Source organism: Aulonocara sp. 'chitande type north' Nkhata Bay, linkage group LG14 (assembly GCF_057382095.1).
Source record: "Aulonocara sp. 'chitande type north' Nkhata Bay isolate Kocher_YH1m ecotype deep benthic linkage group LG14, A_spYH_male_GT1.1, whole genome shotgun sequence".
Classification (NCBI taxonomy): Eukaryota; Metazoa; Chordata; class Actinopteri; order Cichliformes; family Cichlidae; genus Aulonocara; species Aulonocara sp. 'chitande type north' Nkhata Bay.
Window position 1 is genome coordinate 10,882,285 of NC_141357.1, and position 144,179 is coordinate 11,026,463.

General features: G+C 38.9%; 2 pseudogenes; both read left to right on the forward strand.

Annotated features, from left to right (window-relative positions):
• The first annotated feature begins 95,927 nt into the window (after positions 1 to 95,927).
• On the forward strand, positions 95,928 to 96,985 carry LOC147314166 (uncharacterized; annotated as a pseudogene).
• A 151-nt stretch (positions 96,986 to 97,136) lies between these two features.
• LOC147314167 (uncharacterized) lies at positions 97,137 to 98,203 on the forward strand (annotated as a pseudogene).
• Positions 98,204 to 144,179: the final 45,976 nt, after the last annotated feature.

A 144,179-nucleotide genomic window follows, 5' to 3' on the forward strand; every position in this document is an offset into this window, starting at 1 on the left:
GGTCCACTTCAGCTTTCGAGTCTTCAGCTGTATAGACTCGAAAGCCTACTACCAATTAAGCATATTAGGTGATGTGCATCTCTGTAATGAGAAGGGGTGTGGTCTAATAACATCAACACCCTATATCAGGTGTTCATAATTATTAGGCAACGTCCTTTCCTTTGGCAAAATGGGTCAAAAGAAGGACTTGACAGGCTCAGAAAAGTAAAAAAAAATAGTGAGATATCTTGCAGAGGGATGCAGCAGTCTCAAAATCGCAAAGCTTCTGAAGCGTGATCATCGAACAATCAAGCGTTTCATTCAAAATAGTCAACAGGGTCGCAAGAAGCGTGTGGAAAAACCAAGGCGCAAAATAACTGCCCATGAACTGAGAAAAGTCAAGCGTGCAACTGCCAAGATGCCACTTGCCACCAGTTTGGCCATATTTCAGAGCTGCAACATCACTGGAGTGCCCAAAAGCACAAGGTGTGCAATACTCAGAGACATGGCCAAGGTAAGAAAGGCTGAAAGACGACCACCACTGAACAAGACACACAAGCTGAAACGTCAAGACTGGGCCAAGAAATATCTCAAGACTGATTTTTCTAAGGTTTTATGGACTGATGAAATGAGAGTGAGTCTTGATGGGCCAGATGGATGGGCCCGTGGCTGGATTGGTAAAGGGCAGAGAGCTCCAGTCCGACTCAGACGCCAGCAAGGTGGAGGTGGAGTACTGGTTTGGGCTGGTATCATCAAAGATGAGCTTGTGGGGCCTTTTCGGGTTGAGGATGGAGTCAAGCTCAACTCCCAGTCCTACTGCCAGTTTCTGGAAGACACCTTCTTCAAGCAGTGGTACAGGAAGAAGTCTGCATCCTTCAAGAAAAACATGATTTTCATGCAGGACAATGCTCCATCACACGCGTCCAAGTACTCCACAGCGTGGCTGGCAAGAAAGGGTATAAAAGAAGAAAAACTAATGACATGGCCTCCTTGTTCACCTGATCTGAACCCCATTGAGAACCTGTGGTCCATCATCAAATGTGAGATTTACAAGGAGGGAAAACAGTACACCTCTCTGAACAGTGTCTGGGAGGCTGTGGTTGCTGCTGCACGCAATGTTGATGGTGAACAGATCAAAACACTGGCAGAATCCATGGATGGCAGGCTTTTGAGTGTCCTTGCAAAGAAAGATGGCTATATTGGTCGCTGATTTGTTTTTGTTTTGTTTTTGAATGTCAGAAATGTATATTTGTGAATGTGGAGATGTTATATTGGTTTCACTGGTGAAAATAAATAATTGAAATGGGTATATATTTGTTTTTTGTTAAGTTGCCTAATAATTATGCACAGTAATAGTCACCTGCACACACAGATATCCCCCTAAAATAGCTAAAACTAAAAACAAACTAAAAACTACTTCCAAAAACATTCAGCTTTGATATTAATGAGTTTTTTGGGTTCATTGAGAACATGGTTGTTGTTCAATAATAAAATTATTCCTCAAAAATACAACTTGCCTAATAATTCTGCACTCCCTGTATTTTTATAGATTAATATTCCATCCATCCGCTTCCGCTTATCCTTTCAGGGTCGCGGGGGGCGCTGGAGCCTATCCCAGCTGTCATAGGGCGAAAGGCGGGGTACACCCTGGACAGGTCGCCAGTCTGTCGCAGGGCTAACACATAGGGACAGACAACCATTCACACTCACATTCACACCTAGTGACAATTTGGATTAATCAATTAACCTATCCCCACAAGCTGCATGTCTTTGGACGGTGGGAGGAAGCCGGAGTACCCGGAGAGAACCCACGCAAACACAGGGAGAACATGCAAACTCCACACAGAAAGACCCCGGCCTGATGGTGGAATTGAACTCAGGACCTTCTTGCTGTGCAGCAACAGTGCTAACCACCGTGCCACCGTGCTGCCTTAGATTAATATTAATAGATTAAATATAAGATTATAAGCTTATAAGAAATTACACACTATTCTTTGTATATTTATAATTATCCACATCTGGCAAACTGTTACCATTGGTCTGTCCTTATTTACACTTATTTCTAATGATATGAAAGGGCATTTAAGTACTTTCAGGACACAGTGGTGTGTGTGCTTCTGCCATGTCATCAAAGGACGTAGGCAAGGCAGGCAGCAAGATAATCTTTATAAACCCCCGATGAGTGAGGACAGAATGATGGAAAATAAGATGCAGTTCAGCCAAATTAACATCATCACATCTCTTCACCTCATCATGTCAAATTACGCACTGTTATTAACAACCTCTGTGGGTCGGCAAAACTAATTTCTGTGGTGCATCAACAGCATTTATTTATTTATTTATTTTAATTTATGCAGGAAGCGCATTCTGGCAGCATTATAAAACAAATGACGAATCCCCTTGGAAACAAATCTCATTTGGTGTTGATTAAAAGTCTAGCCTTTCCTCAGCAATTCCAATGTTGTCATATCCAGGTGTCATAGCTGTCTGCACTCTTCAGCTATTTACATCCCCTCTCATTTTGCTGTATCTTCTTGGAAGCTCACAATTTTTATGACCCTCAAGCTTTATTTTACAGTGCTTTAAAGGGATGCATGCCTACATCATTGTTTTCACTAATTTTATCCAGATTGCCTACTTGTGCATGAATCACAGTCTGTGTCTTCACAACCCCAAGTTCAAAGAGGAGAGATCATTAAAATGACCTGAATGTGATTTATTGATATGCAGAATTCAATTAAGCTATTTGGATGGAATCGCAGCTGTGATACTGATTTGGGAAGGACCCCCTTGAGTCTAGATGTTGGTGATGGAGATAAAAATGGAGGATTGGGGGACTTCCGGGTAGGCTATGACAGGATGAAGACGTGTGTGTCAGTGGCTCCTGCACCTGACTTGTTGAAACTGCGATAATCATCAAAGTAACACATCTTTTTCTTAAAAAGCAATACAGTGGTTGTCAAGAGCGCACTCTTTTCAAAAATGCCACCAAAAAAGACAAACCCGAAGCAAGTGGCGATTGAAGCGACCGACCTTGGTGACCCAGAGTTTTATAGAAAGGTTTTTAGTTTGATACTAGATATACCTAATGGTAATTTAATAATTGGAGGTGATTTTAATTTAGTGTTAGACTCATACTTAGATAAATCCCTCTCTAAAAAAAATCCACTTTGTGTAAATCTAGCAGCTTTATAAAAACGTATATAAACAATATGAATATTTGTGATGTGTGGAGAACTTTAAATCCATCAGGCAGAGAGTATTCTTTCCACTCCCCTGCACATAACGTTTATTCAAGGATTGACTATTTTCTGGTAGATGGAAAAATGCTCCCCCTTGTTCATAATGTAACCTATCACAATATTATTATTTTTGATCATTGTCCTGTTACCTGTTCTTTTGCACTTGGCAATTTCACTAAAGTACATAGGAACTGGAGATTTGACCCACAAATATTGAATGACTCAAAACTTCAACAGTATATAAACTCTCAGACCTCTTTATTTTTTGATATAAACGATAATGCTGAAATTTCACCTGATATATTATGGGAAACATTTAAAGCCTATATTAGAGGGTGCATAATATCATATCAGGCCTCACGGAATAAAAATAATAAACTAGAACAGTTAAAATTAGAAAAAATGATACATGATTTGGTTGCCAACAATGCAAGGGCTCCCTCTTTAGATAAATACAACACTATTTGCGCATTAAAATATAAATTAAATCAAATGTTATCAAGCAACATTAATAGAGCGTTTACCTTTGTAAGACAGAAGTAGTTTGAATTTGGGGACAAGCCACCTAAGTTGTTAGCTAGACAGCTAAAGAAGTTAGAAAATGACAGAATGATTCACAAAATTAGATCACGCCATGGAAACCTGGTCACCTCACATAAAGACATTAATGATAACTTTAGACAGTTTTATGAATCTCTCTATACTTCTCATTCTACTGCAGGGCCTAAAGGTATGCAGGACTTTTTAGACAAATGTGACCTCCCTGTGTTGGATCAAATGGATCGCAAGATCCTGAATGCCGAGATTACAACTAAAGAAATTACTAAATCTATCGGTGTATTAAAAAATGGCCAGAGTCCAGGCCCAGATGGGTTAGGGAATGAATTTTACAGTTTAAGATCAAATTTGCTCCATATCCATTTAAACTGTACAACCTTGCATACAATGTGGGCACCTTACCACCAACATTGAATGAAGCAGTTATTACTGTACTCCCAAAAAAGGTAAAGTCTTGGAGGAAGTGGGATCATATATATAGACCTATCTCTTTATTAAATTCGGATCAAAAAATCCTGGCTAAAATACTAGCGAGTAGACTCAGTATGGTAATAGATAAACTGGTACATTCAGATCAAACAGATAGGAGCTCCTTTAACAATCTAAGGCGTCTATTTAATATAATTTACTCCTCTAAGGTGCAACAGGACCTACTTATACTTTGCTTAGTTGCCGAAAAGGCATTTGATCATATTGAGTGGCCCTATCTCTTTGCTGTCTTAGAGAAATTTCAATTGGGACAAGATTTTATTTCCTGGAAAAAATTACTCTATAAGAATCCCACAGCCAGAATCCTTACAAACCAAACATTATGCACTCAGTTTAAGCTCAGCAAAGGGACACGTCAGGGATGTGTTCTCAGTCCATTACTGTTCACTCTTACTTTGGAACCCCTGGCACAGACAATTCGTACTCACCCTGATATACATGGTTATGACACAGCATATATCTCTAATACTAAATCACTCTATGCTGATGACATTTTACTATACATAACAAAACACCAAACTTCCATCCCAGCAATTCTCTCCATTATTGATAAATTTGACACCTTTGCCGATTACAGGATCAACTGGGAAAAAAGTGAAGTATTGCCCATCAAATTTAAAAGTAGTGAGTGACTTGTATCTCTACCATTTAAAATAACTTGTGAATATATTACATATCAGGGCATCACAATAATGAGAAAATATAGTTCCCTAGTGAAAGAAAACTTTCTCCCTCTATTGGAGAAGCTAAAAAACAACATTCAGTTTTGGAGGACACTACCTATTTCATTGATAGGAAGAGTGAACTCAATAAGGATGTTCTTTCTCCCACAATATCTGTACTTGGTCCAAAATATCCCAATATTTTTGCCCAAATCTTTCTTCAAAAAGTTGGATGCCATTATTATGCCATTTATATGGAACTACAAAACACATATAATAAAGAAAGAACATCTTTGTAAACGCGGATCCCCTGAAGGACTTGCACTACCTAACTTTATGCATTATTACTGGGCTTCAAATTTAAGAATAATTTCCCCCTTACTTGATGATACAGCGTTACTCCCCCATGGCTTGCAGATGGAACGGGAGGACTGCCTACCTTACTGTGTTGGTGGAATATTACTTTCTCCTACTCCCTTGAGAAGTGCACACTATAACTATAACCCAGTGATCCATACCACTTTGCAAATCTGGAAACAAATAATTAAGCACTTTAAACTGAAACCACTATCAATGTGTATCCCTGTTACATCTAACCCTTCTTTCCTTCCATCATGTGCAGACGGAGCTTTCAACGTGTGGCAGGAACTGGGAATTCGTAAATTAAAAGACTTGTATTTAAACAATGCTTTCATGTCATTTCAACAATTTAAAGATAGATTTGGACTACCGCGCAGCCACTTTCTTAGATATCTTCAACTACGAAATTATATCCGCACACATCTGCCACAGTTTGAAAGCATGCCGGATAGCCGGGGGTCCGAACAGAGAATCTCATTATTCTATCACTCACTACAGGAGATGAGTACACCTTCTACTCATTCAATTAAAGAGGAGTGGGAAAAGGAACTTGGGATCTCCCTATCGGAAGATTTTTGGCAGGAGGTCTTACGCAACATAAATACGCTTTTTATTAATTCCAGTCATTGCCTAACTCAGCATAAAATTGTACACAGGTTACATTACTCAAGGGAAAGAATTCACAAAATTCATCCAGACTGCTCTCCCTTCTGTGAAAAATGTATGACACATTATGGAAATCTGTTACATAGTTTTGCACTTTGTCCAAGGCTTCAGGGTTTTTGGTGTGACATCTTCACCTGTCTATCTAATATTCTCAAAATCAAGATTGATCCTAATCCAACAGTAATTATCTTTGGGATTTCCAAAGAAACACAAAGCTTACAATATGCTCAAAAAAGTCTTATGTCATATGCACTGATCATTGCAAAGAAACTGATCCTGCAGCTCTGGAAAGGCAAAGAGGTTCCTGTATTAAAGATGTGGCTCGCGGAGCTTACAAATACACTTCACCTTGAAAAAATACGATATACCATGAATGGCATTGTGAAAGATTTTGAACTAACTTGGCGTCCTTTACTTGTATATCTTGGGAAAAAGGGGGCATAAGTCCTATTAACCTGTAACAACTGTGATACTTGCTTCTAATAAAAGATATATGAAACGAAAAATGGAGGCTTGGATGGAGCCTAAGTAACATGGGAGAGGCTGCAAGAGGTGTCTGTAAGGTGAATGACAGATGAGCAGTGAGACTTAAAGTATGCGGAGTGAAGCCTGGGATTGAACTTGCGCATAAGCTTCATCTCTGTACAAAGACACAGTGAAGACTTTAAAACTCGGGAAAATTAATCATGAATAGTTGATGCAATCTATGCAACTCTAAATCTAAATGTCTGTGACAGGTAGCTACTTTCAGAAAAGTTGAAAAGGTGTTCACTGAATCAAATAAGTGTTCCCAACTATTCAAACTGGTCTCACAGTGGAGGACAAGCATTTATGAACCATCTATGCTGTTGAAGATCTCTTCAATTTACTCAGTCAGGTGTCATCAGTATTTCCTCACATCTTTTCCAAATTTTGGACAACAAAATATTCAGAACCTTAAATACCATACTCTGTCCTTTGTTCTAGGACAGGGGTCGACAACCTGCGGCTCCGGAGCCGCATGCGGCTCTTTAGTCCTTTTAGGGCGGCTCCGCGTGGTTTGGGAAAATAAATTATTATTATAAGTAATTAGCTGAAGTGTATTTTATTTATGTTAGTTCTTTTTTAACTTGTAGTTCTAAATTGGAAGATTATTGTAATATTGAAAATATTACAATACTTTGTAATATTTATATTTATATTAAAATATAAATATAAAATTATATTCTATATTCCCGCCGAAACGCCGTGCATTTATCGAGACTTTCAGCCCCAGGTAGGCTAATTATGGATCTTCGGATCCACATTATGTCAGCAGCTATTCTCCACCGTGAACTATGTTAAAAACAAACACCGCTCGCGCCTCACAGATGACAGCTTACAGTCCTCCGTAAAGATGAAAGTGACTTCGTACAGCCCCGATTTGCAGACGCTGTGCGCAGAGGTTCAGGAGCAGAAGTCCCATTGTAAACATATCACGGCAGACCAGCTGCTTTTCAGCATCTCTTTATTGACCACTTTTCACGCACGGTTGCTGTACGTATACAGCCGGTGTTAAAGCTCACAGCCCGACACACACCAACACAACAGCATAGATGGCACAGACTTTAAGGCGGAGAGGCGTGATTGCGGGTGCCGCTCAGTTGCGTCCGCCTCCCCTGCAGCGGTGCTGCAGGCCACGCCCCGCCACACACATTGACCGGGTAAAATACATATTTAGGCAGAATTTTGCAAATATCTATTTTTCATTTTCAGCAGCATAGTGCTTTTTTTCCAGTTATTTTTTTTAAAAGTCAGGTCAAGGCTCCAAAAGCCCAAAGGCGATATAAGGGGGGCGGCTCACAACAGTTTTTGTTTGCTACATGGATCATTTTAGTTCAGCTGGGTGTCTTTCCTTTTGTTATATTTCTTTAAGAGTTCAAAATGTGTTAATTACATAAATAAAATGTAACTTTCTCTGTAGCACTTCATGGATTTCATAAGCAACACACCTTAGTTGTTTACACAAAGCATATTGGTAAAAAAAACAATATATACAGTGTTATCTTCATTTTAGATGTCAAAAAGTATTTGCAGCTCCCAGTGATTTAATTTGAGTGGAAATCGCGTCCAAATGGCTCTATGGGTGCTAAAGGTTGCTGACCCCTGTTCTAGGGTCACTGTGTAATAGTGAAGGGTACAAACATAAATGGTACAGGGAGAAAAAATTGTATAACAGTTATTGGGGCTGCAACATTGGATGACTGATTAAAATGGCTGTGACATAAGGTTTGGTATTAATAGTTCAGATAATACACAAATAAAACCACTGACGTTGCTTTTCATGCTGTTCAACACTTCAATATAGTTGCATATAAATAAACTGATGCAAAAATATCTTCAGAGAAGAACTGAATGTATTAATGTTTCCTCTTTAAGACTCGTGGCATTAAAGCTCTAACTTTGGCCCCACTGTTGTCCTGCAGATCCAGACTTAGCTACTGTAAAATCTCTTTCTGTGGGCCCAGTACGACTGGCACTGCACATCACACAAAATGCAATCTGGGATTTCTGGAAAAGCAAAGCATCTGAATCACAACTGAAACTAATCAGTGCATTTGGCTTTGATCACAACAGCTTCTACAATGCAGTGTCCAGCAGAATTTGCAGCAATTTTCACACAGGCTTGTTCACAAATGTGACCAGTTTATGTCCAGCTCTTAGTTCTGAGCTTCATAATCTGCTGTTAGGCATCATTAAAACTTCATGTTATTATTGTGCTAAATTTCAGCCTTTCACCAGAATTTGTTTTTTATTAAGAAAAGTCTTTTAGCGTCAGCATCCAGAGAAATCATCCAGCAAATTCAGTGAGCTTTGATAGCGTTAGCTCGATTTACATCTTACAGTGTTATCATTAACCTGTTCAAAGACGTTTATCTGTTTGAAATAATAGTGATCATGATCAAACAGGCATTTTGATGGCTGACTTTAATTGATTTTTAAATAGTGACAGAAACAAAGCACAAAAAAGTCTACTATCAAAGAAAGGTGCACTGTCAGCACTTTGCTATGCTGACAGAAATTACTCAGTAGCATCACACTACCGACAATTTTTCTTCTGTTCTATCTAGCAATATAGATTTAAACACATATTTCTCTGTTTGCTTTTAAGGTTCTTCGCTGTACTGGTTTCAAATAATGAATTAAGACAATAAATATAACTGCAACCTGTTCATGTTCAACATTGACAGATTCACTCTGGGTTTTTTGACATTATTGAGGCAATAGCTTTTGTAATGTGCGTGTTTGTTTTTCAGTTGCTAAATTTTGTGTTGAAAATAAATGCGAAGCCAAACAGAGCAGTGATGATAAATTAGAATTCACACTTTAGCAGCTGCCCTTGTTAAAGGGAGAGAGAATAGGCGGAACAAAAACTTACCTTTGTAATTAAAATGGATGCTTAGCAGAAGATAAATACGTGTTAACTAAACAAAGCAGCTGAGCTGATTACACGTTTAAATGAGAGGGTAAACCTGCACATTTAAGCTATTGTTTCCCCCACACACACAGTAATATATATATATATATATATATATATATATATATATATATATATATATATGTATATATATATATATATATATATATATATTACTGGCTATTTCATAAAGTCAGTTTATCTGGTTGTCTGGTTCATTGGCTGCACTTTGAAAAGCCTGCAGCAAACAGTGTCAACATCCAAATCAATTGAAGTCACAGCAGATGACAGTTTTAAAGTAGCTTTGCAGAGAGATGGGCATCATTGCTCCCCTCAGAGGAAACAATGGCTCAGCCTGCTGTCAACGATTTTACTGTCTGTCATGAGCATGCAGAATTGGTAAAATAATTGCAAGACAGAAATATACAAAGAAAATGATGGCTTAAATCACAAGAGTTATGAAGTAAGAGGTAATAGAGGTCAAAGATGAAGAAAAAATACATACTGAGGAACAAGCCAGCATTCTCTAGCAGACTGATAGCTGACCAGTCAGCCTCATATAGTTATGAGGTGGTCCTTTTCATTTACGCAGACGGCACACATACAGTGGCACAGTCTCAACCACACACTGTGAGCAGGCACATGTCGATAGCATTTGGCCGTGCCCATTAGCAAGTTCTTCACTGTTAGTGAGGACGCTCCATGAATTAAACCACAAAGATTTTTGGAACAGCAAACCTTATCAGACACTTAAGTCACATTCACCCATGTAGGGATTGCAGTGACAAAGGCAAAGTGGCTCAAGGTAAAGGTATCCACACCTGTAAGTCAGCCACAAGCCAGCAGCTGTGGTATGAGCAAAAAAGCAAAGCAGTTACAGGGAAAATTTAGGAGATGAGTGAACAATAGAAAAGAATCGATATCCTACAATCTGGTGACATTGTCAGCATATTGGAAAATTATGTAACTACCTGTTCATTAATGTAAAATTGTTAGATAACAGTGCGTCAGATACAGGAACTCCTTTTCACTTAATGATCTATACCTGCTTCCAGTAACAGAGTGCTTCTTTTTCAGTTGCTTGATTGAAGGAAGATCCTGTAAACGTAACTGCAAAGTTTAATCGTTTACTTAAATTAATCATTTATTACTAAAATTATATTTTGCACTGAAGAAACGTTGATTTGTGTTTGTATATGCTGCCAAGTCAGAATCATCAAATATCGGTATAGGCAGGTCACCTGACACATCTCTACATTAATCAGAATTTCTTAAATAAATTGCCATAAAGTTTGTCTGTTAGGATATTGTTGAGGTAGACCTGTATGCGATGGAGGTCTTGGTTCTCTCATTGGTGCTCATCTTCGTCCCTTGTATGTGCCCTGGTTGAAACAGAAACGCTTCCACTGCTTTGCTCACTGAACAGCAGCTTTTCTCATCTAAACTGAATTCCTCTCAAACTAGGCATCCACTGCCACCGCTCTATTTCCAAACATTCACAATTCCTTTAAAGTCGATCTGCTCTCAGTCTGGAGAGCATCATTACTTACAACTGGCACTTAATTACTAAAGTAGACCGAAAGAAGATGTGAAAATTAATTCCTCCTCTCTGTTCTGCCATAATATCTTCTGTTCATCTGTTTCCTAACACATAATGCTTTGTTTTGTGGGGGTGGGGGGGTGGGGGGGGTGTTGTTGTTTTTTTCCTTTCTCGACAGTCCACATGGATCGCATATCCACAGTTATGGACTTATTGCCATCACAAGCGCAGTGCCAAAAAGACTGCAAAGGGTCACAAACGAATGATCCAAACTGATATACAGTTGCGTCACTACAAAAGTGGGAAGAGATGAGTTTTAAGATGTTAAGATCTTACAGTATCAGCAGGCTTAGAAGTAAAAATAAGACAGGGCACTAACCCAATTACTTTACACGTTCTTCACCGACATGCATTTATACATACAGCCAACATCCCTAAATAGCTACAACTGTTGACAGTCCAGCACCCTCCACGTTTCTGCAATGCTCTACTCCCCTGCTGAGGAGACTCAAGTGAAGCTGTCAGGGGTATCAGCCTCCAGTGCTGCTCTTTTCTGTGTCACAGGGCGCTACTGCGCGCTCACTGCTGTCAGCTCAGCTCCGAGACACTCACCACTAACTTTATTTAGACCAAAGCTTCACCGCGAGGACTCCACACCTTTCTTTCACTCCTGTCAGGTGTTTCACAGGAAGGGAAGTCTCTTCACATACCTTCACAACTCGAGTCAGCACCGGACGGACAGACGCACATTAAATATCCACTGACGTAATTTTCCTCTTAACTCCAGTGATTCCTAGCGGGAAACCAAATGAAAAGAATAAAACGGTCCCTTGCCTTGAAATCCAAAGAGGAAAGCGACGCCGGCGATCCACGCGGTGTGTATCCAGAAGTAAGCCATGGTGTCCTTCACTCAGGTGCAAAAGCTCCGCGCTCCTCCAGATGAGGCTCCGTCTCCAGCGGTAAGTTTCCCGACGAGAAAGCGCTGCAGATGAAGCGGAGCGCAGGAAGAAATCCCAGCCTGAGCGGAGCTGATGAGCAGGAGAGCCTGAGACTGCTTATACGTGTGCTTCCCGGACATTAGCGACCCCTACCTCCAATGACAGAGAGTGCGTATGTGGGTCTGTCGCCAGTCTGAGTGTACCTTAGTCTTTCTCTTTTCTTTATATACTGTAAAAGCTAACCCTTCAGTTATATTTTTTATCAATTCCCAATTAAAGAGGGCAACAATTTAGATAAATATGGAACAATTAAGCTATTTATAACATTTTCTTAACCTATGGATGAGAATTGTGTCTTCTCCTGGGATCAGAGTGGAGAGCTTTCATTTTTTGAGCAAATGGGAAAAGCAGGGCCACCACATTAATGTATAGTTATTATCAGTTATCAACATACTATTATCAATATGTTCACGGTTATTATTAATACTTAAACACCTGCTTATACTTTAGTGTGTTTGGGTTTCCCTTCAGTTCCCTTCAGTTGTGAAGTTTTCACTGATGAAACCTGATGCTACGTGCTTAGAGAATTTATTTGCATCAAGCTTACTTGTATTTTACACACTTTTCATTATAACATGCCAGCAGCAAGATGAGAAAAGCAACAGTTAGAACGGTCTCACCAAAAAAAATACAGACAAGTGAAGAAGCTGTGTTTCATGTTGGAATCAAATTGTGAAAAAAAATCATCAGCCAGGTGGATGAAAAGTATACCATGCCAAGCTGCCGTGCATTATTCATGTCACGTCCACATGAAAAAAGATCTCTCTGTGCACCTTGGGGATCGTAAATTTCTTCACATTTAGTGTTTCTCAAAGCCTATAAATACAGTCATAATGCTAATCTTTGGTATAAACCACACCCATTATCAAACTGTATAGATCATCTCTCAGCTTCCTGTTTAAAGTACTTAAATAGAAACTAGAATTATTAGAATTTTAACTATTATTGTTCAGAACAAACAAACATAGTAATAATAAGGCTTTCCACAAAGTATCTCATGATTATAATTATGTTGCAGATGGTACAAACTGATTTCACATTAGTTAGTCTTCACCATCTTTGTAAAAGTATTGCCAACTTACCAGCTGACATCAACACTGCATGAATCAAGAAATGAGGCAAACATATCAATTTGGTTCAAACCATAACTTTAGACATTTTCACGAACTTTTACTGACGTCTCGTCAGTTAAAAAAAATCTTCTTCACCACCTTCCATTAAGAAATAATTCATATTTGTTTAACAGGGACTTCAGTCTACTGATGTCTAACACTGAGCACCAAGGTCAAAGCTCCTGACTGCCAAGTGTCTTGATCCATAATTAATTTCCAGCCCACAGTCTTTCTATCCTCAGGCAAACCTTTGGATGTCAATGTGAAATCTTCAAGCTAATGTTGGTGAATTTTAATCCTCTACTGACTCTGTGGAGAAGATATAGGACCCTTCCATGACATGTCTCCTAGTCTGGAGGCATATCACAATGATGGACCCTATGTATAGGATGCAAATGGAACTGTTGTCAAGGTTAACACTTCTGTTAATTAGCCAACACACATCAGAGTTTAGGCAAAAACGGCATAAGAGTAGAAAGATTAATAAAATAATCAAAAAGGTAGAGAAAGGTTAATCAAAAGCTGATAATTTATTCATTATCTGGTTGCATCTGTTATGGGTACAGACATCCAGACTTGTGTGACATCACAGTTTCACAAAGGCTGTAAAATATTCCCCTGATGTGCAAATAGCAGCTAAAAGTAAATTTACTGCTTAGTAATTGGGTGCAATTTGTGTTGCTTTCTGCACCAAAACATACGGTGCTGTGAAAAAGTTTTTTTCCCTCTTTCTGATTGACTATTTTTTCTCTGTTTGTCACACGTAAAGGTTTCAGATCATCAGGCACATTTAAATATTAGACAAAGATGACATAAGCAAAAACAAAATGCAGTTTTTAAATGAAGGTGTTTATTATTAAGGGGAAAAATAATACAAACCTACATGGCAATGAGTCTTTCACAGCGCTGTGGAGGAATATTGGTCCACTCATCTTTGCAGAATCAGTCACTTTTTCACACAGAACACATGAACAATGGGCTGTGTGGTCAGTTCCTTGATCATTAATATGCAAATGGTCATGAACACTGATCAACAACCAGTGTTTGTTTAGTGGGCTAGTTTCGGTCATTGTGCAAATGTACTGTTTATACAGCTGGGGAAACTTGCAGTCAGCTGAGGCTGAAGAAGTCACTTGGATGAGTGAAAAGAAACATTTCTCCCACTGAAAACGCTACATCCAGATGAACAGAATGAACCTCGTGGGATTCCTGTAAAGACCTCTGGTGAAATTTCAAAGGGACCAAAGTCTCATCACATCTAGCAATGCGCTTTCCCAACGTGTAAACATGATTTTTCAATCAAGTATCAGGATACTAAAAAAGATATGTATTGATTTAACCTCTAAAATGATACCACATTACACAGCACTCTCTCCACACTGTGCTGTGACCTCCAGAAGTGGATCATTTACAGTAAAGTCACAGATGTCTGCAGGATTTATACTCAGATGCTAATGACTCTTGGAGCTCTACTTTCTAGTTGCCTCCACTGTTGGTCTCTGTCCTGAATAAAGAGCTCAGTTGTCTATTTCTAGTGACTCCACCCCAGTGTTTCCCACCACACCAGACCCCAGCTGATTACCCAAGACTGTTTCTGAACATTTGATTTATGACTGTTTTGTTCTTATTATACTCGGGCCCTCTGCTGAATGAAAAACTTCCCTCAAGGCAGTTTCATAACACTTTGCTTTAATAGAGAGCCAAATGTTGGCAGAACCAAGCAATATTTTGTAGCCAAGATACAGTTAAAATCTGTTAGACTCTGTAACTTTGCCTTTATTCTTCATAGAAATTTGGATCTGATTACTAACAGGAAGAGTTCTGTAGCATAAACAGCTACAGAACACAAACAATCAAATAATTTGAGTACATAGAGAAGCAGTGATCAAGAACATTCACGTTCCACTTTCCTTCCTCTCTGTTATTGGTGTCTTTGCTGTGATCAGTCACCTGGGGTAGCATCATCAATGAGTTTAGTGTAGTGTAATAGTAACCTTTGCATTTGTTTAAAAAAAAAACTGACTACAACTCACTGAGGTGGTTACTGAATCTCTGGGAAGGCCACTTTGTGACTGATCATGTTTCACTGGGTGTTTTCTTCCATTCGGGAATGCTTGTAGTGTGTTTGGGATTGTTTTCACTCTGAAAGATTAAGTAGCTGCCCATCAAAAGGAAAAAATATTTACATATTATGGAAGAAAAAAAAGATTATTTATTATTCCTCCATATTTGTAAATGAATGATACCACACACATTTCATGCTCCTGGCCATTAATTTGCAAACAGCATTGTATTTAAAAACTAATTATTCAACACTCAACATATCAGAGTAACATTACTTTTTAATCCTTAGGTAATTCATCAAACAAGCAGCTGTAGATTAGGACTAAATCAGTTCACTGGATTTAGTCAATCCAATGCAAGATGGAACCCTCTCTTCCCACCTGTTTGCCCTCTTCTGTACCCTCAGCACTGCAGTCGTAGATTTTGTAGAGACCATCTAACATCTTGTTTCTAATGCCACTCATTTAAAGCAGATGGTTCTGTAATGAACTCTCACAAACTCATCTCAAAGCAAAATGCTTATCTCAAATAGTGTCACTTTGTCAGAAACTGCTGGCATTACATCAGTAATGACCTTTCTTCAGAGAGCAACAAAGTCTGATTGAGGACTTATCGGTCAATTTTGACATAAGTCAAAATGAAAACAGCCTACAGTTCCTTCAGTTTTTTTGGTAAGTTTATGAGCTCAGTCTCTCTTTTTGAGGTTATTCATCTCTTACTTATCCAAAGTCGAGTGGTATTGGCAGAGTAAGTAGGGCACTCTAGACAGCCTCCCCATGAACATGTTGCAGTTCCTCCTTGGGAATCTCGTTATGACGCCAGCTGAGATCTGTGATGTTTCCAGTAGGTTCTGGATCGACACCGGGGCGTCCCCGAGTTCAGTGTGCCCAGAAAACCTCTAAACAAAGGTGCCTCCTGATTAGATGCCCCAACTACCTCAAGGGGCTTTTTTTGACATGGCGCAGCAGCTCCTCAACAAATCTTCAAGTGCGGACCTGGGCACTCTATGTAGGAAACTCATTTCAACTACTTCTGTTTGTAACCTTACTCTTTAAGGCATGATCCTTATCTCACGTCCATAGGTTAAGGTTGGAATGTGGATTGAGTGGTAAATTGAAAGCTTTACCTTCTGACTCCATTCTCTTTTTACCACAGCAGTCTGATACAGCACTCACTTTGGTTAAACGAGGACCTGATCACTCGTAAACATAGGTCCCCTTGTGCAGTACTCACCTCAGGAGTCCCTGTGATTCCCAGTATTAGCCCTTCTTCGAGTCCATAAAAAAGATTGTTGTGGTCTAACAGGATCAGACAGGTGGGAAGATATGCTGAATAAAAGCAGTTCTGCTCCAGTAAGAGCAGTTGAACCGGAAACTTGATATAGATACCTTCTGTCTGGATGTTATGAAGACTAACAGAGAAGCACATGGACATGTTCATAGCTGAAAGTGTCTCTTTGTTCTTATCAGGCTTGGCTCAAAGTTTTTCCTCTTTCATCTGTCTCCAAGCAGACCCACTGCTTGTCTACTAATGAGCAGTTTCCTTCACTGTCATTCTGTCCACCTCCTTCCTATCAGCCTCTACTTTCCCTTCCTGGGAGTACAGAAAATCTACATGCTTACAATTTAAATGCAAATGAAGCACTGATCAGTTGATCATGTTCATATGTATATGTGTGGTTTTTTTCATGTGACTTTAAATCAAACATTCATATTCACATTCATCTGCTTTTCTCACACTCTTTACACAGTGTCAGTGTGGAGGCAAACATCACGCTGACAGATTTCTCCTCTCTGCTTGATTCCACTCAGCTGCCTGTCACTGACTCTTCATAAGAAAGTTTTGGAGATCTATTTTTTGAAGCTGGGGCACTTAACAGTCCATATTTTGAAAGAGTGAAATTTTATACAAGATTGTGAAGAGTGTTGATTATCTAGATCTTTATGATTCTTCAAACCTCTCAGGATTAAACATCGACAGGCTGAGCAATAAAACTAGTTTGCACTTGAATCTGTGTCCTTCTAAGAGTTCCATTTGAAATGAATAAGCAAAAAATCAATCTGGTTTCAAGCTCAAACCAGCTGATGTCAGTGTTAGTGCTTTATTTTTGAATTAGCCACTTTGCACCTATATAATAATAGTGAATACACAGACACAGACATGCACTAAAACAAAGCTAGTCGTTATATATTGATTATCTAAATCATGAAATCATCTGCTGTAAACACCACAGTGATAAAGTCACAGGAAATGGAAAAAAGATTTTTTTTAATGTGTGTGGGACTTCAATCTTTAGTTTGAAGACACTGATGAGATGATTCGTCACTCCCACCACTTCTTTCCTTAAGCATACTGTATCTGAACACCACATGAAGCCACTTCAAAGAATCGTCATGAGGGAACAAAAATTATTTAATTTTGTCATTTTTATTTATTTGTTATTTGCATAGTCCATCCTTTAGCACCCCGAAGGCATCAGACAAAGGAACAAGGAAGTACATAGCAACCTTATTGGAGAATTTAAAGCTGTTTCAATACCCCAAAAGGAGCTGATGGACTTTGTCCGTTTAAGCAGAAATCAGTTCGTGCTCAACAACACTATCTGTTGTTACTAAAGTAACAAAAAATAATTTCCCCCAGGGATCAATAAAGTATTCTGATTCTGATATCTGGTTCCTTATATGGAGCCTAGTGCTACTGCTCCAGAATGTACAGCACTGTCACATCAGCAAATACTTTCAAACCTCCAGTTGTTAATATAAGCTTCTGATTCAGTTCACGGTAACAGCGACATAGTGTAGACACAACCACACTTGTAGAAGCTGAATAAGGACAACAGGTGTCTTGTTTCAGCATTGCCCATCATAGTCTCAGAGTTGTCTTGCTTTGATAACTATGTACAGCAACAACACAGACCACAGAATAAGTAGCACTAATGAACACACCCCAGAAAAAAATCACACATTAAGAAATGGCAGAGGCTTCTCCAATGTTTTCACAGCTGCTTGCCAAGTAATTAACCATGTTTGTTTGTACATAGAACATGTCACTTGTCAACCTGTAAGCATATAGCAGATTGTAATAAAGACACTGATTCATATCTCCATCTCGCACACAGAAGAGAAGTGATTCGATTGAGGTGTCACTCTTGACTCTATGCAGGAAAAATTCCTCCAAGGTTCAAACAGCTTGTCACGGGTAAGCATTAGCATGCAAATTGCTGTGACCTGAGATGAGATGAGCAGCTAAGCCAATAAAGTCTTGGCAATTTCACTGTGTGAGTAGAGATGGAATTTTGTCACCATAATGCATACATCTTCATAGGGTTAAAAGTCATTGGGAGCAGCATAAACATTAATTTTAACAGCTAAAGACAAAGCCATTCAGTCATTTAATCTCCACTTGCATTCATAAATGTGAGTGAGCTAAGGACAGATTAGACATCAGTGCTAAATATTACATTATCTTAAATCCTGTTTGAAATATCACTAAGGTCTTTGTGCAATATGAAAGAAAAACCTCATCGTGTCCACTGTTTTCACCAAAAGCTTTGCAGTGTGTGGTTCAGTTGGATTCTTGTCAATGGTGGCCTGAAGTCCTTGACCCTATTATCCAGTGACTGATGGTCCAAATGACATGAAGATGACTCAATCACCAAGATTTATGAACACCATGAACACACAATGGATCATGGGATAATGAGGAATGCTAATGGAATGCTAATGTGTTCTTCCAGTTCAGTTTCAGAAATGTATTTACAACATTCAAAATGAAAAGAACAGATGTATCTAATACTGTGGGGTTATGGTTACCTAAATTGAGGACATTTATCAATATTAAATGATAAAGGAAATGGACATTATGTTTGCCAAGAAATTGTTGAAGATGGTCGATGCCTGGTGGAGAGAGAGAAGGAAAGAAGCTCGGAAAGCCGTATTGAACTGCATTAGCTAATGACTCTCTGCGTCAGCCAATTTGCAACTCTTACATAAATAAAGAATTTTTTTTCTCAAAATAAATTCCTGTTCTCTGTGCTCATTTGTATCTGTTCTCACTGCACTCATATGCATTGAGAGGTTTCCTGCAGGTCTGTTCTCTTGCATGCTGTTTCACACAATGTTGTGGAAGTGGCTCTTAACCTCCCAGAGCTCCCAGCAGTATAGGATGACAGATGTTTTTTTGTTTTTTTAATTTTTTTTTACAGAGGCCATTATAAGTTGTTCCTACAGGAAAAGATCACGTTTCATTTATAATGTTGAAAATGATTTCACTTCATTTATTTCAGCTGTTTTGAGTATTGTGCATGCAGCTTTATTGTCCTTCACATGGTTGCAGAGAAGCGCTAACAAACCTGATAGGGGCCGTACTGTGTAGCATACAAAGCCCAGTTCAAACAACAAATCTAATTGGCTACGGTCTACAAGTTGGAGTACTCCCAACTTACAAATATTCACGAGCTCAGCATGGCCACTGATTAGAACTGCTATTTCATTACTGGCAGAATGACACGTAGTTTACAGACAGCAGCATCTTCTTCTTTTTTGTTTTCTTTTTTATTTGCAATAATTGCACAGCACTCAGGGAAATGAGAACAATCCAGCTGATGTCTATCTGTCTGGATTCTAACCAAATTTAAATAATATGATAAGATTTCTTTCACTGCCACATCCCATCACCATGCAGGGCAGCTACCTGCACATCACAGACACTGGTTATATTATTAAGAATGCTGCAGCCAATCTGCATAAACATCTTTGGAGGGTCGGATTTCACATCTTCAGCTTAACAGAAGGTTTTTACCAAGGCATTTGTTTTTTATGGTTTACTTAGTAAAAGTCTTTCATCTGTAAAATGTCACCATACACACAACTTACAAAGTAACTATATACCATCTACAGTTTCATTGATGGTTATAACTGTATTGTATTAAGGTGAGATCCATTGTCCACCCTGGGTAATTTTTTATCTATATGGCATATTTTTCCTGATAAAACAGCTGGTAAGAGCTTGAATTATCATAATTTAATCTACAGGTTTAAGTATTGTTTTATGCTATTATGTTACATTATTATCTCCACCTACTGACTTCTGCTGGGAGATGGACAACTTATAATTAAAAGAAATGTAGGTTTATGAGAGCAAACAAAATGTATAATTGGATCCTAAGATACAAAGTGTTTCATAAACTGCAGCTCAAATAAGGTTGGAAAATAACAGCTTGTTTACATATACACGACCAAATGTTTAAATATAGATGAAGACTGTTTAGTTGGATGTGGCACAACCTTTTGTTTGTAAAAGAAGGCAATCATAGTAGTGTGGTGGTGAGGCAAGATATCTGCAAACCAGTGAATAAAGACATAAAGGAAAGAAATAATTATGACCTTAAAGGGCAAAAATATAAATTGTGTATTGTCAGTGTGTCTGCTGTTTTCATGGACTACAGCTTCTATAAACTCTCTTTACATAAGTGAACAAATGAAATCGGCAACTCAAACAAAGGTAAAAAATTCACTCCTGACCTGAATGACTTTTCACAATAGTGAGTCCATCAAGATGTTGAAGAGTTGTTCTTGTTTTATGAATTATTTTTTGTTTTCTTGTTTTTTCAGGCAACATTTATTTTTTAAATTACAGGATGAATTGTCGCAGCATCACATAAATGTCTGTTCCCTGCATGGCACAGCAGTCTGTCTCTACAACTGCCTTCCTTTGTTCTCTCTGTTATTTTGTTTTACCTCTTTTCACTGACACTTTCATCTTATTTAATCCTTTTCCCCCTTAAATTAAATACGTTCTGAGGACATTGAAGCTTTTTGAACTTTTGCTTTGGAATAGGGTTGGTCCCAGCCAGCCAGTAGTGGATTTATTAGGAGACTGAAAGAGCTGAGCAACCACACAGCTTCAAATTTGTTTTATTAAATGATGGAGTATGTGGATTTTTATCTTTTTAACATAGTCACAGGCAACTTTAAGCCAGTGTACTCCTAGTGCTGGTCCCAAGCCTGGATGAATGCGAAGGACTGTGTCTGGAAGGGCATCCGATGTAGGTGACTAACTGAAGCACCTAAAAGAAAAACAATGTGATTTCTGTCTTTTGTCATTTACATTTACACTGATGTATCAACAGTGTTAATGGCAGAGCTTTTTAAAGCTATAAGTTAAAAGAAATACAATTTAAACTGTTAATGCCAGTTACCACTCCAGCTTTAATAAAGCTGGGAATTATTGAGAATTATAAAAATATATACCTTCATACACATAAACATTAAAAGCTATTTTTAATTGACTCCTTTAAATTCTTTTTTCTAATAGTAACTGTCTGCTAGCCGTTTACTAGCCTTATTATTATTATTGTATGTAACAGTAAATTTCTGTGACAGCCAAAGGTTTTCCTTGAATTACACGGTCACCCACAGCTTTAAATGTCTGCACTGAATTTAAAATATTCCCACAGATATTGTTCTATAAGCTGATATTACAAGACAGCGGCGAGATATCCCCCTTTTTTGTTTTGTTAATGTGACAAATCACCGCAAATGACATCTTCTTTCTGTCTGACTCTTCTCTCTGAGTCTGAGTTGTAGCCCGGAGTTTCAGGTAAAACTTCACTTGCCTTTGCAAGTGACATATGCAACCTTAAGGACAGATCATGACTCTGCGTTTCACCAACGCTCCCATCCAAACCTCTCCTGCTGAGACAAGCTGCACCTTGTGCTCGAATATGGCTGGAGGCTAGTTACAGCAGCCAATTGGCTAAGGGAAGGAAATGTTTACACCAGACAGCCGAATAACCTCTGGCAATGTGAATGTGTGTTGTGTGTTTGTGTGTCAAAATGTGTTTATCTGTATAGGTATGTGAATTTGGCAGTGGCTCAAAGATCCTTCCATGGACTAAATACCAGAGAATTCTTATTTTCTTATCAGACAAAGAAACAAAGCTCATATACAGCAAAAATAAACTACTTTCATTTGGACATTAAATTCAAATGTCAGAGCAACCAAAAACAAACAAAGAAACAAACAAGCAAACAAATCAATCAATCAATCAATTACCTCTTATAAATGCAAACTCTCTTCTTTGTATGTGCTGTTGAGCACAGATGAGAACATAAGATTCAGATGGATTAATGACTTCTGTGCCAAAAGACCAAATCTAACAAGTGTTGATTCCTCAGTAACCTACATCGCTGCGCTTTAAAAACTAGAAGTCAAGGTCACTTGCTGTTATGCACATACCTAGAGGACATACAATAACCCACAAAAGCAGCTGCAAATACTTTCTCTCTATATGGCAGGTGGCAGAGCAGGTCAGCCACTAATCAGAAGGTCGGTGGTTCGATCCCAGGCTGCCTCCTGGCTGCATGCCAGATATCCTTGGGCAAGATACTAACCCCATGTTTGCCTACTGGTGGTGGTCAGAGGGCCCGGTGGCGCCAGTGTCCGGCAGCCTCGCCTCTGTCAGTGCGCCCCAGGGCAGCTGTGGCTACAATGTAGCTTGCCTTCGCCAGTGTGTGAATGTGTGTGTGAATGGGTGAATGACTGAATGTAGTGTGAAGCGCTTTGGGGTCCTTAGGGACTAGAAAGGCGCTATACAAATGCAGGCCATTTACCATATATAGCACGCACTATCCCATCATATCATGATCCAGGCCAGACGGTTTAAACAGTGAATTACAAGCCAGTGCAAAGCATATGCATTAATATGAAACTCAGGCCAAACATAAGCACTCTGTCAGGAGGTGATGATGCTTTGCTTCTCTCTTTTGGCTTCCGTTTAACCTCTTTATTCATCACATTCATTCCTGGAGCCTCTCATGACACTCTGGGCAAACCTACAACACAGCCTGTGTGACCTTTATCATCACAGCAGCAGACCCTGCCTCCATCTGTGGCACAACACCCAGCATATAATGTTAGACAGCGAGGAAGAGGACGAGAGGATTTTATTTTCCAACATAAAGTTTCATTCATTGTAGAATATAACCGTATGCTTAAGTCCTGAACATCAAGCACTCTATGCAAATTCTCAGACAACAGAGAGGAAATAAAAGCATGCAAAACTGCTATTATTACCACTACTACTACCATTAATAATAATATGAGCAGAATGTCATTCTACTAGTAGCACACTCTACTCTTCAGTTAGGGTGACCCTCCAGTTTTCTTAAACACCAGGAGATTGATTAACTTCTCCGCTAAGCTGTAGAGGGAGATTGAACCAACGGTCAAGCTTCAGATCATAGCCATGGAGCTGTAACAGTCTGAAGATTCCCACAGCTCAGAGGAAATGAAGTAAAAGATGACTGCTGACATTTTTTTTTTTTTACCACCACTAGCAGTTTATAATGAGATCAAATGTTATTCTGGAGGGCAGTGTCCTTTTAATATGATGAAATCATTACAGCGCTGGAGAAAGACGCTCACTGAGAAAGCACAACTTTTTTGTTGATAGGAACAAAACAGAGAAATCAGGAGTTCATTTTTACTCAAAGAGTGATTTGGAAGTCAAGTAGTGGTACTGGCAATAGTAGAGGCAGTGGTAGCAATACTTGTAGTGTGCATTAAATTAATTGCATCCCATTTTTAGATTATAATGTCATATATTCCCACAAAAATGGAGAAAGGGAGGGAGACGCTTCAAACATTTCATTGCTTCATTTATGCTTCCTCTGTTTTTGATACAAAATTGTGACGCTCAAATTTCATCCCTCAGAGATTTTGGCCCACTCACTAAGTGAGTGAGACATACTGATCAGATAGCACTGTGCAGATTTGTCGGCTTCACCTCCACAATGCAAATCTTCCACCCCACCACATCTCAAACGTGGACTAATTGAATGGCATCTGGTTAGTTTGGAGGTCAAGTGACGCCATGCTTTCTTGAAATGATTTGAGATAATCTCAGCTTTGTGATAAATTTCACCATTTATCAGAAAGTGTGGAAACTGTAGTCAGAAAGAGATTGACATGGTTATACCATGTAAGACTGTGGCATTTAAACATTGCTCACTTGGTATTAATGGGCCCAGAATGTGCCAACAAAATATCCTCCACACAATTCAATCCACCAGCAGCAGCATGTCTTGAAATAAGGCAGGATGAATGCATGTTTTCATGTTCTTTCATTGTTTTCATAACAACTGTCACAGCAGAAATGATGATTCATCAGACAACCTTTATTGTTCAGTTTCAGGGAGCCGACACAAAGTTTCCTGATATTAGCTGACAGGAGTTGCACAGATGGACTGGTGCTGAGGCTGCAGTCATGACGACGGTGAACCGGTCCATCGCGTTGAAAGAAGGCTGAGCGTAAAAGTGAAGTTCTCAATTTACTGGAATATATTAGGTATCCCATATGTATCATATGAGGATACATATGTGATCTTTTTTTTTTTATTTACATTTGAACACAAAGCCAATAACACAAAGCAAAGTTTAACAGCAGCCCAAAGACACTTTAAAGCAATCAGCACAGTGATTCTACTTTAAGAACATGAACTCAGGTTTAAAGCCCGACTACTCATCACTGACTTTGTTACTAGTTGAAGATCAGTGTCCGGCTGCTGGGCTGGGGTCATTCAGTCATAACTCTGGGTTTTAAAGGTGGCTTTGCCTTAACATGCTATCTGTGCAGATGCTTGAAAAGAGTTCTGTTATCAGGATAATGCAGCTGTTCCTCTCATGGATGCAGTTTGCACTTTACCATTATGCTCTATTTTCTTTGTCCGATAAATCACAAGTGATGTCCATATCTCCACTCCTCAAAGCTTTATAGGTTTATACAAGTGTGAAGAAAGAAAAAAAAAAGGGGGGGGGGGGGGTTCTTTCTTCCTATTCACTCAGTGGGCTGATAAATGAAGAACCTTTGTAACAAAGTAACGTAGATGACATGTTACTTGAAGTCTTACATTAAATCCCGCATTCCAGGAATGACCCTCAAAGTAGGTGGTTCAAGTATGGCCATCTTACCTGTGAAACAATAACAGAGAAAAGAAGAAAAAGTCTTATTTTAATTATTTTTAAACACCCGAAGTTTAAATTACAAAGTAAAAATTATTGAAGGATGCTCTCCATTTCCTTTTTATACTGTATATACAAGAAAAATAAGTAAATGCCTGTTTAACAAATTGAGTATATCTGTGACTTTCTGTATCACAGGTATAACAAAATGCGAAATGCATTTTTTTTTTCAAATCATGTGTAAGACTGTGTTTGAACAGATTAGTGTGCAGAAATAATTCCCCTTGAAGGAACATGATTTGCATCCATCTGGACAGAGACGCATCCTGACATGGAAAATTTGTATTCCCAATAATATTATAGAGGACTAATAGGCATTGTAGTGTTTATAAGAGAAACTCTTTTTAGAAAGTTCAACAGTAAGAATGACAAAGGCTGGTAAACTCTAGGACAACACCAAGTATAAAGTGTCTGCAGTTCTTTAAGGAAACATAAAAAACACATCGTGTCAGTCTTCTACTAATTGTTCCTCATTTAATAAGTTACATTCAAAGACACATAAGATGGCAACACAATACCCAGTGCCTCATATTTAATCTTCACAGGACTATATACCTATTTAAATGCAAATTTCCTGGGCCCAAGTTAAGTATTTGTCAAAGAAATTCTCTTTTTAAATAAGGAAAAAATTCAAGATCTGAAGTTCTGTTCCTATATTGCTGTGCTCTTACCCTTTTTTTTAAATCCATACTTGATTGTTCGTATTTCTCATTAAATGTGGAAGTAAATGACATCGAGACAGACCTCTTGGTGGTCACAGGGAAATAACATCTATATGGAGAAAACCAATTTTCCAGAGTGCAGCAGATAACCAAGTCCACAAAAAACGTTTGTCCTTTTCTTGTTCACTGAGCCTTAAAGCACCCACTGACCATTTCCATTTAACTTAACGCATCAATTTACTAGAAAGCTAGATGTTTTAAGGGGGAACTCTCCAAACACCTACACAAAGAAAAAAGTAAAGCACCAATATTCTTGAAAACCTGCTACATTTCCCTCTTACCGCAACAATACGGTGACTGTGCAGCATTGCAGTAACAACTACAACTAATACAAAGAGCTCTTAACTTGAAAAATCCCAAAAAAACGTAAGCTGAAAAAAAAATAAAAATAATAACAGCTCATTTGGTACCCTAGTGACTGGTTGAGGGTGAGGGGAGGAAGTAACATGTTTCTGTGACCCAGGCTGCTGGAATCGGAGAGTGAATGTCTCTGTCTGTCTGTGTCAATCTGAAAACCTGTCCATTGTGTCTCACCCTATGACAGCAGGGACAGGCTCCAGCAGGGCTGGACTGGTAATCTGGCATACTGGGCATTTTCCTGGTGGGCTGACCCACTTTTAGATCACTGCTAATGGGCCATGCAAGCACTGACAGGCGCCCATTTGTTCATTTTCATTACTGACACTGGATTGACCAATCAGATGTCTTACATGACCAGACCTTCCACCACCTTTGCTCTGTGCTAATGCATCTTGTAGAAAAATTTTAGAGAGAGAAAACAATGAAAAGAAGCTAAAAACAGATGCAGCAAAATGTGTCAAATGAATTGAGATGTTATGAACAGTAGTATCAGCAACAACTAGTAACAGCTAAACAGCTAGCAACCAGGCCTCGCAGTACAACACAAGGCTGTTGCTTAGCACCAGATGTGGAGAAGTGAGGTAGAGACAGAGGAAAATGAAATTACCATCATGAGTTTTTGCTAATAGGTAAAGTGTAGCTGTTAATTATTTTCACATGCTGCACTGCAACTAAGATCTAACTCAACAAATAACTGCACCAACCTGATTAAAATCTGCCTTAAAACCATGTTGTTATGTTGTTAGTTGTGTGTATATACGCTAATCTGGATTAACAGAACAGAGACAGGAATGAATTAAAAAAATAACCAGATTGCAAGGTTCAGCAGATCCTGATGTGTTTTGTGAAGTTCATTTAAAATAGCTGTTACATATGCAGTGACCTGAAGTCAGAGCACAGTCTATGACTGTCCAGTCAGTTCTATATTTGGAGTCTCACTATGACACAGAGCCTGACAGCAAGGGACGCTGACAACTTCAGGAAATAATTACCTTGCTGTTCTGCCTCGGAGGATGGCAGATGTGTGGTCAAGGCAGAATTCACACATAAAGTAGGCTGATTCAAAATGAAATACATGAATGAATACATTTACAGTCACTGAATATCAAGTAACAGCAAGTACCAAGTAACTCAGTTTCAGTAAGACACCTTAAATTAAAGCACAGAGGAAAACTCAAACTTTACAAACACAAGAGAAACATAATAGAGTTTGGAATGATAGAAACTGTGACAGAAGTTATTTAGAAAAGTGTTTTGGATTTGCCTTATCATTTCTTGACTTGTCAGGGGTTTTGCTAGATAATGACAGAGTAAGTACAACAGTGGGCATCTTCATGTCTGAGTGATTATAATGATATTTTACTCATGATGAACAGACAACACTAGGTGAACATAAAAGAGAGTTAAGCTGAGCTCAGACTTGATGACAAAGACAGGTCTGAATTTACAGAAATGCTAACTCTGCTTTGCTATCACACACACACGCACACACACACGCACACGCACACACACACACACACACACACACACACACACACACACACACACACACACACACACACACTTGTATTCACATTTCAGTGATGACATTGATTTGACATAATGCTTAGCCCCTTACACTAACCCTAAAACCACGTTTTGAGCATCAAGAATGCCTTCGAATTCATGAGGAGCAACATTTGGTTCCCAAATGACTGTTAGCCCTCACAAGTATAGTGGCATGCCAGTGTTTGGTCCTCACAAAGATGTTTAAACAATACACATACACACTCCAATGCTGGTGAATTTATTTGACCTTTAAGTAACTTGGTAGCACTGAGTTAAGTGCTTTCTTTGTTAGATATATTAACAGCAGTGGAGGACTTGTCAGAACCTTGTCAGAACTCATGGTTCACTAAACAATCTAAGTACCTGCCAAAATGAACAGTACTATGAAATACATAAATTGAACTTTTTTCTAGTCCTATGAATTTATACTAAAAGCCACATCACCCACTCACACACGACTAATTTCTCAAAATATTACTAAATAAAGTGAATTTATGTTTATGCTCTTCAAGCTTCCTTCTTCAAGGTCATTATACTTAGTAGAAGTATATATGCACATGTATAGTATTGCAATCAAATAACAATATTCTTAATATTTTAGCTAAGAATGTTGCAATTTGCCTGGGTCAGTGAAACTATGAACATGGACATTTCTGTGGTTATAGTTAGTGGTGGTGTATTGCTTGACTGTATTTTCATAACAGATATTTTTAACTTATCAAGGTTGTAATCATTATGGCTTTTGACATACTGGTCCATAGTTTGTTCAATTATTATTATTATTATTATATAAATAATACATTTTTTAAAATTTACTTTTAAGTTATTACAATCGAAACGGACAGGACCAGGAGATGAAAAAGACAAAGTAAAGAGAAGTTGGGAAGAGACTCAGCAGAAGGGGAGGGAAAGCACTGTTTGATCAACTGCTGGAAAAAAAAGAAAACAATGCAGTAGAGAAACCACAGCAACAACCAACATAAGCATTAAGTAACAGTAAATAATAAATGCTGAATGTTACTGAGCAGCACACAACACCAACAACGCACAACATGTTTAGAGGCAGCAGCCAACCAAGATAGTATGTATGTCTGTGAGTACCTGTTTGTACGCAGGTGTGTACAAACAGGTACACAATGAGCTGTGAGCCTGCAGGCTCCGCTGCCAGCTGGCTACGCCAGAGCAGACCAAGCCCCGAGCACAGAGATCTGAGATCCGAGGACCCTACACACCCCGGGGCCCTGGCAACCAGCCGCCTGGAGTAAGCCAGTACATACCCAAGCACCCAGCCCCGGACACTGAGAACCACCAATACACCGACAGGTGGGGGCATCAGCCACCCCCGGGGAGTGTGGTTTAATTCAATAGATAAAGCTACACATGTTACTCTTTAAATGAAAATCATTCTTTGCATGCAGTTTTCCATCCAAACCTAGTTAGTGCTCCACTAATGTTGCCAACCCCAGTGCAAACTTTCTCAAATCAACGTTAAGGTGTGTACTCATCGGTCAAACATGAGAGATGGAACAAACTGATATTCACACAGATACCATCCTCTACATGAAGCTCTCGTCATCCATCTGGCATTCAGCAAGAATAACTAAATAAAAGAATGACATAATAAACTTTCATGTCAGTATGCACAACACAAACAGGTCCTCGATCATCATATAAGAGGTAAAGCTGTAAGATTTTCTTTGCTGTTCCCTCAAATTGCATTGCATTCAGGAGTATAAAGAAATGTCAGATTTTGTAAGCACATTTGTGAACATCAGTACTGTTCTTTTTAGCCCCCACAATTACCAAGTTACTCGATTTGGTTCACCTGTTAGAAAAAAAAATGAAATGGCTAAAGAGACGCTTCAATTCCTCTAGTTAACGAGCTGGTTGCTTCTGACCAGACCTGACTGTTCACTTGCACTGAAGGCTACTGTACAGTCTCTCTCTATTTATGTCCAACTGATCTTCTCTTCAGTGCTCCTCTCTATTACCAGGACAGATTTTATGTTTTTGCCACAACATTGGAAATCACTAGAGTCTCACTGATGATGACATTCAATTAGAAGTAGACAGAAGAGAAGGAATCAACAGTTCGACAGAACTGATATTTCCAAGTCTATTACTTTCCCCTTGTTTGTTGAAGGCTCAAACACATAATAAAAATAAATCACTGTCTTCCCTATTTACCTTTTCCAGTTCAAGACAGAAATGAAAACATCTCATTAGTTATTCGAGACTGCGGGATTCATTAAGGACAGACAAACATGTAACAACAAGTTTTCCTCTTGCCATCTCACTGCATCTGTGTCTTTCACTGTTAACTAAGGACCAGGCAAATCACTCATTAAAATTACAAAGTTTAATTTGTTCTAATTACCTGTGTGAATCATTTGGAAAAGCTCTTCCATGTTGCCCGCTGAAAAGTAAAATAGCATGTTACAAGTGCGATACAGCTTAAACACATGTAATGCAGCATACAGATCTTGCAGCGAGATTGCAGATTTTAGACAAACAAAAAAAACAAATAAATTCTACTGTTGCAGAATTCAGAGAATTTACGGGTGAAATAAAGCAAACAACTGCTGAAAATGCCAATTCTACCGCTGTCGAATTTATGGGTGAAATAAAGCAGACAACTGCTGCAAATTTTAGGGGGGCCTGTAAAAAATACAAGATACCAGAGAGAAATGGGAACAGGTGCAGAGTAAATAAGTGGAACGTTAGCAGGTAGTTAAAAGCTTTTTCTGTGCTCTGAGACAAAATATGGGAATGAACCCTGATTCCATTTTTCATGTGCTCTCTGTGTAGCAAAGGTACAACTGTGTTTAATCAGACAAAAATTAAACAACCCCAATTCCAAAAAACCTGTGGCACAGTGTCAAATTAAAATAAATAAATAAATAAAACCAAAACCATTCTTTCATTTTCAATTGAACATAGAAAACACACCAAATGTTTAACCAGCACATCTCAAAAAGTTATTTCCAACTGCGTAGCAACTCCTTTTCTTTAACAATAGTTCATAAACATCTGGAAACTGAGAAGATCAGCTTCTGGGCTTTTGAGAGAGGGATGTTGTCCCATTTTTGTTTGATATAGAATTCTAGCTGCTCAGCCTCTGCTCTTCTTTGTCCTGTTTTTATGCTAATATGTATCAAAATATCTTCTGCTATCCTTATCAGAGCTGTGGGGGTGCTGGAGCCAATCCCAGCTACCATGGGCAGAGAGGGGGGTACACCCTGGACAGGTCACCGATTGGATGCAGGAACAGACATGAAACATTACATGATTATTTGCAAGTATTCCTGGCAAAATGTAAATGAAATGATGTGAATGAAACACTGAAGACAAATGTGCTATATGCTGCTGGGACAACACAACTAATTTACACAAACAGGTGAGAAACTGTGAGAAGGAGAACTCAGAGTGAATACCCGCACATGGTGACAGGGCCAATAGCAGAGTGCCTGCAGAGGCAAAGACTATCCAGGTACCTTGGGCTTTATAGAAAGTAAAGTTTATTGTCATAACTCAAACTCTTAGTATAGTTGTTAGAATAGCTGCTGACCCAAACGGCTTTAGAGGCAAGCTCATTTACATTGTAAGACTCAAATAACCCAGTTGAATATGAACAACTGTGAAAAGTGTGTTTTTTTGTGAGTGAAAAGCAAAAATCAACTTCATTTAGTGGTCATTTTAGCATATTGATTTAGCATATTCAGATTCAGCATTACAATCTACATTCAGATTTAGCATACTGATGATGCATTCACCTCATGAATCAATACCCCCTTACATAGGCTGCCTTTATAAGTCAAAGGTACCACCTGGTAATATTTTTATTTGATTTTCAATCAATAGCAATTTTCCACAAATTCTGGAGGATTTCCTCTGCAACATTTTGAGTACAGCAAAGATATTGGAAAAGTAACTGCATTAGGTTATAAAATATCTTTTGTTCAGTAAGTTGGTCTTTTCCTGAATGCCTTGTTTACTATGCTTATGGGACACCGCAGACTGTTTATAGCTACAGGGGAATTACAACAATAGTAACAATGAAGGTGACGATTTGTAGAACCACCAATCATTTTCTGTATGACCCTTTCACCTACAAGATGCTTCAGTTCATTGAGATTTACAAGACTGAAGTTTGGGTTGGGTTGAAACTCCATGACATGCTGGACCATGTTCAGCATGTCATTTCTCCTTCCCTATAATTGCTGTTCTTGACTTAAAATCAGGATTACCTGTGCTTCCTTCCAATTATTACAAAAATTTGTACTACTGATGGAAAGGTTAAGTTAAGAATGGTCAGTGAGACGAATAAGATATTCCTCCAAAAATAACTGTGTATGTCAAACCTTTAAGACCTACCATGGAACCAAGTCCGCCACAGCTTATAGTATATTTTTACATGCTGTGGAGCCATTTTTTGGAGCATTTCAAGTTGCTATACATCAATACAACCATTATAGCCCAAATTTTAATGATATGTCTGCATTAAGTGCATAGTAATTACATAAATTGCAAAAAAGTGCAATAAACTACAAAAAAATTGAAAATCATTTTTGATTTTTTTAACATATATTTCTAGTTAGAGAAATTTAAGAGGCTTATCCCTCAAAACTGTAAATACAAAAAAGTTGCACAAACTAGTTTCCCACCAAAGGAAATTTATTTTAAGTGTCTTCATAGTTTTATTTTTGAGATACACCAATTTTCATATACTGCAGGAAAAACGAAAAAATATATTATAGTGCAAATTTGCAAAATAACAGCATATGCATCAAAATAAAATATTTCCAGCAGTGCAATATGAGTCCTCAGCATCCCAGAAACGACACAGAAAGTCATAAAGTCAAACATAACTTTTAAAAACACAAGTTTTTAAAAGTTATGTTTTATGTTTGGGGCGATCATGGCTCAAGAGTTGGGAGTTCGCCTTGTAATCGGAAGGTTGCCGGTTCGAGCCCCGGCTTGGACAGTCTCAGTCGTGTGTCCTTGGGCAAGACACTTCACCCGTTGCCTACTGGTGGTGGTCAGAGGGCCCGGTGGCGCCAGTGTCCGGCAGCCTCGCCTCTGTCAGTGCACCCAGGGTGGCTGTGGCTACAACGTAGCTTGCCATCACGTGTGTGTGTGAATGGGTGGATGACTGGATATGTAAAGCGCTTTGGGGTCCTTAGGGACTAGAAAAGCGCTATATAAATACAGGCCATTTACCATTTACAAGTAGGCTTATAAGGCCACGATGGTAAAAAACTACATTTCTGCAAAATGACGTCACTTCTGGTCATGTAGGAAGTGTTACAAACAGCTGATCGGATCGGCAAAGCGTGTTTCTGGAATATTATGTTTTTGTTGCTGCAAGTGCTTTTTATGCAGTTTTTGCAAAGCTGTATGTGGAAGGAAACTGTGACCTAGGACAAGCTGATGGCATCAGATGTAAGTACAACTCCTCCGGTTTCATATGCAAAAAAAAATATTGCGCTAGCTTACGTGGTTGCAGTGCTACCGGGATTTAAAAATAGTTACACAAAACGGAGCGTGCCCGCTCCGACCGGCTTTAAAGGGTTAAGAAAAACATATCAAAAAGAAGACAAAAGCAAAGAAAAAACTGAGCAGTGCAAGTGGCAACTCAGTTGAGCGAGTATTCTGTGGGAATAAAGAAAAACTTTACATCACATATTGATATACATGAAAAAAAAAAGAGGTAAGTAAACATAAACTGTGAACATAAAACACAAACATAAAAGTGAACATAAACTATTTCTATTTCTATTAGTCCATTAAATATTCATTTTTTTCCATTATGAACAATTATCACATTACCATCTACCTGGATTAAAATGGTGACCTTGGGGGAGTACCTAGGTTGGCTAACCGTTTGACCCTGACATTTATTGTTAGTGCAGAATATCAAAGTTGACATTTTGCTTGTGATATTGAAAACATATTGAGTAATATATCATATGAAAGTGCATGGAGGTTTTTATTTTTCACAATCACACAATCACAATGGCATAATAAAGTTCACACTTTCGATGAAAATATCTTAAAATCCCAAATTTTTACAACGTAAAGATGATGAAACACACAATTTTAGTAGTTTTAGGGTGGAAACGAAAGACTAAATGTATAAAGGCTAATTTAAACCATTGAGCTCTGTTCTTAAAAGCTGACAAAGATAAAACATTACCTTGTAGTTGGATTTAAGAATTAAGTTCTTAAAGTTTTAAAAACATGTTTAGCGCCATCTTCTGTCAGTATGGAACATTACAGACAGAAGACATAGTTTATGTTATGTAACTAGTTACAGAACCAAAAACTCAGTGGAACATAAGGAGACTAACACTAAAAATCAGTTTAAGGGGATTGCTTTTGTACTACCCTTGTAACATTACATTTTCAGAGGGATGATGAACATGCAGATTTAAAATAAAATGTTAATAAGTTTTTATTTAAATAAAAATTGACTGAGTTTTTTTCCCCCACTGATACCCAGAACTATGCTCAGTTGGACATGAGTTGGAATTTGGAGATTGGAACATATAAGGTCCCATAATTGATGATGCATCAGCGCACAAACAAGCTATAAAGTCCAAGGAACTGTCTGTAGACATCTGAGACAGGATTATTTTTATTTCTTTTGGGTCCTACATTTCCTGTGTCTCTTGTTGTATGTGTGGAATTGAATTTGTCTTCAAACTTCTTGTTTCTTTTTGGATATCACTTTTTACTGCATATTTGTTTCTTTGTTTCCCTTTGTTAATAGGGAGAATTCAAGTACAGAGGAACCCCGACTTACGAATACCCCATTTAACGAAAAATTTAAGTTAACGGCAATATTTCTGCCCGTGTTACGGCAAAATGCCCGCATAACAAAATCCGCTGGCTCTGATTGGCTGAGCCCAGAATGCCTACAATGCCCACAATGCCTTCTGAATCATGTGAGAACCCCCTTGGCTTTCATACTTACGCTTTGCTGTTCCACTTGAACGACGTCTTGTTGTTGCAGTTAGCAATTAGCCTATAGCCTATCGTTCACTCAAGAGGCGCGATGGGTGCTTCGACTTACGAGAATTTTCGACTTATGAAAGACGAATTCATTTCGTAAGTCAGGGTTCCACTGTACTTGAAATTGGGGTATTTTTTTCTGACATCAAGGTAGTTAAACTATGTAAAGTGAAACGATTAGTCCAGTCTGGATTAAGGCAAATCATTTTTACTACCAGCATATGACTATTAGATGTATTATAACTTATTTCCATTCCTCTTACCTTCAATCAATCAATAATTGAAGCAGCTATATGGGCAAAGCAGATAAGAACTGAATCTAGGTATGTATGCTGTTTTATACATATTTTCATTTTTGCTGTTTCACTGAAAGAAAATGCACAGACCTCTTTGCACTGAACTTAGCATTTGTTTGTCATTTACTTCATTTGGGTATGTGGGACCAATTTCCCACATACCCACATTTTCCCATCAACCAAGTAGATGGATCCAAATGGATACACATGTTTGATCTGACATTGATTTTACACCAGATGGCCCTCCTACCTCTTTTCCACGTACCCAAATATTACACACAAAAAATAGCTATTAAAAGTAGTGATAAAAAAATACTGGATGCTCACTGCTTTCAGTCGTTTTCAGTGAACAGCGTGTTAAAAACAACCAAAATAAACTGACATGCACACACAACCGATGGATCCACATGTTTGATTTGACATGGATTTTGCACCAGATGGCCTTCCTATTTCAACCCTCCACTTTTCTGGGCTTGGAACGAGTCACTAGTTTGTGACGCTCTGTTTTCAGCGAACTAGGGAACGTTTGGAATCTGCAGAAAAGGGCAGGCATGTTAAAAAATATCTACAAATGAACTATAAGGGAAAGAGAGAGCCAAAATGGGAAAAAATATGCTGGCTGTATAAGCCAGTCACTTGGCTAGCAGTGCATATTGTGAAAACTGGTTGGATGGTTTATCCAAAGGATTATGTTGAAGTCTATCTACCTCACAGTCTAACATGAAATTGTCAGCAGTCCAAAAAACCATACAAAACAATATAAAACAGTCAGTCTTACAGCAGTATTATAGAGGCACACTCCGAATGAAAAGTCTAATAAGAATAACTAATTGTCCACGGTGTCAATAGCTGTTCAAGTGGACATCTCAAAGTGGTAATAATCCCAGGGTTAGAGCTCCCATTTCAACTACTGACACGGAACAGGCCTGTTGGTTCATTCATGATTGGGTTCATGCCAGATATGTCCATGGGGTTTAACATTTAAACACAGGGTCGGGAGAAATTAGTATGCTGCACATCAACATGGGGATCTGTGGTCAGGGGCATCACAAAGCGAAAGGCATAATAAACCAGAATATCAAAAAAGGAGGCATGAACAAGCTAGACAAGCTGTTGAATGATAGCAGGTGCAAAACAGACAGCCTGTGCTTGCTGATTGTGATATTTTGCAAAAAACTTGCTGACCACACTGCAAAACACATTTGATGTCTGGATGATACTGAATATAGATAAATGGAAAGCAGCAGATGAGATATCTCTATCTTGAGCAGACTCTGGTGAGACTGCAAAGTCAGAGACAAAGGACTGTCTCTACTGCCCTTTTGAGGAGGACGTTTTTGAGGAGAATTTATGTGCTTCCTCTGCAACCCCCACACTCAAATTATACGGTCAACACACAGACAGACACTACTTGGGACAATGTCAAAACAGACATCTAGATTGCATCCGACTGTAATATGACTAAATCAAATGTCACCAAAAAAAGATTCAAATGAATTGTTAATAAAATCAACATCAGTGGCAGTTTTTTAATGTAAATCTATAGTAAAATTACATTTTAAAAACTATTGGGATTATTCAAGGAAAGTGTTTATAGATGTAAACATATAGAATTAACATTCTTGTCTAATTCTGAAATGCATGACATTTTTCATCTATTTGCCTTTATCAGTATGGATGTTTTGAAACATGAATTTGGAATTATTTATGAATTGCATTGTCTGGGAAATCAAAGAGGTTGGTGCTCACAAGACTCTTACAATATGAGACAGCTTTCCCCCCCAAATGATTGCTGCTTCTTTTATGCCCTGTGTCATGTGAATACCTCTTCAGTATAAATAGCATAAAAGTATACTTTAATGTAATATTCATAAATGTAAACTCTCCTGTGCTGAGTAACATAGCCTTATTTCCATTCTCCTCAATCCAAACTAAATGTTCTGGTTTTCTCTGGCAAATTACAACAGCGACAACACCTTCTTTGTGTCATAGCCTTGTCTGCGGCCCAGTGTTTGGTGTTTTTGGTTTAAGTTTTATTCTGGGGATTGTGGTTTTCTGTCTTGCATTTCCTGTTTTACTTTGGAGAGTCCAGTGTTAATAATAATAAATAATAATACATTTTATTTATGAGCGCCTTTCAAGTCACCCAAGGACACTTTACAATAAGATAAAACACTTAGTAAAACAATGGCAGAATAAGAACAATAAAATAAAAGCACAAGATAAAATGAACAAACAGTGGATTCACAGTGAATATGCAGATTTGAACAGATGAGTTTTGAGTTGGGATTTAAACTGGGGGAGAGAACCAATATTTCTTATTTCTGGGGGCAGAGAGTTCCACAGCCTGGGAGCAGAGCAGCTGAAAGCTCTGCTTCCCATGGTGGTGAGGCGGAAGGAAGGTACAGTAAGCTGGATAGAAGAAGAAGAACGAAGTGAACGGGCAGAACAAGTGGTGGTTAACAGGTCAGAAAGGTAAGAAGGAGCGAGGTTATAAATGGCCTTGAAGGTGAGCAGAAGAAGTTTGAAAATTATCCGGAATTTCACAGGGAGCCAGTGAAGTTCCTGAAGAACAGGGGTGATGTGCTGGTAGGAGGGGGTTCTGGTGATAATGCGAGCAGCAGAGTTCTGAACCAGTTGAAGCTTATGGAGGGATTTTTGGGGGAGACCATGCAAAAGAGAATTGCAGTAGTCAATACGGGAGGTAACAAGACTATGTACAAGAATGGACGTAGACTGGGTGGAAAGAGAAGGAAGCAATCTGTTAATGTTACGTAGATGGAAGTAGGCAGAATGGGTGAGATTATTGATGTGAGATTTATAGGAAAGTGAACTGTCTAGGATGACACCAAGGCGCTTAACCTGAGGAGAGGGGAAAACTGTGGAGTTATCGATGGTGAGTGAGAAATGGTTTGCCTTCAAAAGGTTGGATTTGGTGCCAATAAGGAGGATCTCAGTTTTATCCTCATTGAGCTTTAGAAAATTAGAGGTAAACCAGGATTTTAACTCGGATAGACATTCTGTAAGGGAAGAAGGTGGGAGGGAGGAATCAGGTTTGCAAGAGAGATATAACTGGGTGTCATCAGCAAAACAGTGAAACTGAAGATCAAATTTGCAGAAGATGGTATCTAGAGGGAGGATGAAGAGGGCCTAAAACTGAGCCTTGGGGTACACCAGAGGTGACAAGGAATAGACGAGAGCGGAATGATCTTAGTTGAATAAACTGGGAACGGTCAAGGAGATATGATTGAAACCAGGCGAGGGGTGTGTCAGAGATGCCGAGAGAGGAAAGTCTGCTTAGAAGGACAGAGTGAGAAATGGTGTCAAAGGCTGAGCTCAGATCTAAAAGGACGAGAATGGTGAGAAGACCAGAGTCAGCTCCGATTAGAAGATCGTTAGTGACTTTAAGTAGAGCAGTTTTGGTACTGTGACATGAGCGAAAACCAGATTGAAATCTCTCGTAGATGTTATTATTAACCAGGTGTAAATGAAGTTGAGCTGCAACCACTTTTTTAAGTACCTTAGAAATGAAGGGTAGATTGGAAGTCGGACGGAGGTTGTTAAAGTTGTTAGGATCCAAAGAAGGTTTTTTCAGTATAGGAGTGACTAGAGCAGTCTTCAATATGGAGGGAACGATACTGGTGGTGAGAGAAGAGTGAATGATAGCAGAAATGAGTGGGAGTAAAGAAGAGAGGGAGGATTTCACAAGCCCCGCGGGCATGGGGTCAAGATGACATGTGGCAGGCTTTGATTTACATATTAACTCGGAAATATCAGATAAATCAGGAAGATGGAAAGTGGAAAACGGCTCAAAAAGGAGAAAAGGTTCTGGAGAGGGCGTAGACACAACATTTGATCTGAGCTGCTGGTGGATGTTATTGATTTTCGTAGTCCAGAACACCATCAAGGAGTTGCAGGTTTCAGAGGAATAGAAGTGCGGTGGTAAAGCGTTGAGGGGTTGAATTAGTTTGTTGAGAACTGAAAACAGAGTCCTTGCATTACCCTCATAAGAACTGATAATACCAGAGTAGAAGCTTTGTTTGGCCTTGTTGATGGAGTCTTTATACTGAAGTAAGTGGTATTTATAGATTTCTGAATCAACAGTTAAACCAGATTTCTTATATTTACGCTCTAGCTGCCGAGCTTTGGCCTTCAGAGCTCGGAGGTCAGAGGTAAACCAGGGAGCAGAGCGAGCGAAGGAAACAGAGTGGGCTTTTACAGGAGCCAGAGAATCAAGGACAGTGCGTAGACAATTATTATAATATAACAACAAATCATCAGGAGTAGAATAGAAGTCCGGAATCTGAACATTGTCCAAACTGGTAGTGAGAATGTCCATATCAATGTTCTTGATGTTGCGGAACGAGATGAGACGGGTTGGCTTGGTAGAAGAGCAGCAGAGAGTGAGGTTAAATGAAAGGAGGAAGTGGTCAGTTATGGGGATTTCAGTAGCAGAAAGATTCGAGGGAGTAAGACCAGAACAGCAGACCAAGTCCAGGGTGTGTCCTTTAGAGTGAGTGGGAAAGTCGATAAATTGTTGAAATTCAGAGCCTTCGAGACAGGAGGAAAAGTCTCTGGTGAGCAGAAGGTCATTATTGTCCACATGAATGTTGAAATCTCCCACCAAGATCACATTTGGGGAGAGAGATGAAAGATGGGTTAGTAGATTAGCAAAGTCACTGAGGAAGACAGGGTTAGGTTTGGGGGGACGGTATACAGTAGCTATGATGGTGGGAATGGGTCCAGTCAGCTCACATGCAAGGACCTCTAGAGAACTAAAGGTATCAACGTTAACTGGCAGGACTTTCAAGTGCTGGCGAAAAAGGATCGCGAGACCACCCCCACGACCTGAGCAGCGGGGTTTAGAAAAGTAAACAAACCCCAGAGGAGCAGATTCGTTTAGCTGAGAAAAGTCATCAGGTTGTTGCCAGGTTTCAGTTAAGCAGAAAAAGTCAAACTTACGGTCAGTTAGGAGGTCTTGGATGAGAGGTCCCTTACTTGTCAATGAACGAATGTTTAGAAGACCGAAGTTGAGTGGAGTATCTTCTTTTTTGCTAATCGCGGTGGGCGACCTGGGCAGGTGGGCTAGAGATCGATGGTTGACAGCCCGATCAGGGTTCCTGCGAGGGCGGCGAGTAGCAGACCAGAACGATTTAGTTCCATTGGAGTTATGGAAAATCCTGCGGGACCCGCGATGGATGTATCTCCGGCGAGGCTGGAAAGTGATGCCCGGGTGGTAGTGGAGCTCCGCCGGCGACGGGAGTGATAGCTGCCCGCGAAGGCGCAGGAGCTCAGCGGCTGTATAGCGGAGCAGTCCAGCCATAGGATGGTAGACGAGCGTCAGGAGAATCCAAAATAGTGCCGACCAGCTCAGGAACATCTTGGACCACATCTTCGATTATGTGGAGGAAAAGGAGCTGAGCCGGCCGGAGCAACGAACAGGTAGGCAAAAATAGCTCAAACAGTTAAGCTAGTGCAGCTCACTGAGTGTTCAGTGTTTTGGGTTTCGTTTCCCTGTTGTCTTGTCCTATTAGTTTCAGCTGTATTTCCCTTCCTGTCTACCATTTCCTTGTTAACCGCACGCTAATAGCACGTGTTATCCCTTGCTCTTTGTTGGTCCATCTGCTTGTCATCCCCGGTGTAACCTCTGCTCTCCGTCCCCTTGTGTTTCCAGATGTTTCTAGTTTCTTGCTTCTGGTTAGTGTTATGTTACAATTAGTTTTCCCAGTTTAGGTTTTGGCTCGTTTTCCCTGTTCCTCCTGTTGATTGTTTTGTTCAGCCGTCAATAAAGGCTCAGTTTCTGTTTAACACTCACCTTCATCTCCATTGTCTCCATTTTGGCTCCACATCTCTAACCTCAACCGTGACACTTTGCTTTATGCAACAAGCATAAACAAACTGGCAGTGATACACAGACAGCTAAGGTGAAAATGGCCTGTAACAATGTTTTGCTCACTTATTAATTTCTCATCCTTATCAAACTCAGACTTGTCTTTGTGTAATTGTAAAAAGAGACACACAAAATTGAATCAGTTAGACATTAATTTCAATTGACAAAAACCTTTTTCAAGTTTCACAGTAAGGAAGACACAAAGTCTTTTTCCCCCCCTTTTCTTCTGAGAGAAGGATGAAAAAATTGCCCAACATGTTCCCAAATTCTGTCATTTTGTTCAGGGTCCCAGCTTTAGTAAAGTGTGATAACAGACCAAGACCTCTGTACAGGTAAAATCAAACTGAAAAACAGAAATGCTGTTGAAATGCACAGACAAAACTACCAAAGTAACTCTACTGATCATTAACACTTTGATTCAAATATAGGTAAATCTCCAAAGCAGTGGATATAAATGGTAGAGATGCAAAAACATACTCTGATGAAATCAAATCATGTGTGGGTCAACATCATTCATAAACCCTATTTTGTATGATCACACCCATCCATTTCATAATAAAATTTTAACATTGTGAAGATACAAGAAAGCTACTTTCTTAATGACAGCTGTAGGCCATAGATGCTCGAGTATAAATTGAATTTCATGTCAACAGGGGACAGGCCATTTAGCAGTGATAAGTAATGAGCAGCGATCCATTCAAAAGCAGAAAGCTATTATGGGCTTAATTTAATGTGCCTTTTTCTTATTATGAGCCATGTATGACAGCAGGTGAAGATAGATGCAGATTTCTTTATGCCACAAGCTATTTTATTGTACGTTTTCTGCCAAAAGGAAACTTTATAATGGGAAAACTAGGATGCATTACGTAACCCATAAAATCAGTAGTGTTTGAGAAGCATCAAACCAAGGCCACACTCTTAGAGCAGCAAGCATACTTCTAACCACAGATTAAAACATCCTGAAGAAATATTATAATCTGCACTGCTATATCTACTGTCACATCAGGCTGTATGAACGCTAATCCATTATACCGTTCTCTCTATTGCAGCTGAGAAGTGATAGCAAAGAGTAAGCTGTTACACCTGGTAAACCTGATGAGACCTAATCTCATAGTGCACAAGATATGAAAGTCTGTAAGAATAGTCAGATTAACAGAGGCAACATTTTCTGTTAGGGAAAACAGTCATACTTTACATATATGGTATAGGAGGCTGTGGACTAGTGAGTGTCAGCACCATAGCTCAGGATGAACGAACATCCCCGAATATATCAGGAAGATGGCCCCAACCGTGCTCAGTGAATACCTCAGGCAGCAGAGACCCAAGAAAGAGGAGGAAGAGGAGGAGCCATCATGGAAAGATAGACCCCTTCACAGTATATATCGCCGGCAGATAGAGGAAGTGGCTGACATCCAGAATCCTGTCAGTGGCTGGACATACTGGACAACACAGAGACACTAATCATGGCAGCACAGGAACAAGATCTCAGCATCAGATCCATAGAGGCTGGGATTTACCACACCAGGCAAGACCCCAGGTGCAGGCTGTGTAAAGATGCCCCTGAGACAATCTAGTACATAACAGCAGGGTGCAAGATGCTAGCAGGCAGGGCATACATGGAACACCATAAGCAAGTGGCCAGCATAGTATACAGTAACACCTGTGCCGAGTATGTCCTGGAAGACCTGAGGTCAAAATGGGAGATGCTCCTTAGAGTGGATGAGAATGACCGATCTAAGGTCCTGTTACAGACGGACAAAATGGTGATGGCCAACCAACCGGGCATAGTAGTGGTAGACAAGCAGAGGAAGATAGATGTGGCAATATCGAATGACAGTAACATCAGGAAGAAGGAACAAAAAAAGCATGAGAAGTACCAAGGGCTCAGAGATGTGGGGGGTGAAGGTAACTTTTGTCCCAGTGGTAATCAGAGCACAGTGACTCCCAAGCTAGGCTCCAGCAGATCCCAGGAACAACATCCAAGATCTCTGTCCAGAAGAGCGCAGTCCTGGGAACAGCTAAGACACTGCACAGGACCCTCAAGCTCCCATGCCTCTGGTAGAGGACCTAATGAATAATGATGCTTATGTATAACAACGTCATTGCTGTCCAATCATCTTTCTGCCCACCTTCGTCAAACCAATCAGCCTCTACTCTGCGTACTTTAAATTGCACTGCTAATATTTAATTCTCGCTTGCACACTCCTTTGTGCGCTCACCTCCTCCCCACCTCCACCTCACACAACTCACTTCATCCAATCCTCCCTCTTATCTTCACAACCACCACCCTCTAGACTCTACTCTAATTCCTTCTGTATCACAGCTGGGGTTCAATTCTGCTGTGAAGGCCAACGGAGTCTAATTGCCAAATAGCATGATTGCATTTTGTATACTAATAAATCGCATTCAGTTGCTTTTAATAATCTCTCCTTATTGAACTTTACTATATGTAAAGAATCAAGAGAACAAATGAAAATAAAGGCTTTACATGTCCAAAGATGTGATTGCCAAAACAGCGCTGATTGTCACAGTACTCGACTGGTACAGTTATACTGCTGAGGACTCAACAATGTATCTGCTACAACAGGAAAGGCTGTAAATGACTTTCAGTATGTTTATTCAACTGTCAATTGAGACTAAAAAATAAATAAATAAATAAAAACCTCCAATGTATTCTGTGGAGCATCTGTTCATATTATCTGTGATGCCAGTTGATTTAGTGTTTTAAAGAGTTGTTCCTTTGGAAGAATGGACTCAAAAATCCATTCTGACCCTGTGAAGTGCAGCGATAAATCTCTGTTAAAAGCAGTTAGTCAGGCCTTCTCCCCTTTGTCTTTGGATTTATTTCTTTTTTTCCCCTTTTTTGTTCTATATGACCAAAGAGCACCACCATTCATTTCATTAACAAGAAATATATCTGCACATATAAATAATGCTAATGTGTACATGTGTGGCAGTGAGCACAATTTTTTTTTAAATTTAAGAAATAAGCATGAAATGTACTCATTCAACTTGTCTTTATGAAAGCTATGATCATTTTTATTGGCTGTTCCCTTTGCTGAATATGGAATACATTTGATAGCATGAAATATGAGTTTTTGAGATAAAATAATAAAGAATTGGAAATGGTGATAGCTGGAGTACTGTCTTCTAATTTTTCTGCCACACTTCATTTGTCCTCTAATTAAAACTTTATTCAGAGGCTAAAAGGACCTCTGTAACCAAATGGAGCATTTAGTGTGGCTCATTTCAAGTCACTTCTAAAAAGACAAAGGTATATGATATTAAAGGATTAAAACTCAGGTCAAATGCATTAATCTGACACATACGTCTTGTGTATTTGACTTAAAAGTGGTTTGAACGGTAAAATAAGCTACTGCGATTTACTGTTAGTGCATAACACTGATACTATAGGGTGATCAGTGCAGATCAACATGAAAAAAAACCTGATGCATATTAGGAGGTTTAAAGGTCAGAGTCCTTTTCTCTGCCCTCTACAGTTAAAAATTATGACTTTTGAGACTACTTTTGAGGGGAAATATGTAAAAAATAATCCTTAAACATCCATTCATCCACTTCAGGGTCATGGGGGGGTTGGAGCCCATCCCAGCTGTCATAGGGCAAGAAACAGGGTACACCCTGAACAGGTCAACAGTCTGTCACAGGACAAACATTCACACTCAAACCTATGGGTAATTTAGAAACACCAGTTAACCTAACCCCAGCCAGATAGTGGAATTAAACTCAAGACCTTCTTGCTGTGAGGCAGCAGCACTAACCACCACACACTGTTACCAATCTCATCTTAACTGTTTGATATAAAGTGCACTTTGGTAGCATATAGTGTCAGAATTACCCCCCCCCCCCCCCCCCCCCAAAAAAAAAGGTGTACCTGATCACCTAATCATATAACCATCAGATAAGAGGACTTTACTATATTCGCTTAACATACTTTATCTACCTCACATTCATGACCAACTTAGAATCAGTAATTAACCTAACACGTATGTCTTTGGAGCACCCAGAGGAGAACCGTGCAAATAAAGGCATAATAACTCCACACAGAGACTCCAACTGAGGAACTTTCTTGTTAATCGCTCCCTGTGTCACTGAGGAAAGCAAACACAGTAGATCCTGAGTATTCACCATATTATTTGTACTGCTAAGGTACTGATAGGTATTCTAACATTTGTCAGCCCATTTTAGAAGTCATGAGGTCATCGTTTTGTTTGCATGACAATGAAATATAAAGGTAACTGTAGATAAAGACCAGCAGGGGTAATGACGTGTCACTTAAGCAACTAGTTGCTTCAGCAGTCACACTGGGCAGAAGATTACACTTTAACCAGATTAAATCTTACTATTTTTATTTGATCTTAGGAAACATCAGACAAGTTTTAGTGTCTTCCTGTGAGCATGTGCTGAAAATGCATTGCACATCTGTTGCCACAAGAGACTAAAATCTTTCTCCACAATATTTTAGCACAGTCTATCACTGGGCTGATTAAGAGCTAATTAATGTCAAATTAAAGTGTGGGTGTTCAGTGATCTCATTAAAAACTGTGGGCAAAATAAACTAAATGTGATAAAAGGATATTGTGGTGAAAATGAGAAACTAAAATTACAGGTAACATTTTCAAAAACAAAAATTCATAAACCAACATGTTCTCTGACATATATAATAACATATGCTAGACCTGACCACTGTGACATGATACTCAAATGTCATCAATACATGATGCCTACGTTTCACATTTTCGCCCATCAGGCTCTTGCATTCTTTCTTTCTTTGATGAATTGCTCCTGTGTGTGTCTGCGCATGGATCAATAGCTGGCTTCATTCACTCCTTCGTTATCCACAGTGCACGAAGGGACAACTAATCCCCACCATAAGGAGAGAGCTGTTTTGAAGCTGAACACATTAAAGAGCATCCCCGCTGCCAAACTGTGATTGTTTTGCTATTAATTGAGAGGGAAGGAGAAGTGAGAAGAATAGAAGTGGGTAGATCATATATCATATTTTCACAATACAGAAATCCTAACTGTCACAATCCTGACCAGCGCTCTGTCTATTTAGTTTGTCAGCTTCTCTGTATCCGTGCTCTCGTTCTTGACTGATAGACAGCTGACTCTGGATTTCATTACTTCCAGGCTCACTGGTTCCATCTCACTTGTCATATCCATTATGTTGCATTTTGATTACCTCGTATAATTTAACATTAGTTAATGGTGGTAAATGTGCTTTGGCAATTGCTAGCTGATTCAAATGCAACAAATGTGCTATAACTTCAAGAAGCCTGACTGGCTTAACATTGTATGATAGGAAACCAGATTTGTTGCCTTTAAATACATTCACAGGCATTAGAGCTATTGCATTTAGACTACTGGTGACTAAGTTTTGACAGAACAGAAGAGAAACTTGTTCCAATTAACCCTGCCATGTCCAAATGCATTGAGTTGAGGGTGGGAGCTGTATTCAAGTCACCGGAGGCAGGTAACATTACCCCAGTTTGCTCTGCTTTGTTCACACATACTTATAGTAAATGCAGGATTAGACATTTACATTCTTAGATCAAATACTTCTGGATAACGTCTAAAGAGTGCAGGGGTGCAATGCGTGGGAGAAAACAGCTACAGTCACTTGTCTAAGATTTAATTTAATCTGAAGCTGACTTGGGAAATTAATGTCATTATCGTGTGAAAAACCACTCTCCCACTGAGTGAGAGCTTAAAACTCACTTTTCAAAAAGACCAGAGCTGGCCAAATTAATACTGCACAGATGCCTGGCATGCTGCTTGATATATAATAAGCAAGCACAGTTCAGTAATTAGAATACACCACTAATTATACAGGACTAAGCCAACACTTGCCACACTAGTACTTTCTAGTGACACAACAGACAAGAACAGACAAGCAACTCCATTAAAATCTAAGGTGACGAAGAGGGAAGCTTTATAGAATATAGAATCCTCTGCTGGGTTGGCTTAAATTGCTGGTGTTAGCCACTCACTTGGAATGGGTTACACGTGTAAGTGAAAACCTCTGAATTAATTTAATAGAATATACAAGTGACTCAAAGGTCAAAGCTGAGATTTGATATTTGATGTTCCTGGGTCTGCTAGGTGTGTGAGGCTTTTTTTTAAATGCATTGTTATGGTGAATCCTGTTATTGAACCTCCACTGATGATGGCTTGCTTTCTCTACTCAAGGTGAGCATGGCCTCAGTTCAATGAAGTAACTCTAATCAGCTGTTCTGGAAGTGGAAACTGAGTTGCCAGTCTCTGAGTTAATCAACTCAGAGCCTATGATTAGACTCGGCATTTGTTGAACCTGTTTCCTGGAATACGGCCTTTGACTGGCAGCGTCACAGAGAGATGAAACAAACCACTAATGAGAAATCTGGATGAGGGGACTGCATTTAAAAGTCTCCTACATGTATTCATCGCTGATTATTTCCATGAAAGAGCTTGCATACTGTTTTATTTAACTTACAAATGCTGAGCTATTTCTGCTTTAACCTTTGTTTTATTTATTTATTTAAATAGGAAAAGAACATCCAAGGAAAAAAAAAGTGAAAACAAAGTTTTATTTGTCCGCTCATTTATCATCTTCCATGTCTATGGCGCTTACAACAACAGTGAAGTTTGCGATTCCCTTTTAAGTTGGAAATGATAGCTGAGGCTGTTCTACCCACATACTGCATAAACAAACTAAATGGCAGAGGAAAAAAAACATTCATCATTATATGGTTGGCTTTTGTACATTTATTTGTCACATGGCTCACAGACTTCAGCTCTAACTTTGAAAGATTTTTCGGTAATGGCTCACCGCCAGACAAAATGTGTTAACTAATAAAAGTGAAAGTCTTGAGGTGTAAAACGTACAAACAAAGCAAAATGACAGAATGACATTGGGGTTTTTTGTCAAGACATCCATGCAGACATGCCAACTTGTTTACTGAATCTTTTTGATGTATAGTAAAAATATATCAGAATGAGGATTTACAGACAGAAATAAAAAAAAAAAGTTTTAAAACTAAAAGCAATCATTGTCATTTTATTGCAAATAATGGCGATACTAACTAGCAGAAGACAGTACTGTGGGTTTTTGTCATTACACTGTTAATAGCTTAATATCTGCATGAGCATTTATGCTGAGGGGGAAATGAAGGAATACTGGGGACATCAACATTTAGAGTGCAGCTAATAGCTGACAATAATAGAGGGTGGGTTTTTAAATAATTTCTACAATTAGCACTTACCCACATTAGGAACAGTGTGCCTAATTTGATTACTGACTGTGTGTGAAAGTCAAGCCATAGAGAACTCTGCTAGGAGAGAGATAACACCAGCCAAATTAAGACTTCATATTTAAAGCTTGAGTGGCTTACACTTCCTCTTTAGTTGTCTGCTTTAACCTTTGGTCCTTGTAAGATCAGACAAGACAGAATGCAAAAACTGAATAGAGTCAGAATTAAAATCTGATTCTTGGCACAGCATCTGTGCTCTCAGTACTTTCACCCACTCATTTATAGAACATGATGATCCTATAGAGAGTTCCTCTACATGCTAAAGCTGCTCACTGGGAAAGGTTTAAAATAGAAAAAAGGATGAATATTCTAATCTGTGATGTTCTTCAGTGAATTGTTGTCATTATTATATAAAAAAGATCAAAAAATGTTAATGAGCAGTGGTGTGCTAAACGACGGGGCATTTACTCATACAGCTATCAATCAGAGTTAACACTTTCCAGTTAGTTTGAGTGAAACCTGCCATTGCAAGAAACTAGTGCAGTGCTAGCTGTCATCTAGCTTGTTAGCATCAGCACCACTAGTTAGCATTGGCAGCCAATGGCTAAGATGAGTATAGTGAACATTAATGAATTCATATGACTGTGAGTCTCTGTTAATCACCTTATTTATTACCTAAATAATAATCAAATATTATTATTAATTAAATTAATAAATGAAATCAAATTAAATTTGCAGTGTATTCCACTGAAAAAGGAAATTATCCTTCATTACTTCCGAAGCTGATGTTTTTGCCTCGATAACATAGTTCCTCCCTCGTCTTCATCACAGGAGCTACAGAAACAACAGGGAGATTAGATGCTCTCCATCCTCTCAGAATCTATTTTTGAGCTAATTATCATAATCTTTTTTTATATTATGATTGCATATGGTAGCATCTCTTTATCTCTTCTGTTATAATGAACACATTTTCCCTAACACAGTGAATAAATAGATAAAATGTTTGTAGATATGTTTTCAGCATAGGTGAACAGTTGATTTTACAATTAGAGGACAAGCATTCATTTTGCCTCCATCAGCCTCACCATCATCTTTGTTCTGCATCTATGAGGTTGACAGTAATGAAACCAAGGCCAAACATTTTGAGATAGTAGCACAGCTGTTGGAGCCACGATGAAGGCCACAGATTGGTTTGTTCATTTGTACACTGTAAACTAAATTCATGAATATTTGGAACACTGCTTAAAAACTCGAGCCGCTCATTGTACCCGCTCTCTTTCCACTCTCAACTCCAGAGTGCTTTTTCCAGTGCTCTGCTCTACCCTCTTCTCCCCAAGCTCCCTCCCGCGTGGTTGCATTGCAGACACCATCAACAGCCTTCTTGTATAGCTACATGAGAGCCTGCATGAAATTCCTGGTTATCTGGTATCCACCACCAAACAAGTTTAAAGTGTTCCCGTTAGTAACAGCAGCTAAACATCATTAAAGAAAAACAAAAAAAACGAAACAACAACAACAACAAAACAGTTCTTACTCTAAGAACACGGACAACAACTGAAGTCCTGCTTTTCATTTGGGAGTGCTGAACTGGACTCTGAAGCTTGGATACAACAAACAGAATCATATTCTACGAACAAAGTCATGACTGACAACCAGCTGAGTACAGCAGTGTAGAAGAGCAGAAAAGCGAGTAATTGGGTTTCACACCTCTTGGCTTCTATTAGTTATGCTGTACACACAATGGCTCGACATAACTAATAAGTAAAAAATTATAATTATTCCAATATGAACACCCATTTTTTTCGACTCAACCATCACTGTACATGAGAAAATTCAAACCTCCTGCCATGCACGCTCTCAACAACCGCATGCACCAATACATTGTAATTAAACAAATATTATAGTGACTCTTCAACAATAATCCTCACATAACCATCTTAAAGCTGAGATTGTAAGAATTATTAGTTTTGTTGTTGTCAAAAAAGTTTGGGGCCCGGATAGGCTAAAAACATTACTTCCCCAGTTAATGATTTATACAGTTGACTACAATTTTAAACTCCAACAATTATTCTGCACAACCTCTTTATTGTGGGTATAAAATCACTGCAATTAATTAATTAGAGAACAGGTAAGTAGAGCAGTTGAGGTCAGAAAATAGCCAGAAGTATTTCCCCACAGCTCAGTAGATGGCAGGCTTGGAGAAAGTAACCACTTCATTAAAATTCTATAAAATCCACAATTTAGGAGAGTGGAAAACAAGACCAGACTGGTTAAATGGGAAAGATGCAATAAAAAGATCTACAGAGGAATTGAAACAATAAATTGCTGTATGTGTCAGGTTTTATCAACAATATACAAATTGAAAGCCGCAGCTAAAGTGAAATATTCCGTTTAATTTTCCATTAAGATATGTGATTCACTGGCACGGCTCAGGTAAAATAACCTGATATTGAGTGTGGATGCATCTCTTTAAGGCTTATTTTAAACCTATCATCAGTCCAAGCATGATAGCAGAGAAGAGCATAACAACATGCAGTAACTACAAATATATGAAATGATTAAGGTTGTGAGATGTCAGCTGAAAACTATATTGAGGTAAAATATTAGTGTGATCTGAAGCCTCTGTAGAATAAAGTGTCATCCACTTTGAAGATGAAATGTGCTCCAACTTCATGCTGCTGAACTAAAATTTACATATATAACATTTTTTTAAATAGCTGACTGTTATTTTGACTATTATTTTCCATCAGTTACATTTTACTTGAGGGGAAAAACAGAAAACTAATATCCAGCAAATGTTAACAATATATTGGTGCTTTTTGTGTGCTACTTACAATGACATTATGTTCATTAAGACTAGCCTTCTTAAGTATGTGGACTTACTGCTTGAGATCTTCCAGATATGATGTTTGAAGTCAACATAAGCATCTCTGATACATCCCAGTAGGATAAATATTTTTGTTTACTCTGATGGAAAAAACTAAGAATAATCTAGAACTCCTGCTGGTTGTTTTGCATAGCCTCATTAATCGTTTAGGAGAGAAAAGCTGATCAAAGGCACGTGCAACCAGATGTGTTAATTAGACTCCAACAGTGTTCAACAGCCAGCAAAGTTTTAGTGTGTTTCTCTTTATTGTGTGTGAGAAACCTCTTTGTGGGGAATATTAATCTTGAATTCAGGTATAAATGTTTGGTTTTATAATGATTATTCCAGATTGAAATATACTGCTACTGAACCCTTCATCTCTTATCATTTTGGGGGTTTTTTTGTTATAACTCCACCCACCAAGAAAACACAGGCAGGACACATACACTATTGAGAAGTAGTTTTACAAATTCAACCATCTCTGCGTTTGCTAAACTGAAGTGTTCAATTTCTTAAGAGACTGAACAAAATTACAATGAATCTCTTGTGAAGATGTTTCATATTTGACCTTTGGTCTCAATTAGAGTGCAGTCTGCTTCACACCAGTGACCACAGAATAAATGAGACATTCATTGCTAGTGTTCACGGAGAGTAATGGAGATCAGGGGAGAACTTCACTAAGCCCACACAACACGGAGAGCAACTTGGCCACAAGAAAGAGGGAAAGTTAAAAGTAGGACAATATTAGCATGATTCAATATGGAGTCTGGGTTCTAATATGTGACGGCACAGTGAAGCGTATCACAAAAGTGAGAGGTTAAAGAATGAGGGTCAGACTGTGGTTGAGTCATCACGCAGACAGTGAAACTGTCATTTGGCCTGCTGCACTGAGTGTCCCTACAGGACAGGATATATAAATATCCTATAATTTAATTACGTAATTGTTTTTTTTTTTTAAATGATCAGTTGCGCTCATGTGAAAAATAACTTTTTCCTATGCAGTCCTGTAAAAAAAACTAAGTACACTCTTACTGCTTCCATAGTTCTTAAGTAGCAGCCATTCACTCCAAGGTCACAGCGTGCAGGACTCAGAATGTGAAAAAACCCCCAAAACAAAACAAAAAACCCTCAGGTTCTAAATCTCAGATTCTACAGGCCTCAGTTAGCGTGTTAAATGTTAAAGTTCATGTCAGTGCAATTAGACCTTTGCCTCGACACCCAGCACTCTTTTGAGCTTAACAGACTGGTACAGTATCTGCATCACTGGGAACGCTGCACTAACTGATCTGTCATGTCAACAGGACTACATTGGCTGCAAAATTATGTGAGCCCAAGGTTTGTGTGTGCTTTCATGCCTGTTTGCGTGTGTTTGCCTGTTTTCCTTTACATTACTTTTTACATATTTCTATGATATAATGAAGAACCAGTCCAAGTAAATACAGTTCTGGCTCTCTTCATCAGTGTGTGTTATGTCCAGTCTCCCTCCCTTCACACTCAACCAGTCCCGGCACATGCTTTTCTGAAAAGCTGAATCATTTGGATCACTCACTTCTACTGGGAAGGCCCCACAATCTTATCCAGGCATTCAAAGGAACGAGCATGAGAACTGTTACAAAACCTCAGAAACTTCTTTAGGAAGTTCGTCACCTCTTAATCAAAACCTCCAAAAGGACATAAAACTTTTTCATGTATAATTTGGTTTTTATGGCAATGCTACTGTAAAATAGGTTTTTAAAACCGGTCGCAGCAGATGGCCGCCCCTCCCTGGTTCTGCTGGAGGTTTCTTCCTGTTAAAAGGGACTTTTTGCTTCCCACTGTCGCCAAAGTGCTTGCTCATAGGGGGTCATGTGATTGTTGTTTTCTCTGTATGTATTATTGTAGGGTCTACCTTACAATATAAAGCACCTTGAGGCGACTGTTGCTGTGATTTGGCGCTATACAAATAAAATTGAATTGAATTAAATCTCTCTTTCATGATATATCTGATGTTGCACTACAAACATGTTAATACTGATAAAACTTTGCTTGTCATGCTTCTGTGCTGTACTTCAAAATGATGACCCGCTACTAAACAGGAATACTACAGGGCTAAAGTGTGTGATTTTGCACAGAAGTCAAACACTGAATATGATCCATCAGAAATGAGCTAATGAACCGTCACAGCAGAGGTGATTTTTGACTAATCTGTTTTTTGTCCTCACAGACAACTAAACACTGGAACCAACAGTCTGGAGAAAATCTCTATTCTTCTTTAACAATCAATCAATCAGCCCCCCGTCCTCCTCCTCGTCTGTGAATAAAGATTTCAGCTGCTGGTTGTCTGGTGTGGAAAAAAAAATTAACAAATAAATGTGGAGATGAAAAAAACTCATTGATCATAGAACTGAATGCATTCAAATAAAACTCACCATGCAGTGTATCTCCTCAAAGGTCCAGTGTTGTTCTCTCATTTTTTCATCCTCTCTGAGTGAGCCAAGCCTTTTTTTTTATTAATGTTTCAGATCCCATCAGAACATTTCTATCACATTTCTATCATATTTCTATCATATTTTACATCTGTAAAATCTATCATATTTCTGTCTGTGAATACTGAATCTATGGATATCTATGGGAAAAGAATGAGGGTCACTGGACTAAAAAAAGTGGGGATGTCTTTTTTTTCAGAATCAAAGTTAAAGTCAGAATTCTAAGAAAAACAAAACAAAACAACAGATCCACACTTTTTTTTTTACAGCGGCCTTAACCCTCTTCCATACATATCAAAGAATATATTATATGATTATACTATAAGTGTGAAAATGTTTTTTTTTACTTAACTAGCTGCAAAGCACCAAAAAATCCTCTGTTTGTTTGTGCAACATTATAACTTTTTTTGTTAGATTTTCAGTTTTTCATACTTCAGTAACAACGTGTACGGCAGTCTTTTCAAGCCATGCCTTTGTAAGATATCTGTACAATTTGACGCAGTTGTTGATGGAACATCTTATTCATTCATGCAACACTAACCCCCAACTTCTTTGTTTTTATAATTATTTTGCGTATAATAATTTTTTGAATGATGATCACCATTCAGACCCTCTCTGATGTCTGTTTTCAGTCATTATTTCCAGTCCCTGTTTCCAAAAGCAGACTAGCTGAGGAGGTTTCAAAGATCAGTCTGGGATTTTTTTTTTATCTAGCTTTTTGTCCTCTCAAGGCATCAAGCAATGAAATTTTGCTAAAACCATTTGGATCTCGAAATTACATAAAAGTGTCCTTTGGGCTTGAAGCACTAAATTTAGGGAAGTGTTGTCATACTGACCATGTTGCTTGTGGAAACTGGTACAGCCCTCATTCACTGTGCTCACTCTTTCTTCTTGCTGTTTAACTCATGTGATCTAAATGCTCCTTCTTCATCCCACCTGCCCTCACTGATATGACCATGATGTGCTCCAATCACTGCACATTCCTTTTTCATTTATATATTTATTATATTCTTGATTTATTCTTTCCAACACCTATTAACAGATAAATTAGGAATGCAGAGGAAACTTGGAGGTAAGTAGTTTGTTTTCCTTGTTCAAACTCAACATCAGTCCACACCAGGAGAGAGCAGGGGTTTTGTAATGGGTGAAGGGGAATAACATTAAAAAGTAGGGGTAAAATACAATGAACAGTTAGCAGAAAGTGACATAAACAGGCAGGTTAAAAAACAGGGAAATTGTAAAGAGTGATGTGAAGCGTTTTAAGGTTTTAAAGAAAAGGATGGAGATGCAGGCTAACAGTACAGTCAATAAGTGCACTTAAACTGTCAAGTGTCATTAAATAAGAGTTAGGGAAAAATCTTTAGTACTAGAATCTTAGCAAATGGGAAGCTGATGGTGCTCTGTAAATCACTTGATCAACCATCCAAAGCTTGTAAGAGTTTGATTAGTAAGGGTTTTGTTCCTTGAGCCAGTGGCACTGAGCGAGTTCTAAATAATACGATTACAAAATTTCAGAGTAGAATTTAAAAGCCAAATTGAAAGGAAAAAAGAGAGGGAGTAAGTGGCCAGAAAGCAAGGCATGAAGGCATCAATCAGCAATAAGCAGTGATTTTCATCATCCTGATCAAGCTAGTGTCTCTTTACATTATAAGTAATGTTATATATATTCCCCTATACCCAAATTTGAACAGATGATTGTTCAGCGCATCTCTGTATGGTTTAAATCCTGATTGTCTGTACCCAGTCAGATAGACAGACAGATACATTTTATTAATCTCCTCAGGGAAATCCAGGTGTCCTATAGACAGAGTCAAAACATAAAATAAGTACAGGCTGAACATAAAACATCAACAATAGTTAAAAGCAATAAAATGCACGAGTAAAAAGTGCAAATCATCGCCATAAAATGAACGATCAGCATTATAAAATCTAATAGCAGCAGTGACAAGGGATCTCCTGAACCACCCAGTTTTACAGCGTAGGGATGGGAGCCAGTTGTGTGTGCTTCTCTGTCTGACTAGAATAACACGGAGGGGTTGAATGGGGCTGTTGAGGATGATGTGCATTGTACTCCTCATACATCTCTGATGCACAGCTTCACTGAGGGCGTGTACGATTCAGAGAGGAACAGAGCCAGAACAGGTTCCTTTGAATCACTAACATTGCTCACCAAAATCCCAGAAAGATAATCTGCAAGCTTAACAAGATGTGGTCATTCTGTTGAATAATTATATTATATATATATATATATATATATATATATATATATATATATATATATATATATATATATATATATATAATGATATATGTGAATGTGAACTCCACCCTATCTTCTCAAAATCTGGGGTTAAATTGTGTTAAATGCACTAGAAAAACCAAAATAAGATCCTGTGAATGAATCCTGTGAAGCAAGTAAAGGATCACATCAACCACATCAGTGTTTTCCTACTATTTAAGCTGTAATGAGTCTAATGTATGTGGTCTCTGCAGGAAAAGAAGTAGCCTTCCCATTGTCTTTTTTAAGTAATTTATCATTAGTCAACAGTTGCCACCCTTGGATACTGGTACAAGACATTATGTCTTTGATACGGTCAAGCCTGAAGATGGTGTGAAAAAGCTTCATCAGTTGAGCTGTACAGTTTTTAAGGAGCCTGAGACTTACTCTGTCCTTTGCCTTAGTTGTCCCACCTCAGCTCATCTCTCACCTGTCCCATACTAAAGAGCAGTTGAGCTAAAGCTGTTATAGAAAGTGCTAAAGCTGTGGTATCGAGGGTCATGAAGGAGGGGATAGGCCAGGAGAGGGCACTAGGTCAAGCATGTTGTAAAACTTTGCCATCTCCATATATCCTGAATTCTAGCTTCTTTTCCATTTGAAGCCATTGTTGGTGTTCCTTCCCCTCCATACGTCTTTGATGTTGTTGCATTGCAGTTTCCTCTCCAGCTTTCTTTATAGTCCCCTTTTGCCTGCTTCTGATTTTCATGGTTTGCTGTGCCACCTTAACATTTTCCTCTTCACTACCTTGAAAGCTTATAATAGACAGTAGGCTCACTGATTATCATGACTGCCTACAACTACTGAATCCTGTTGGGGCTCGAGTTGATGCTTTCCATCAAGATTGATGGTTAAAACAGACTTGTGTATCGAGGCCCTTGCCTGTAGCTTTAGCTCTAGCTTGGCAGCCTCATAACAGCTTCTTCAAGACATCCAGACTAACATGATTGATACAGTGTGCTGTTCACTGCAGCATAAGGCATGCATCCCTCTTATACATGATTTTACACATACTGTGAAAAATACTACACAAATGGCACATCAATACACTGGAAACTGAGCTACAGTATGATGACTTGCTGCCTGCCAACCTGGTGCATGCACCGCGTGCCGCTGTATAATAAATGCAGCATAGAATTAGTAGCGATAGAGCCACTAAATTCTTAAATGAATGCTCTAAAAGGCATGTAGTACACACTGTAGTACAAAATGTTGTACACACTGAAAAGTCTATACTAACCAAATGCTGACACCCCTTAGTGGAAAGTGTGTTGCTGTAAATGTGTCAGTGGGATGTAAGGCTCTTGGCAGAATGAAAGTCATCAGAGACTAAAAAAAAAAAAAAAACTTGCACAAAGTTTGGCTGCTCTGTTTAATTTGTGTTACATGAAATATGTATTTAACTATGTTATAACATATATCGGCACTGATGACTTAGACTGTTCATTTGTATTACCTCTGAAGACCAATAACAGTAATGAAATACAACATGCAAGAGATGATGATGAACCATTAACTCCCACATCAAACAAAAAAAAAGCTAGACTGACTTCTTTCCTGTCTCAGAGTGATTCTGACAAACCAGCAGTGAATTTATTACATATGAACTGGACTATTTCATTCTTTACAGAAAGCAGTTTCAGTGACCAGAGACCCACAGATCTTACTCTGTGTTCTTACACGTGTTTTCAAGGGTTATTGTCATGACCCAAGCAGCCAGGAACACACAGGCACAAATGTAATCTTCGAAAAAAAAGGGTTTTTATTATACCCCAAAAAGGACAAGATGATTACAAAAATTGAAAATAACAAAAATAAACTTTTTAAGAACCAAGTGGGCCCATAAAAGAGGTTAACTTAACAGAACGCTACTCAAAAGTCACTTAACGAAAACATAACTCAACAAACTGACCTGCCCAAAGGAGAAACAGCTCCAGTTAAATAGCAAATGAACAAACCACTATATACACCAAAGGTGAAAACTAGAGAGATAACAGCTAACCATCATTCAAGAAGAACCCCATTCCCCCTACATGACCACAATAGATGGTCCAGTCCATTTTATTGGCTTCTCCATCAGCTCCACCCTCAACCTCCTCTTTCAGCCAAACCAGGAAGGACTGGAGCAGAGATCAGGTAACTCAGAAAGAGCAGAAATATAATTAATATAACATATACCTATATAAAATAACAAACAATGCAAAGCAAAGTCTATGCCACCATTTGGACTATAGCTTAGTGCTGTCATGCATTACAGGTAAACTCAAAATATCAAATTAGTTAACTTATGATCACAGCAGCTTTAGAGCACAATGTAAACATAAGACAAAGAGATCAAATGAATATTACCTAAGCATTTCAATTGTGTGGTTGCATGCAGCCATCACAGGTTAGCCCTCACACTTGTCTTTGAGCCCACAAACACAAAGATGTGACATAGGTTACTCACAGAACTGCTACTGTTAAAACAAAGCAGTGCTTCTACAACTTCAGGTGTTTGAAGACCTTTGGACTGAGACATCCAATCCTTAGGGGCTTTTATAGCAGAAAGCCTTCTGACAGGCTGCTTCACCACCAGCAACTACCATAAGCAGAGTGTTGTAAATGGTTCAACACATCACTGGGTATTAGCTACTCTGTACACGACAAGGCTGGATTTTTAATCTGGCATACTGGGCATTTTTACCAGTAGTCGGACACACTGGAGCAGCCTGAAACGTCGCTGCAAACCAGCCTTACAAGCACAGCCTATTTGCTCACTTTCATTACTGACACTGGATTGCCCAATCAAATATCTTAATGCGACCGGACCGTCCCGTATCTATAGTTTTGCGTGGAAAAAACGTCGAGAACGAAAAAAAACCCCCAAAAAACATCCTAAAAATAGAAACAGCAAAATGTGTCAAATTAAATGACATGTTAGCTATCGGTGCTGCTGCACAGTGAACAGTAGTACTTACAACAACTAGTAACCAGGCCTCACAGTGACAAAAGCATGCTGCTGCTAGTACCAGCTGTGGAGAAGTGAGGAAGATGAAATTAACATGGTGGAAAAATAGATGGATGTTTGTATCTGTGTGTGCCTGTATTTCTGTGTCTATATGTCAGGTTGGGTGTCAGGCGCCACCTCTCTGGGGACATCTCGGGCCCTCCAAGGTTTGGAGGCCTATCTCCCCCTACCACCACTTCCCCTGCCAGTGGCGGACTCCCTCAGACATCGGTGCGTTGGTGGTTCTCTGTGTCCGGGGATGGGCGTCCAGGTACACACCGGCTCACTCCTTGGCGGCCGCTTATCGGCCTGGGGCTCGGTCACTCAGGCGCGGCTGGCTGCCGGCGGAGCTCACCGGCGCGTCACTGCAAGTCCCCCTGGCTTCTGCTCCGCGGCTGCTGAGTGAGCCCTCATCTGGGACTCTCCTCAGCTCTTTCTGGGACAGTGGCGCGGCTGCCCCTCTGTTGGTCTTCCTTGGTCTCTTGTGTTCTGGGGGCCTCTGGATGTCTGGAGTTTTGATCTCCTCCATACCTGCTTCATGCCCTGGAGGACGGGGCTGTGGCCCCCCCCACACCCTCTAGCAGATTATTACAAGAAGGAACCTTTTAAAAAACAAAAAACAAGCGCGTCCATGCTCACAGGTGTACACACGGGTGATCACACCCACAAACTGCACCCTTTTTGGCTCCTACCTCAGGGCACACTGTGTTCTGTTGGTCTTGTGTGCTGCACAGTGGTGTTTAGTGTTTGGTATTTGCTGTCGTATTCCCATGTATCATTGTGGTGTTGTTTGTTCTGTTGCTCTTGTTCTCTTCTGCTTGTTTTCTTTTTTCTTTCTCAGCAGGTGACCCAGGTGATTGATATATGCATTTTTTTCTTCTCTGCCCGTTCTGTTGGTTTTTGGTTTTTGCCCTTCTCCCCTGTCCCTCTTCTCAGCTGTTTCTCTTTCTTTCTCCCCTTCTTTCCCCCAGTCAAGTCTGTCCCGTATTCAGTAAGTGAAAATAAAATAAACAATAAAAGGTGAATCAAATGGACCATTACGGCAAGGCTGGGATGGTCAATTTGGTAAAGTAAATCCGTTGGGCATCTTTCTTTGCCTTTAGACAACAATTCTGATGGCAAAAGAGCCAAACGGGACAGGCAAGAAAAAAAAAAAAAAGGAAAAATAGATGGAGGGATATAATTAGGAAGGGAGAGATTTAAAGATTCAGGTAAAATGCTGTCTTTAAAGTACCATCCTGATTAAAACCTGTTTCAATATTTATAATCAAACAAAATACACACACACACACACACACACACACACACACACACACACACACAAAGCAGTCATTTTTTTCCCCAGTCCAGCCCTGGTACATGAGCTGTAGACAAAGCAATGCTTCAGGAGGGCCCTGGGAATTTTAAAAGACCCAGTGCATCCACACAATTGTTTGTTCCGATGCCCTCTGGCAGAAGACATAGGATACACAAATCACCCACCAACAGATGAAAAAACAGGTTGTTTTGTGTTATTTTTTCAGAAACCACGAGTCTGTTGAATAAAAATGAGCACAGAAAACACTTTGTAATAGACACTGTATGACTGTATGTGTGTGTGCGTTTATACCGACTTACAGTGCTTTACATTTGAACTAACAAGGGTGGATTTCTGAATTTTCACTTCATTTTCACTGGGACACTACCAGAAGTTTGTTTTCTGAAGTCTTAAAATGTCACCATCACTGGTTTTAAGCTCAGTCAACCAAAGAAGACCCTCTGAACAACAAAAGTGAAAACTACATGAAAATGCTGTTCATTAGCACTTTGATGGGCATGGTATTATCTAAAGAAGTCTGTGTTTTGCAAATGGGGAAGTCTGTCATATTCAGTAATTGCTGTATACTAAGCAATTAACAAATATGACTGTTAAAACTCATTGGTTAGATAGTAGCCTACTTACAATGGAAATGTGTGTGCACTCAGCAGATTGGTTAATATTTTATTCTACAGAATTAAAGTAAAACGGTCAAAAATGTTAATATGTTTGCTGCCAAAAGCAGGGAGCAATTACCTGACATTAAATTGGGGCCAATTTAATATCAGGATAAGTATGTTTCTCAATTCTATGCTTTTTTTTGCTCTGAATAAATATGGCTGGTAATATTATAGTGTGTGTTTTCAGCTCTCCGTCATCTGTCACTGCTGCTGTCACTTTGTAATGCTCACTCCAAAACACCCACATATAGGTAACATCCAGAACAGCTTTCTGTGGCTGTCCTTCACCTGTGAGCACTGTTACTATTGTGCATGCACTGCAACTTATTAACACTCTGTCAATAGAGAGATAGTGTTGCTGTCAACTCTGTTTTGTTTTTGATTTCCTTTTTCACAATTTACATTGAATAACAGCAGCATCACCCTCATGTATGTTTTCACTTTGTTAGTTATATGAATACTACCAAAACGGAGTCACTTCTATTGCTGTAATCAAGAAGACAGACGTATAAATGCAAGAACAAGCATGTAACAATCATGCTGGAAAGACAGACGCATTAGACACTGTCTGTTCTTTCCAACAACACTTTGGTAACTGTCATGTGGGGCTCAACAGATTTCAAATTGGATGATTAACAGACAGCTGGATATGGCTTAGAATGAGCCAGTTTAACACCAGATGATAAAGATGAAGCTCCAAAATGGACTCTTTACAATGTCCAGTGCTAGATTTTCCAGGTAAAAAAAAGTAGACTTTCACAAAGTGACATATTCAATCCTACAGATTTTACAACACAAATTACAATTAAATAAGCAAAATGCACAAAAGATTTTCATTGCCACCTGACAAACATCTCCAAACACACTAGCAAAACAATAGTTTATTTAAGCACAATTCAATTATGTGAAAGAATTGGTCAAACCTGACTGACCTTCTGTTTTATGCTCTAAATATTTAGTATAATAAACACTTGCTAGCTGATTTTTATTGGTCTTTTCTTAACATGAGATACAGAATTAAGGACTGGGAATACTGGAAGATACAAAACACAAAGTTTTCAGACAGAATATCATCATTTTAAAGAGACATGAGATTAGCAACTTATTATTTATTAAGGGGAAAAGGCAGTCCCTCAATAAACCATGTGCTATGTGAAAAAGCAATTGTACCAATACATTTAGTAAATCAAACGCTGCCATTCATAACTATAAACTGCAATAAAACTGTCCTTATCCACAGACTTTAGTCAAAGAGAAACGAAATGAATGAGTAAAAGCACAAACTCATATTTCTTGCCAAACTGAGTTTCTGCATGATTACAGTAAGCTGTTACACAATCGAAGACTGAGTTACGTCAAGATAAAGCCATTTGTGTTCCCATCGTCTCACTGCTAATCCTGCAGAGAATTCATTTACTAATTTTACTGAAATTAGAGTTTGGAACATTTTAGTGTTTTACATTTTGCATTATGCAGTCATGTCTAGACAAAAACGTAAAAGTCCAAGCTGCAGGTTCATGTTGAATGAAAAATAATAGAACTTTCTTTTTGAAAATCTTGTCAACAGTCCCAATATTTATTTTTGTTGACAACATAAATGTTACAATGTCTTTAATCTGTACCTCAGTGGTGCAAATTAACAGTACAGAGACAACATTTCTTACTTTGAGCGTCTACGATTTTGTCACTGGTTTTGATCTCCAGAGCAAAGTTCCCAAGAGGGCTGAGCTTTGCAAAGACAAACAAACACCTTTTTACAGAATATTTTGAAGTGTACAAACTAAGGATGCCTTTTATATCATTTTTTCAAGTCTTTGTTTGTGGTTTTGTTTGCCTGCACATCCATATTCATTTGTTTCCCCTGTGGACATTTAATATAACGCTCAGTGCTTCCTGTATGAAGCTTTGCTTGGGGTTCTTAAGTTTCATTCAGAGCAAAACGTGCTAAAACACACCAGCTGAATGTGTCCTGCTTTCCTTCAGTGTTTATGTGACATGTAGATACTAACTAATTAGTCTTTAAGAAACTTTCAAACTTCCTGTATTTGCTCTCTATGCCACAAAAGGACAAGTTAACACCGTGAGGTTTACCATCAGTGATGACCCCAACAATTAGAGCGAGGGCAAACTGCTGCAGAAGAATTCAATGAAATCTTTAATTAAAAGAAATTCATCTTGTACAGCCATTTAAATTAGTGTAGGTCAAGCAAACTCACTTCATTACACACTGTTATTAAAGAGCAGGTTCAGATTCAAACTTGCGTCCACTCATGTTTATAAGCGTCTGACCTCTGGGTGTCTTATTTTATAATTAATCTCCAGCTCAGAATGTTTCTCCTCCAGCAAAACTTTGGGGAAGTTGCATTCATGATTAATTGTTGTAAAAACTGTAATTTCAGAAGAGGCACTTGGAGAAGTTCAGGGTCAAAGTGGCTGGAGACACAATGGACAACATTTGGTATATGCCATTATAGGACATAACATAAGTGGTTTTAATAATAAACACATTTGACTAAAAAATTCTATTGGAAATTAAAAACAGAGTTTTACTAAGCAGATCATGTAATCTATATCAATAGAGTCAAAAAGTGACTTTTTATTTTGAAATAACAGCACTGTATGTGCATTATGTCACTACATGAACATAAACACTTCTAAACACCTCAGCTACAAATTATTTAAATTATAATTTAGAGAATTTGTTTGTCAGCATGTTTAAAAGTCAACTAAAGGGTCTCACCATACATAACAATGCCTTTTCTTACAAAGCTAAACCACTGGCTTTCTCTTTTAGTGAAAGCTTTATGTCGATCCACTTGCACGTCTATACTGGTGCTATGAGGATTATTAAAGAGAAACTCCCTCCTTTGTCTTCATGTGTGCCTTCCTGTGTGATTTCATAATTGGCCCCGGAGGAATAACTACTGGAGATGCTATCAGCAAACTGGCCTCAAGAGAAATGCTGTCTTTTAACACCAAACTACTGTGATGCACACACCTCCTCAGTACTTGGGGCTGATATTACAGAATCCTATTAGCACACTGCCCATGCTTCATTCTGATCTTCTGTCACAGCCCAGAGAACAGACTGCTGGGAACTGTTGTGTTTAACCTGCGCATGTTAACATCGTTCAGTACACCATCTACATTAGCGCTTCTCTGACCTGTCAAAAAACCATCACTGAGCTCCATGACACACACACACACACACACACACATGCACGCACACACACACACACACACACACACACACACACACACACACACAGAGCAATATCAAGTAAAGAGAAAACAACAACCACCAAAAAAAAACCCACTTTTGCTTTACTTAACATTTGAGATTTTAGGGTTTAGTTATGTGTGAACATAGTGGTGCAAATATAGAGCTTCAGAGGAGTTTGCAGAGCCTCGGGTCTGGAGGGCATCACTATGAACTTTTTTTTGTGTGAAAGAGAGAGAGTCATAGCTCCTTATTATAAAAATGTGCCTATTAAAAGATAGAGAAGAGTTCTGTAACAGTGACATAGAAAAAAGGCGATAAAGAAGATATCTTTAGGCATGAATGTGCTTTTGATATCTAGAACATTCAGTCACAAAGAAGTTAGCAAAATAGACTAAATCTTATATAGTGCTTTTCCATTCAACTTGAGCACTTAAAGCCATTTTCAAACACGCCTCATTCGCCCATTCACACCAGCAGATTTTCTATGCTTAATTACTTTCAAACATTCTTGAAAAACTGGACGTCATGAACATTTGGGGTCCAGCATTTTGCCATGCAGACTGGAGCAGCCAGGGATCGAACCAACAACCTCTTCGATTAGTAGATGACTCCTCCTGAGCTACACCCACCCCAAAGTCAGCATTTTAACTTTTTTTTGCTCCATCTCAGTCAGTGTAGCTGTTGAAACTCATCTGCAATTAGTTTATTTCTCTTGTAGGAGAAGAGAGAGACTGATCTGATCTGTGCCAGGCTGTCTGTGCCAAGTCTGCCTGGCATGCAAGCACACATGAAGGGCTGGCCTGGTGTCAGGTTTGAGATGAGGTAGGGAAGGCTTAGTATTATTAGCAGATGGAGTCCGGATAGAACAATGTTTAGTTCTCAGTAGGCAGCAGAGATGAGACCAAAAGGCTGAGGTCTTCTGAAGGGATTAAGTGTTAAAAAATGTGCATATAAGCAACAGCAGTATATCGGTTGTTTTAGTGAATTGTTGTCTGTGTACCAGTTTTATCATGATTAGAAAATGAAAAATAGAAGAAAATGTGAACTTCAAGAACAGTAAAAGTCTTTTTATTTGTTTGTTTTTATTAACCCATGGTGGCTCAACATTTGAGAAAAAAGGTTTTGTAAGATTTTTAGATCTCGCAGTATCTGTAGCACTTCCCATACACATTCAGTCCTTGGATATTTTGAAGCAGATGTGTCCATGGAAGAGTAACAGAGACGGGTTTAGCGAGGACACCAAAAAAAAAAGCAGAGAATTTAATCTGTTAAGGAAGTTCCTATAACAACACAAATGTAAGCAGGTAAGCAACTTGGTGAAAATTGAAGTAGCATTGGTGCTGGCTTTTTGTTAATGTTATCTTTTTTCCCCCATAAAATCCATCAAAATGTAAAAGAAATAAAGTATTTGATAATTTAAAATATTTGTATTATTATTCAAATGTTATTAAACACACAGTTTTCAATTTTAATGTTATATGAAATTCTATAAATTCCAAAAGTCAGTCCTGCATTCCTTGACCAATTCTTTTAAAAAAGAAAACACTGCATGATTTTTGCACACTTTTTTACTCTAGTCTCTAAAAGCACTTCTATCATGAATTGCGAGGCACACGAGGAGCTCCCACAGATTTGAGAAAGTAACTATAATAATGCCATTTTGAAGGTGTCAGGGTTAATGTGGCTTGATCTTTTTGAGAAATCAACTCTGAAAAGGCTCTCCACGTTCTCACAATCTGAGAACAACATGCAGCCCGTCATTACAATACTGCAGAGTAAGAAAACGAGTGAGAAAAAGAAACACTTTCATACAAACCTCGAAACACAGACGACCCTTAGCCTTACAAAAGCACATGAAACCGATTTAATGAAATTGAAATCTAAATTTACTTTTCAAAGAAATCACATGCACATCCTCAAGGAAGAAACATGGAGATGTTTACTTGAAGTGCTACATTGTATTGTAGCATTAGTTCTTTTGTCATTCTTCTGATTTGTTTCAGTTTATTTCAATTTGGAAACATGCCTTCATTACACAGTCAAACCCCATAAAGAATATGGTCATCATGGTACTTTATTTCTCCCGGATTAAGTGAAAATTCAAAAGAGTGAGCAAAAATAACCTTTGGTACACCTATAATAACCTGACACAAGTGTGTTTTATGAATTTCATCCCATATGTTTCCTGTAGCACTGCAGCACTCCAAATCAGAATATTTCCTCACTCGTACTTAAGAGTAAGCAATATGTTCTTTTCATCAGTACTGTTCCACTGCTTACCTACAGATATTGCTTTGGAAACTTCTGATGCTGGCCTTTTTGATGATGTTGCAAAAAAGGTTTCCTTCTGATTACTCTTCAGTGTGGATCCCTTGGGATACACCACTCAGCTAAACCTCGCTGTAAATCGTGTCCTCTTTGCTTTGCCTCTCTTCCACCATATGTTTCCTTTAACTTGCAGTTTTTTAAAGACTTCACACAGTGAAATAGTTAAATGTTTATTTTCCTTTCCTTTTACAAGTTTGCAGACCTCAGGTAACTTTTTTTCATGTCAGTTGCTTAGAAGTTTTGTGTTACAATATTTAAAGCATTGTAGAACATGTGTTAGTAGCTTGTGATTTACGGTGGTATTTTTTTAAACCTGGATTACAATTACAGTGAATTATGAAACTTTTCAGGTAGAAACGTGTTGAATAAACAAATATTATTAACACATCAAATATGGGAAAAGGACTATTGCATCTGCTTCAAGGGTTAGAGGTTCTTCCTTAAAAACAAATTGTATTTGACTCATTTATGGTTTGCACTTAATTAAACTATTAAGTTTAAACTGAATAGTTTCTCATGTTCAGTCGACACTACTTATCAGAGTGAAAACCTATTTGTGTTTTGTTTGTGCAGTAGTGAGAACTGTTGTATCAGCATGTTCTGAATCAACTCCATTAGATGACCTATTGCCATGTTTGCTTCACATGGCAGCTAGGCGATGGGAAGTGTCTTTTTGCGCCTAAAGAGTTTGAATTTTTGTTTCATGACAACAGAGAAAATCTTTTCCCTCACCATACGACTTCTGTTCCATGCTTTTGTCCTCTACAACCAATGGCGTGTCCAGCGGGGTGGCCTGGGGGGGCACAGGCCACCCCCCCAACCAGACTGGCCACCCCAGGTGCCACCCCAAAGGTAAAACAATAAAATTCAATCAAATATCAAATGTACGATTATGTTTTCACGGTGAAGCTCAGATATCCGAGTGTAAGTGAATGCAGCATCGGCTTCTGCGCTATGCGCATCACGTTAGCAAAGGTAGGAGAGCCAAGCACGAAAGACACACTGCAGGAAACAATTTTTCGGTGAAAGAAAATGAGGACAGAATAAATGTCCCGGTAAGTAATATTAAGTTTGTTGAGTTTAGTAAACTTCGGTGAAATTAGAATACCAAGGAAAAAATAACACTTAAAGAATTTTTGCAACCATCGAATATTTCAGACAGTATGCTACTGAGGGGAGCTAACATAAGAGTTATGAGTTATAAGATGCAGGTTGATGTGTAAAAATAACTCAGTTGTTTGGTGGTGGCTATGGCGGGGCTTCCACAGAGGCCAGCAGGTGGATGAGGGAAGGGGAAGCAGGAGGAGAGCCCCGAGGCGGCCACCAGTCCGAGTGTCAGGTGAACTGAACTTCAGGTAAGAAGTTATGAGCTGCAGTCTATCTGGGTCAGATATGAACCAAGTTTAGCTGGAGTTTATTTTCGTTGTGCTGACTTTTTACAGTCAGTTACAATACCTCATACTGCGTGAGCTAGCATGACAAGTTTATACAGATGTTCGGTTGCTATGATGTTACTGATAGTGAACTTTATTTTATTCATAAGGTTAGTTAGTAGAGTTGCCAACAGCTCCTTAAAAATGGAATGGTCCCTCATTCAGAGAAAATATTACGCGTTTGGTATTGAGCTGAGAAGAGACGCAGTTTGTCCCGGACTTCAGCTAGAATGGAAAAAGACACAAAACTGGAGTTATTCTGTGTGTTTACGCTGCACAGCTGCCTCTTCTTCTCTCATTCTCTCTCCTCTCTCTCCTGTTGCTACTTCAATCATGAAACTGATCAATGATCAGCTGATCGTCTCTCTTGTTTGTTTATCACCCACTTTGTGCCAGAAAGAGGAAACCAGCAGATGTCGCGCTAAACAGCAGCAGCACGTTTAAGCTTGATCAGCTGTTGTTAGAATTTATTTAGTTAGAATGTTTGCTGGAGCCACAGCTGTAAAGCTGCTGGTCATGATGTCGGTTTGGATATGTGGTGAGAGGGAAACATGAAGATGAAACCAGGAGATGTCCTTACTGAACCATCAGAGCTGAACAGGTGATGGAGAAACAGGGTTACCTTTTAGGTGACATGAATGAGTTGAAGTTATGAACTGTTTCTGAGAGATAAATAACACCAGGATCCTTTTTTTACATAGCTGACAGCTGGTAACTGTGCAGGGGCGGGTCTAGCAAAGTGTTGCCAGGGGGCCAGGTAGGGCATTAACAGGGAGAGGAGGGCATAAAGAAATACTTTTCTTTTTTATTCTCATTTAAAATATCTAGCTTTTATTAAATAATTATCTGAATCTTGCGAAGAAAGTTTTTATCTGACGTAAAATGTATAGAAATCATACATATACCAAAAAGACTGTACATCACTGTCACAACAGCATTTGTTTTCATTCAAAGGCTTTATGGCTTTAATACCTGGTGGGCCAATCTGTAGTGAAAATGCCCAATTTTTTGTCCCAGTCCAGCCCTGCAGGTTAATACTGGCAGTGTCACCATGCCAGCTGACTGTATTTCATCATCAGCCAGTGTTGTTCTCAATATTACCAAAGTAAGGCAGCATATAAAGTATTTACTTGCTTTCAGGTTTTATTCAAATGTTAGTCTTTTCAGTTGTTTCCCCACTTTTTTCCTGTTTCAAAATCAAACACCAGTTTGTGAGAAGATTATCTTCTTTTTTTTTTTTAACAGGCATTGGTTTTGCATTGGAATGGCTAATTTGCCAATTGTATGTTAAAAATGTTCGTATTTTAATATTCAAAAATGTTTTTGCCCAAAACACATGTGCACTACATGTCAGTAAAAATACTATGCAAATATTGATGTCCTTGAATGCTGAATAAACACTGACTGATTGTATCTCTTGTACTTAATCAACACAGTATCTAAACACTTTGCACCGTAGTGGTTAAAATCTCATTCTAATAAGGTTACGGTTATTAGGTTTACAGGGTTATTGAATTATGGTTAACGGTTGGTAGAATTGTTTTTAACATTATCTGCCAATTACATCTGCCACCCTTCTCCAAATCTGTGCCCCTACCTGGCCCCCCCAACAAAAATTTTCTAGACACGCCACTGTCTACAACAGCCATAGATGAAGTGTTTAAGAGGGTTGTTTATTTCATACATTTTACCATGTCTGTAAAGTATTCCTGAAGCTTAGAGTTTGCACAGTTTCTGGCCTCCCTGACTCTAGTAACTGACACGCGACAACCGCTGTATAATAATAAGCACGACTACAGAGGTAATTAGCTATCAGTGTAACTGTGTTTTGTTTGTTTTTTGGTATCAGTTTTATTTTGTCTGTTCATTTTGCCCTCTGTCTCTCATTCTCAGTCCACAAAACAGTTACAGAGGTGCTGTACAGTCGCAGTAACAGACTCGGATGTATGTATTAGGTTGCCAGGGAGATTTTTAAACTATTTGGAGATAGTGACGTATGTGCCATCGCAGTTAGAATGCCATTAAAACTGCAGTTTAAAAAGGGTCTGTTGAGAAATTAATTTTGCAATCGTGCCCCCGATCTCTTAAATTGGGGACATGATTACCATATGCACATGGTATACCATGGGTACATATTGTATACACATATGCATAAACTATACATAAAATATGCTTAGGATTGTTATATATTCAGGATGTATCATCCTAGTATTTTACACTGTAACCGTCACTATAAATTTCCACATTACTCAGCATGTATGCAGTGTGTGAATATTTGTGTCCATGCAGGCCAATTCTCCAAAGGCATAAAATGGCAACATAAAGTCTAATGGAGATACATTAGTGGGTGAGAAGAAGGATGAATGTTGTGTTTTAAAAAAGTGCTTTTAGAAAGGAATAAAAGATAGCTGAACAATGGTGCACGCCAGCTGGCCTTAATGACACTGGCTACTTTCCCAGCTCTTCCCAGTCAGTTTTTGGCATCTACTCGTGACTCCACAAAGGTATAAAAATGAAGAAGCACATTACTGGTAGTTTTAATACATACAGCTTCAGTTGCTCCCAAAACAGAAGCAGAAGTTGAGTAAATCAACTGAGTAACTTAACTTAGAATAAATCAAAAGTCTGGGGTAACATCCTTTCATTGTTGAGTGGCAGTTTGTGACAGAATCTGTGAATTTATTAAGAAGACAGTGCAGCCTAGAGTGACAGTCATGACTAGCACTCACTGCTATTATGCTGTTTAGATTGGCACCTGCTCCAGGTGTGGTCAGATACTCCTGTCATTCAGGAGCTGTTCATTATAAAGTCTACTGTTCTGTCGACTCAGCTGCCATCTGCTCGGTCAGTCATTGTTCCACTCGAGTTCAAACTGGAAACAACAGTTTGCAACAACAACACACAAAGAAGTATACGCTTATTACAGTAATTATGATATTAGCTCTCCACTGTAAACTTTAAAAAAAAAATACAAGTGTTCTTATAATACAAAACAGTGGTACAATAAAAATAATGAAATGAAATAATGAAAATTCATTTTTGTGCTACATTTAAGCTGGATGTGCTGGAATACAGTCTATGACAAATTTATAAATAAACTTGTAGCGTAAAAAATTAGAAATCTGAAAATGACTATTATTCCTGCTTCTGATTTTGATTGGAACAGCTTAGAGTTCAATTCAAATAGTCTAAAATCTGAGAACAAAGCTTAAGTGTGACAACAGATAAGAGTGTGACAGAATCTGGAATGATGGATGTGATTTATCTAATCTGGTTAACAGTTATTATGGTTGCTCTGACATTTGTGCTCAGTCCTGCGACCCCACACATGATCAGAGATTAATGATCATGTTAGCAGTTCTCATTTTGACCTGTCGCAGACATAGTGAGGGAATCTTACTCTAATTGTTCACAGCAGAATCACCTGATAAAATAGATGAAAATACAGAGAGCAATGAGGCTCGAGACATAACGTATGATGTCAGGACTGGCTGTGTGGCCAGCAGAGAAACATGAGGGATAAACTAAAAGGCTGTTTTGTTTAACTGAAACAATGTAAAAAAATAACGTGAGTCAATAAAGAAGGAAAACCAAACCTACAAATGAACAGGGAAAACATATTGCAAGAGCACATAACCAATAGGCAGGATGCTACAGAGGCAAGGGGTAGATTGAGATAATATATTCACAGAGGATAACAAGGGTACAGGCAACAGGTGGGAGGACAGCTGAAAGCACTCACAGATAATCTTTCAGGGGAAGTGGAAATGAATACAAAACACAAGAGACAATATTATTAAAATAAAACAGGAAATGACTAACAGTGACCTGGTCCCAGACACATGAACTTAAATACAAAAGATTATAAGTTTGCAAATGTTTGTGTTACCTGCGTGACATTTTTTCACTTATGCCAAAGTCAAAATATTGTAACTCTTGGAAATGTGGATTTGTTTCTATTCATTATTACTGCTAAATACGAATCTGAATAACAGGCTATTGAACTGGAATTGTGCATAATCATACCAAGTATGACATTTGACATAATTACAATGTAGATTCAGCATTCAGAATATATTTTATTGTATATGTATCAAAAGGTACCAAAAATGACATTTGGCCAAAAATGAAGCTTGCGTACAAAATAAATTATTTCAGTTAAATTATTAAGATATATTTTTGACTTGTCAGTGTCATTTGAAGATTAACAGCCTGGATAACAACATATGCACCTATTATATGTGTGTGTGTGTGAGTGAGAGAGAGTGAATGGTTTGCTCTTTGGAGCACTTTAAAAAGTCCCGTGCTGATTATATGACACTGAATTCTTGACTTTGCTAACTTTGTTACATCAAAAAAGTACTTTTTCTATCCAAACTTTTACAGTAAACATACCATGTAATACAAATGGAATAGGGATGCTTTTGAAATAAACACACAACTGCATTCATCGAAGATCAAATTTACTTTCTGATTGCTTCCTTTCGCAGAATGGCTCAAGGGCATTGTAACATCTGTACAACAAAAAAGTTTCAAGGGAGTGAAATTATATTCTTTTTTAAACCTCTGCTGTCTGATAGAGTCACATATCATGAGGTCAACATTGTGAGCAGAAAGCCTGTTCATCCCTTCATCAGCCATTCTACTGAAAACAAGCATGGCATTTACAGGGACGACATTCACCCATGTCTACCCACATGTAATATTCTGATTTAGGGTAAGAAACAAACACTTTTTTCTTGCAAATCGTGTAAATGCTGTACGTGCTTTACACCTTTCTGATCTTCCTTTTACTCTGACTGAAACTGCAATATTTGTGACTCACTGAGCTGCAGTCAGGCTTTGCAAGACAAGAAAATGCAATACATACACTAAAATTATTATGTGATTGTAGTTTGAAAACTTGCTGTACAGAACCACTGGCAGTAACACGATTCTTAAACAACGCATTAGCAGAATTTCCCATTCTTCTTATTACAACCCAAATCTGATTAAAATTCCCTTTAAGCAACTGCAGATGAAGTTAGTCTTTGGTTTAGCACAAGAGAAAATTATGATGGATAACTTTATTGACAATAAACTTTCTAAACAGATAGCTGATACACAAAGCCCCCGTGCTGTTTATCTCAAGTGCTGTTCATACAAAGACATTTCTCATGTATTTCATTCAATTGGGCAGCCTTAAATCATCACTGAGAGGGGCCAAGTTTTAGCAGCCAAGTTTATAAAATAAACTATATCCAAGTTGAAAACAAGTAAAACTGAACTTTACAAACAGGGCAACATGAAACAGAACTGAAGGATGTTCAGAGGGTTAGTTTGTCCCCATAATATCACTGTATACACAGATGTTTTTGCCCTCCTTCATGAGATAAAAGCCTGTTCTTTCAGTGCCTCAAAGCTGCTGGCACCTCAGAGATGAGAAGATGGTGTCCACAGGCATTGATACACTGGTCATGGCAACTGTGACAAAACACTTCAAGTCGTCACATATTCTCATTCCACATTTAAACACAGAGTGGGTATCATCCATCATAATAATAATTTTGGTGTCTAAATCTAACCAAACAGCAAGTGTGAGCTAGGCAATCCCATCAGATGAGCTGAACTTAAAACCTCCTTTTTTCATTTGGGGACTTCTGATTTAGTTTGTTGAGACCGCTCCAAGGCACTTTACAAACCCACCTACTGTAAACCCCATTTCATGTTAATCATTTTATCCCTGATTTCAATGCCATGACTGTTATAATTAATGCCAACTCTCGATGTACGGGGAAGGAAAGGGATATGAACGTTGCAAAGATGCATCAAAAATGTTTTACGAACAGAAATAAATATCTAAATATGATAAAGCTGCAAATGCTAACAGTATTACATATTATTCATTACTGACATGCATTCCTTACATAAAAAACTATGTGTCATATAAATGGATGTGCAGGAAGTGCTGTTCATCATAAATTGTTTTATTGTGTGTCATTATGAATTTGGGACCCCGAACATAAAGGAATGGTTTCGCTCTTTTCCCTTTATTGATTTATTTATTGATTGATTGATTCATAGCAGTGTCATTTTAGAAATCAAGCGTAAAAGAAGGGGTGGGAGCAGTTAACTTGGAATTCTGAAACATGACACTACAGTTTTATTTTACTTTAAGACAACAGTTTTCATTATTGATAACTGCAAAGGTACATGACAATATTACAAATATTTTTGCAGTTTTTTTAGATTCATATGTTTACTGCTGTGAACTGCATAAAGGCCAACAAGGAGAAGTGTGGTTGGCAGTTTGAAAAAGTTCAAAACTTCTACAGGTGCTTCAGACTTATGCAAAGCACCTCCATAAAAAGGATAGATTATGGTCCTGGCTAAATGTCAAGAGCTTTGGGTGTCTAAAGTCATCCTGGATTGTTTGAAATGAAAGTAGTTGCCATTTTCTCCACTGTTTAGCAAGTGGATGATACTTTTTTAGATATTATTTCTGTATTTTATTTATTGTCTTTCCAAAATTACTACTACATGTTTCCTAATTACAGAACAAAATTGTGTATTCCTGGCTGCAAAATGCATCTATTATTTTTAGAGCCTCTGTTCTGACTCCAGTATTTATTCTATTATTGGCCTTTACAAAAAAACACCTTCCTCTGCTCTGCTCTGGTCTTCCTTTTGCTGGTCAAACACCATGCTTCAGAGATCTATCGAAAAACTTTTAACATAAAACATAAATGAAATATTGTCTGCCAGCATTTATTGAGATAAATGTTAGTGTTTTGCTAAAAATAGATGGGGGAGGCAAATGGGTGAAAAAATATGGAGAAACTCCTGTGGGGTATAGAAAAGGTCAGTAGCTGTTCATAACACACACACACACACACACTGGGAAAGAATCTGTATACTTTATGCAAAACTGTTAAAATCAAGCAGCTCCTGCCCAAGTCCAACCTCATTCAGTCTGTCGGAGTTTCAATAAAATACGACCAAAATATGACCTGATGTCCGATGCAGTCTGGCACAAAGCTCCATCTGTGCTGGCAACACTGGCACAGGTATCAGAAGGGTACTGTTTAAAAAAGCATCAACCCTGCTTGTCCCATGTTCGCTTTACTTCTCCTTCCAGATTCATAATCTGCATCTTAGATATAAAAAAAACAAACAAACAAAAAACTACAGACATTATAACCAAGGACACTGGCTGCTTCTTATTTTTAGTATTACTAATTACATCTATATATGGAATTATATACAACTGAATCACTTTAAAGAAATTGCATACAAGATACGCTGAAACTGCCCCATTTACTCTTAAAAATGGTTACCAATGTAAAAAGCAAGTTACAACAATTACAATCAATAAACAATTGTAATTTCTACAAAGAGCACAATTTTAACCAACAGCAAAATATTGATGAAATATTAGCTGCTTTGAAATGAGTTCCTGCTAAATCAGAAAGGCTAGTTTTATACTGTTACAAAAAAGTATGATGAAAGAGAGACACAGGGGAAAGAGAAATAATTGGGAAAAGAACGAAGGGTATGATGGTGTGATTAACACAGCTAAGATTCTATGTCTTCCTCCTGTTACTGGACCCCATATACTTATGTGAGTCACTGAGACCTGTCACCCACACAGAAAAAGAGAAAACATATCACCTGATTACACACCTCTCTTACATCATCCTTCTTCCAGGTGCCTTCAAATGCCTTATTTCCTTTTCATCCTCTTCAACTGCACCACGTTCTTTTTCTCAGAAAAAAGGAGCCATACTAGCACTAACCCCAGCTAGTCTCCCGTCTTCTTGCACGTAAATGTTTTATAATTATCTATGAGTCTAAATAAGCATTTTTAAATTTTGAGCGTTATAAGGGGAAAGGCTTCATTAGACAAGACCGGCAACATCAGCATCCTGGCACCGACCAGCTAACTGGATAATGAAAAGAAAAACTTTTGATTTATGTAACACAGGAAAGAGTTTACATTTTATTGGAATATTATTGTTATAAGCTGAATAAAAACTCAATTACAAAAAAAAGTTTATTGTTGAATTTAATCCACCTTACAATACTTTTCCCATCCAAAATACTGATCCTGTCTGATTTTTCTTCTCTTTACTTGGTACAGTGATTGCTGGATGTCACATGCTGTCTCATTTCATATAAATGAAAGCATAAATAACCTAGGAACTGCAGTAAATTACAAAGAAATGGCATTCAGTGGGACTTTTAGAAACACATCACAGATTTGTGTCCAACTCCCACTCTTCTTGGTTTATGGCTCTTATGCCTTAAGGCAGGAAGCTGGAATGATTTCCGAGGATACAGCATAATGGATGTAAGGGGTCATAGCACACGCAGGGGTTATCTGTAAGACAAGTGGGAACAGCAGAGAAAAATATATTACCTGTACATGTGCCCAAGCTCTGCTTAGATCTTTCATTCTGTCTCTCTGTGTCACCACTCTCCTCTCCTCTCAGGCTGAGTCAGATCTACTCGGCTATATCTCTGTTGTCTTTTATCCTTAGGACAGATTTTGGCTCATGGCCTCTCAGTCTGTAACCCACTGCTCACTGTCCTTAAAAATGGCTTGAGGCTATTGATGTACAACAACTGTTTCAATGTTAATGGATCTTTTTTATCAGTTAACTAATCCCTAGCATCTATGTTTATAAGTATAGAAGTATTGGCAAGGATTGTGTTTTGTTTCTAAGTTCTGATCTAAAAGTCTAAATCTCTTATTGCTCACTTGTTGAAACAAAAGTACAAAGAATCCTCAGACTGAAGAAATTAATCATGAACAGATAACTTTTAGCTGTTTTTCAGTGCTTGTAAATGTGGCTTTCCACAATGTCCAAATCCCTCTGTCTTTTCTTGCTTTTAGGAAGCTATTATGTATCACCACATGAAGAAGTGATGTCTTTTACTTATTTCATACAGTGATGAATGGCACCATTTAACTGAATGGAATCTAATGGCTTTCCTGTGGTTTGAAAAGCCAGATTGCTGTGTTTCAGGTCACAGTGAGAGAGCAAAAATAAATTAATAGAGGCAACCATCTTGAAGTCGAAAGGAATGCAACAGGGACAACGCCTGAGATGTGAAATTACTGTTTGTGTCTTGAAGAAACTGTCTACTGACAATTCAATCCAATCTTATTTTCTTTTTCAGCACAGTCTATATTTCTTTCTCACTGGCCGACGTGGTGTGTGTGTGAGAGTATATATATATATATATATATATATATATATATATATATATATGATTATTCTGCCCAGTGTTAGCCAGTCTTAATGAGTAGCTGCTGTTAGCAGCCTTCGTATTTGTGCTGCCAGACAATCAAGAGGTGCTGTTGCGTCTTGTCAGGTTCAGGTGCTGTCTAGTGCTACATTTCACTGAGTCATTGTTTGATATTTACCTTTGCCTCAGACCAACCTGATGACCACTTGGACTGACTATATGAAAGCCTACGGCTCAATGCACCACACATGGATACTGGAGTGCTTGGAGGACAAGGCTAATAGTGCCTTAGTAACATTCATCATGAGCTGAATGTGACTGTGAAGACAACAATGGAGGCCAAGTCCAAGACAATCGCACAAGTCAGCATCAAGTATGGAATATACCAAGGTATTACACTGTCCCCACTGCTGTTCTGCATACGCCTTAACCCTCTATGCCAGCTGATCACTAGGAGTGGATATGGATATACTGTAGATTCAGAAGTGGAGCCACCATTAGCCAGTTTCTGTACATGGATGAGATCAAGCTATATGCCAGGATGAGTGAGACACTCATATTTGCTTCAACACAGCAAGGATTTCCAGATATTATTCATACTGGACTGTGGAAGTGTGGCTGAATGGTTGCAGAGGCTGTCACAAACGATTATTTTGATAGTCGACTAGTCACCGATTATTTTTGCGGTTAGTCGACTAATCAGATCATGCATCCATTGGACGTAAAACGCACAGCTTATTGCACCAGCATGCATCTGCTCTTATATAACTATCATTAGCTTACAGCTTTAAGTGTTTAAGGTATGTGCTAACTTTAATATATTGCTACTTAAAGATGAAGACTTTATTAAATATTTTAAAAAAGAGTGGACTTCATATTTGGACTATAATGACACTCCCGAAACATCAGCTTCTGTTCTATGGGAAGCAGGGAAAGCTGTGATGAGAGGTAAAATAATTTCTTTCTCATCACATAAAAAGAAAAAAGAAAACAAAAATATTCAGGAATTAGAAAAAAACATCAAATCACTAGAAGAAGCCTACGCGTCCCACCAAGATCAGGAAACATTGAACAAAATACGCAAAACAAAACTAGAATTAAATGAGATAATTGATAAAAAAGGTATGTGCTAACAAAAAATAAAGACAAGATGATAGTTTATTAAATTTTAATGAAATTTGCAGATTGTTTCGGTGAAGTTTAACTCCTTGCTATCTAAAATATAACAGGACACCGGAGTATATTCTCGAGCATCTCACACTTCTGATAATCAGTTGTCTGCTTGACGTTTATTCAGCTGTGTAAAAACTATAACTTTAATTTCAGCCAAACTGATTTACTCAGGAACAAATACAATATTTAAAAAAAAAGCCAAACAATAACATTTTGAAGTTATGTAAGTGACTTATGTATGTTTAACCTGAGTAGCGAAAGACGGCGGTGGGTTTGAAAACGATTTGCCAGGAGTCCGGTGTTCTCACAGGCTCTAGTGAGCCTTGCCCCCGGCTAGCTATCGAGCTAGTGGGTAACAGACGTCTCCGAAAACGTCGGAGCGCTTTTGAAAATATGTGGTGTCCTGATAAACTGAGCCGATATTTGAGGTTTACACAGTTACATTCTCACCTGAAAACATGTTAAACGTTTATTTTGTGACCAGTGTTGCATTAACGCGTTACTGCCCATCTCTGAAAATGACATAATGCATTTCCTTATTTACTGTTAATTAGGCCCCTAAATCAGGTCAATCTGTAATTGCCATGTGACAAGATGGCGAAGAATATCAATACATTACACATTGTTTTATTGTTGTCTGGTGGTTTTAATAATGCAATTCATGCTGATGTGCCTTCAAGAAAGACACTCAACCTAGTCACTTCAATAAACATCCAGCTGAGGAGATAATAACTATTCAAATTCAAACTGTGAGCAGAAGCCTCAGGTAAGGGCATCTGCAGGGGAAAGTACATGAGAGCGAACACAGAGACACACACACACACACCGAAAATAACCTCAAAGGCTCCTTTGACAATGGTACACTTTAATTTAGTTTGTTATTTTGTAGAAAATATACACTTATCTGCAGTTGCTGTATGTCAAATACACCATTTTGTGCACTGCTTACTGGTTGGGCTCCTGCTGTTCCAAGATCCTCTGACATTGGCCTATTGTAATTTTCATTATTCTAATTAATAATGAGTAACCAGGGTTACATTAAGACCCATCTTCTATCATTTCCTAATTTTGGACCATATCATTCTGATATATGAAGTGTTTGAATTCAGTTCAGCTAACAGTGTTTGCAATCCTAGAAGGTATATTGTGAACCTGACAGGTTATAACAAGACAACACTGTCTTAAATAAAATATTCACAACAGAACTAAATTGACTATTGAAGTTTCATTTTTCTTTGCTGTTGCTTATTGTTCTGCATGGAATGACTGTCCCCTTTCATAACATCAGGTGTTCAAATCATTATGATCTTCAGGTGAAAGAACCTGGGACAACTTAAACTATTGGTTTATTTTTATGAAGGTCGTCTCTCCAGCTCTTGTAAACACAAAAACAACAGTTAGTACAGTATTAGAGACATCAAATTCAAACTAAGTTACGAAGTAAGAGATCCCAGAATATCACAATCATTAAGTGATATGATGCATATATTCATTGCGATATGGCCTGAAATCCATATCACGGTATAATTTGCAGCATGTGCGGTAGAGATATATATCGCGATATATTATTTTATTCTGTATACCGTATTTACCGCACTATAATGTGCACTTAAAATCCTTTAATATTCTCAAAAATCGACAGTGCACCTTATAATCCGGTGCGCCTTGTGTATGAATTTTGGTTGTGCTTACTGGTTTGGTTGTGGAAAAAATATTACTATATAACATTTTTATAGCACTTTTTGGGAAGGTGCAATTTTTTGTCCTTTGGAAAATTTACCGTGTTTTCTGCACTATAAGGCGCAATTAAAATCCTTTAATTTTCTCAAAAATTTGACAGTGCTTCTAATAATCCAAATTTTGGTTGTGCTTACTGACCTCGAAATGATTTTATGTGGTACACGGCGGTCAAAAATCTGTCAGAAAATGTTTTAGTACCACTTTGGTAAGCTAAGAAGCCGCACCGCATGGATTCCCGGAGCCTCGCAGAGTAATCTAGGTCCAAAACTCTGTCCCAAAGTTGTTCGGGTCCCTGGGTCATCGACCCAGAGTTTTCAGTTTTCCATTGGTATTGAACTTTGTGATATTATTTATCATTTCTAGTCTTTTGGTTTCTTTGTTAGTGTTCTGCTTTCTGTCTGTGTTCCTTAGTTGCTCTGTCTCCCCTGTCTGCTGTATCCCCTTGTCAAGTCTGCATCTCTGTATTATGTTTCCTGTTTTACTTTGAAGTCCGTGTCTCAGCTTATTGTATCAGGTTTTTCTTCCCCCTGTCTTGTTTGCCCTGATTTGCCCCAGCTGTGTTTCCCTTATGTCTCTCATTCACTGATTGCTCCCCTCTGTGCGTTTAAGCCCTGTGTTGTCCTCTGTCCATGTCATGCTTCAAATGCTGCACAGTCGTAGTCTCCCCCACTCCATATTATCCATTGTTGATCGACACATGTCTGTTGCTGCCACGGACGTTGCACACTTGTAATTGTCATGATACACTCTCATGAAAAGAACTCACTGTTAGTAAAGCAGCGTGATTATGGAAAAGTAACAGTAATTTGATTACTTTTTTTACAATATTGACCCCTTAGTTTACTCGTTACTTGATAAAAAGTAAACAGATTACAGTAACGCATTACTTTTAACGTGTTACTGCCCATCTCTGCTCACCACAAGTACAGTGGTATGCCAATTATTGGTCCTCATAGAGATGTTTAAACAAGTGCACACACACACACCAAACCAAGTCTCAGAATCTTTTCTGACAGCAGAGTAAATTGCCACCTTCTTCTGAACTAACATTGCACTCGAAGTGTTACTTCAAACAAGTTATTAGAAGTATTTTAGCGAGGTAATTGGGTCACAGACATATAGTACATGCTGTTTTCTGTCAGTGTGTCGGAATGAAGTCACTTCCAAAAAAAATAATGTGTGGGAAAATGTAAAATAAACAATACAGATCAAGATCTTTTTCTCTTTCTGATGTGTCTGTGCTGCCTTTACACCCACAAATCTGAGGTCTAACATTGCTTCGCGTTCACTACTGTAGGGTTGCATTGTCTGTCTTTCCTGCTTCTGAGAGCAACAGAAACAGAATACTTGACATGTTCTCAGGAGTATTCTCCAGTTGAGTCCCTGTGGACCTCTTTTTTGTGTTCATTTCCTGCTTTCTGACCATGTCAGATATATTCCTCACAGTTTACCATTTTTTTATCTGCATCAGTTAAACTGCTCTATAATCCCATGTCTAAAAGCGTCTAATCTGAGCTGACCTAAAAACATTCTTTTATTCAGTCAGTCATTCATTTTTCACCTGCAATATTCAAGCAACTGCTATTTACGTTCACAATTCATCACACAAATACAAACTGTGATCATGACACAAAGAAAATGCAGCTGGACTCACAACTCTAGCAAAGGACTGAGTGGTCGTGATGAAAACATATTGTGATTAGTAATGAAAAGTAATGAACTGTTGTTAGAATTAAAGTGGAAAATCATTTGCATCACAAATATCTCATCATCTGGATAATCGAGGTTAATATGTTTTTTTTCTCATTGTATGTTGTTTGCAGGTGATGGATGATATCACCTGCAAAACCTTAGCAATGTCAATGAAATGACTGAAGAAGATATGCAGTTTTTGTCCTGTTTAAGGGACCGAAAATGGAAGTTAGTCTGCATGTGGGATCTCTGTGGTGAAGAAGAGACACAAGAGGGCAACTCCAGCCCTCTGGCTCTGACACAAGACAGATTGGGAAAAGGGACAGCTGTTCAGCTTTAGATTAGCTCAGTATATGAGAGGACAGGCCCAAGGACTGGTCACTAAAGAGACGTATGTCGTCCCATTGCCTAGCAAAGAGAACAAAACTTAAATTCTCAGTGGCATAAAATTCACATCATGTGAGGCAGTAGCCTTAATTTAAACTTAGGGCCTCAAGGTGCTGTCCTGCATAAAGTACATTTGCACTGACGTGCTGTGCAGTGAAAAAACTCAAATATCTTACTTTGTCATATCTGCTTCTTTGAGTATAAAGAGTATTAGTAAAAAAATTTAAGATAATTATCATGATTTAAAGAGAGCTGAGTTTATGTCACTGATTTTTTAAATTCCTAGTCTATTTATGTCGTTCGTGATTTGCAAACTGTCATGACTTTGAGGTTTACTACTCCTTCTGGGTTCAGCAAACTGCAGCCTACAACATGCTTGCCAACCTGCAAGGCAGAATTTTGTAAAGGATAGTAGAGCATCAGAATCTTTAATGAAAACTGAAGACTGCTTCCTTTGACCTAATCAAACAGCAAACATGGACACTGTAGCCAGCACCAGGGCAAATTGCTTTCTTGCTTCTGTAGATAGTAAAGAAGATGCTGAAGATAAGTGCAGCAAACACCAGTTTATTGGCATTCGTATGCACTGGTTTTCTTCTTAGCTTCTGTTCTTATTTTGTGGTTGTTATTTGTTACCTGAGAGTTCCCATTTGTCTCATCCTCCTATGCCTTCTTCCTCTGTTAAGTTCATTCCTGTTTGGGTTAATGTTACTCACCTTCTGTCTGCCTTGATTTGTCACAAGTATTAATTCCTTTCTCTTCTCCTTGGTTGTGTTCAGATACCCTTTTCCTCAGTTACACTACTTTTTCTACTTCCATGATTACCCCCATTTGTTTAAACAGTGCTGTCACCCTTTGTCCTTTTTTTAGTTGTCTGTTAGAGTCCTTGCATTATCCCCCCCTTGTATGGTTGTACTCATTGGACTTTTATGCATCTGCATTTAGGTCTACCATGCAACTTTACATTATATTACATGATGTTATTGTTCTATTTGTTAAGGAGGCACCAACATGCTGTCAGCTTGAAGGTATTATAAACACATGCACATATATACATGCGTGCTGTACCGAACTACAACAGAGATTGGGTATATGTAAAATAAGAATAATCAGAATGAAAAGCTTCACAGCTGTGTGTGGAAGTGAAATGGTAAAAGCCTTTTTTCCTTTTTGTGAACAGACTGTTGTTAGATTTAAATAAATAAATAAAATGTACATTTTCATACAGGTGAGAATTTAGCAGTCATGGTTTCCACATGGTTTCCACAATTGTGATAATTTCATTTCAAATGTGTAAAGTTAATGTTGTGTAGACGAGGAACATTTTAATATAATTGTGTGTATTATGAGATGCACAGTATAGAAGTTTGTCTGATTTCTTCTTTTTTTATGGCAGTCTCTTTACATGCATTTCTGCCTACAGAGCAGTAGCAAGTGCAAATGTGTTTTCTGGTCTCAAAAAATCAAATTTACACACTCACACACACTTCTTCTGGCTGATAGTAAGAGACATCCTGGGTAGCCAGTAAATCTCTAAGGGAAAATCAGGCACTGCAAGACCACAAGACATGCACATCCATGGCACAGCTTGTACAGCAGTGTTTAAAACATGACAGCTATGAAACTCACTCAGTTAAAATGGAGTTAACAAACACAGCAGGATGGTGCTGCTACTTGAATGGGTGTGTGCGTGTGTGTGTGTCAGCCATAGTACTGCCTCTGACAGTTTGACTTCCTTTGTTGGATCTCTGAACTCAAGCACAGCAAGCTTCTGTCTCATGTGACTGACAGCTGCTGCTGATTTGAATCCACAAAGACAAATCACATCACAGTAAAGCAACTGCAGTAACAGTGTGTATTAACGGCTTGGTATAACACAGGGGAGAACCCACCTCATTAGCTGGACACAAGCATGTGGATACGGCACCATCATCGCATCATCAAACAACATCAGCCTTCAAGGTAACAACGATGTGACACAGAGAACATGCAGAAATGTGTAAGAACATTTAGAATTAAGAATTCTTAATGGTAGAAAGTGTTTCTGCAGGCACAGAGGCTACTAATTAGAAATGAGTATGGCCTTTGATGAATATTTGATAAGCATGCAAATTGTTTCAGCTATTTCCACAGATTAATTTCTGTACATTTACTGCAATCTTCCAACTTGAAGATTTTTTTTTATAGAAATGTATGAAAAACAGTGACCTGAGGAAGAAGATGGGATTACAATATATTTAATTAGTGAGGTACAGGCAAAATAATCATTTTTATGCATAGCATCTTGTTGTCATTAGTAAAACAAAAATTGAGTCAATAATTTGCAAACAGAGTTCTAGATCTAGTGTATCTTGTGGTATTTAGTCACATGTGACTTTTCAGATATATATATTCATTTTTATGGCACACAGGTACTTTGTTTACAAATCTTACTTAGTCTTGTTTTCTCCTGTACAGGGAAATATTATCACTTATTTTTTAATTGTAGGGAATAGATTACAGTAAAATTTCTTTCAATTAAGAAAACGTTTAATAAGCAACAAACACTCATTAACCAATTTGTGAGTATTAGCATAATTCTGATTTGTGAATTAATTGTATCAGGAAGAAAGACATGACAAGAAAAAGACTCGAACTATTCTGCATCTACTCGCAGAAGATGATCATGAAGCTGAACATCAGTACAGTCATCGCAATGCCATTTATTGCTTTTTACAAACAGAGACATTTACACAAGACACACCAGATATTTTCAGTTGTGCTATTTGGCAAACACACAGCATGGCATTGGAATTTGCATTCCACAGTGCAGAACACAGAGAAGTCAGCTTTTCAGAGAGAATTATTATTAGAACGGAAAACAAATGATTTCATTAATGGAAGATATTATAGGATTCTGGATCTTTCTCAGGGACTGTCAGATTACGATCATTGACATATTTGAGATAAAATAAATTGATATGTAGTTATCACTGTATAATACTGGAGAACTATTAATGTGCTCTGAAATATCCTTAGCTCCATAGTGGGCCCTGACCACAAGTAAACCTCACAGACAGTGTTGGGGAGTAACAGAATACGGGGAGTAGCCACATTAAATCAGATCATTTTAAAAAATTTAAAATATTTTTCAGACCATAAGGCACACCGGATTATAAGGAGTACTAAGTGAAACAAAACAGTCAGATAAGTCAAATCTTACTCAACTCATTCTTCTTACTTCCTCCACTTCCGTACCATTGATTCATTAATGTTGAATTCTCTCACAGCTGCTCTATTCCCATGTTGTTGCAGTATATTAATGACTGACGTCATATTGTGGATGGATTATCCCGTTGTTATTCTGACTGAAATTTACAGCATCCTGCCATGTGATTGCCTTTGTCCCCAGCCATCGGGAACGCTCACGTTAACTTTTATCGAGTGGAAAAAAGTTAGCATTCATCTTCCAGCTTTACTGTGTTTGTTATGCTAACATAGCCGTGTTGCTAGGAATCAGGTAGCACATCATTATATACCAGCTAGTCCAACCTTAGTAACCCAGGGGATAGCTCAGTAGGTAGAGTGGTGGCCCCATGATCGGAAGGTTGGGGGTTCGACTCCACTGAACGGCTACCCTGAGGTACCCCTGAGCAAGGTACCGTCCCTACACACTGCTCCCCGGGCGCTGCACTGGTGGCTGCCCACTGCTTCACTGGGTGAATGGGTTAAATGCAGAGGAACTATTTCCCTATGGGGACTAACATGCACACTTTACCTACAAAAGTCACTGCTGTTTAGTTTTCTATCTTCATTTATGTTGGAAGTGATAGCAGAGCTGTACGTTTTAATTTTTTCAGAAATCTCTCAGTTAGAACATGGTATGTCATGTTTAAGGGGAAACTAGCGAACTAACTTCCTGCTGACTTCTAACGCCGTTAAATTTAATAAATTTTTATATAAAATAAATTTTTCATGGATGCCTGGATGTTAAACTTAATTGTTTCACCTGGTAGAGCAAGCCACGTTGATCATTTTATTAAAGATGAAAGAGTTTTGACAGTTTTTAACTCAAAGTGATGCCACAGCATTTTGGACCTGAAAAAGATGGAGTTTTGGACCCAGAGTACTCCACAAGGCTCCTGACTGCGGTAGCTGCAATGCTCCGGCAATCCATCCAAAGTGGTACTAAAACATTTTTTGACAGATTTTTGAGCGCCATGTATCACATAAAATCATTTTGAGGCCAGTAAGCACAACCAGAATTCAGGTTATTAGAAGCACTGTCAAATGTTTGAGAAAATTAAAGGATTTTAATTGCGCCTTATAGTGCAGAAAACACGGTAAATTTTCCAAAGGACAAAAAATTGCACCTTCCCAAAAAGTGCTATAAAATGTTATATATTAATATTTTTTCCACTTTCAGTCAGTCTTTTAAAACTACTTCTGCTTAAAATATTAATATCAAGTATTAATTATATTTTGGGGGGTTTAACCGGGGTTTAACCTTTTAAATCCCAGTATCTTTACATAACTGCACTATTTTTTTAGCCAAAAAAAACCCCCAAAACTAAAATATTTAACATAAAATACATGGGACAAAGAAATGGGTCAAAGATTGGCACCAACAGGATCTTGATCCATCATTATTATTTTTTTTGCAGGGGCACATAAATTTAATAATCGTAGCCTGTATATCATGTTTTTCACTTTTTCCCCACTAAATGCTTACTACCTTCTTGCGTTCTAAAATAAAATAAAAATATGTAAATAAAAATACAAGATCAGTTTGAAGCAGAAAAACATTTATTTCAGAAGGATGAACACGATGATTTATGTTGCTGGGAACGGGAATGGTATGAGAGAGAGAGAAAGAGCGCATATGTGGCTGGGTGTAACAGTCCTGCTCAGGTGGAGCAGAGGCTGCAAATGGGCTTTGCAAGTAAACCTCCCACATTTGCAGCAAGCGTTCCCAATTCTTCTCTTTTTGTCGATGCAAAACTCGCACTTCCCTTAGATCCACTGCAGCCGCACCCAGCGCAGTTGTGACGATACCTGCAGCGGCTGATGAGCGGGGAAGGCACACTCTCTTCATAATGTGTGTGTTCAGCATCATTTCTCCCACCTCTTAAATGTACAGCCTCCTCCTGTATGGTTTCTGCCAGGAAAAGTCAAGGAGGTTGTGGAAGAGGGCCAATAGCCACCGATTTGTTCGCCTCCTACAGGAGTAGGTGCCAACAACCTAACAAAAAAACAAAAAACCCGAAAACATAAAACCCATGTATATTTTACACAAGAATATATTAGCAAGAATGAATAAATGTGTGCGTAACTGACGCCTACCTTATCAAGGCTGTCGACACCTCCTTTACATTTGTTGTAATCCTGTATTATGATGGGCTTTCTCTTCCCTTCATCGCTTATGTCTGGACTGTGGTGTTTTGTGCTTATTCTTGCCCCATCGAGGGATGTAAGACATAAGTGTGTGGGTCTTCGTAAAAGCAAAGGTGGAGGAGAAGACCACTCTCCCTCTTGCCTGGAGCAAATAAGGTGGAAGTCCAGGCTTGTTTTGGTGAATTGTGCCAACTAGCGCCAGTTTTGTCTTGAGTAGCTCATCCGCCAGTGCAAACGAGGTGAAAAAATTACTGCAGGTGATGACATGTCCCTGGAGCCCCTCTGTTATTTCCAGGACCACCCTCATCCCCTGGTTGACTTCACCACAATCGCCAGCTGCTTTGCCCGTGTACACCTGCAGTCTCCAGGCGTAGGGCGTTTTGACATCGCAGACTCCCCAAATCTTCACACCATATTTGTCTGTCTTTTTTGGCATGTACTGCCTGAAGCTGCCTTTAAATGGGATGAGTTGTTCGTCAACACAGACATGTCTGGGCTGAACAGCATCCCCAGGCAGTGCGTCCACATATGCCCAGAAGGCAGTCAACTTGTCATGACGTTGTCAGGGTCGGGATAGCTTTTCATCAAAATGCAGCGTCCTGCTGATGTGATGAAATCTCTTGCGGGACATTGTAGCCTGGAAAATGTGCCGTCCCAATTTTTCACTCCAGAGGCTAAGGGTTGATTCGCTTTTTTACCGGTAAACACCAGCCAAAACGAACAGCCCCACATAAGCCCGGAATTCCTCAGTGTCCATATCTCGCCATTCTTTGACAGCTCGTTTCCCATGCAGATTAGTCATCACCACGAACTGCTGCAAGATTTCGTCCGTCAGGGACAGCACAAAGCTAGAGATCAGGTCGGGAGAAAACCAGTGGCTGCTGGGATGTACCGGAGTGTCTCCGTGTTTGTTGGAAACCAAAATATTCTTCAGTTTTTTGAAGTCCATCCCGCTGCTGCTTAGTCCATCTCCCCTTTGCTCTCATTTTCAGACGAGACATCAGATGAGTCAGAATTGGACTCCAGTTGCTCTGTTTGTACCGCTGATGAATCCTCTGTGTCACCCCCAGAATCCTCGGAGGATGACGAGGAGCCATCCTCGCACTCAGAGTGAATGACCATTTCTATAACTTCTTCTGTACTGTAATATCTTGCCATCCTCAAAATAACTACTCCCACGCTACGGCTCATTCTTATAACCACGGCTGCAGAGCACCTGCATAAACAACCTGAGCTCGAAGACAAAATAAAGTCTAATTTGGTTTAGGTTCTTGCTTTTATATTTAATTTGTTTGTGTTGCAGTGTGGTTAGATGCACACACTTTGTCTGAAGTTATACACACAAACCTTTTTATTTTTTAGGCACACACACCTTATTTTTTTTAAACACACATGCCATTATCCAACATTGATAGTGACACATATTTAGCATTTTAGTAGACAAGACACTGTTGCAGAAAACGTGGAATTTTGCTGCATGCTTTAAAGAATCTTCATGCCTTTAATTATGAATTAAATTAGATTATGTATACTTTAAAAATCTTACATTTGGATTATTTCTATCTCATTAAAAAACACTAAGAAGATCAGTATTCACCTAATAGTCGTCTGGTTCCAGGGAGGGTGACAGAGTGATGGAACAGCATGTTCCAGTGGAAATGAGTGATCTCAGTATATTGATCTATATGACTACTGCAAAGTGCTAAATTTAAAAAAAAAAAAAGCGGGGTGGGAGGGGGGGGGGGGAATCACATCTACATTTATCATCTGACTCTGCCTCATCCAGCCAAGTCTCTCTCCCTCGGGGACTGGTCCAAAACACCGGGATGCCATTTCAAACCTCCACCACTTTCTTTGCCAGTTTTACCTTCAAATACGAAATTGATGTGATCGGAGCAGTGCCAGACTTGGAACGTATAACACCACTGATTTAAATTATGCAATAACTGACTGGGTTCTTAAGCATACATTATGTTCCACATATGCAGTTGTATATGGCTCTCATTGGATGGTGGCACTCAAGTCTTTTGCTTCCATCTCATTAAATTGTCCTTTTCTATCTTTGTGCCTCTATTTTTCTCTTTTGCATTCCTTTGACAATGCATCCAGGGTGCTTTCAGGAGTGTGTCACATAAACCAGTTGCTAACAGGGTAAAATTGAGAGAGTGAACAACCTTAATGCAATACAAGTGAGAGAGAGGACAGCAAAGGAAGGACTACAAAGAGCAAGTAAAGAACCAGAAATAACAGTGGAACGTGTCCTTGTTCTCTTTGATAAACATCAATTTTATTGTCCAGTTAACTTTGGGGACAGGGAGCACTGTTCTAGGTCTCAGTGATCTTGAGACATAAAACAATGTCTCTTTCACATTAACACTGTGGCGACTCCAACAAAGTCCAGAAACCTAACAGTCACAGTGGAGTAGCTCAGTGGCCAGGAGCTCTGTCATTTCTTAATTTCTGCTTTGAAAAATGACAGGAATAAACAAGAAATCAACGATGCTACAAGTTCTCTGTTTTGATTTCTGCACAGCTTTGATTACCAGTTCCAAGATTTCTTTTTTTTTCTGTTGTCATGGTTTATGTTTGGGGTTTAGCTCTATAATGGACTGGCGATTTGTTTGTGGTGTAACCCTTCTGTTCCCATTCAACAGATATGATAGGCTCTATTCCCCGTGTTAACCCAACTTGGATAAGCAGTTAAGAAATTGAATGAACAGATGGATCCAAAGCTATTTGTAGCTCTTAGCAATACATGTTTGGTAAGATTGAGTGGACATTTTAATACCAATCTTTTGCTATAAAAGCACAAATGTACTGTAACTCCTGACAATGTTTAAACCATTTATATACCCATCGAATAAATAAAAGAAGACAAGGATTATTGTAAAACAACAACAAAAAACAAAAACAAAACACACCAGATGTTCTCCCACTGCCACACAATTTGCACAAGTCACACACACTTGAATTAAAACAGACTCAGTCCTTTTTTCCCATGAATAGCTACTGGTCTAAATAAGTGGTCTTGCTGCTGTCTCCTTCCACTGCTCTGGGAGATGTGAGCAGACTCTCCAGCCAGACTCATTCTTCTCCTTTTACAGACTGATAGACAGATTTTCAGCCCCTGCAGCTGGAGTCATACCGCATCTCACATATTCTGTTCACAGAAAGTAATGTATGTAATGTGCCTACATGTAGAGTTTGGAGTTCTCTGAGGGTAGAGGTTCAGATTTACCTTTTCTTCTGTAAGAATAGCAGGATGTTATACATTTTCAAACACTGGGAGCTTGTCAGACACTATATTTAACTGGCTTTGGCACAATTATTTTTGATTTGTCTGATGCAAGATGAGAATAACAAGCTTTGCATTGAATATATAATGTATCTATAGTACATATAAGATATCTAACATACAACTCCTATCAGAATAGCAAATTCTGATATATAAAGGTGTCTGGGAAGCAAACAAGCATTGTGTAAAACTGGTAAATTGATAAGGGCACACCCTCCTAAATTTTACTCTAAATACACCACATAAATAAATAAAGACGGTGTCAGTGTATATAATCTGGAGTTCAACTTGAGTGTAGCTCTCTATAACTCATTGGAGCGGATCATTATGACAAGCAGCTCGGAGCTCCCAGCCATCTCTGAACCATCTCCAGCTTTGAGTCAAGGTGATTTATAAGAAGAGATTTCATATTCTCCTTAATCTCCTTTGCTCTATGAATATTTTTGAAGTGTCTTGCGTAGCATTTTGATCCATGGAATATGGTATATTAAAGAGATGGATTTGGTTGGCTTACATTTCAAAACAGAGTGTAGAAAAAAAGAGAGAGCAGATGGGGAGAGGATTGGGAGGAGTTAATCATCCCCAATCTGATCAGTATGAATATTTATGTAGAACTGAATTGCTGGTCAAGTGAAGGGGCTCTATATGCAGTTTAATCATAACTATATTATTACAGACAGGTCCCATATGGAAATACATGGACTAGTCAATCCATTACATGGACTAAATAGGCAAGTATCTCTATGGACTTTATGTACATCTTTGAGGATTAGCAAACATAAAAGCAGGAGGAGTTTTCTAGACTACGTGGAAGACTGAACTTGCTCAGGTGATCAAACATTGTTTCCAAAACTGACAGAACATTCAAGTGGAATACTGAACATCATAATCATTATGATTGTTATCCAAAACTGAAGTGTGCTATGCAATCTGGTTAACAGAGACCCTTTGCCTTCAAAGTAAATACTCATCTATTTGAAACCATGAGGTGCAACTTTAACTTTAAGGGCCAGTTAGCATTGCACACTGCAAGTTTTACTGCCATATACATTTTTCTCTTGGATCTACAGGTTGCAAGGAGGCCTAAAAAGTGAAGTATCTATCGAACAGAATAAATAAATACTAAAATAATAAGGTCACCCCGCAACATGTTGAGGAATTTTGACCCACTCCTCTATAAAGTGTTGCTTGAGTTTATCGCTGCTTTGGGGCATTATGCAAAGCTCTCTTAAGATCTGACTACAACATTTCAGTCAGGTTGAGGTCTGTCCTTTGAGTGGGCCATTGCAACATATAAGTTTCTTTTTCAGCCATTTTGTTGTTGTTGTTGATATGCTTTGGGATCATTGTCCTGCTGCATGATGTGCATGAGTTCCAGCCAAGCTTTGGCTGTCAGAGAGATGGCCTCAAATTTGACTCTAAAATACTTTGATATAGATAAGAGTTCATGGTCAACTCAGTGACTGAGAGATGCTCAGGTCCTACAGCTGCAAAACAAGTCCAAATCCTCAACCTTGCATCATTGTGCTTGACAGTTGGTATATCAGTTTGTGCTGATATATTGTGCTTTTTTTATATTGAGTTTTTTTCCCCCAAACATGGCACTGTGAATTATGGCCAAAGATCTCCACTTTGGTCTTGTCTATCAACAGGACATTGTTCCAATGTCTTCCAATGTCTTTTCAATTTTTTAACTGTCACGCTTTCTCCCATTTGACATGCTAACTGAGACCTGTAGAACGTGAAACGTAGCTCTTGCGATTTTTATAAATTTTTCTTTCACTGCTACGGCAAGGTCTGACGCATGGGGTGAGTTTGTGAAGACGGCCAGTCCTGGGAATATGGTGACATTCTGTCCACACACACCAGAATTCTCCAGACTTGTAAAGTCACCAAGTAAAATGATGAGGGTGATTCATTCTTGGAAGTTGAGATGGGGCTGTAGTTCAAGTTAACTAGCACTAAATCAATATAATAATATCAGCACAACATAAAAAAAATATGAGCTCACATTAGAATCTGTCACAGAAAAAAAAAATGTGGTGGCAGATTTCTTTTGTCATGTATTAATCGCATATTTAATCATATCACATCAGTGATAGTAATTTCACTTTCTCACTTAGTTGTATGCATGTTCACTACAGAGGGGCCTTTTGCTCTACACACACAGTGAGGCCATTGTAATGGGAGACGTTAAACAGATAGTGAGACCCCTTCTGCTTATCAGGGATGTAAATCCTTAGGTGACGGCCAAGCAGAAAACAAGGTCATAATCCTCTCTGTGAGGGAGGAGGTATAGCCCCCCCTGTGAGAGGGGCCAACATGTGTTGTGGGACGTTCTTTCTTTCTGTGTCTCTGTATATAAGATGTGAACGGCAGTGACCACAATTCAAAGTTGGTCCTAGTGTTTCACAGGGATGCTCTCTCCACATTGCAATGTGTTTATTAAACCCACTTCAAATCAAGCTCACTGGGTGTGTTGCAAGTTAATTTCCATATAAAATAGTCCTCTCCTCTTGTTTTTATTTGGAAAAACAGAAACTTTTAAGTTTTGGTTTAGAAATGTATATAATTATAATTAAAATAATCTTAATTCGTAGAAAATACATATACAGTGGATTTTAGGACTAGTTGATATATTTGACTAATTTGAAAATAAAAGAAGACGATGTCAGCTAATGTTAGATTTTGCAGGTTGATTACATTAACGCAATGTATAAAATAAAACATATAAAAAAAACTTCCTGGATGTAATGTTCAGGAATGATCTTCTGAGTGACAAACCAAATCTTCATCATTTCAGAAGAATAAAACCAGCAATCAGGCAGATCGCTAACCACCACAGTTAAGTGACAGTCTGCTTAACACCATATTTAACCCTCTCAGGCTCAAATTAAACTTTTTGTTGCTAATGCACAACCAAGTCCTGCAGTGGTACGTCTGAGTGAAAAAAACTCATAAAATATGTATGTGGGGTAATCAGATTGTTAGTTTTTAACTGTTGCAAATCGGCAATGCCTGCCTCGAGAGGGTTAAAAATGATTATGAGAGATGCTTGTATTTCACTTTAAAAAAAAAAGGCAATAATGTCTACCATGTGAAATGCTTCACAGTATACCGAGTTAAAAAGCAAACACTCTGCTCTAAGAGGCAATATCCCACTAGAGTTTTAAAATTCAGGTCAAGCAGCAAGCTTTATGTGAGCTGAATGAAAAGAACACGTGTGGGCGAGGAAAGAAGGGTGCAGACTCTTACAGAGTAACAGTGAAGAGAGACTCAGACATATATCACAATGTCATATGTTTAAAATTCATGCTACCTCATATCCACAGTGCCATGGTTTCTTACCTGTAAACATTTGTGATAATTCCAAAGTACTAATCATGAATCAGGGCTGCATCATGCAAAACTGCCCTTTTCCACATAATTTCATAGTAATAATAGATAGACCCAAACATTATAAGATGATTGTTGATGCATTTATGTAATCTATTATCAACTTTTGCAATTCACTATAATCCACATTATTTACTCTTGATTGCGTGCCGGCAAAACAGCATGCATTTACAAAATGCTGCTGCTAGACTGCATGCCAGGTTAAACAGAAGGGCCCATATCACTCGACTACTAATGCACCTTCACCAGCTCCTGGTCACATTGACATTCAAGTGTAAAATTCACCCATATCTACAAATCATTGCACAGTCAGGCTCCCTTTTATGGTGCCAAGCTTCTTTATTTTGATCAATATGGTCAAACATTAACAAAATATTGTTTGTTCCTGCACCCACCAAGCTTTGGAGCATGTTTTTGTTTTAATTTATTGTTTTATTTTATACTATATATATACATATCACCAGCTCCCGGTCACGTTGACATTCAAGTATATACACACACACACATACATATATATATATATATATATATATATATATATATATTAGGGGTGCAACGATACACAAAATTCACGGTTCGGTTCGGTTCGATACTTTGGTGTCACGGTTCGATATTTTTTTCGATACAAAAAAATGTTCATGCTTTTTTAATTTGTCATTTATTAAAATTATAAATATAGAGATTTTAACTCAAACGTACAGTTTTTAAATTTAATGTTGCTGAAATAACAAAGGGATAAAATAATAAATCTATCTGATTGAGAAATCACTCATCTTTGGAAAAGACAGTTTATTACAGAGAAATGGCTCTTTCCAAAATAAAAGCTATACTATACGCTTCTTCTGGGGTATACTCTCAGCAGCATATTAAACATATCAGGTCCCCATAAGGAGTATCACGTGCTAACGGCTGTCTAAATGACTCGGGTAAAGTTTGTAGCATGCGTGCTTGTTGTTTTTGTCTGCTTCCACTTGTCTTTGCACTAGGGTGATGTCGGCGTAAATGTGCAGTCATATTCATTTTGTTCCCACTAGTGCTGTTAGCGTTAATCTGAAATGACGTTAACGCCACAACACGGCAAATCTCCGTTAATGAGCTACCGCGGATCGCCCCATGCGTGGGGCTGGACGGCGTCAACACGTTAACAAGCTAACTGCGCTAACGCACTAGTTCCCACCAATGTAATTGAGCATTGCGTGGCACATCCGACATACTGTTTTACTTTTGTCCATGACACGCTTACCTTCAGGGTCATACTTCACATGAAGACCAAAATAGTTCCAAACGCCAGATCTGAATGAGGGTGGGGGAGATTCAATTTGCCATATTGCAACGAGCTGTCTTGCTAGCTTGCGCTGCGCTCAGTGGATCTGCGCTTGACAGTACAGCCTAGGCAGAGTAGTCGAATGCAGATTCACTGAGCTCTCAACACAGACAGCATTGTTAGAAGAAAAGTTTATAAAATAAATAAAAAAATTTGTATTGTTCGATATGCGTACCGAACCGAAAGCACTGTATCGAACGGTTCAATATCGATACGAGTATCGTTTCACCCCTTATATATATATATATATATATATATATATATATATATACAGTGATGCCGGTAATGCGTTGCTTAGTAACGCGTTACTCTGAATATGACCACTTTTCAGTAACGACTAATCTAACCCGTTACTATTTCCATAACAGTAGTCAGATTAAAGTTACTTGTCCAAACCACTGTGCGTTACTATTTTTTTAAGCAAAAAGATTTGGTTTCGTCTTTTCGACTTAGCAGATGACAAACACATACGTGTCGTGAAACGTCACATATGCGGCAGGTCACGTTTCCCGCTTACAAGCAGCCAGCGACATAAAAAAGTGTAAACAACGATGGAGGGAGAGAGATGTTCGCTCTTTAGCTGGAAATATGGTCACTATTTTGAGTTTCTGTCAACTAAAGATTTCGATATTAAAGTTCGTTGTACACTCTGTGTTGGCGAAAAAGTGTTATCTACCTTCAAAAACACTATGTCAAACTTAAAGAAACATTTGGAGTCGCAGCACGGCACAGTCAAACTCACAGAGAGGGTCCCACCAAAGCAGAGAGCTGTGACTTCCGCAGAAGGTCCTAAACCCCCCAAACAACAAAAGTTGGACTTTGGTGCAAAACCAGTAAGTGATGAAGAATTGAAGAAGTTGGTCGCGCAGTATATTGTAGAAGAAATGCTACCTATAAAAACTGTTGACTCGCCCTCGTTTCGTGCCATGATAAAAAAGATCCCTACTTCTGTTAATGCAGAGCTGTCTCACCGAACGACTTTTACTTCTTACTTGGAGAAGGAGTTTATGGAGAGAAATTTGAAGGCCGCACTGATGAGATTGACATTGTTTCAACTATCGCGGATATTTGGACTGCTAACAACAGAAGCTATATGGGAGTAACGCTCCACTGGATCAGTAGAACCACATTAGAGCGCCACAAGGTTGCATTAGCATGTAGGCGAATTCGTGGTAGACACAGGTATGATCTCACTGGTACAGAAATCGAAAACATTCACTCCTCTTATGGATTACTCAACAAAGTAGTTGCAACAGTTACTGATAATGGATCCAACTTTGTTAATGCGTTTCAAGTTTATCATCCTGTCACGGAGTCCGATGAAGAGACAGAGGAGGAAGAGTCCACCCCCAAAGACGATGATGTCACTTTTTCTGATCTGTCAGAAATCCTCTCGGCTGAGAATGAAAGTGATGGTCAGCTGTCTCTTCCCCCGCACCGCAGGTGTGCTTCGCACACCATCAACATAATTTGCACACGTGATGTGGAGAAACATTTATCAACCAATGCAGAGAGCAGGGCTGTGTATGCGCAGCTCTTTGGACCAAATCGAGTAGATCTACACTTGCATCAGAAACAGTGGAAGAAATCAGCAAAAGAAAGCTCCTAATACCAACATCCACAAGGTGGAATTTCTTTGTTGATGCTGTAAAATAATTGCAGAAATCACCATGGGTGAGCTGAATACTCTGTACACAAAGCTAGGACTGAAGTGCTTCAAAGATCAAGAATACCAGTACCTGCATGAGTACTGCATGCCCATGAAACCTCAGACTGCAGCACTGGACATTTTACAAGGCGACTGTCCATATAGTCAGATGTCTATTCATATTAATGTACAGAATTCACCTGCTTGCTGCTACTACTGCACATGTATGTATATATATATATAATGTTCTTCCTCTACACCCCCCCCCCCCAATTTTTGCACATGTCGAGGAGCGTATCAGGCTACATTTCACTGTGTGTTATACTTGTATAACTATGCATGTGACGATTAAAGAACCTTGAACCATATGGAACTTTACTACCAACACTTGAAGTTCTGATGCAGAAGACCCAGGCTGTGAAAGATGACCTCTCCAGGATGACTGCAGGCCTTCCAGATGCCATTGTACAGGTACGCTCCATCTTGAAATTAGTCAAATTTTTTGCTTCATTGAGCAACATTGAGCAGAATATTAATTATCACTGAAAAATAAGATTAAAACAATGAAAATGTTTACAAGTAACCTAAAACAAAATAAATCCATAATACTGATCTCGTATTAGGCATGGTTTGCAAGTAATTCAATAACATAATAAATTGTAGGCATAAAAATATCGATTATGTTTTTTAGGCTATTCAGACTCGTTTCACCGGTGTGCTGGACAACAAAGATGCCCTTCTCGCAGGTGCCAGTTGTCCAAAATTCAAACTCCAATGGCTGAGAGATACAGGAAGGAGGGAGCGAGTAAAACAGCTTCTGACAGCGAAGTGTTGCACCACTGCTCCTCTGGCAAAAAACCCTGCCAGTGTGCCCAGTGCTACTACATCTAGCAGCCAAGGTGAGATGGCAGAGGCAGAGGAGGAGACCTATTCTGCAGAAAAAGATGTCATGGACTACCTGATGTCAGGCTACGACCTTCAGATTCTGCATAAGTTTTCAAGCATAAAGACAATTTTTTTTAAAGTATAACACTCCAACCTGTGGAGCGACTTTTTAGTCTGGGAGATTTGGTGCTCATGCCTAAAAGAAATCGACTTTCTGACAAAAGGTTTGAGAAGCTTCTGTTAATGAGGTACAACCACTGGTTTACTCGCTCCACTCTACTGTTTCCTCCATAACATGCGATGACAACATATACTGAAAAAAAGAGAATGGGGAATCCAATTTAAATAACTATTTACAAGTAATTGAATTACGTTTATCAAAGTCACTTAATAAACGTATTAAAGTTTTCAAGTTGATTAACTTAAATCAATTACTTGCAAGGAAGTAAGGCAATTTAAGTTGGACCTGCAGTCTCTTTTTTTTTCATAAGATTAGTCCAAAGTTACAAAAGCAGACAATAGTGCTTATATGTGGAGGGTATAAAAAGTATCTTAAGGGAAGTCAAGAAAGACTCTTTGTTTGTTTGTTTGTTTTTATAAAAAGCATTTATGTGAAATGAAGTGAAGAAAGTCTCCTTTTTTTCACAATTCTGATGAAGTCAGTACTGATAAATGATCAGAATTATAATATTTCTGACTGTCTGAGGCTAAGTGGAATCGAATCGGGACTTTGAAAACCGGAATCGAATGGATTATAGAAATCAGTGATGATACCCAGCCGTAGTGAGCAGCCTAGGCACGACAGAAGTGGATGTAGCTGTAATAAGAAAATAACTATTGCTAACTTTTCTGTTAAGTTAGGGCCTGATCCTTCTGAAATTCATAGCCAGTGCTCTGACATGGTGTCATCAATCTTTGAATGCTGAAAAAGCACAGTGTATCCAGAAAAACACATAATATTATATAAATTATTATAAAATTTTTGTGCACCACGCCTAACTTTTTAAAGTTAGGCGTACCTGTACGCCCATGGCAAAAAGTTAGTCTAGAGCCCTGATATATCATAATAATCTGACAATACATATAATATTGGCCATATTATATTTACATTACAACAGTGAGATGATTTTAGTCTCATAACCAACATTAGCTAATTGCTATTTAGTAACTAATCTCGAAATGACTGTTCAGCACAGAAATGAAGCCCAACAATCATGTTTTACAGTCCCGTGGTCTCAGCCTCAGATACTCAACTAATCAAAGTGATGTCATGACAAAAATGAATGACCAAGAAAAACATGAAGGAGATTTTCCTGGTCTGGCTTTTTATAGCGGATAACCTTAAAAATATTCTACAATGTTCTGCATATAAAGTTTAAATTTCTTCAGTATTGAACAACAGAAAAAATATTCTTTCTTATCCGAGGTCATTTAAGTGAAAAAAAGAAAAAGAAAAGAAAAAGACAGCAGCCGACAGCGCTGTAAACAACGGTAGACTGGTGGGTAATAAGCGAATGAATAATACAGAAAACAGAGATTGGAGACGGGAAACTGTTCTTGAAGTACAGAGAGAGATAGAGAGAGAGCTAGCTGTGCATGAAGTGTGATTTTAATAGTCGTGGAAGCAAAACAGCAAAATTCATGACGACATTGATCAACTGTGAAGCACAGTTTGCTGCTTCTTTTGCTGCTGGCTCGGCGAATTTTGGTTGGAGAGAGACAAAACCTGCAGCTCAGAATCAGCGCAAAAAGACATAATCACAGCGCGGACCGGACGCATCAGAATCCCTAAGCTCCGACAGCGTGTCCGTCTAAGGCCGTCGGGTGAGAAAGCCGAGAAAGACAAAGCTGATTCTGATGCGTCGGGTCCGCTCTGTGTTTACGTCTTTGTGTGGAATCCGTGTACCTGCTCTCATTTGCTGTTTGGTTGTTGTTGAAATGGTTTTGTGAGCTTTAATCTGAGAATCTGGCGTTTCTGGCAAAACACAGTTATATTTAAAAGTCATTCAGGATTTAATGAATTGATATCGCTTTATTCAAGCTACTCACCTCCCACTTCCACCTGCACTTTCAACTGGACCACGGCCAATCAGAGAGGTCCCGCCCCTTACTATCTCTGATTGGTTTAGTCCACGATAGGGGCATAATGTGTGTCTGTTGTTGACCACAGGGAAGGTTGCAGATTTTTATTTATTTTTTTGCTACCCGAACAGTTGGTCGCACAGGTGCAACCAAATTTTTTTTTTTAGTTGCACCACTGAAAAATTTGGTCGCATTTGCGACCAAATTGGTCGCACTGAGCCCTGTATATATATATTACAGGAAATATTACAGCAGTGAGCTTGAACTCTGTGTCAAAGATTTAAGTTGCAGTTATTTATATTTCCTATCACCTTAAATCTTCACTCAAATACAAGTATCTTTGACAGTGTATATACAGATGTATTATACATAAGAGACAAATATTGTTCATTTAATATGTTGGCATTATTACATTTGGCTCAATGCTTACATATATGTGTAAAAAGCAAATGTACGAGCTGTGATAACTGTTTCTGATAGAATGAAGAGTAGACTGATATATTAAATATTCCTTTATTGGGTGAGAAAATCAGACCATGTCATAACTGCTTTCAGTCATACAGAATAGATATCAGAGCCTTAAACAGGCTGACTTCTGCTAAATGGGTCAAACTAGGCAGAAAGTATACAAACACATAACATCCTTATAGAATATGATGTAACACTATAGATCAACTTACCTCAGAATATATAAAGCACATAAACAATTACAGCAATATGATGCAACAAACACAGCAGTGCTACTGATCCAAAATACTCAAAGCTTCATAGAACTGAAACAAACATTTATTTTTAGCTCCATTCTGCTGCAGATACATACTTTAGGTTTCTGAATATTACACTTGTTGCTGCCTTTCATAGTGTGTAACTTGAAGGCCCTGAGTACTTTCTCCCACACTGAAAACACTAGAATGATAAAATTATATGAACATTACCTAATAAGACTGATTCAGGACAGACAATTAGTTATGTTAAACTTTTCTAGCAGTCCTTCACAAACAGGGAACAGCCTGTCTATTCTCTCCATCTGTCAGCTGCTGCTGGCTCTTCCTCCTCCTCTTCCTCACACACTGTTGAGTTTGTCCTGGTGGATCGTCAGGGCTGCAAAGCCTCACAGATGATGTGCAGCAGTGGGTCCCTCAGCCTGTCCTTACTCTGGACACTTGCAGTTGTCACACATGGAAATCAAATGTGTGATAAGCTGCAGGATTCAAACACAAGTGTAACTTATAAATACATGTTCATACTTTTATTCCACAATCAGAGAGAAAGAAACAGAGAGAGAGTGCAGGACAGACAGACAGGTGACAGTCTCAGGTGTATACACTGCTACAAAACAGCACAAGAGAAGGAGGATTTAGTGTTTGTGTTATTATGAGTGCTAAACAAGAAGAGTTCCCAGATGGTACAGTGGACACATGTGTGACTCCTGTGATTAAAGCATCTTTCTTTCAGCTTCACGAGTGAACCGTCAGCTCGTTCAAACACACGTTAAAGTCCGTTTGGCTCGACACCACCGAACAGAGGCAGCAATATAACATAGCTAACATTAACAGTGCAGTGGATCCTGCTTGTGCCGTGATATTCAGGACTGCAAACCGAGCAGCATCACTGACTTTCAGCTTGTTGTGTTTGTGGATATATGACTGACTTTAATTATCCATAAAATCATCACATTCTCTGTAACATTAAGGTCAACTATATATATTTTTTGAAGTAGAGGCTTTAAAACCAAGTTAACGCTGAAAGTACAGACATCACTAATGTCACATAACTTTGCCGACATATGACCAACAGTAATGTTTTAATGTTCTTCGTTATTAAACATTCGCACATAAATAAATTACATCATATTCAGTACTTACTTTTGACAGTTCACTCTTCGGCTGCCCCCTTCTGCCGTCTGCCGTATTTTGCGGCAAAATTATCCACACCACCGCCGCGCTATGAATTGTGGGACATATGGGACCACGAAGCGTGCACCGGACCACGCTTGATATTTAGGTAAATCGACGGCGCATTTGGAGTATGCATTTGAAGTACACTTCGAATTGGGACAGCCGTCATTGCGTGGCGGTGACGTAGTTGCACTCAAAATGCGTACTTCAAGCGTGCAGTCTCTTAATTGGGACACAGCCATGGTCTCACAGAGTGGAAGATTTAGCAATATTGATATTTGTAACTGAGCATTTTAGAGGCAGTCGGTCTACAAAGTGAGGCTAAAAAAACACAGTATTGATTGCATTCATAATTTCATATACTTAAAAGAACAATATGATATTTTAGCGTTTTCCCCCTTGAGCCACATATGATTAATTTCTTCTTATTTGTTTTTTTAGCTTTATTTATGCATTTGGAAAGCTCACCAGAGAGCGTAGAACAAGCTAATAGAATTCTGTTAGGGTATAGATGATTAAACCTTCCACACTAACACTTAACAGATCACACAAAACCTGTACTTAATAGCATCCTCGTGTTCTAGATTCCATTCACGTTCTTGTTGTTTAAACTTATCAGCTACATTTGGATAATGAGCCCTCCTGTCAGCTGGCTCCAGAGGTACCACTCTTGTAAGAGCACGCTTCTGCTTGCCAAGCCTGTACTCCCTGTGCGCTGGTCCCTCTCAGCAACCAACTGTTTTTCCAGATGTCACCATTCTTTCATGATGATCATCCTGTTTGTTCCTGCTCAATACTGAACTTTAAGCTATTGAATTTATAAACCAAAGTGTAACTGATAATGTGAAGTTGAAACAGAAGTTTTAAACAAAAACAATGAAAAAATAAAATAAAACTAAACTATACCAATGTCTCAATTAGAGTTTTCCTAGGTTTTGTTTGTCATTTTGCTTAATTTTTCTATAGTGATTCATTATGTGTATCAGAACCCAGAGGGTTTGTTTAAGCTTTTGTCCACACTTCATTTACCTTGTTAAGTACGGGAAGCTTCGAAAGATAAAGACAAGCAGCCATGTTGTACATTATGAGATACATATGAATAAATAAATAAGATCATCTGTGGCTGGAAACTTTGAGAAGAAAAAATAAACTAGCTGTCTGTCTCTGTCTCTCTATCGCTCTGACATCATCACATTGTGGTTTTAAAATCTTAACTCCAACCCACTTCCTCTCACCAACCCTAGATTACAATATTTTAATCAAGGTACCTTACTAACAAAACTACTTAGAGCTGTTAAATGAACTTACCCTAAAACAGTGGTTCCCAAACTTTTTTTTGCTGCGCCCCCCTTTGTTTTACAAGAAAAATGTTGCCCCCCCCCCCGCGCGCGAGTGCACGCACATGCACGCACACATCCTCCAACCACACCCACCCATATTTTGCTCCATTGCAGTTTATTTCACACCTCAAACATTTAGTAAACAATTAAGCAAATACAAGTAATCTGCAATAAATTACAGGTCGTAAGAAAATAAACTACTAACTCTTTTACGCTACGTCTGCACCTACACGGGTATTTTTGAAAACGCAGCTGTTTCGTCCACACGTAAACGGCGTTTCAAATCACCGAAAACTGAGATTATTTTTTAAAACTCCTTTTTTGCGTTTACGTGTGGACAAGGAATACAGAGTTCCTCACGCAAAGTCAAAGGTATGTGCCTTTTTTCACATCACGCTGTGCACCACGTTATTGTTTACCTGAGATGAATTGCAGAATGGCAGATCGAGACAAAATACTGTTAATCTGACAATCTGCAGGTTTTACACGCTTACATACACACATGCAGCTACTGTTCCTCTATTTAGAAAGGCAGAGGCCTTAATCATGAATCACGAATAATCACGATGTGATTATTTGACGCGTAGTTTTTTTTTTCATGTGTAATAATATTCAATATTGCTATCAATACATTTTTCAAAAACTGTCTCTCTGTGCAAAATAGGTTCAAAAACATAAACAACTGTCGGATGCTGTTTGTCCGTGATTAAAACCGCGGGAACAAATTGTGGCAGGATGAGCCTGATATTATTTGTATCCCGCTGTAACTTTACTGTAGAAAGTATAGTATAGTATGTATATCTCCAAAATGTCAGGAGTAGTTAGTCATTACAAGAAGTGATTGTGAACTAAAAATCACGAATGTGGGATACTGTTTGTCCGTGATTTAAACAGCCCAGCGCTGCTCCCTACGAAGGGAAAATCAATTCTGCAGGGGAGACCTACCTCGGCACTTGTGCAGGTGAAGCCAAAGGGAAGATATGCTTCACCATATTTTCTAGTCTTTGGCTTGGAATGAAGTTGGTTTGGAAACATATTCAGCGATGCTTCATCTCCTGCTTTGCGTTTCTGTAGGCGCCCCATGCTAGCAGTGTCCAAGCATTTTGTTTTCTTTCCCCCCTTGTCATCCCGCGTCCCCCCTGCCATGGCTCTGCGGTCCCCCTAGGGGGCGGGCCCCACACTTTGGGAAGGTCTGCCCTAAAAGTAGCAAATTTGCAGCTTGAGCAGAATATTCTCACAAGATCAATGTAGGCCTGCACAGAGATCCGGTGTTGTTCACTATTGTTCACTATTAATTTATTATGGAAATGTAGCTGTTATATTCCCATAGATAAAAACCCAAAGTGAAGGTGTGTGATGTGACTATATCTGTAGGTGTATGTGCAGTCATTGTGTGCAATGACTTTAATTATTTTATTGCTGCTGCTTGAAGCATAAAGAAGAGTGTGAAGTAAATAGCTACAAATTAACCTGTGGCTATTATTATTACTAATGAACATTTCTTGAGGGAATCCCTGATGAGTGGAAATGGGTGAGATAAGACTGTCAGCTTAGAGGCTGCAAAAACAAATAGATACAACTCAGGTTATGAAATGACAGCTAATAATAACATGTTCATGAAGATGCTACATCAGTCCACTGAGCCCCTACATTTCACGCGCCACTACCCAGGGATCATACCAACTAATCATGTACAGTCACGGTGAACAGAAAAAAACATGGCTGTCCATCAGATGATATTCTGTTCATCATGCCATATTATTTAATCAATCCATTACTGTGAAGAAACGACATCACTGGAGTTGATCATTTGTAAAACATTTAGAAAGATTGATTTGGTATTCAGTTATTGGAAATTAATTAATGTTCATATTAGCTGAAACCAATCACAGAGCCTCTAAACTTGCAGCAAATGCTGTTCTGCTCTGGTCTTTGAGTACTTCTTGAAACTAAACACCATGTAAGAACAAACCTCCTAACGCCATGGGGCAAACTTTGCAATCAGGTATATGTAAATGACTGATTTTAAACACCAAGATACACATTTTTGCAAATCTTTTCTTAAGAACTTTTGGAGTTGGTTTGAACATGGTTTTATTCTTACATTAAATTGAAGCAACAGCAATGATGCAATCCAAACGTCACACACACTTCAGAACATTTAAAAAGTTAAACACAGGCTAATTGCCATCCTTTCGCTCTTTACATAATGGGCAGTACAAAACAATTAAAAAACTGACAGCATATATAGGAATAAGACAAAAAAGAAAAGGGAGTAAACAAAATGACAACAGGGCATGTGCAAAACCCCCCAAAACAAACTGACAGTCACTATCATTAAAGACGTGCGTTTTAGTAACACCTGTGATTTTGTCAGACATTACGCTCAAATAAAATACTCATATATTCACTTAAAAACGACAAAAACTATAATAAATGAGCTTTGCACTGGAAGTTATATATGAAAATCTGTGAAAAGTCACAGACCTATACCTGTGTGACAGGCCCAGGTCCACTGAAATAAAATTTGTGTTATTAACATCTTCCCCCGGGCTGCACAGCGACAGCCTCCAAACACCTCTGCAGCATTTCAACCTTAGGGCTTTTCGAGGCAATGTTAGGAGAAAATAGAACAGAGTAACTATCTGTTGTCTTTCTCAATTTATCTCTTCCTCTTCATTCTATTTTCATATCTCTGCTTTACTTAATGTAATGTTAGACCCTTTGGCCAAATAATCCAAAACAGCACAAGACCTCTTCAGAGCGGCGAAGAGAGTGTGGCAATTTTATTGCTTAAAGCATCCAAGAACCCATGTGGCAAAACAAACAAAACAAACAAAAAAAAAAATTCAGTGATGATACTCTGAAGCAAGATTAACAACAACAGTCATCTCTCTTATACATTAACAAAGTAAAATCTGCAGATTTTACATTTGCAGTATTACAAAACTCCTGGTTACATTCAAGGGCAGATAAGCCAGATTAGACTTTTCCAGAAAAAAAATTAATCCTAGAATGAAAATAAAATAAATAAAAATACAGAAGAAACCAATACTAACATGTACCAGACTGATGGAATGACAAAAGTAGGGAGAATGAGAGAAACAGGTTATGAGCTAAAGCACACAGTAGCATGTCCAACACTAATATTTGGGCATGGGCATATATGGCTGCCAGTAGATATCAGTTACTAGTCTTTATGGATGATATGACTGCTGATAGAAGCAGAAGAATTATATTTATTAAGAAGATTTCTTAAATATGCAGTGCTATTTCCAGCTCAGATTCAGCCAAATGAAGCAAAAAAGGAATGGCACCGAGACTCACAAACAATCTGTGGCTGGTAAAATATCAAAAACAATCCTTACATTTTAAATGATGATTTTGATGATGAAAATGGCTGTATTAACTTGTATTAAAGAGTTAATACAATACTTTTGTTAAACCCCTTGAGTTGTTAGTGAAAGTCTGCACTCCAATCTACGGAGCCCCTCTGATGACATGGTCCAAAAAATAAATAAATTGTGGCCACAGAATACTACTTCGTGGGCACGAAATGGGTATAACGTGCCCACAAAATACTTTTTTGTGCCCACGAAATACTATTTCGAAATACTATTTCGAGGGCACGAAATAGGTATAACGTGGGCACGAAATGCTAATTTGTGAGCACGAAACACTTGACCAATAACCGTGATCGTTCCCAGGCTCTTGCAGTTGGTTGACAATAAAATCTATCCCGGCGTCCAGGTTGTACTTACATCTGTACAGCAACTGGGCTCTCAATATCCTGCTTAAATGTCTCTCCGTAATAGTGGCTCCTTGCATTGCCAGGCTTTTCAAAATGCATTTGTAGCTCATTCCCAGCCTAAAATAAAACTCAATCATACTGTCTCTGTCCATGGTGTATAGGTTTAGCCTACTCTTATGCTTATGTCTCTACACAGCTGTCCAGGAATTGTATCAATATGATGTGCGCCACAAATGCATAATTCGTTGCCACGTTATACCCAATTCATGCCCACAAATTAGCATTTCGTGCGCATGCTATACCTACTTTGTGCCGTCAAAATTGTATTTTGTGGCCACAGATAAGTATTTCGTGGGCTCGTTATACTATTTCGAGTAGTATTTTGTGGCCACAATTTATTTATTTTTGGACCAAGTCATCAGAGGGGCTCCGTACCAATCACATCTTGATTGCTTGATCTAAAATCCAGTCTGGTCGTGTACAGATGCAAAATTACAGGGAGGAAAATCATCTATGGACCGTTACTGAGACAGTCACACTGTTCTGATTCACTGAGTATTCCTTCTAACCTGTTAAATCTAATTGTGTGCGATAATCAGTTCGTAGATGTAATTGTCTCAGACTGAACACAAATGTTGAGGATTATTAGATTTAATTCTTTTTACTAAGTGGAGAAACTAAATGAGAAACCACTAAATGTGGTGAAAATCAATTATAATTTACACTTAAGCAGCTGGGCTTGTTAAATGAAGACCAAGGAAGTGGAAAAGACTTCATGTAAAAGAAATGCTCCGTGGAAGATAAATAGTTGTACAGTGAATGGAACAGCTGAACTACTTTCAATGCCAAATTCTTTTAACTCACACTAAGGCTTTGATTAGCCAGCCTGCACAAGTGAGCTGATGAACATTTCTTCTGCGTCTTCTTGTCTGCGCTCTGAAAAGCCAGTCAGAGATGAGGTCAGTGTTCACATCTAATCAAGTCTGAGGCCTATGAGTGTAAGGAAGCACTGCAGTGACATCCTCACAGATTACCTCAGAAAAGAAATATCGACTCTGCTAACTCTTTTTTCCACTTGCGCACACAGCTTGGAAAATGACTCCAATATGAGGCAATTGGAATATACAATTCCAATATAGAATGTGGTTAAAGATGGAGGATGGCAAGAGAAGGCTTTGAAAGTGAGAAGTAAGTGAGAGCACTTAATAACCTACAGAGAATGAATTTAATGGAGAGGTAGTGATGGGAATCCTAAGGATATGTCTTTCTCTTCACTATAAATCACCAAGTCTCTTTAACAACTCGCTGCTTTTAGCACAATATTCAATGAAGTCATAAACAAAGCAAAGGAGCTCAGTCGGAATTCAGTTGCAAACCTTACTGTTTAGTAATATAATATTAAAGTAATGTAAATGAGACAATGCATTATGTAAACAGACTTCTGCATACCTGGTCCACAACTGTCATCTGCATTTGTCAATCCTTTAAAATTAAATACCAGCATACTGTGTAGACCTTTTAAATAACTTTGATATTCTGCACGTTGGCCCTGTGACAGATTAGCGACCCTGCCTCTAGGATAGGCTTCAGCTCCTCCCTGAACTGGATAAGAAAAGAAAGTGGATGGATATATTCAGCACACTTTGATATCCACCAAAAGCCAACATGCATGTAAACATTGCCATCCAAAAGGGCAAGTTAATGATGAAATTGAAACAAGCTTAAAGCTCTTCCATCTAACACTGAAACACTGAAAAATATGAATAATTTGGACAAATGAAAACAGATTATTTAGCAGCGCAAACATGATATATTTAAACTGAGGCCCTGTTCTTCCTTTCATCTCATTTTATTTACTGTAATGGAGCAAAGATTAAGAGAATCACGAGTCCAAATCAATATAAGAGGTTACATAAGATGATAATGATGACTAATGACTTGGGGTAATGTGTGGCTCACAAATACATCTTCAGCATGCAAAACGTATGGCTCAGTAAATAAATATGTTAATCTCCACATTAGCATTGTGAATTTTTAATAGCCACAAATCATGTGTGGTTTATTGTACATGTGGCTCTAACTCAATGCTAAACTCTCTTTAAACCAAAGGACATTTGCATGTCTCATCTGAAAAATATCCTTGGATATTGTTAATGTTAATGTGAAGAGGCTATCTGTACTAGTAGGTCACACAATGGATGCTTTCATCACATAAACAAAGTTTACACTAATGTAACTGAGCCAGTTCTGAAGTGATATCAAGTCACTGCACTGAACAAATAATCATTTTTAAAATGAAAACATTTGAATCACAGAACATCAGTTTGCTTTTTAGCATCCCAAGTCAATTAACAGCAGTTAGCGGCAATGATGATTTCTTACAGGAGTCAGCAGTTTAAGTTTGCTTAGTAAATAGCCGATTATTAATCAGTAATCATGCACTACTTACAAACATAGTCTTTCAGAGACATGAGGTATTAACACTGCTGCTTGAAGCTAATCTTTTAAATCTTGTATGTGTTTTTTGTTGTTTTTGTTTTATTTTCCATCTGTGAAGCTTCCACCCACAAGGCATCATGACACTGGTCGACTATGCTTGCAGGGTTTATTTACATCATCCATGTTTCTATCACTCTGCTCATTTGTATGTCAGACTCAAAGGAGAAGAATAATGTTTTCATTATATCATGCCGACAAGAGACACGCAAAAGAGGCCCGTCCCACCAAAACTGTAAAAGATTAATCTTCTTTCAACTTTCAGTGAAATGGTAAATGGCCTGTATTTGTATAGCGCTAGTCCCTAAGGACCCCAAAGCACTTTACACGTTCAGTCATCCACACATTCACACACTGGTGATGGCAGCTACAGTGTAGCCACAGCCACCCTGGGGCGCACTGACAGAGGCGAGGCTGCTGGACACTGGCACCACCGGGCCCTCTGACCACCACCAGTAGGCAACGGGTGAAGTGTCTTGCCCAAGGACACAACGACCGAGACTGTCCAAGCTGGGGCTCGAACCGGCAACCTTCCGATTACAAGACGAACTACCAACTCTTGAGCCACGGTAGTTAAATGCTTGTTGGGCAGATGAAATTTCAGTTGTATTTTTGTTTATACGTTGTGTGTGTGTGTGAGTCTGGTGGGGAGTTAAATTATAGTGAGATTCATAATGGCACTATTATGCTACACCTCGCTTACACCCTCAACTTATTGTTTTTTTCTTTTCATTTCTGTCATTTGCAGATGCTGCAGATGTTACTACATAGTGCAAGTGACTAGTCATTGAGTAATCAAGACAAAGCTCCTAACTCCAGGAGCTTTGTCTGTATGCCTGTACTCAACATCAATCTGAGAAATGTATTATGTATTACCCATTGCAAATGCCATATCGGAGACTCTTGTGAGAACAGCTATAAAGTATATACACAGTAAAAACACATAAAGAATTATTTTGACATGGACTTATTAGCACTTCAGAGAAATAAGGGCTAAGAAAAGCAATAAAAATAAATGTTACAAAAATGACAACAAAATGTCCTATGGATGGCTTTTCATAATGAACAGATATATATTTTTTTTTGAAGTATACAAAACTCAAGCTTGAAGAAATCATGAATCTGCATAAGGAGACATGCAGACACAGTAAAGAAACCTGGCAAATGCAGCAGTTTAATTTCAAACATTTTTGCTAGCTTTTACAATGTGCAATCAGAGAAATCACTTATGGAGATAAAAGCACCCCCTCTCTCTTACATTCCATACATTAGAGAAAGAGAAAAATAATCTGACTTGCTTACCGAAGTGCAGCATTGTCATGTCTTACGCTGAGCAATCAAGTCAAAGCATGTGTCTTCATTCATAATTAATTTCCATCCCATAGCATTTCTGTCCTCCAGTAAATATTTGGATGTCAGTATGAAATAATAAAATAATGTTTCTTCATTTGTGGCTGAATAAAAATATTCAGCAAGCCCCAAATATTAACTCCCTGTACTAAAACTAGCTGAAAAACAGTTGCTCTAACTCTCTTTGTCCTATTACTTTTGGGTCAATAAATAAATAAATGTATGCTTTATGAATCAAGGTTAAAAGACTATATGAAAAAATGTCACCATACACATTAGAAAAAGTGCTGCGTTTGAAGGACTGCGTGCTGCCAGTCCTTCAAACTCTATTCAGCCCCCAAATATGGCCAATGATTACTTCAGGAAACACACTGATGATTCTACAAAGATCAAGCAGTAGTCATCAAACAAACCCCGACTCTCAATGTTTACCTAAAGCTTGCTTGACCGTAACCCTAAGTCAATTCTATGATGAAATATTATTATCAACAGTAGAGATGTGCTACAATTGTGTGACTAGATTTACAAATGAGTCATAGAAATACAAACTGAGTGTTTTTACACTTTTTGACTGACTTTGTTGTTGTGTGAAGTGTTTGGTTGCTTGACTGACTTCCTTTCCCTCCTTGGTTGCACTCAGGTGGCTGTCATTGTCTTGGAAGGTCTTGCAGGTTAGAGATCTGTTTACTGAAGTTGGAGTTTACAGTTTTGAGTTCTCACAAACTCATTTGTGACTCAACTCAAGTCATTCTCACTACTCATAATGCAGTTCTCAAACCAGTAACACATTTCCTCACCCACATTAGACACTACTACTTGTTTTCATACGCACCACTATTGCTTCTACACATACTTCACTACTAAAGATATGTGTTACTGTGTTGATGGATTTCTCACTTGAATCTGAAAACTTGTCAAAACTTCCGGTCGCAATTCTATTGCCTGAGTATTATTTTACTTTTCTCTATTTCAGCAATTGATTAGAGCTTAAAAAAGAATCCTTCACATTTCATTTTTGTTTTTGAAAACATTTTACTCCACATTAGGTCTATAGCATCCCATGCATCTACTTGTGAGGGGAAAAAATGTATTCAGATTATCATTATATACAGGTACCGCCACTGGGTCATAGAAGACATAAGACAAAAGGTAAAGCCTGTATATGCTGCTAAACTGTACCAGGTGCCTAAATCAAGTCTCAGCTACTTTATTTATTGGACAAATCAGAGTCATGGTAAAGCTGCCTGATACAGTTACTCTAACCTGTCCTACAGCTCAGAGGAAATGAAATGAGAACTAAACATATGTTTTACTTTAGCTGAGAACAAATAAACCAGAAAAGGAAAGAGTTTTGAGTCAATAAGAGTGTGGTGGAAAACTACACTGACATTAAGGATAATAACATGAAAAAAAGAGACACAAATCGGGAAACACGTCAACTAGTGAAGCAATAGAATGCATTCAAATCGTTTAACATACTTTAGTGTTCAGCAAACCCTTGGTCATAGGTAAGAATGGGAGCATAGAGCAACCAGTAAATCAAGAGCTTTGCTTTCATACTGTACATCGACCAGTTGGTACAGTGTTCATATTCCTTTTCATTTCTGAATAACACCCTATAGGAACACTTCTGCAGAAATCAGGTACATAATCCTGGGATCACCAAACACAACATTCTTCATCCTTTAGCTGCACCAAGAAACTCTGTCCCTAAAATGATGTGATCCAATCCCACCACACCATGACGAAGCGGCTGACTCGCTGGTCAAATTTTCATGTACCCTCAAATATCCTTGTGAGAATAAACACGTTTTTTTATGACCAGGACAAAAAAACTAACTCTGAGGTTCACCTGACAGACACATTCTCCTCTCTGGTATCCCTAGACATAACTTCCCAGGAAGGCTGAGGAGTGCGATGCCACGAAACTGAATCCAATCCAAAGGCAATGTCATGACGTTCTGTGGAAGCATGTCAACCAGGACAGCTCCACACTATCCAGAATCTTAAGAAACTTGATCCGACCAAGGCCAGTCACTGAAGAGCTTTTGAACTATCTCAGTGATCTAAGTCATCGTGATAGGCAAGCTGTCCCTGTCTTCCCTAAGTTCTGTTCCCTCCACAGAGGTGTGTGAGATTGACGAGGTCATCAAAGTACGTCTTGTATCGCCTGACAGTATTCTCAGTTGTTAACCCTTTGAATTCTCAGCTATATGGTCTCCACCCTCATTCCTCATGCCATATTCTTGAATCCAAAATAAATATATCAACTTTTGTCAGCAGAAGTAATCAGCAAAGTTTGAAATGTTTGTGGCATACTAGATTTGCATACCATACCATACGAAGATATGGAAATATAAATATAACTATAAAAAATATTGAAATTTAAGTTTTTATAAAAGCAGTGGCACACTGATCAAAACAGATCAACTCCAAACTGACTGAGGCAGATATCAGCTGCTCACTAAATGAATTCAGCGATCTTCATGAATTCACATCTATTTAGACTCAGACTAGAATGATGACATGCTTGCACTAAAACACCAATTCCACTTTAACACAGCTTGTCTAGATTACTTTTTTATACTTTTTAAAATGTAAACTACTGGTGCCTGACACAAAGATGTATTTCAGAAATTACCCCTGATGCTTTATAAACAGAGTCGGGAAGGAAAGAAAAGAAAAAGAGGGTTTTGTTTTACCTTAAGGCAGACCAAGTGAAGTTCCAGCCTTTTCTCTATTTCCAGTGTCTGCATTTGTCTTGCTTTTCCCTTGCATAATCAAAGATTATTTCTGAAGTTCTCATTAAATGTGAAAGTAGTAGAAGTGATTAGGACAGAAACCTTTGCTAGTCACAAACAAATAAAATATAAAATATCTGCAAATAACTTCTGCACATAAACAGAAACAGTTTCTCAAGAGTGTAGCAGATAAGCATTTATTTGCCTTGAGCAGAGGAACGTTAAACAATGTTTTTTTGTTTACATTAAAATACACACTGATTGTTCAATTTACAGTCAGGGGTTCAAAAATTATTCGAACCCCTGCTGATTTTGTAAGTTTGTCCACTAACAAAGAAATGATCAGTCTATAATTTCAGTGGTAGGTTTATTTGAACAGTGACAGAAGAAAAACCCAAAAATCCAGAAAAATGCATTTCAAACAATAAATAAATAAATTTGCATTTTCACGAAGGAAATAATTATTCCTTCATGAAAATGCAGGTATTCAAATAATTTTTTCCCTGACTGTAGCTGAGACAGAGGAGCTTTCAGAAGGAATTTAGAAAGCAACAAGAGAAATATTTAGAAAGATGTCAGCATAATTATGTATTTTGTTCTTCATGGAAATATATGATCTGTAGAACTCAATCGAGAAGCTGTTACACTCCCTTTGCCCCCTGATGTGCTGCTGATATGCTAAACAATGCACAGTTCAGTCTGATGTCTGATATGTCAAAACCTATGATAGTAGGATGGATAATAAGAGTAATAATTAACAGATTATTTGTGTATTTAAATCCCTGTGAGAAAATGTGAACTCCTGAAAGTCTAAATGGATGAAAACTAAGAAAAATATATTAGACACCCAAAATATAACATCACAGATTCTACTACAATTCTGACATGAAGAATTTACACTTTTATTTAGCCTTTGTTAGAGGAACAGTGGCTGTCGAGTAGAGAATAGTCTAACTTGTAGTTTACCTGAGAGACAACGAGATAAGTAGAATCCTTTACATTCTTTTTACATTGTAAAACCCAATATATGAGCTTAAAAACATGAGCTGTGTTCAAAATCTAAAACACTCTATTATGATGCATTGTGTTGGGATGAGAAAATTCTCATTTGGCTTTCCTCCATCTGCTTCCTTTATGTTATTCTCCAAATGTGAAGACAACAGGATAAGAGAGGGTTTCACATCAAATAAATGAAAAAATAATAAATCAGTGGTGAAAAGTGATATACTTCTATTGCTATTCCATTGTAAGATATTTCTATTTATTTTCTGGCAGGAGGCTCAGTGAAAAAGCTGCAGAATCAATGGGCTGGAGTTCTTTTCGCTCTGTTAAAGCTCGGCTCATATCAGTGAGGCTGAAGATAAGGCCTTTTGAGCACTGCGCAGCTTGTAGTGACTGAATAAACTGCTCAGTATTTCACCCACAGGTTGACTGACAGAAGATTGACTGTTGTTCCTGAGCTTCACCTCTGAGCTGATAATTTAATTTTCAACAACCACTAAAATATAAGCATGTGAAGGTGATTGGCGTTCATGTTCGTCCCTGACTTTTTCTAACTTTGTGTACACTTCCTCTGTCTATTGTCTCTTCATGTATCACCCAATTTCTGAAATATGAAAAGACAGTAGTAATAGCTAAAATGCCTGAATGTTATTCCTGATGTACTAATGAGGTTTCTTTTTGTGGTTTTTTTGTCTTTTTGTGGCCCACTATTGATGTTTCTTTGTGTTTTTCTATGCAAAGAGATTTACTGCTGACAGGCCACAGAAAGCAACTGTATTATTAGAATTATAAAGTCTAACTTTTGTATTGCATCTTTCTTTGAGGAATTTATATAAAAAAGAATTTAAAAAAATAAGTATTTCATATCAACCGCTGGTGTTTTCTTGCTATTCACAGTTTTCTCTTCCACCTAAAGTTGCCCAGTAAGAGCAGTTCTGCAGTAACTTCAAAATGATACAAAAAAAGTTTAGTTTTCTAGGTAGTACAACTTTATGGGAAAGAAAAACAAGAAGCTTTAACAGTAGAAAACATAAATAGTACTACACAGATCAACCAACTTGTCTCTGTGTGTTCAAACAATTAACTGGACCTTTCATCTTTTGTGCCGTTTCAGAAGGTTCCGATAACTTTAGTAATAATAATAATAATAATAATAATGGATACTTTATTGATCCCCATGGGGAAATTACTTGTTTTTCTCTGCATTTGACCCATTCACTCAGTGAAGCAGTGGGCAGCCCACTAAGCAGGCGCCCGGGGAGCAGTGTGTAGGGACGGTACCTTGCTCAGGGGTACCTCAGGGTAGCCGTTAAGTGGATTCGAACCGCCGACCTTCCGATCATGGGGTGACCACTTTACCTACTGAGCTATCCCTGCCCCTATAGGCACCTATCATTGCAATTTAATTCAGTATAAAAGGAGGAGATGGCAGCTTATCTTAGCTGCCATATAGGCAAAGTGCCAGAATACACAGTTGCCACTCTTTAGAAAGGAGAACACAGGGAAACAGATAACAATAACATAACAAGCCTCATTTGACACCAGTGGTATAGCTGGTGAATAGAAAAAAATGTATTGGTACTTGTAAACTACTACTATTACTAGAAACTACTAATTTTTTGAAATTATGTCTCTTGTAACAAGAAAAGTGTGTCTATATTCACAATTCTGTTATCACATTGTATTTTTTATGGATTGTGCTTGTCTTAAAGGGACATGGTGAAATAAATGCACAAAAGGGACAACATATAGGCTATAAAATGTTTGCTAATTAGATTCACGTTAAAATCCTTATGGCACCAGTTGAATTTCATCCATGTGCTATACCAATAAATGTGTTATCTGAATTTAAGCAAAGTTCTGACTTGCACTGTTGCACATATTTATTATGACGTTGATTACCAATAGTGGACCTTTTCCATCTCAAACCCCAGAGGGGTTGCTATTTGGTTTCACTTAATGTCAGCTGAAGCTCACAGAGACAAGTCAGTGCTCTGTGCTCTTCTAGCCATACTAAAGACTGATTAAAGGTCAGATTTTAACCTTTCAAACATAAAAAAAACCACATTAAAAACATTTTTCATTTCATTTATGGACAAACATTCTCAGTGCACTTGCCCTGATGCTGTCGTTTATAAGTGTCCAAAATAACTAAGGCACTTGCTGTGTGCCTTAGTTATTCATAGTGATGCATGGTTCATGCCTACTGGCTGAAGAAGCTGACTGCACTCCACGAGCGTCTGGCAGCACAAATGAACCAGCTGCTAGTTAACGAGAGACACCCGGAATGGCTAACTGAAGGCCGGACGGTCCTGATCCCCAAGGACCCCAAGAAGGGACCGTGTGTGTGTGTGTATATGTATGTGTATATGTATGTGTATATATATATATATATATATATATATATACAAGGGACGAAAACAGGGCGTTGTTGGAATGCTACTACGCAAGTAACCCCGGCGGAAGGGGCTACATGAATAGGATGAGGGACCTATGGATTCTTCGATACCCAACATCCACAATGACGGCGAAACAACTAGTAGCTCAGTGTTCCAACATTCGAAAGAAGGGACTGCTCTCACAGCTAGAGATTGACGAGGTACAACACAAATGCTACGGCAAGGAGGAGTCAGGACGCCAGGTCAGGGGGGAGATATCATCACCCCCACCCGAGATTGGGTACATAGTCCTAAGTGCGATAGGAGAGTTGAGTGCGAGAGGAGCTGACCTGAAAAATAGGATCATGGCCAAGCTTGAAACCTGGATCCCCCGTAGCCGGTTACCAAGATTACGTGAAGTACCCTCAGAAGGTCTGCTAGATGATGTTAATGCAGCACTACGGACAATACCTACAACCACGATTACCGACACTAACAAGCTGATCTACAATACGGCAGCAGTGATCAGTGAGATGCTTGGCTACAAGTTGAACAGCCACAAGGGGCAGTACCCTCCATGGAGAAGGAGGCTAGAGGGCAAGATCAAAGTAGCACGGAGGGAGGTTAGCCAACTAACGGAGTTGCAGAAAGGTGCGACAAATAAGGTGCCTAAGAAATACAGCAAGCTGTCCATACCTGAGGCCTTGGAAACTGCCAAGCAAAGACTCACAGCCTTGGCCAGCCGCTTGAGGAGGTACACCAGAGAGATAGAAGGCAGGAGAACAAACCAGCTGTTCTCCACGGAACCAGCAAAGGTGTACTCTCAGTGGCAAGGGAACAATAAGAGAACAGCACCACCAAGGCTGGAGACGGAGCAATACTGGAAGAGCATATGGGAGAAGGATGCAACCCATAACGGCAATGCTCAGTGGCTAGTGGATCTGAGGGCAGACCACAGCGACCTCCCTGAACAGGGTCCAGTAACCATCACAGTGGCAGATATCCAAGAAAGGGTCTCCAGTATGAAGAGTTGGACAGCACCAGGGCCCGACATGGTTCACGCCTACTGGCTGAAGAAGCTGACTGCACTCCACGAGCGTCTGGCAGCACAAATGAACCAGCTGCTAGTTAACGAGAGACACCCGGAATGGCTAACTGAAGGCCGGACGGTCCTGATCCCCAAGGACCCCAAGAAGGGACCGGTCCCCTCCAACTACCGACCAATAACCTGCCTCAGTACTACATGGAAGCTCCTGTCAGGCATCATATCGGCTAAGATGAACAGGCACATGGGTCAATACATGAGCGGGACACAGAAAGGAATTGGCAAGAATACCAGAGGTGCAAAACACCAGCTACTGGTAGACAGAACAATCAGCCGAGACTGCAAGACCAGACTGACCAACCTGTGCACTGCCTGGATTGATTACAAGAAGGCCTATGACTCAATGCCCCACAGCTGGATACTGGAATGCCTAGAATTGTACAAGATCAATGGGACCCTAAGAGCCTTCATCAGGAACTCAATGGGGATGTGGCGTACAACACTAGAGGCCAACTCCAAGCCCATAGCACAAGTTACCATCAAGTGCGGGATCTACCAAGGAGATGCTCTGTCCCCACTGCTGTTCTGCATAGGCCTGAACCCCCTCAGTGAGATCATTAACAAGACTGGCTACGGATACCGACTACGGAACGGAGCAGTTGTCAGCCACCTCCTGTACATGGATGACATCAAGCTGTATGCCAAGAGTGAACGAGACATCGATTCACTGATCCACACTACCAGGCTATACAGCAATGACATTGGAATGTCGTTCGGACTGGAGAAGTGTAGTCGGATGGTAACAAAGAGAGGGAAGGTAGTCAGAACTGAGGGGATTGAACTACCAGAAGGCAACATTGCAGACATAGAGGACAGTTACAAGTACCTGGGGATCCCGCAGGCAAATGGGAACCATGAAGAGGCCGCTAGAAAGGCTGCAACCACCAAGTACCTGCAGAGGGTCAGGCAAGTCCTGAGGAGTCAGCTGAATGGTAAGAACAAGATCCGGGCCATCAACACGTACGCCCTGCCCGTGATCAGGTACCCTGCTGGGGTAATAGGCTGGCCAAAGGAGGAGATAGAAGCCACTGACATAAAGACAAGAAAGCTCCTTACCATGCATGGAGGGTTTCACCCCAAGTCCAGCACCCTGAGGCTGTACGCTAAGCGGAAGGAAGGGGGCCGGGGACTGGTGAGTGTCAGCACCACAGTCCAGGATGAGAATCCAAGAATACATTGGGAAGATGGCCCCAACTGACCGAGTGCTCAGTGAATACCTCAGGCAGCAGAAACCCAAGAAAGAGGAGGGAGACGAGGAACCATCATGGAAGGACAGGCCCCTGCACGGTATGTACCACCGGCAGATAGAGGAGGTGGCTGATATCCAGAAATCCTACCAGTGGCTGGACAAAGCTGGACTGAAAGACAGCACAGAGGCACTAATCATGGCAGCACAAGAACAAGCTCTGAGTACAAGATCCATAGAGGCTGGGGTCTATCACACCAGGCAAGACCCCAGGTGCAGGCTGTGTAAAGATGCCCCAGAGACAATCCAGCACATAACAGCAGGGTGCAAGATGCTAGCAGGCAAGGCATACATGGAACGCCATAACCAAGTGGCCGGCATAGTGTACAGGAACATCTGTGCCGAGTATAACCTAGAAGTCCCGAGGTCAAAATGGGAGATGCCCCCAAGGGTGGTGGAGAATGACCGAGCTAAGATCCTGTGGGACTTCCAGATACAGACGGACAAAATGGTGGTGGCTAACCAACCGGACATAGTGGTGGTAGACAAACAGAAGAAGACGGCCGTAGTGATCGATGTAGCGGTTCCGAATGACAGCAATATCAGGAAGAAGGAACACGAGAAGCTGGAGAAATACCAAGGGCTCAGAGAAGAGCTCGAGAGGATGTGGAGGGTGAAGGTAACGGTGGTCCCCGTGGTAATCGGAGCACTAGGTGCGGTGACTCCCAAGCTAGGCGAGTGGCTCCAGCAGATCCCGGGAATAACATCGGAGATCTCTGTCCAGAAGAGCGCAGTCCTGGGAACAGCTAAGATACTGCGCAGGACCCTCAAGCTCCCAGGCCTCTGGTAGAGGACCCGAGCTTGAAGGATAAACCGCCCGCAGGGGCGCGCTGGGTGTTTTTAGATATATATATATCTATATATATATATCTATATATATATATATCTATATATATATATCTATATATATATATATCTATATATATATAGATATATATATATGCTTTCAAATTTTCTCTCACCTTGTTTATTTTATATCACTGTTCTGGTGCAACTATTAGTCCTCCATCCTTCATCTGGTCCAGATTGTAGTAGCGAACAAAAAATAAATTATTATTGTTATTAATCTGTTATACTGTAAGCTTCTGGATTCCTATAACAATGCTTTGAAAGAGTCAGTGTGACAATTAAAAGATTCAATTTTCCAAGTACAAAAGACACCCCAGAGGATTAACACCTTTCCTGGTTAGTCAGGGTGACTTTGGAGCTAAATTGCTTCCTCGTTGTGATACAAAACACCCTTGAGCTTCATTATTTCTTCTAACCCTTCTGGCATTCTATACTTTATTTGTCACAGAAATTTTGCTGCATTCAAAGTGTCCTTAGTTAGCAAAAGAAAACATGATAAATTATACTCTCACTTGTAATTGGATTGTGCAACGATGACAGATGTGGTGCCTGCATCTGCTACAGTGTAACGTGCTTCTGAAGCAAAAGAAAGAATTCTTGATTGCCCTGTGTTTTCCATTCTGTGCTAAACGATAACAACAGACAGATTTGGAAAAGTACAAACAATCTTCACTTCATTATAAGTAAAGATACTTGTGTTAAAAAAAGAGTGAAAACTACTGATAATATTAAAACACACTTTTAAACAAACTTAAATTCTAATGAATGTGCTAAGATTACAAATGTGTACTAACTCATGTACATAGAAGGCAAGCCAGGGAAAACAATTTGCCATTGCTTTGTAACTGGGTGACTTTGCCTCCACATCTAAAAAGGAAAATGAAAGCAGGAAATCCCTTTTGTGTCTGCTGCTCACTTTAACACTAACCCGATGACTATTTTCATATACTTTTTGAATGAGACAAAGTGTCACGGTCCTGGGTCTGTGACCCAGTGTGTTGAGTTGTTTATTATTTATTTGCTGCATAAATGCTGTCTGTGTTTTGGTTTTGTATTTCCACATCGTAGGTTTTGGTGCCCTTGCCCCTCATGTTACTCTGTGCTCCCTCTGTTTCTGTGTCTAGTCATTCCTGCCTGTGTGTTCTCTGTGTTCCAGTTTAGTCAGGTCTCTGTGTAAAGCCCCTGTCTCTGCGTCTGTGTCTTTGCATGTGTGTTGAGTTGCCTCTCTTATTGGAAAGGTCTGTGTCAGTGTATTTAGGTTGCGTCCTCCCTGTCTCGTCAATTAGGTTCAGCCGTGTCTCCCTCCTGTGTGCAGTTTCCTCATTTCCCTGTGTCTTCTCTTGTGCTCGTCACTGGTCCGTCTGTGTTATCTCCCTGTGTCATTCTGTGTCTCACCCAGGCATTATCCTGCATCTCACCCCTGCGAGTCATGGTTTCAGGTTTGTTTAGTTAGTTCTTCCCAGTTAGGTTATTTCTTAGTTCCTGTCCTTGCCACCTCCGTGTCGTTTTGTATTTTCACCCCGTGTCAATAAAGCTCGCTCTTCTCATTTAAGTCAGTGCCTGCATTTTTGGGTGCTCGTCTCACTCCACACGGCTTGCATCGCTAGCCGTGACACAAAGTTTGTATCCTGTAGTTTGTTTTGCAGGACATATCAAATCGGCAAAATCGAAAAGAAAACATAACTTGACATCATATTTGGACCTTTAAGATGAATTGGCACTTGTAAGATTTAAATTTCAAATTTATGAAATATCACTGTGTGGTCCTTGCCTTTAAGAGTATCCCCTATTCTTCCTCTCCTGTCCTGCCTTTCTTACATATTTCTCCATCTCTGAGTAAAGTTATCTCACTTTGTTTTCTGTACCTTACCTGTAGCTAGCAGACACATTGTGTGACAAACTGTAAAGAACAGTTTGTGTGTTTGCTGATATTTGCTGAGTTGTTTCAAATTATCTACTTGAAAGAAACATTATTCCCTTTTGGCTTGTTCTTCTTCTATACTGCTAGTTAGGTGATGAAGTACCATAGCCACAATTTATGGACATCTGAACCCAAAATGCCGTTAAATATAAAGCTGTAAATGATGAATAAATTATATCTTTTCTGTCTTTTATGTCCTACCATTCCCTCATTTTGGTCTTAAATTGGTGTGATGTCTGGAAGGTGCACAGTGACATGAAATAATAACTCCCCTTAAGCTTCAAATAACAAGCTTGTTTTGAATAGGATTGGAAAGTAGCGAAATTTATATGAGGTCTAAGCTCTTTAGCAAAAGGAAAGAAAGAAATAACCACAAACTACTTTTTGTCACATTAACACAAAAATATGTGTACACATGATCCAAAAATTGTATTAAAAATTATATTTCCAATTATTTTATCGCACTTTCCTATAAGTGGCAGTATATGTGTAGGAAAAGTTGTAATGTCTTTTTACATTATTAATATTTCACATTCTTTAGAAAATAAAATATGAAATAATTTCACTGCACCTTTGTCTCAGTTCTCCTGTGCACCACCTTCCCTTCTATGTGTTGCCATTTTGTCATTCAATGCAACTACTATCAGTAAATGAGTAATAACAGAGTCAACATACAATTTGGTTACTAGTGCTTAATTATTGTCAATTTTCTGGTTTCAGCAGACATGATTAATTACCTGCAGAGACACATTTTAGAATGTGAGTGTAATTATGTGGAGGAAAACGTGAAAGTTTTTCTTAGAATTGTAACTTTTAAGGTCAGACTGAGTATGTAATTAAATTGCCTAACTAGACAGCATTGGGAATAACACAGATTTTAAATTGTATAATGACACACTGTCAACTGATAAAATAAATAGAAAACTGTTTGTTCATAGACATGCAGTTTCAGTTTGCAAAAATCTAGGGTATGCTAATCCCAGGCATAACTCATCTACATGACTACTATGTGTTGTATGAGTGTCAGCCCTTCCTACAAGTGATATGGTGTATAAACAATGAAAGGTGGTGGATTAGCTAATTGGTCATGATCAACTTTGGGCTGGACCAATTACAATACATCCGTATTGAGAGGAAAAGGAACGCGATTAGTCCCGTACTTTAGCTAGAATGAGAAAAAGACAAAGCTGGAGTTATTCTGTCTTTACGTTGCACAGCTGCCTCTTCTCCCCTCATTCTCTCTCCCTCCCTCTCCTGTTGCTACTTCAATCATGAAACGATCAATGATCAGCTGATCGTCTCTCTTGTTTGTTCATCTCCCACTTTGCGCCAGAAACAGGAAACCAGCGGATGTTGCGCTAAACAACAACAGCAGCACGTTCAACCTTGATAAGCTGTTGTTAGAATTTATTTAAAATTAATTTCTAGTATCAGCTGATGTTTGCTGGAGCCACAGCTGTAAAAGCTGCCGCTCATGATATTGGTTTGGAAACATGAAGTTGATACAAATCATACATATTTACCAACAAGACAGTGTACATCACTGTCACAACAGCGTTTGTTTTAGTTCAAAGGCTTTATGGTTTTTCCTATAATACCTGGTGGTGCAGTCGGCCGTTTTTTTGTCAGTTGAGCCTGATATATTATGTTTAACCCGAGTGACCACCTGGTCAGCTGGTGGTTAACAGGCATCTCCGAAAACGTTAGAGCACTTATGGAAATATGTGATGTCTTGATGAATCGAGCAGATATTTGAAGTTTACACAGCACCATTCTCGCATGAAAATATCTTAAAAGTTTATTTTGTGACCCAGAAAGAGTAATATTTCCTGCAATAAAATAATTCAGTCTTACTATCTGCTGACACGTCAAAACAAATTCTATCTTGACTTTTCATTTTTTGAATCTTCATTTTTTCTTTGACTCTGGGAGCAAATCAGCTTTTTAAAAAAAATAAATAAATAAATAAACATAGCTCAGTTGTTGTACAGATACACAAATGATACAAACAAGGCAGCTTACAAAGTGATTATAAAACTGGTTAAGATGTTATGCTAGCCTTCAACATGCTTCACCACACTACATCTGTGTCAAGTATAGTTAGTCAATGTGAATGTGGGCAACTGAACATTATTATACACCTAAAAAAAAAAAAAGTAACAATGTTCCAGTGTTTCTCTTTTAATTACAACAAAAATGAACATTCTGAAAAGACAAGTCAGAGCTCTACTTGCAGTGTGGAATAAGCATTTAGGACCTTTTTCAACAGCCCACAAGCCACGTACTTCATTCACTCTGATGTGTGACTGACAAGGCTACATACTAACAAAGCAGTATGAGGATTCTGACACTGTAGGAGGACAGATATACCAAAATAACCCAGCAGTCAGACAGACGTGGGAGCACAGGCTGTCTGGATCAGTGCTATTGTATTGTCCTCAGAGATTTAAATGTACATAGCCAAAGTTAATGTCCTGATTTACGAATTTTCCTTTGAAATCAGCAATGAAAGACAAAAGCATTAATGTCTGACATTTGATTTCTTCCTGTCATTATTAATAACACATTTTTAAAAATAGTGTATAAAATACTAACTTCAGCTGCCACTTAATACCGACTATGAAAAAATGTAACTATGAAAAGTTCATGAGCATGAAACAATTGTGATTACGAGGAAACCTTAAATATGTGTGACATTCTTTCACAAAATCCAACCAACCGATCAACAACCAAATATTTGCAACTTATAGGGAGTAAAATCTTCACTTCTCCTCATTTCAATGCAGCCTTCACGTCACGTAATTTAACTCTCACTGATCATCTGATATTCCCCCTTGCAGATTCCTTTGAGCGACCCACCTCCTCCTCATCTGTGCCTCTTCCATGTTACTCAGGATCCATCCAAACCTCCACCTTCATCTCCACAACCAGTGTCTAGACTCACCGCTGGGATTCCATTTTGTGGTGATGGGCCATCGAAGTCTAATCTGCAAATACCTTAATTCATAGGTGTCAAACTCTGGCCCGCGGGCCAACTTTGGCCCGCAGCCTACTTACATTTGGCCCACGAAGCCATACCAAATTACTATCAGAGCTGGCCTACTGGTATTATACAGCTAATATATTTATTGTTTAGTATTAAGCTTTGCTTGTTCCATATTCAGTTTTTCAGCAAAACGTGTTTGAGTCCATAAGAAAAGATTCATTCTTATATCTGGAGGAATAAATATATTTCAATAAATATTAACGTTAGCCTGCGACTTTGTTCCACTTTGAATTTTGGCCCACTGTGTATTTGAGTTTGACACCCCTGCCTTAATTGAACTCTGTATATCAATAAATCATGTTCACATCCTTCTAAGGATATCTCCTTAGATGTTATTAAGCATGGGTTATAGTTTTTTAGAGGTGTGTCCGTGCTCTAGCTTTCACAGGACACAAGAGGACTAGAGTATAGCGATTAATCCAAACTATTTAATTATGTAAATTACAATCAGAATATCTTTCATGCCTTGTATTTTGTATGTATATCCCCAACACTGCCTGTAGCTAGCAGACACATTGTGTGACAAACTGCAAAGAACAGTTTGTATTCTTAGCAGTTATATTCTATCTATCTATCTATCTATCTATCTATCTATCTATTCTTTTATTTATCTTTACCTCTCTTTTCATCCAAAAAATCTGTCTATTCATATCTTTATCAGGTCACAACACCACTTATTTGAGAGACCATCTAATGTCTGGATGTGCAGCTGTTTCACAAATCAATTTCCACAGGTCCCTTATCTTTTATTTGCCTTTCTTCAATCATTCACATTTATTCCCGCTGGACCTATTGTCTGGCTGATAAGAAAAGAATAAGTGCAGTACTTCGAGAGAGTCCGACAGAGAGCCGAGTTTCTGTGAGAAATGTTGCTGAATATGATCTGGAAAGGAAATCATTTCTCTTGAAGTACACACCGAAAACACTGAAGGAAGTTTTTTTTATAGATGATTCTACAGCAGGGGTCGGCAACCCTAGGCACGTGTGCCACAGTTGGTATGCGAAGGGTTAACTGATGGCACGGCCATAGCTGGACTGGCCATCGGGCATACCGGGCATTTGCTCGGTGGCACGATTAATTATTTATTTATTTATTTTTGTAACGGTATAAACAGTGAAAGGTGGTGGATTGGCCAGATGCTGGCCGGTGTGTAAAAATAACTCAGTTGTTTGGTGGTGGCATCGCGGAGCTTCCACAGATTCAGTAATATTAACAAGTGGTGGAGGCCAGCAGGTGGATGAGGGAGATCGGATGCAGGACGAGGAGAGACCCGAGGCAGCCGCCGGTCCTAGTGTCAGGTGAACTGAACTTCAGGTAAGAAGTTATGACCTGCAGTCTATCTGGGTCAGATATAAACCAAGTTTAGGTGGATTTTATTTTCGTTGTGCTGACTTTTTACAGTCAGTTACAATAACTCGTACTGCGTACTAGCTAGCATGACAGAGTTTTTATACAGCTGGGTGGGTGCTTTGATGTTACTGATGTTGAACTTTATTTAATTCATAAGGTTAGTTAGTAGAGTTGCCAGCCGTCCTGTAAAAAGACGGAATCGTCCCGCATTCAGAGAAAATATTACGCGTTTTGTGTTGAGCTGAGAGGGGACGCAGTTTGTCCCGGACTTCAGCTAGAATGAAAAAGACACTGGGAGGCTGTGTTAGTGTGTGGGCGTGGTGTTGTCTTCTCCCTCTCCTCCTCCTCCTCCGTTCTGGCCCCTCCCCTTGTCTCTCTCTGCCCCTGCCTTCTCCTTTAGGTCACACCTGCTGCTCATCTGCTCTCGTTACAACCAATTACCCTCAGGGGTGATATAAGCTGGAGAAGAGCAGTGTGGAGGAGAAGGGAGAGGTTTCTGGTGGGTTTCCTCTGTGCTGGTCAGAGTGTGCTACTAGCCTAGGTGTGGAACAGCCTGCTGCGTGTGACCAGCCTTCTGGTGTGTGGCTCTTTGTGAGTAGTGCTTAACTGAGCAGTGATTGCCCATGAGTGACGGCAGCCTTCATTAGTTTGTGTGGCCTGCCTGGATATTGTTTGCTAGCAGCGTTGCTGTCTTTTTCTGTTGAAGCCTTATTGTTGCTTTCTTTGTTGAAGTGGTCATTACCACTTTGGGTTGACCTCCCTGATTTCTCATTAAAGCAGCGGTGCTGTCTCCTTTTGTTGTTGCCATTTATATGATTATTGAGGTGTTTGCCTACAATAAAGATCTATTTTATATTAAATACCTCTGCCTGGCGTTCTTTTCATTCCACCTGGATCTAACTGTTACTGTCCCCCACCCTCATCGCCTAGCTTTTAAGTGGGAACGTAACAGACACAAAGGTGGAGTTATTCTGTGTCTTTACGCTGCACAGCTGCCTCTTCTTCTCTCATTCTTCCCCCCTCCCTCTCCTGTTGCTACTTTAATCATGATACTGATCAATGATCAGCTGATTGGCTTTTCATCTCTTGTTTGTTTATCGCCCACTTTGCGCCAGAAAGAGGAAACCAGCGGATGTCCCACTAAACAATAGCAGCACGTTTAAGCATGATCAGCTGTTGTTAGAATTTATTTAATATTAATTTCTAGTATCAGCTGAGGTTTGCTGGAACCACAGCTGTTAAGCTGCTGGTCATGATTTCGGTTTGGATATGTGGTGAGAGGGAAACATGAAGATGAAACCAGCAGATAGGGTTGCCAACTCCCTGAAAAATAAATAAGGGACACCTCGTGGCCAGGGCCGGGCGACCCAGTTGTCTTCACCCTTCCCAGTTTGGTGAATTTTCTAGCTCTTTTTTTGTGTGTGAAATTATTTTTTTAACCATTTGACTTGAAGTTGATTTAAGTAGATGCTTATTCTATTCTTTGTGATATGAACACATGTGAAACAAATGATCATTTAGCCATTTATTTTTAGCTCAAAATGACAACATTAACACAATAAAACAGGTCTCTTTCTTAAACAGAAGCCTGTCATGCTTAACTTTTGAGAATATAAGTAAATCTTTCTTTAAAAGAACTCTGTCCTGCTTAACTTAAAATAATAGAAAACAATAGAAAGAAAAATATTCTTGTAACAGTGCACATTTAGTGCATTTAGTACAATTGGCTTCAGCTGAGGTATTATTTCAGCTTTTCTAATCAGCTGCTCCTGTTTGTAAACCCGCTTGTTCCCATGATTACGCATCATAACTCATCATCATTATTCATCTATGTATTACTTTTATGTATTAGTCATCTATTTGTTGTAATCATCTATCCTTGCAGTTGTTTATTACACAAAATAAATTATATTATCACACTTCTGGCCACATAGCGCTGATATTCACTGCACATGCCCATATTAACTTTTTCCAGCCAGGTGTTTTCCTTTTCCCATTCTTCCCTTTCTCTGAGGGGAACAAACATTGCTGCTCTAACGCTGGGCTCACACTGTGCGATTTTTGGCCCATTTTGAGCCGATTTTTGAGTGATCGGACCGATTTTGGCCTTCATCGTGCGTCGTGTAGTATACGTGGGGTAAAGAGAAGTGATTAACACCTCACGACCAGCTCCCGATCATCAATCGCTCGTGAAGGTGTCACCACAGCCGCTCACACTGCTCACGCGCAAACACGTAAACGTCAGTGAAAAAGACGGAGCAGCACGGCAGTGCAGCGTGTGATCTGGACACAAGCGATGGAGGCACAACTTGTAGAACTTTGGAAAGCTCATCCGAGCCTTTTCGATGTGGCATCACAAAATGATCACGACCACAACAACCGTGAAAATAGTTGGATTTACACTGCTGCTCAATCACAGCTGCCTGATCATGTTTTTCATTAGCAATTTAGCAAAGTTGATGGTGGTGGTGTGTCTGTGTGAGTGAAAGACAGAGAGAGCGAGCGACAGATTTTCTGTTATAACCTTCATTTTATGGACGCACAGTGTGAGCACTCAGGTCGCATCAGAGCATCGGGCGGTATAGTGTGAGAGTACATCGTGACCTACGAACTTCTAACCCCTGCGAGTCAATCGTGCAGTTTGAGCAGGAGCTGAATAACGTGACTGAAAAAAATCGCACAGTGTCTGCCCAGCTTTAGGTGTACTGTCGTCCGAGACTTGCACCGCAGTGACGGCGTTTATTTCCCTGTTGGCCATGCTTCTTGTTGTGGTCATCTGTTGTCTTCCGGTATTTTCTCCGCAAGCGACCTTTCCTCGACCAATGAGATGAGCGGTAATCTGAATTGTCATACTCGAATTGTCATAAGTGTGGTGTCAGCTCATTGGTCAAAAAGCAGGAGAGGGGCTGGGAATTATGTTTTCAAACAAAGCGTTAATTCCATAAACATTTATAGACTACTTTTGATTCTCACTGTATTACGGGACAAAGTGCGTCCCTTATTAGCTCAATACGGGACGTGTACTTTTGTTTCGAAATACGGGACGATTCCGTATTTTAAGGGACGGTTGGCAACCCTACCAGCAGATGTCCTTACTGAATCATCAGAGCTGAACAGGTGATGGAGAAACAGGTTTACCTTTTAGGTGACATGAATGAGTTGAAGGGAAGTTATGAACTGTTTCTGAGAGACAAATAACACCAGGATCCTTTTTTTTAATGTAGCTGACAGCTGGTAACTGTGCAGGGGCGGATCTAGCAAAGTTTTGCCAAGGGGGCAGGTAGGGCATTAACAGGGAAAGGGGGACACAAAGAAATACTTTCTTATTCTCATTTAAAATATCTCGCTTTTAATAAATAATTACCGTATTTCCTGGACTACAAAGCACACCTAAATATTAGCCGCACAAGCTAAAATCAGGGGAAAATCCTGTTTTGTACATACATTAGCCGCACCTGACCAAAAGCCGCAGGTGTTTCAATGATGACTTATCATATGTAAGAGAATATGCACAAAGGGAATTGTCAGGAAAGAGATGGCTGTTTGGAGACACATCCCTTTTATTAATATTTTGAAAAACAAGTTATGGGTACATATTTGCATAACTTTTTAGGTATATGTACAAGTAGCAGTAATTACAAGTAGGACACATGTACTGTGCTTCATAAACGAGTAACAAATGTAGTACATAACAATAACCTGCAGCACACCAGAAGAATAGATTCGGACTACCTTTTAGGCTCAGGTGCAGTGACACGGCTTCAACAAGAAGAAAAGTCAGTCATTCACCACCATCTTCCTGCGCACTAAAACCACCAAAGTCCTCTCCTCCAGTGTCGGATACAAACAGGCTCAGGATGGCTTCGTCATCCACTCTCAGCTTCTCTCCTTCGTTGTCACTTTCAAAACCAAAGAAATCCTCGTTGTCAGTGTCAGAGTCGAACACCCTCAGAAGGGCCGTGGCGGTGTCCTCCTCTCCATCATGCAGCAGTCCAGCCCTTCGAAATCCGTTGGTGATCGTGGATGTTTTCACACTTTTCCACGCTGTCAGATTCCACCGGTGGAGTTGAGCATAACTTGCTTTTCGCAAGTTTATTGCCGCTCGTCATCCACGCCTCCAGCTGAACGCGTAGCGTTAATTTGAAGTTTGTTTTTCGCGCTACTTGTACAGCACTATGTTGCCTGGCGGATGGACACGTGACCAACATACCACTCTTGAACCCAGATACTGTGTGTCTGATCACATGCCCTTCCGCCAGGCAACGTAGTGCCGTACAACAGCGGAACAAACAAAACAAATCGTCTTACGATATCACAAAAATCATGGACAATCCATAGAAAAGCCGCACCTGACTAAAAGCCGCAGGGTTCAAAGCTTGTGCAAAAAGTAGCGGCTTATAGCCCGACAATTACGGTATCTGAAGCTTACAACCAAAGGTTTTTATCTGATGTAAAATGTATAAAAATCATACACATAACATCGAAGCAGCTGGAATCCACAGCTGTGCATGTTCATGCAGCTTGCATTTTCACCTGCTGGACATCACTACCTGACAACTTTAACTGTCTTCAGAACATTGCAGAGGCCTTATTGACAGTATTTGGCTCTACATATCTGTGTGAGCAGATTTTCTCTCACATGAGTGTCCTCGGGTAGCCGTCTGAATGCTGGACACTCGGAGACCTGTGTCTCTGAGTGGGAGACCAGAGATCATATTAACATGTGTGTATCTGTATTAACAGACATACCATATTGGCCCAGTTTATTTTACTTATCATTGTTGTGAGGAGACCATAAATAGCATTTGTATTTGCTGTTGTACAGTTCATTTGCTGTTATGGATAAAAAGTGTCTTTTTTTGTTTCAAAATAGCTGATAACTATTCGCTGATAGCTGCCAACATCTGCGGACAAATATAATTCTATAAAGTGGTTCTATATAGTGTGTAACTGTTAATATAGAGCGTTATTAAATTTATTGGTAATGCAATCATATGGCACACTGAACTCTGAGGAAATTTTAAATGGCACTCGCTATCAGAAAAGTTGCCCACCCCTGTTCTACAGCATGTGTGTACATAGTCATGAAGGTTTTCAAGGTTCAAATTTATATAAATATATTTAACAATTATGAGTCATAGCATCGCATCACATAAATAATGTATATTATCTGGATTCAATATGTGCAGATTATGGATTTGTTTGTTTCACTTTGTTTGTTTGTTTGTTTGCCAGTTAGCCAATTAGGCTGGAGATGAGCGAATGTCTTTTAATCCACAATGCATGACAGGAACGATAAAGAAGAGATAGGAATATTCTCACACGAGTGCATTAACATTTATCAAAGCATCAAATGGAATATATCACCAGCATTATCACAGTAATGACCGCCATCATCACTGAGAGATGATGAGATTCCAATGCAAAGGACAAGTGAAACGATGCTGACTGCTTCTTTCTTGTGTACGTCTTTCTTATATTTGCCTGTTGTTTCACTTTTCCCTCTTATCTGCCCTTATCTTTGCCTCATCACTAAAGTGATAGATAGCTGTATTTGGGAGTCATTACTTGTAGCTTGGCTCAAGTTCCGTCTCATTTGTTACACTTGTTGTGCTGCCTTCTGATAGACTTTTTTAAACATATTATAAACCTTGATGAAACTTGGTGGCACTTTATAGTAAACATCCCTAATAATAAGCTAAATGTTACTTAACTGGCTTTAGTGGGTAGTTATTTTAACAACAAACAATGACATTCTATTTTTTTTAATTTGATATTTAATTTAATAATTTCAGTAAAAAGTATTTTATTATATATAATATTGTCTGTTGTGTATGGTATTAAGTAAATGGTCTCTTCTCACTCTCAGAGCATCAAGTACAGCTGTTTTGTGACAGCAGCAGGTATTCTTTAGCAGTGGTGCTACTTTAGCCAAGTAGTAGTGAAAATAATGTAAGCAATACATGAAAAGAAAACACGTGAAACAGAATTTTTTTTTAACTGCAGATGGACTGTTTTGTTTGCTCTTCTAACCAACAGCAGATGTTGCAGAATGTGCGTACTTGGCACAGTATTTCGGGGAAATCGTGACCGAGTCTTCAATCATTGCAGCAATGTGTGACTGTGGAATGCATAATAATCACTACATTTACATAATTTACCAGTCAGGGAAAAAACAACAAAAAAAAAACACTTTCTGCTAAAATCACAGAGAATTTCTCTTTGACCTTAGATGAACTTACATCTCATTCTATGACAGTGGTTCCCAAACCTTTTTTGCTAGGCCCCCCTTTGTTTTACAGGAAAAATGTTCACGCATGTACGTGCGCACACGCACAAACACATCCTCCAACCACACACACCCATATTTTGCTCGTTTGCTGTTTATTTCACACCTCAAACATTTAGTGAACAATTAAGCAAATACAAGTAATCTGCAATAAATGACAGGTAGTAATAAAATAAACTACTAACTCTTTTACGCTACGTCTGCACCTACACCGGTACTTCTGAAAACGCAGCTGTTTTGTCCACACGTAAACGGCGTTTCAAATCACCGAAAACTGAGATTTTTTAAAACTCCTTTTTTGCGTTTACGTGTGGACGGGGAATACAGAGTTCGTCACGCAACTTCAAAGGTATGTGCCTTTTATCACATCAGGCTGTGCGCCACGTTATTGCTTACGTGAGAGGAATTGCAGAATAGCAGGTAGAGATAAAATACTGCTAATCTGACAATCTGCAGGTTTTACACGCTTACATATACACACGCAGTTACTGTCCCTCTATTTAGAAAAGCAGAGGTGTCACGGTGTGATTATTTTACGTGTAGTTGTTTTCTTTTTTTCCTGTGTAATAATATTCAACATTGCTGTCAATACATTTTTCAAAAAATGCCTTTCTGTGCAAAATGGGTTTAAAAACATCAACAACTATGGGACAATGTTTGTACGTGATTTGAACCAGGGGAACAAATCGTGGCAGGATCAGCCTGATGTTATTTGTATCCCGCTGTAACTTTACTATATAAAGAGCTAACATCTCCAAAATGTCAGGAGTAGTTAGTCATTATGAGAAGTGTTTGCGAACTAAAAATCAAGAATGTGGGATACTGTTTGTCCGTAATTTGGAGAGCCCAGCGCGAAGGAAAGACCAATTCTGTAGGGGAGACCTACCTTGGCACTTGTGCAGGTGAAACCAAAGGGCAGATAAGCTTCACCATATTTTCTAGTCTTTGGCTTAGAATGAAGTTGGTTTGGAAACATATTCAGCGATGCTTCATCTCCTGCTTTGCGTTTCTGTGGCCGCCCCGTGCTAGCAGTGTCCAAGCATTTGTTTCCCCCCCCCCCCTCCCTTTTCGTACCGTGCCCCCTGTGAATGGCTCTGCGGTCCCCCTAGGGGGCGGGCCCCACACTCTGGGAAGGTCTGTTCTATGAGATGAGATGATCAGTACACCCGAATCCTGCTTTTACAGTGCTGACCAGTTGTCATTGCAGATAGTGAAGTATCAGTGTATAAATATCATACATTTTGTAAACCACACACTTTCTCTGGCCCTTTCTTTCTCTCCCCCTCAGACCAGTCTTAATGCCTCCATTAACAGTCTCTCAGTACCACAGTTGGTGGAGTATTCAGGATAAGAGTGCTGCTTCAGAGTCACCAATGTTCACAGCATTTCTGTCTCTGATCATTATTCCTACATTTAAACCTGACAGCAAATATGAGCCTGTTTTTACTGCTGAGTGTCAGAAGAGTGAAGGAGCAACAAACAGATATGTGGGCTTAAGATAGACGTAAACAAAACGCAACTCAGCAGGAAACCAACCAAGATGAAAGCAATCTCATACAGCAGTTCTGCTCCAACTAGAGTTTTTAAACATGGAAATGTAGTGTGAGGAGCTTAGGGACTTTTTACAAGTATATTAACCCATCTTCAATGAATTGTCAGACTGAAATAGTAAATACAGAATGAAGTGCCTTTCTTCGTGGGATAAACTTTGAAGTAGAATGAGGAATCAAATCCACCTCAGTAAGAAAGGAGTAAATCCATGGATAGCACACCAGCTAATCACCAGCTGATCCATAGTACCGAAGTTTGTATGAAGGAGTATTAAGGTCACACTGGGGGGGGGGGCGCTTGATAATGTTTAGAATAAATTGGAAATTTTGAGATTAAAGTGGAAGACCAAAATACAAAATACCTTTTTTTAGGCGACTTGGCGAAATTGTAGTTCAGGAAAGGAAATGTATTCTCTTTTAGCAAAGAAGAGTTGGCCAGAATTGTATGTGTTAAGAGTGATTCATTAAAACAGTAACCTTCGTCTTCAACTATATTTGTAAAATATTTTGAAAACACAGAGTAAAAAAGTATCAGAGTAGGTTCTACAAGGTAAAGGTAATCAAAACCAAAAGACTGAATACACGGAAAACACACAGGGTGTCTTGGGCTTTTTAAAAAAACAGACAGCACTCAGTCCACCCAGGGGTCCTAGGTGACTGTTAGAGAAAGGATATCGCTGATTTAGTCTGTCAGGAAGTGTCCAGGGTCTTTATCTTGGTTTATTTCTGGTTACTCCGAAAAGTCTGACTAGGAACAGCAAAGAATCTTGTTTGAAAAAGGCTTTAATGAGTTGGCAGCGGACTTTGCTGGTAGAAATTCCCCTCTGTGGAGTGCTGAGTACCTTTACTGCTTTACTGAACTGAACTTTGATAACAGGTTGTTGAGACTCTCAGTGTGCAATATTGACAAAGAGGAAGCTTTTCTGCACACAGATTAGTACAGAGAGAGATCTCACTTACTGCATTCCAAACAATTTACTTGTTTTATGGAAAATGATTCTTTTGATTTTCCTTTTCTTTTTTGAGAGGTGATATGGAAACTCTGCTCGATGCCCTTGCTTAAATTTAAACATGGTTGTGTCTTACACACATATGTACAAATTAAAAGTTTGTTTCAAATTAGTTTCAAATCTAATTTGACACGAATTGAGACACGCTAAGTTGATCAAATAGCCACAGTTAAAGAAGAACAGTAGGGTTTTTTTTCCTGATGTAGGGTGTGAAAACAAGCACCTACAGTTTAGCAGTTTGGAGATATCACTAATGATATCCTGTCTTCTCAAACATTAGGACTTTATAGTGAGTCCAAACAAGTACTTTCTTTGGAAATGTACAAAGACAGTTGTGATACAGTAATGCGGACTTTTTCACAGGGTAAGAGGAAAGAAACTGTGACAGCCAATAGAAGATGCTTACACACAAATACACACACACACACACACACACACTCATACACAGCAAAACTGCACCTAAAGCAAAACATCACAATGCTGTGCTGTCTCCCACAAATAACCCCAGAAAGCAAAGCTCATTAATTCTCTCTGGTGCCGCGTAACTGGCTTACTGTAGCAGACAGAGTTCCATCTGAACAATAAACTGATGAGGCAGTAACCTGCTAGCTTAGGAACAATTAGGCTACACTGTCTCCAGAAGTTTTTGTCCACTACAAACATCAACTGTCCTAACAATACAGTCTGTAGTCGATAGGTAGGTAAAAGTTGTATCATCTTAGAAGTATTGAGTTGTTATCTTTTTAAGTACAGTCAGTAAAGTGACTTTAATTTTCCAACACAATTGTCCTTTTCTTTGGTCATAAACAAAGGACACAGAAAACCCTGCTGTACTGTTTGAATGTTCTCCAGTTTCATAATATTGCTTGGTGTAGAAGTGGAACACCGAGATGTAGACTTTCTATTTAACTTTGTGAAATTATATCAAAAATATCTTTTACTATCAATAAACACAGAAGATTTAAAATTAGTGTACATCTTGAAAAACTGGATCGTTCACAGCTATATAAAATACAGATTTTAATAATTACTTAAATATATAGATTTATATCTATTTATTTATTTTTATTTAAATCTCCTATGTATCCATATCTTTTATCCCAAGTGCTCCCAGGATCTTATGCCAGATTGTTTGATGGCCTAATTTTGAACGCAACATAAATCCATCAATATGTTTGTGGGCTTTTGTGTGTGTGTCTGTGTGTGTTTATGACCATAAATATTAGGATAATGATTGTTATCACTATTGATATTGCTTCCTTCTTCATTTCATTTGATTACATCTCAACACCAAACTGTTGAGATGTAATCAACAGTTTGGTGTTGATTACGCCAAACTTAGTCAGAAAGTGGCAAACCACTTAATCAGAAACAAACTGTGCTGTTTTTTTCTGGTTTGTCCTGTGTTCCTTGCTGTCGTTCCTCTTTTAAAAATAAAATGCATAAATAAAAGTGAAAAATAAACAAACAAATAAACATAAAAACTGTTGCAATCAAAACAAAATTATAAAAAGTAAAGCTTAGAAAGAGTCAAGAATTCCTAGTGAAAACATATCCTTATTTTATGTAGTTTCACATTTAAATTCTTTATTAGTTTATGTTTAGTCCAATACAAAACAACCACCATGGTGTCAAAAACTGTATATCACATGATAACCATCTAAGATTTTACTGCACTTATGTTTGAATGATGTTTGAATTTCATTTCTTTCCCTTTGTAGAAATAGCAGGACTTTACTCTTCACATGCACTGAATTCAAATTACGCTTGCATCATTTCTTGTCTCTGTTATAGTCTCCCTTTATTTGCCCTTCACCCACAAATTTTAGAAACAAGTGGTTATGAGAAGGCGAACCTGAGAGCTCCATTAGCAGTGTGGGATATAAACAGCCCTACTGGAAGTTTTAAACATCCCCTTGCCTCCATTCCCTCTAATGTGTTATTGATAGAGGGAATACAAATACACACCATAAAGACAACATATCTCTGAACTGATTGGAAACTCGCAGAGGGGGAACTTTTATAGGCAAAACAGAACTTAATGTGACCAAAGAAAAAAAGACAACAAAAAAGAGTATTGATCTGGAAGCAGATTTTGTTATTCCTCCATGGTGCTCATTTCTAGCTTCTTTGTCTCTTCAACCTAAGTGGTTGAGGCAAACTGTCTCCTCCCGAGACTAATTTTGACAGAGACAGGAGGGCCAATCCATGACGGCATTCCTAATTACTTCAGTTTTTGAAGGATTCCCAACATCACTGGCTAACATGCAGCTCTAAACCCTGACAGAGCCTCCACCGTCTTTCAGACATCCATTGTCACGCCTTTCTCCTGACCTTCTGTACATGCTGACGACAATTTGAAACTAAAAATTGAAACTAAAAACTGTTTTATTTATGGAATCGTGTCTTGATTTCCATTCATTCGCTTCCGCTTATCCTTTGCAGGATTGCGGGTGGCACTGGAGCCTATGCCGGCTTTCTTAGGGCAAGAGGCAGGGTACACCCTGGACAGGTCACCAGTCTGTTGCAGGGCCAACACATAGACAGAAACAACCATTCATACTCATGGAAAATTTAGTGTTTCCAATTAACCTAAACCCACTAACTGCATGTCTTTGGACTGTGCCAGGTAGCTGGAGTACCTGGAGAGAACCCACTGAAACACGTGGAGAACATGCAAACTCCACACAGAAAGACCCCAGCTTGGAATTAAACTCAGGACCTTCTTGCTGTGAGGCAACAGTGCTAACCACTGTGCCAACCACCCTGCCACTCTTTTGTTTTCATTAAAGAAATTGGGAAAAGGCTGTATGAAAAAGATGAAGACAGAGCAATTTACTGACACTGTAAATGAGTAAGGGACAGCTCAAGCAGGTGTGACTTTAACTCACAGAATGACTAGATAAAATGTTGGAGATGCAGATATGTTTTTTCATTTAATAACAACACACAAAACCAGATTAAAAATATCCTGGGGGTGGGCCTGTGGACTACTTTTGACAACCACAATATGAACTTAAAATGAAGTTTTATCTGTGATAAACTGTAAAGTGATAATGAGCAAATCAAAGTCAAAGTATCTTGACTGTTTCTCTCTTTTAGACACCAAGATCATCACAAGCAGACAAAGACACATAAATGAAACTGTACTGCTCACACACACAGACTGATCCTAAGATCAGGTGGCACCTGTTCTGGAGGGAAATGGTTTGTGACAGACATTAGTGCAACACACACACACACTGAATACAAATGTAATGTGCCCTTACCAAAACCAAATCAAGGTTACACAAAGGAGAATGAAAGAGAAGAAAATGAGGTGGGAATATTAGCTTCACATCTTGTAGACTTACAGTAAGCCTATAAGCCAGAAAGATTTATACCAGTGGCTGTGCACACACAGAAAAAAGTGCTTCATTCTCTGCTCTTCTTAAGATCATAGAAAAAGACCAAAACTAACCATAAATTAAACAGTGTGGCCATCAAGCACCTGTAAGTGTGGGGAGTTGTATTAAGAGCAGTCTTACAAAGACAAATGAGTATTTCCCATCATGCTGTATCATTCTGAGGTAAACCGATGGAATCAGCAACGAGTTGCTTTATGTCATAGTCCTTGGCTTTTGGTTCTGTCTGCTAGCATATGTTATGTTTTTCATAGTTTTAGTCCCACTGTGACAAAAGAGACAACCTGCTGCCTGAAGCACAGCACGTCTTCTACGATGAATGAAGAATGAATGACAGACAATCACAGATACCTGAGGAAACATTAATACCTCTTAAAACATGGAAGGATTTCTTCCTTTCAATTGAGGGGGAATTTTTTCCATTCGTGCCCTGTCTTCTGCTTTCTGCATCTAGTATCAAATTCTTCTCATCATCTTTTGATTCATTACACAATCATACTACACCTCGCATTACCTCTCACAGTCAATCACAATCAGTAGGGCAGCAGGAGTGGCACTACTTACAGATGGGCAGTGGACCAAAAGTGAACTTCTTTCATAGAATATGAAATGTTACCAGGACCATCCTGTAGTGACACAGGGCATGTTTGTGCATGTTTGTGGTAGTTCTTTTCTTTGTCGTCCTCAGCGGCACAAAAAAGGTCCGGGACCGCTGCGATAAATTACGCATAACAGTTGTTGTTTTTTTCTTTCAATAATGCAGTATGTTGCTTTATGACTTGAAACACATCGTGTCATACTTATTATTTAACAACATATATTCATAGGCTACAGGACACACATATGATCTTTCTCTTAGTGCATGAACACAAAGCCGATAGCACAAAGCAAAGAAACTTACTCTTCTCTCAGCTAACTCAGGGTTCTTGGCTACCTTAACATGAGCATCTTGCCTGTGTGGATGCTTGCAAAGAGCTGAAGTTGTGTTAGCAGCATAATGCAATTTCTGTGCAATCCTTTTGTGCAATAAAAATCAAAATAATGTCCATATCCACGCTGTAGAGTGTGGAACTATTTTCCTCCTCCAGCACACAAACTGAAATCAGCTGTTTATAGTGAAAACGATAAGTGGGATTGATAGGCAGGTAGACAAACAATTCCAAGGAATTAAACTACTGGAACATGGAAATAAATGGAGTAAACAGCTTAAACAATTCTTTATTTATTATTATTTAGAGGCATCAAGTAGGGAAAATACTTAATTCATGACATAATTAATATGATGCTAACAGACAAGAGAAAGGTGCTTAATCAAATGGCTGTTTGCTAGTTTTGGTTAAGTTATTATTTATTTGCCACCCGTTTTGTAGTTCTTTCCCAGCTACATCTGGAAACAGTCTCAGGAGCAGTCATTGGCAAACCACTTAAACACAAGATTGCTGTGTTTTTCTCCATGTTCGCTGTTTAATTATGAAGTAAGTAATTACTGTCCCAGAAGGAGGTTTATCTCACTGATGCAGGGCTGATCTGAGTTTCCTTCTGATTCTGAAACCACACTGATAGGAAAAGATTAACCTGTGCATGTTAACACCGCTGGGTGCACGTCGCCAGCACTTCAATGGATGTGGTTTATTCACAAATAGCATTTTTAGACATTTTAGCATCTGTACTGGCCTTTCCACTGATCTGATGAACTGTAGAGATTCTCTAGTTTGCTTGTGTGTGTGCATCAAACGCATATGAAACAACTCCCCAACAATCAGCAATAAGCTTCTGTATTAGGGTAATAACAGTTTGTGTTAAATTTGTATAGCCCCAAACATACACTCTTGTCCCAACAATACAAACAGCATAATGACACTGGCACTTGCTGGAGATATAATAATATACAACAATCACCACTTGACTTACAGCACTAAAAAACTGCCAGAATTCAGCAAAATGCAGCAGAAAATATGTCAGACATTAATAGAACTGACTGTATCGGCACATATCCAGCACCAACTTTGACATGATATGTAAATATCTAGTGGTTTTGTCATGAGATGAAAAAGTAGCTACTTTAGACAATGGCATAACTCTTCTCATAGAAGTTGTAGAAAAATCCCGTTTCATTAGAATTAAACTCCAAGTTGGAGTAAATACCTTATGTTCAGTGACGGGCAAATTGACATTTCACAAATTAATGATACTTTGCACCAATAATATGCATTCATATTGCAACAGTTCAGAGCTGCTTGCCTTGTGAGAAGAGTTTTGAAATTATAAGAACAGTTCTTCAAACCATGCGAGAGCATGTGGTTATCTATCATTTCTACAAAGAGATGAGGAAAAGTCTCCAAATATGTGCTCTCATGACAATGAATGGACAACATCTTCATACAAAGTATCATGGGCACAGGCTTCCATATCAACGGTCACACTTCAACAGCACTCAAAATAATTAATCATGTTTTACCTGCATTTCAGGATCCAGACAGAAGATTCAGGATGGAGATGATCAGGAGACACAAGCCATGAAACAAAAGAAGAGAACAAATACAATTAAATGAGGCACAGGTATATTTCAAGTGTTCCACATTTCATTCCAAAAATACAATAACAGATTGAGAACATGACACAATTTTGTCTTACACAGAAAAATGTGAAGAATCTCTCATTGCTTGTTTATCGTTTTGACAAAAAACAAAACAAACAAAAAAACTATTACTGTAAGACCTTACATAGACAGATGTTTGCCAGTTATGACATTTAAATTCAATAAGACACTCGAGTCAAATGTCTGAGGATCTCAAGACATAAAGAATCAGGTTCAAATCATTGCTGTAAACAAATTAAGTTTTATTAGTCATTAGAGTTACTTGTATGTGTTAGGGCTATCTGTATGTTATGTTATGTCTTGAAGCAACTGTGACAACATATTTTACTCTGGGATTAACAGAAGATTCTGGTTTAACTCAGGAGAATCATAGTCAGTGCGCTTTTATTTACAGGGAATTCATAAAAGTGTGCTATATACAAAATGTGCAAGGGGAGATGGGGTTCTAGGGATCCAGGGAGGGAGGAACAGACATCCGGCGAAGGTGTTTACACGGGGAGAAGCGAAACAAGGTTAAAGTCCAGAGATGAAAAAGCGAGCAAAAACGTTTCACAAGAGCCAGTACTTCACTAACTAGATCTAGATAATCCAGAGAAGACTGACAGCCAGCCAATACCTTATGTAGTGGCTGCTGACGAGCTGATGCATCACAGGTGAGTTGATTGGAAGCAGGTGCATTGAGCCAAAGGCGGGAATCAGCAATGAGTACCGCCTCGGGGCACAGAGAAAAGCAAAGATGGATAGGTAGAGGAGAGCAGAGAGAGAAAACAAACCTTGGTGGAACGAAGGAAAGGGGGACCATGACAATTTTAATATTATGATTTTGCTTTTCCATATTAATATTTAAGTTAACGGCTGTAATGATGACTCTGAGATGTGTTTTGGAAGCTCGCGTCTGATCTTATTAAATGTAGCATCATCTCACTGTGCACCAGGAGATGCTGTAAGTAATAGTGTTCGTGCCAGCAGCAGCATTTTATGAAAGCTAATTGTACAAGTATTAGCATGGAACACAACATAGAGTGTGATCAGATACAAAGAAATAAAAAGCAGTTGAAATTAGATACATCTCACAGGGGAGATTTATCTGTAAAATTAAAATGTAGCTGGAAAGTAGATATCTGTATGTATGTATCAGAGGGGGAAAAGACCTACAAAGCTTAGTTCAGAGATAAGACATGATGTGGTTTCTGTTCTAGGTTATCCCTACGGGCATGACACTGGCTGAAAGGACTCGATCATATCAGCCTATTAGCAGATAAGTTTTTAATCAACTTGATGACGAAGACTTTTTTAGTTTTGAATGGGAATATATAAATATGAATAAATAAATAAGTAAAAATTCTGCACTGTTGTGGTAAAAACTGCAGTGCATGAATAGTAATATGATGTGTGGCGACTCTGGGCAGCTTTATGACCACATGTATTAAATCAGAGCGCAAACATACAACGTTGTAATGTGGTTTAGCTACAACTTCAATGTCATCTTAACGGTCTGTGTTAACCTTGCTTATAACTGGTTGGCAACTGACAGCTGAAAACAGAGATGCCTCTGAAACAAGATGTACCGGTACATATAACTGTCATCTGTGACTGTATGAAAGTCTAATATTTGCTTAGAAGAAAAAGATGTCTGAAAACGTGCTTGTTTAGTCACTTAAAATGCTTCAGTTCTTGATCATATTTTACAGTTGATTAGATTCTCCATATTTCCAAAACAAAGCTGCTGCAAAACAAAACACTTAAGCAGTGTTTGCTGGTTACACATCTCAGAACAGAGAAAAAAAAGGATCAAGTAAGGATCTTTTTTCTATGATTTCCTCTCCCCAGAGCTTTTTTTTTTTTCATCTTCTATCAATATCAGTCAAGAGAGAACAGAAAATGACTGAACTAACAAAAAAGAGTAAATCCAACTCTTTCCCCGTCAGTTTTATTTAAACTTTCCTTTTAAAGTTCAATCATATAGCTGAAACCATATTTGAGTTCAGCCACTTTGATTCATTTATGTATTTTTCCCACAGACTGACAGTACCTATATAGTGAACTTGAATTACACTGTCTGGACATGTTTTTTGTCTTTTTCTCACATAATATGAAATGATCACATACAGTTTTCTGGTTATTTGAATGGTTAATTGTCATCTTATAACATCTTATAACACTAATGTTTTGACTCTATACTGTGTCTGAGTCTCACCCAAGGAAGACTTACTCCAACTCTGTATTTATTCATGAAGTACTTTTCAGCTCTATCAGCAGGGTGTCATTAGGCAGCATTGGCACTTAGACCAAGTGCCAATGTGGGTTTTTGCCTTGCAACTTCTGATTGGTTGAAGTGAAGTGAACGGGCATCATAACTGTGATCCTATTGGCTCAAACGATTAAAAACAGGTGTCAATCACGCAAATGTATCAATAGTTCATGTGCTTATTTTCTTTTGGAGACTGTTAAGATGAATTTTATAGTTATTCAGGATGCCAAATGGAAGCTGCACACTTGCACAAGAAAGATTCTCTAAAGAAAGAAAAAAAAAGAAAAAACAAAACAGAAGACTCTTAGCATAGTAAAGAAATCATGAGCCTCAAAGTTTCTTGGAATCTCTTCCTTGTTTTTTGTTTTTTTTTAGCCTTTTGACATCATTGACATGATGTCAGTGTAGCCAGAGATGGTGTTAGCCTTTGTTTTTGAAAAGTCCCTGTTAAAAGTTACATTCTGTTATTAGTCTGCCAAATGCCAGACAGCCAGGAGGGCTTTAGAGGGTCTAAAACTTCTGCCAAGAGTTTGTGCTGCTGGTTAAATGGTGTATTAACAATAATAATATTCAGAGGCTTCCAATGAATTCTTGTGATTTTGTGTTGACGT